Raw genomic sequence first — 128213 nt, forward strand, 5'->3', positions numbered from 1 at the left:
GCATGTGCGTGTGTGTGTGTGTGTGTGTGTGTGTGTGTGTGTGTGTGTGTGCTTGTTTATGTTACCCATTTAGAAACCTATTGATATAGTCACTCACTTTCTAAGGAGACAAAAGTTCATAATTTCATTTTAGCATTACATTTGTTTTAGCAAACAAAAAAATAATTTTTACCATAACAGTTTAGCTTAAATTTTATTATAACATGATTTCCATGTTAACATAAACTTCTGTTTTTGTTTTTTTTTTAGCATAAAGTTATTGTTACCATAAGTTTTATTTTTGCCATAACTTCTGTTTTAGCATAAACTTCCATTTTTACATGGGTTTCATTATGATTTTGTATTTTGTTGACCTTCCTGGGCCACCGTAACAAAATGAAGCTAAAGCAAAAGACTAGCCAACATTAAGGTGGATCTGATCTTTTGAACCATGTCAGACTGTGCTCTGTCACTACTGGAATTAGTGTTAACATATAAAACAACAAAAATTCAAATTCAAACATTCAAAATTTGCTGCAGTGTAATGCCATTGGCTTACTATGGAAAAAGAAGCCCAATCACTTTTTGTCCATGAACCAAAGTTAGCCTTTTCTCTAACTCGTTCTGTTCACACTCCGTCTATCTGCAGTTATTTGGCTACACAGGGAATGTCTTGGTGAAAATAAAACTGGGACGGCTGCGTTGCTGCAGGCGGACCTTGGTCAGTGAGAGGTTTTTGGAGAGTTGAATGCATGATTTCTCCCTGGACATCTGGAGTTGGCCCTTTTCCCAGTGACAGAGATGCTGCAGGGGTTGCTCATCTGGACACTGCACAAACACCAAATCTTACCAAGTATTTTTTTTTGTCCAGTTTCTAGTGCAAATATTTTAGTACACTTGAAATCAGACAAAACTAACCAGCGTGTAAGTTTTCAGGACGATTTAGGATCTTGTTTTAAGCCAATAATTCCTTAATATTGATTTTTTAAAAGTGCTAGCTCCACTGGTAGATTATTTCACTTATAACAATACATTCCTCCCATGTTATAAGTGTGTCGATACTTTTTCATCAATATTAAGGGATTATTTACTTAAAACAAACTCTCATATTTTGTTTTAACCAAACAATATATAGTCAGTTTAGTCAGCTTAGTCTTATTTCAAGCGTACTAAGATATTTTCCCAATAAACTATGTAAAAATACTCACATTTGTTGTTTTTTCAGTGCAGCCCAATCCTGTAAGCATCACCGCCACATCATGTCGATGTCCAGAATGCTTGGTCATTTTTATCAACATACAAATGAAAGATGATATTTAATTTCTGCTTATTTAAGTATTTAATTCCGATTCATGTATTTACTGTCCACAAACTTGAACAAAATTATATTATAAAAAATGCAAACAAACTAACTGGTCACTAATAGAATACAGAATCCTTCAGTATCAAGACCTCAGACATTTTTATAATAATTCCTTGTCTATTTCAACCGAGTGGTGAAATAAATTTGTTCCAAAGGTTGTCAACAAGCATGCAGCAGTTTCTCTTTTAAGCAGTGAAGTGCTTAATGTGCTGTCAGTGTTCGGCAGCAGTCAGGGAGGATGCCAGATAAAAGCCGAACTAATAAGTTTCCACTCTGTTCCTTTACAGCAAACTCAATACTAACTGAGCCTGGAGCAAAAACACTCCTAAAATATGTCCAAATGTATTCCACAAGATAGATTTTGCTCTTCAAATTAACAGCAACAATATGTAGATTTTGTTTTATTTGTTTGTGCAAAGCAAAAGGCAGAGAGAGGGAGGTGGATCTGTGGGAAGGATTAATTAGGATCCTTGCTTCACCCAGAATAGAACGTGAACATGTGTTCGCCCTCCTCCAATGTTGCTAAAAATGCAGCAACATCCACACTGAGCATGAGTGAAGGAGAAGCAGGCATTAAATCCCAATTTTTCCTGCTTTCCGCTTCTCGGCCACCTTGAAATTTAATTATTGTAATGTATTGTCCTAAGTGCTCTCCAAGGCCAGGCCGTAAAAGGCAGCCAATTCCTCCGGCGGCACATCTCTCGCCAGGCTGCTGGCTGAAGCTATTTCAAGCCATTTGACTTCGTTTCACTGGAAAACTTTCTAAATGTCCACTATTACTGTAGAAATGAATGAAACACATAAATCCGGATAGACGTTTACCAAAAAAAGCCGCCTTTTCATTTTTCTCCATCGTAAACCAAGTGCAAGTTAACCCCAAATCAACTTTCTTTTGCTGATAAACTAGGTTATCTAGGGTTCTATCTTTATGTTTCTGTGCAAATTATGACTTTTTTGTTTAAATTTGTTTAGTTCTGCTGTATATTGCCTAAAATTATCTCAGTGCTGCCCTCCTTTGGTTGAACAGTGGTTACTGCAGATGAATAATCCTGTGTGTTTTAGCGGCCCAGCTTGGTTATCGTTTTTGTCTGAGTGAGACATAGAACTATCTCACTCAGACACAGCACAAGTGGAAAGTCAGGAGTTGGAGTAGTGAGCATCACCGTGGTGATAGTCGCTAGCTAGACTAATCCCCTCTGCTCATCCCCACACTTGACCACGCCCCCTGTATGTCTTGACTCCACCCACTTTGACATTTTTCTAATTTTGTCAGGGTGGGTTATGCTTCCACAGGTGGATAAATTACACTTGAAATAATAGAATCCAAGTCATTTTATTCACAATCTAAGATGGTACAAATATTTGCTCAACTCATGCATATTTTATAATGCAAGCTGTTCCGTTTAGGCATGTAATAAGAGTGAAACTTAATCAAATGAGCTCATTGAAATGATGACATTATATGGATTTATAAAAGCAAATGGTTCAGATTCAGTGCATTATTTATAATCAGAGCCAGATTATTGCTTTTTTTTACTGAGATGACAGGTTTGCCTTTTTAGAATTGTGTCTCCGAACCTGAAGCAAAGTGGGTGTACATCTGATAGACGCCTTCAGAAATCTGTTGAAACAAAATCCTGCCTCTCTTGTCATCTGTCCGACTGGATGTTAGCTGACGTTTAAGCAAGCTGCTAACCATCAAATGCTGCCTGATTACAGGGATGGCAGGACTTTGTGGCACATTTTCAACCAGTCTTTCTCCAGAGGGAGTACGGACGTAAAGAGTGAAAGAAAAGAAGAGATGAGACCATCGTGGTCGATAAACACAAAGAGACAGACTCATCATTTGATACACGTACTGATGGTGCATCTTTGTCGGCACCTCTTCTTTACCAGCACAAACAAAGTCAACCTTTAAGTTGGTTTGTTCTTGTGTGCATCAGAGACAAGAAGTTCCTTTGCATGTTAAGACTTTAATTTGGGGAGGACTGTCCGGTTGTTTCAGAAAATCTCCTGAGGTTTAGGGTAATGGAGTGAGTCCAGACTGTCAAAGATGCTCAGAGTTGGGAATTTGAAAGTTCCTCTGAATGATATAAATACAGGAAGAGTTCACAGCTTGTCATCAGAACTGCTCTCCTCTATTAACCCTTTAACAAAAATTTTACCAGCATTTCACTGAAAAGTGTAGCTCCTACAATGAGCTCAACAGATACGCAGTTCCACCATGTGTTTGCTCATTTCTGCTGGCTAGTCTGAAGGAGCTAAGTCAGGAAGGGCTGCTTTGTGAGGTAGAAGCTTGGAATCTGCAGTTCAGAGGAGGAGCTGTGCCTCAAAGGCGGGGCTATGACCACCCAGGCATTTTGCTTAGATGAATTGTTGCCTTGGCGATTAAAGGATTTCTTAAACATGCATAAAAGAATAAATGCAACTCTTCAGGTATATTTTTTGTGTGAGGCTAAGTTGATTTTACTTGATGTTTCCCCTTTAACAAAACATTGGAGTTAGCCACGGTCCACGCTGAAGAACTGGGTTTTCTTGGTAATCGATTTTCAGTTGTGAACTGATTTAAACAAAAAATAGTATCTAATGAAGATGCATTTTAAGCCAAGTATCCTGTATGAGTTGTATCTTTGGTGCAGTAAATGATGTTGCTGCTCTGTCTCGGCTACAAGTTAATGACGCGACCAAGATCTGATCTGGTTAAAACTTGTGTTCTCTTTAATTCCTCTTGCTGCAGAACTCGACAGCCATGACACGTTTGTTTGACAGTAATCTTTGCAAACCTGATGCTGTAGCTCTGCTTCCTACTTAGAAAATAAAAGAAACCATAAAGAGAATGCCTGTAAATAGTTTTGTGCTCATTCACCCTTCAGAGGATCGCAGTGGTAGGGAAAATCTAACTGAATTTATTCACTGAGATCGCAAACGGAAACATTTAAAGAATCGATACTAGTTAATTTAGCAGTTACTAATGAGATAACGGTTTGTTAAATGTCTTCACATTTACAATGTGGGTTGGGCCATCTTATGGTCATCTGTTTATTGTCCTCTAATGCTATTATGACCAAATTTAAACATGCTTTAAATAACTCATAGACATATTCTTACCTGTTCAAGGAAGCATAATAGGTCATCTTTAGGTCATCTCTGTTCCATCTTTAAATGGAACAGAGAAACTTGCATTCATATGAAATCCTGCAAAGGGTCAAAACTTATTTTTGTTGAAACTAAAAATGTAATCTGTCTCTCTTCTCCCTGACAGGAGGCCAGTTTGTCTGTCTGGATGCTGTTCAGTGACAACACCGCCGCCCCCCTGATTTACTTTGATCCCAAAGACTACAACCTCAATGCCTCTACTCTGGATGACAAAGTTGTGTCAGTATCCCAGGAGCCGCAGCAACGGTGGCCTGTGGTGGTAGCAGAAGGCGAGGGATCAGGAGAAATGGTGCGTGTAGAGATGACCATCTGCGAAGCCTGCCAGAAGACCAAACGCAAAAGCGTCATTGCATCTGCTGCAGTTTATGTCAAGGTCCGCTTTGGCCCCGAGGAAGACTCGGAGGAAGAAACGACCACAGAGGGCGAGATTGAGCTGGCATCTGTCACCAGGCGGACAATCATTGATCCCAACATCAGTGGAAGAATTTATGATACCTCTAATGAGCAGCCTGCCAGTGTTCCCATTGATTACACTAATTTCCCCACCATTAGCAACCAAGAGCGGCCGACTGAGAGTGATGAAGAGGAAGGGGACGATTTTGTACATTCACCACGCAACATGACTGATCTTGAGATTGGCATGTATGCTCTACTAGGTGTCTTCTGCTTGGCTATATTGGTGTTTCTAATCAACTGCATTGTTTTTGTGCTTAAATACCGCCATAAGCGCATCCCGCCTGAAGGCCAGGCCAACATGGACCATTCTCACCACTGGGTGTTCCTTGGAAACGGCCAGCCGCTCAGGGCCCAATGCGACCTGTCTCCACAGCAGGTGGAAAGTCCCAGCAACCCTTTGGAGGGGGTACAAACTTGCTGCCATGGGGACCACCACAGTAGTGGCAGTTCCCAGACCAGCGTTCATAGTCAGGTCCATGGAAGGGGTGACGGCAGCTCTGGCGGTTCAACGAAAGATAACGGCGAGGAGGCCAGTTCACCCACCTCCAAACGCAAGAGAGTCAAGTTTACCACCTTTACCACCCTCCCCACAGAAGAGCTGCCCTATAACTCCATCCCCATAGCAGACGAAGAGGACATTCAGTGGGTTTGCCAGGATATGGGCTTTAAAGACCCAGAGGAACTCCATGATTACATGCGCAGAATAAAAGAAATAGCCTAAGATTGGAGGTGCATTGTGAAAGCTCTGCTCTCGACTTTCTAAAGAGACGGTTCCTTTCTATTTTTCCCCTTTTTTCAAGCAAGTGAAAGATGGTTTTTCACAAACTTTAAGGCCAACAATTGTTGTTCTGGTTAGGGTTTGTTCCATGTAGTTTGCACAGTGCTGTAATCTCATACACCCTCACACAGGAGAGAATGCAAGAAGCCAAAGACTCGACCAGAGGATCTCAGTCACAAGAGACGTCTGTAAATCTTGGCTATAGGAAACATGTTTCACTTGGAAGCTGAGCCATGGAGACATATGAGAGCTGCTCCAGCTCCAGTTTTTCAGGATTTGACTTTTACAAAATCCTGACATGGACAGGAGTACAACAAGGGTTAATGTGTTTCAGTGGCTCAGCAGGACTCTGCAGTACTGTACCTACTCCAAACAAAGAGGCCTTTGATGAACAAGTAACTGTCAAAGACTCTAATTAAAACCTGTTTTAAAATAATTTTGTTTTTGCCAAAGTAGAGAAAGCATTCTTTTAATGGCAAAACCTTTGTTGTTGTCGGTGTAGCACATTCATGATTTGTACTCATCTTCATTACGTACATTTTCTACATTTAGTAGGTAGATGACAGCAGTGCCCTACTACAGTTCCTGGTGTTCCTGACAAATCTGATGCCTTATAAAAACGGTCACAGTTCACTTATATCAGTGCAGACACTGTTTTCTCACTGTTAGGAGGCTTGAGACGGCTTAGTACAGCATTAAAGTAAAACACTACAGCTATTCTCCAGCCTGAAGAGACGAGTGTTGCATGAAAAGGTAACCTAAGGCACAATCAGCCAACTTTTTCCAAATTTGTACATGTTTATAATGTAATTAAACAATCATTCATACACATTAATAAACTAATAAAATGTTGCCATGCTTTACTCGCATGTCATGTTGGGCTTACATACATACAGACATTCCTCTTTGTATATAATTCTGTCAAACTGGAGTTGCTTAAAATGTTGCAAGTTTGTTTCTCCAAGGAGGAGAAATGGGAATCTGGTTGAACTCTTGGGATCTTTATAATCTTGTGGTCGGTCAAAGTTTCTCCACTGTACTGCTGTGACAGATGTAGATTTTTATTGCTCTGGAATCTCATTTGACTGTTCGATGTGGGAATTTGCTATGCATAAGTTTGAACAGATCAATATTTTTGATGATTTATTTCCCTTTTCAAGTTTTGCAAGCCTAAAGCTTCTGAGAATGTAGGAAACAGAAATACACCAGTTGAGCTGTGTTTGAATCGCCTAGTCATTCACTCTTAAGTCATACATATTGTAGCAAAGTTTAACTTTCTCACCCATTAGTGTTTCTGTACCACCAGGAAGCTAAAGATAACACAAAAAATATATCAGGATTTTTCGACTTGTTAATAATGTCCAAAGATGTTTATTGTCTCAAGTTCAAAATGCTCAAATTCTGTAAAGTTAAACTTGAAGTTTTTGTCAAAACCGCAAAATTTGCTGACCATCAGCTCAGATTTAAGTTAACATTTTGAGGTTTTTATAGCAAATAACTGGGAATATCCTCCACAATTTTGAAGTGTTGTGGCAGTGAAGTAGAGTCTGTGCCGCCATCCCCTGCTTGGTTCTCCAGTGAAAATGTTATTTTGACTGAGTGAACATTTCGAATACATTCAGACTGACTCTCCTCCTCTAAACTCCACAGAAATGTGAAACACCCTTAAAGAAGGTCACCGAATATATTATTGATTTTGTTTCATCATTTACATCACAGCCATTTCATGCTGTCCGATTCTTTTAGCCGCATCACGGTATATATGAATTCCATGTTTTATTAATAAGTTCCAATAAACTTGGAATAAATAAGCTAAAGCTTGCAAAGTTGCCCCAAACTAAACAATATGAGCAGGACCACAGCGTGTTAACGAACAGCGAGACAAGGAAGAAGAGAAGAAAACGTTGCCGCTGGCTGTGTGAAATGTGTGTGTGTGTGTATTTGTGAGGTTGTGTTCACTCTACAGACAAGCCAGAGCAGGGGAGATCAAGTCATCTATTTTAGTTGTGTTAATTGTTGCCTTTTTAAATGTACCTGACACTGAACATAAATATTAGTCGGAGAATTAAAGAACTTTAGAAACTGAGAGTTCAAACAGAATATCACCGTCCAGACAGATAGCTTTCATTTCAGACAACCATTTCTTTTTTTTAGAGATGACTTTTGAAGGTTAACATTTTTCCAGCTCTGATCTCACATGAAACATTTTCTACTAGGGACTAATGAGACAACCATGAGATCAAAAATTACTTTCTAGGATGGTTTCCTCTAATTCCCTACTCTGGATTTTAAGGGCTTTGATTTTTTTGATTTTTTTTTCCTTTTACCCAACTTACTGACTGATTTTGGCTTTGTCCCTTTTATAATCAGCATCATCTTACCTGCTTTTCATCCCCTATGTTCTTAAATTAGACACAATCCAGAGATATTATGCAAACACATGTTTCACAGGAGAAACTGAACTAGACATATTTAATTCTCTCAGCTTGATATTTACTATTTGATTGTGTGGCAGTTAAATGGTGGAACTGTTTGCTAACAATGTAAATATTGGAACAAAACCGGCTTTAATTTAGCTTAACATTTACAACTATCAGTAAAATATTGCTTTAGCCCGTCCACATGTACATAGACTCACAGCTGATATTCATACATCCTGGATTGAGTTTACTGTACTTGCTTTACTGCATGTCCTCTTTATGTTCTGTGTGAGAAAAATGAGTGAGTTGTAAAACTGTTTTGATTGCAAGGTGAAACATTACTTTTGGGTGTCTAAAGGTGCGTTTCGACTGTAGACTTTTTTTCTAGAATCTACGTTCTCTCGACATTTTCCCTAAGGGAAAGTTTCAAGAGAAGTTTAGCAGCAGAAAACAGCCCTGGTGGTCAGGTAGGATTTTTAAGATCACACCGAACATTCAAGGTGGGTTTACAGTCTCTGGTTTTAGTCTTGGTTCTCTCAGTAATCTTTATTACAGCAGCTCATAACTTCATTTAATTCGTTGTGGAATTATTAGTGTTTGTCGTCATGCAGAATATAACGTTTCATAGATATTACATTTTAAAACGTCAGAAAAATGTAAGTGGAAAAGAGCAATTGTAAAACACTTTAAATTAATCATGGACTACTTTTCTGTTGTTGAGGGATTTTACTTGTGTTTTGGCCTTTGCCTTTTTCTGTATCAGCTGCCAAAGTCGCAGGTAAATAAGGCCGTCTGTAGCGTCTCCATTACAAATGTGCACAAAACTTAGTCGATATTCCACTAATGTCGACAAAAACAACATTTTGCAGTTGCAACACTTCCATTAAATAAGAAACGCAATTAAAATCACACATGAATACGTTTGTTCATGCGGTGTCATTAAAAAAACGTACTGCCCATGTTCCTCCAACCAACTACTTCCTGTCGTTTTCTTCTTCATGGTTTCTTCTTCAGTTCAATTTCGGCGCTGTAAAACTCCGATTTCTAATCCCAGCAAGAATTTATTTTTCTTTTCGACATCTACCGTTAGAATTCATTTTAAAAAGTCGCACAATTTTATGAACTTTGGTTTTACTTATATTTTGGAGTGTAAAGACCAAGAGGCTCATTACTGTAGAACTTTGCAATCTCAAATGAATCTACCTTTTTCCCTGTTAAACATTTCTGTGAAGATTTTGAAGAGTGTTTTCTTAGCCACCAGAGATTAGGATTTTATTCTGGAAAACTGAGGAAGAACTACTCAATTTTCCCCTTCTTAAAAAAAGCCACTAGGCGGGGCTGAAGTAAACCTGAAAGATTATAACGGATACCTACAGTAATTACAGTCGAAACGCATCTAAAGTTTGCTTACTGTTCAACCACAGCATGAACTTCATTTGTCAGTTTGTCAGTTCAGATTGTTTCTGTTTTTACTTTAAATCTCAGGATGAATGTAGACGACCCAAACAAACCTGGCAGTTCTCTGTTAAATGTGACTATGAGCCCAAACTGGTGACCGTTGAAACACAAAGTAGAAAATATCAAACGGCTTCTTAAATCTGAATTTCCCTGACTTGTTCGTGCATTAAATATTCAACAGTTAGATTTTTTCCTCTTCATGCATTTTGTCTTTTTTTTTTGTATCTTGTTCCTGATTTTGTGTTTTCTTCAAGCTGCTAACAGAGACTCCGTACAGTATGTAAATGAGAATTTTGAATTGTATTCCCCACCTTCACGACCACACAGTGAACTGTGCACGACATTCACGGCTCCAGTTTTCCTGGACCAAGTTACCACCACACTGACTATAATATTGTAATGTACAGAGCACTGTTAAATTTCCTGTATCCTGCTGAAAACAGACCCTTGTATTTTCCTGTTAAATGTAAAGTACTAAAGAGAATCCAATACACAAGTGAAACTGTGTCTGTCTGACTTTCTAAATAGTGCAAAACACCCACAAAGGCGAGGTAAGCGTTGCTGCTGATTTTTGTGTTGGTTTTCTGTTGGAACAGTGGAGTAAGTAGCCTCTTGTGAGACCAATTTGTCCGTTTTTCTCTGCCTGGTTTGATCATATCCAGGCTGACATCCTGCTGGTTTTTGAAGTGCATATATCATTGCTTTCCGACCCTCGCTGTGCACAGTTTGAGGACCATCCAACAGTTCCTGCAGCAGTGGGAAGACGCCACAGGTGACACTCTGATGGACAAAATCCACAGTCAGAGGTGTGTTCTTTAACCCTGGGGTGTTTGGTCCTCCTGGTCACTTCATTAGGTCCCTTACATTAAAGAAAATTAGTGATTTATTTGAAAAATAACAAAAATATTTGCCCTGTGTAAACGTACCAAATTCAGAAAATTCTATATTTCCAGTTGATGGTATAAGCGAAATAATTTAAAAAGCACAAAAATGTTTAGACGTTCTCTGATTTAATGTTCCCTTAGACCTCATCTAAGCTTTAAAGATAAAATTAGAAGACTTGCAAAGTTATACTTCTATAGCTTTATAATATATATTTGTAAAGCCCATGTGAAAACGATTGATTCTTCTAAAAAAATTGAGCGCACCTACATAGATACTTTGCTTTCTGTGCTTTTGTTAATGCAGTTTTGGGGATCAAAGATTACTGAGATGCTACACAAAATAATTATAAATTATACTGTTCCAGTGAAAATGCAAGATCAGCTGTACAGTAGTCGTATCACATTTTTTGCCATGTTTTGCTGTTGTTTTTGGAGAGCAGAGATGGATGACAGCATCTGGATGGAAATGCTAGAAAACTCTAAACAGAGTTAGATATCTAAAGAGACACTTGTGAGCAAAAGCCTTGATTTCATCCCCTATTTGTCAATATTCTACTGTGAGACTTTCTTACCTTTTCAACAAGGTTTTAGTATTTCTTCTCCCTTTCTGAGAATGTTCTCATGTAGACTTTTCAACTTCAGTCCATATTAAGGTGAATATTTCCCTGTTTACATCCTCTTATCTCTGATTTATGAATTTTTCAGGCATTCTACCCAAAGAAATTAATCAATAAACTGAACGTGTGCATTGATATGAACTGGTTTAAGAATGCAAAGCAGACATGTGACTTGGTAAAACTCGATAATCTTTGTCCTTCTCAAGAGATTTCAGGTGTATTGAAGGTGATCAGCTGAAGGATGAGCTGGACTGAATTTTAGGCCTGACTTTTCTTCTGTCCTTCATCCTGTTTTTCACCTTTACTCGTGTTTTTTTTTTTTTTTTTGGCCTACTGCCCAACATGCTGTCACTAAGACAGAAGAATTAGAAGGTAAATAAGCAAACAGGAGGAAAACCGGACCAGTGTGAGGATTTAGAAAAAGTTCTTTCTCCTTTGAGGAAGATTATGAAGAAATGAAATGTACCGTATTGTCAGGGTCACAGGTTTTATTAGATTTTTTACTGTATTGAGTTGTTGTTTTTTTTACTGTTAATCTTCTCATCTAAAGGGGAAACGTTGGTATTTGTAGCTGCATTGATTCTTTTGGTGCAGCAAATTGTTTCTTCATTTTTTTTTATTTTCCTTTTCTAGGTAAGGCTGCATGGAGTTTCAGAATTAAAGCTAAACATGCACCAATATTTTATTTTTCTACAGTTTAGGACAGTATCTGTTAAAATTAAACGAAGTTCTATGCAGATACATGTTATTTTTTCCACTAAAATATGCAGCTTATCTATCTTCTGTCACTTGCTGCAGTTATACTGTATGTAGTTTTTAAACGTTTAGCAGCACTTAAATCCTTGAGGGCTGATAATGATGGAGAATTTATTTCATTTCATTTCTTTAAAGCAGCAAAAGGGTTCTCAACACTAAGTTTTCTGTCTTTTATTGAAGTCTGAAAACTAATCTGCAGTTCTTCAGAAGATGGAATAAATAACATGGTTCAACGTGTGTTTTTTTGTTTTTTGTTTTTTTTGTCAAAGTTTATGCAAAGATTTAGACGTTCCAGTAGAAATCCTTTTAAAATGAACCTCAGGGAGACTTGGCAGACAAACAGGTGAAATAATTTCTCCAATCAGATTCACTCTTCAGTGACAGCCGCCGCTGATAATGAAGCTCTCCTCTGGTAAGTCTGTTAAACTTTGTTCAACTTTTTTTCTGCACTTAAACAACTAAACTCACCATCATATAAAAACCATACATTCTCCTTATAGTTTTATTGACATCAGGGTTAAGCATCCAAACATAAAAATGACAATTATTGCTGGTGTCAGACATTAAAGCGACTTTATTTTAAACTCTAGACATAAACCTTCCTGTGTTTCTTATGCTTTGTATAGTTTGAAGGTTGATTTCTATTGTACAACACTTTGTGATTTTATGTCTGTGAAAAGTGCTTTCTAAACAAACTAGTATTTGTTTTAAATCCTAAAATGAAGACGTTGTGTATCAATTCCGATTTTACATGGAGCCCAGAGCTTACATGATCTAAATGTTTAAGTTTAGCTGTCGAGAGTTTCCCTTCTTAAAATGTTACCTGAATGAAGTTTGGATAAACACAAGAGGATGGAGAATTAAAAAATAAAATCAGCAATCAGTGCAGTGCTACCTAAAGGTTGGGAAGGGCTTTTATTTTGCCCAAAACAAGCCTGTTATCCAAAATGGAGTTTTATCAGATTTTTAGAGGTTGTAAGATTTTTCTTTTGTCTTTGGCAAAAAACCACCAGTTATTTCTCCTGCTAGCGCTAGATGCACACATGTTCGGTTGTACTTACCCAGAATGCCCTGTGCTGTAATTCACTTCCTACTCCAGTTCACTTGACATTCAAACCACACCAAAGTTCACTTCAACCAAACTAAGACTTAGGTTTGTAGGAGGACCAAAGTTTGCTCCTTTTTTTTTTTGGTCCACATTAGAGTTTGATTATGCATTCACACCTCCCCAAACAAACCGGACTTTCTGGACAAACAAACTGGAGTTTGGTTAAACCAAACTGAAAAGGGCTGGTGTGAATGCACCCTTAATTTTCAAATCCAACAACAATGTGGATAACTACATTTCTAAATTCTTTTTGCTGGCATACAAAGTTGTTTGTGTTATTTTTCGAATGTGTGCAGCCGCTGTTGAAGGTTGTGGATAGATTTTCTGTCATGCATTTTAAACGCAGTATGGAGGAAATTCAAGATGAAATGCATTTGGATCCTCTCAGCAGCTCTGATACTGCACACTGGATAATTACCATTATTTTCATAGCTTTAAATGCATTACAAATGGCAGCTGATGTTCAGTGAGAACTCCCGAAACTTCATGTCATCCTGCTGCTTTGCTGTCTGCATAAATTCATCTCTTTTTCTTTTTTTTGTTTTGTTTTTTCACCCTCCTGGACTAGAAGGAATGTCTTTTATTCTGCAGCAAAATAGCCTTGTCAAAAAGGACAGCAAAAGCATTATTCATCATGTTGAGGAAGACAGCTTTTTAAAGTTTCATCGAGGCTCAAGGTAGGCCTTTGTCAGCATGTTGTACTCCCAGCTGTTCCATGTTTGAGCCTTGGAAGCTGAAGGAAAGACGAGCTTAACTTTGGGAAGGATTCTAGCGATAAGTCATCCCCAGAGACAGTCATGTGTCCTCAAGGTACATGAGTCTAGTCCTGGATAAGCTAGTGGAGGGTTGCTCCAACCCAATCCTGCAACTTTTAGATGCATCTCTTCTCCAACACACCTGAATCAGCTGAATGGCTCATTATGAGGCCAAACTTGATGGCAAGCTGAAGAAGTAATTCAGACATTTGGTTATGGTGTTGCATAGTAATTAAACCTGTAAAGCAGATCTGAAGGACTGGAGACTCCTGATCTCATATGTCTCTGTTGCAATACACTGAGTAGTATTAATGTGATTGTCTGATTCTGTTTCTTTTACAAAGCAACTGGTTTTCTGAAATTTTGAGCGTTTCATCTGAACAGCTCACAGCTGAGACAGAGTAATTAGGAATAGATATCCTGAATCCCACCTGATGCCCAGTCCTTAGAGGAAGCAATAAAGGCCCAGGATTAGATGGAGGATTTAGCCATCAATACGGCTTTTAAAAGAAGGGCAAAGGTCAGAGTTGAGATGTTCCTCCTTTGAACTGAGACTAGAGAGCAGAGGAGAGTTTAAACATCTGGTCAGAATATATTTGTACGTCTTCTAGGTTTGAGGTTTGCAATGGGCTAATGGACATTCTTAGCATTTTTGTTGGCAACACCACAAAGATTTTCATTATCGAGTGAGGACAATGGTAGAGGCAGATGACTGGTTCTTTGAAACCAGATTAAAGAATCACCAGGCCTTCCCTTCAACTTAGCTTACATTCACAGAACAGGCAAAAGTGACTCTGAGCCAATATTCTTGCCAATCTGTGACCCATGTCAGACTTGTTCATGGAAGTCTGAACTGTCCAGTTCTGATCTATTCACCCACCAAAACATCTGATTTGTACTTCCATATGTGGAATTGGATACATATTTATTTGTTTTCAAAGTGTCTTCGGTCTGAATAGCCATGTTGCATTTTATCCAACTTTTGATGTGAGACTTGGATCATCATTCTGCACCAGCTGAAGTCGGACACAATAAATCTGGACATAAACAATGGCTGAAAATTAGGCCCACCACTCTTGGATCCGACTTCGCGTCCAGACAGACTTCTCTATAGACGTTACAGTCAATGCTCCCCAAAAGGCCGTTGATGGTAGTTGTGCTGTATTTTGTTAGATTCCTTCATCTCCTTGTCAACTATCTTAATATAGACGGCGTAGATTATTACATCCTTTAAACGAGCACTACTGTGTGATGACAAGGTTCTTCTTTTTTGCATGCATGGAGTCAGAAGCTGTTCACACAGAAATCTGACTTCAGTTGCTTTTAATTGGTAGCATGAACAGCCACACACACACACACACACACACACAAAATCTGATTAGAGCAATAATTTGGAGTATCAAGACCTGCTGTGTGAACATAGCCGTTCCCCTTTCCTCTGACCAGGGAGCGGGAAATGTTAAGACACAACCAGTTTGTCAGTGTTTTGACTGTTAAGCCAAAGGAACTGGTGCTAAGCGAGCACTAGCAGCACCTTAGCACTGAAAATGCAGGAGAAACTCCAATCAGGTGATATTTGAAAAATGTTGGCAACCAAATTTGTTTTTGTAGTCCTTAAGTTAGCAGCCAGTCAAACTCTGAAAGATCAGAGGAATTCCTCTGGTGTCGTTTAAAGCTCCTGCTAGCATTGATTGAATAAATAGATGTTCTTTTTAATAGCTTAGCAAAAGATGCTGTTTATTTATTTACAAACAATGTACAACATTTCATTAAATTTTTTAAAAGAGCATGGTTCCAGCTTTTAGCAAAAAAAAAAGTGCTAATTTCCACCTGCTGTCCCTGGAATCAAGATGGATATGAGATGAAGAACACTCAAATACTGTTTACAAAATTATAAAAAGGTCATTTAATTGTATCTTAAAATCACCTTGTGTTACTTATTAAAATAAAGATGTCAAGAAAAAACAGTTGGTGTTAAACATGTCCACAAATCTAGCAGCCAAATGATTCAGTCTTGGACTTTGAACCCCATTCCAGAGCTCTTCGCCTACATCTTCTATGAGGCCATTATGTTTTTCTCAGAGACCAAATCTTTACTCCTTCTAAACTTTTCACAAATGGTTAAACAGTTAAAAACTGCAATCCTTCCAAGATAAATGGTGATCATCATCCAGGAGCCACACATGACAGAACAGGTTTGGGCTGGATTTTGAGGTGATCAGGAAGCAAAATCCAAAAGTGGTTCTAGTCTGATATCATGCTTACTTCATAGCTCAGCCGAATGTGGATAAAGTAACGCTAAGAATTCAGAAATATGTTCTCGGCAGCCACAGCAGCGAGTAATTGGATGCAAATGTAGCTCTCAGACAGTGAAAATGTGTTCTTAGTGCGTTTCCACCTTCACAGCAGGCAGGGAGAGTCGGTGCGCTTTGAAGTCTGGGCTCAGCTCATGATGTGTTCAGGTCATGTTGGAAGCCATCGCAAGCTTCATCATGAATGTCATGAATTTGTAAAACTCCCATCATAACCACCAAGTATCCCACTAACGCTAACAGTTCTTTGAATAATGATAAAATAAGTTGCTTTCATCATTAATCTTGTGTATATAAAGTAGTTTTCATTATCATAGCTTGTCTTGTGCATATTCAATATACAAACAGACTAGAGTGTTTTAAATTATTTTTAGAGCTTCTCCAGCTTGCAGCAACCAATCAGAGTCCCTTGTTGCAGCAGTAACCTCCGTTAAATAGCTGGGAAATCGTGGATTTACAACCTCAGTGGGAGTAGAAATCTTGTCTGGTTCCGTCCACAGCGAGTTCTCTGCAAGGCGTTGATGTGCTCAGGGCTTTCTTCATCCACCTGTAAGACGATTTGACCTTAAAAAGGAAATGTAAAGATAGAATAAAAGCTTTTAGCTATAAGAAGCAAACTTCTATCATTTTTGTTTTTCCACATGAAAGCTCACTGCGATGAGTTTATGAATATTCAATCAGTTGGGGAAGTTGTTTATATCTTTATTTCCTCAACCATCGCAAGTCCCTCTAAACATCGTCTAGTAGTTATCTATTGTTGCCAGCCTTGAACTGAAGGTAATTGTATTATGTTTGAAAAGTGCAGAATCAGGTGATCATGGGGTTCTTTTATTCGTCAAGAAGCTGTTTAATGCTTTGTTGTACAAAGCAAAGATGACTCAGGCATATCTTAGCTAATTAAAACGCTATACACTCGTCCAAAACCGTCATAAAATGACACGAAGGTATAAAACCTATGAGCTGCTTTAATTGAAAGCTTTTCCAATTAGGAAAAAATCCTCCTTACATTTTTATGTTCAGAACATTCTCTTAAAGACCTGCAATGGTCTTTTGTAAACGTTCCTCTGTAATTTTATCTTCACAAAGAAGCCGGCAGACCCGTCAATGCCAGCCTTATTAAGAAATCTAATCCAGTTCAACGAGAAGGGTTTAGGTGACTGACATGGGATTATGTGCCACGTTTGGGGCATTTTCAATTAAAACAAAGAATACAGCTCGTCTTTGGTGAAGGAGATTAATGCTATTGGATTAACAGAGGAAGGGTTGTAGAAATACAAGAAGAGCGAGCCCGGCCTGTCTGTTAGGTATACCATCATGATTATTAAATATTTTATTTGATTTATAATCACATCTGACAATAGGAGGCCTACTAGACTTTAACTGAACTATCTGAACATAGGATGTCTTAGAAAAGTTTTTTACTTGAAATCTTGGAAAAAATTATGATTTCCCCTGAGAAGTTTAGTCTAGTTAGTATTTTGTGCTCAGGTAATTACATTTATGTTTACAATGTAGCCTAAAAATGGTAGTAGAAATTAGTCTAATTTAAGTGATATATGTTGCAGTTATGTGGCTGTAATTAAATAACTGGACAAAGTGGATAGACAGTAGCAAAGAATCCTAGTGGTAGAGAGATGGTTGGCTTGTAAAGTTGCAGTGAAAAAGGTAAAATTGCACAGCAATATTACAATGTAACACGTTATGGACATCACTGCCTACAAATACTGGCAAAGATGAACAAACAGTGTTTTTAGTAGTGTGGAAGTAGGAATGGTGTGGCATAAGTTGGTACAAAGTCTCAGAAGGAGGGCACTGCACTGAGCCAAGGGTCAGAGGGCAGAGGGGCTGAAAGATCAGAGTCCCATGGAGGACAGATGGGAGGGAGGCAGAGGTGGACCCAAAGGGTTCAGCAAGTTCTGTGAAATATGGAGGGCTGGAATTATGAAGGGCTTTGAATATTACAAGTAAAACTTTAAAGGGAACCTATTATGCAAAATTCTCATTTTGCACATATTTGTGCTTCACTTGAGAAACTACTGTTTCTTAAGCACTTAAAAACCAAATCCAAACATTTCTTCCACTAAACACATGGTTGATTTGGTTGTATTTACCCAGAATGCTCTGCACTGAAGTCCACTTCCTGTTTTTTTTTTTGTTTTTTTTTGCAGTCTCTGGTTCACTTGGCGTTCACATCTGCATTCGAATAGCACCAGAGTTTACTTCAACCAAATCAGGATTGCAGGAATACCCGAGTTCAGTTTTTTGACCCACATCAGAGTTTGAGGCAAATGAACTAGAGTTTGATTACAGTGGACTGATCAGGGCTGGTGGGGATACATCCTTACAGGTGTAAATATTCTGTCCATTTTACATTTGGCGACAATGAAATCCATCCATCCATTATCTATGCTTGCTTATACTTGCATGGGCAAGAGGCAATGTCCAGCTCGGACATGTCGCCAGTCCATCACAGTGCAACACTTTTATATTTTCAGCTGTGTGTGTGTGTGTGTGGGTGTGTGTGTGTGTGTGTGTGTGTGTTGTTCAGCGATCCAGCATGAAATTCTCCTGCAGAGTACTACGAGTCTCACCGTAAATTACAGACTTTGTAAAAAAGAGGTTGGTACATGCTTTAGTTTTCAAAGATTTAAGACAGACTTGGTTTAATTGGGAATAAAATCAATTGTTTGCCTTTATGCAGGCTGCTTAGTTTCAGCTTTAAAATAAATAACCAAGCGGACAGTCAGGACAACACAATGTCTTTCTGCTGTAAGTTCACCTCATGCTGCGGTGATGGACTATGGATGCTCCAACCCCATCAATAACTCCTTGGAGTCCAATAAATGACTTCAGTAAACTTAATTCATTACCGATACAACTAATATTGAACAATGCACACTCCTCGCTGCTAAAGTAGGTCATCTTCAGTGGGCAAATTGCCTGGCAATGCTATAAACATTCATCATATGTTGGCTGTGATAAATCATGGCAGAGGTTAAAGTGACCGCGTTGCTCTTCAGACAGAACTGCCCCGGCTTTCTGTTTTATTACACACCACATTTATTTTGAAAGAGGTTCAGGGATAAAGATGGTCATTTTAAACTGACCACATGTTTCTGTTAATGCTATAGGCTTTATGCAAACCTGCTGGTCAATTGGTCAATTTATTAGGTACACTATGTTATTACTGGGTTGACCCAAAGACATTTTATGAGATTGAGATCTGTGTGGGAAGGGAAATGTTTTCTATTACATTAATCTATCACTACCACCAGCCTGGATATTCTGCTGGGTTCTTTTGTAACTTCCTGGACAAGTATTTGATGTCCTCTTGGCGAAATTCAGGTAGACAATTCACCACTGAGAAAATTCACCACTTTTCAAATCAAGATATTTACCTCTAGTAATGTAAATGGGTAAACTTTAGTTTTAAATAAAAAAAGTACACCTGTAACTGCTGTTTCATAGAAGATAAAATGCTTGGGTTGGCTCTGAACACTTGCTGAAATAACTGACTTGCTCTGTTAAACTTTCTTTATGTTAAATACTTTGGCTCAGCTAAATGTTTCTGGGGCTTTCTCTGATTTCTGAAGTGGCACTGCAAAAGGAGCCACTTTTATTTGACATTTTGTTTCTGAAGAATTACTTCCCACCCTCTTGTCTAAGATAATTATCTGATGCTATGCTGCTTTTACTTCACTGACTGGCAGAAATCTCTAATCTGAGACACCACATGTAGAGCAGCTGTCACTTTCTGAAATTTGGGTGAAATAGGTTGATATTTGTGTTGCTTTTTCATAAAAGGCAGGCTGTGCAAAAGTAAAAATGACTGACAAAATAAGTTTGATTTGTCATAAATGGAACAGAGCCATTATTTAAATTATTTTGTACCCGGTTGACGTGCTGACAGATCACAGGAGTGTTTGTCTTTCTAGTAGTGTTTCTGCACCAAATGTTGAAGACTTCTGAAGTTTTCTTTCTTTCAGAGAGCTCAGTTCATTATTAAGGTAGAGCACGGATGTCTCTGCTACCTCTCCATTTCTCTTAATGTGTTATCAACCTTAATCTCAGAGACTTTTAATCTTTTTTTCTTTCTGCCTGCACCTAAAATTGTCTGGCTTTGACTTGCTCGCTGTGGCACGCTCGTCAAAATTCTTAAACATCAAGAATGTTTGAAAGTTTGAACTGCTATCCAACAGAAGCTCTTTGTTATATTATTCTGAGCAGCTGGCATGTCACTGACGGGTAATTAAGACCACCACAGCCAGACAAGAAGAATGGACCTCATGCTACAAACTCTTTATTCTGTTAATAAAAGACGTGCAGGTGCACAGGATGAGCGGTTTTCACATAGCTCTTGACTCATTCAGATAATTGCTTTGTTGGTTTTAATGTTTTTCTGCGGTTTGTTTAACCTCTATGCTGGAAAAGAGTACGTTGGTACAAAAGAGTTCGTTTCTAACTGCCAGTCTTTGCTGTTGGCAATCTGATGCAAAGTAATGTTACTCCAGAAAAAGAAACACGGCAGTCCTTTCTGAAACTTATAGGTTCTGTTTTAACATAATCAAACTGCTTTTTAGACTACATATTGTTTACATTCAACAGCCAACCAACCGGTTGGCTAACTAGTTAAAATTCAACCATTAACAAAGTGTACCATCGGTCAATAAATCGGCTGGGAAAGTCAGTCAACTAGCAAACCAACCTGCAAGCCTGTTAACAAACCAGCTGTCCAACCAGTCAACAAATCAGCCAACTAACAAACCAGCCAGTCAACCAAGCTGCTAGTCAACTAGCCAGCCAGCCAGTCAACCAGAAAACCAAATTACCAAACTGTTAGTCAACTAAAAGAAAATCTGTCAGTCAAATGAACACCCAGATACCAAGCCAGTTAACAAACTGACCAAGATTCAATCAGCCAGTCAGACAGACACCTAACAAACCAACCAAGCAGCAGCCAAACTAAAGCCAACCAGCCCAACCAACCTAAACGGTAATTCAAACTGACATACAGGCAGCCAGTAAGCCAGTCAGCAGAGTAAGCAACCAAGTTGCCACCCAAGCGACCAGCTAACAAACCAACCAACCGTCCAGCAGGTCAGCCAACCTAAGAGCCAGCAAACCAATCACCCATTTAGTCAGCTATAAATAAAATGGAAAATCATTTGTTTTACATCCAGCTTTGGCAAACAATTACCACAGTACCACTGAGCCCTCAACACTGTTAACTGAGGTGAAATTATATTAGCGTTTGAATTATTATTAATGGATTCCTAATTGATCCCTGAGAGAATCATAATTTCTCTTCTCTTCCAGGAGGTGTTGCATCATAAAAGCCAATTTTACCTATTATGCATATCTTTTATTACATTTGAAAGTGATTCAACAGGGAAAAAAAAATCAGTTATCTGTAGAAAAGGAGAAAAGGAAAAATAATTAGCTTCCATTAAATAAAGAGATTACTACCTCTATGTACAAATTTTGAATAACCTAGAATATTAATTATTGGTCCAAATAGGCTAGGCTATAGAGGAGTTGTCTCTCTGTGACGTTCTGAACATATCTTTGGTATATTCACTGAACCTGAATATAATTTGATTAAAAATAGGTAGCTTTTGAACAATGAATACAAACAAAGCTTTTCTGAGTCAAAGTCTATGTGCTTTGGAGTCATAGAAGTATTGAGGATTTGATTGGTCACTATATTTTAAAGTATTATGCTCTTCTTACAGCACAGATCTAGCAGAATAACAAAGTACTTCTGATTCTTGGTAAAGGATGCAGCATATGAAAAGTGGCACAGGCTTTTCAGGTTTTTATTTGTATAGTCATTTTTATACCCAGGTGTAATATTTACTTTCACATCGCAATAAATCAGGCACTACTTTAGATTGGTTTATCACATAAAATTTAAAAGAAATACAATGAAGTTTGTGATTTTTAACATGGTAGCAAATATCATACTTTCACATTTGAAAGCCACAGCTTTATTTTTTTTAACAAGTGTGAGACGCAAGATTAAAATCCTTAAAGAAACAGTTGGTGGCTGAAAGCAATATTTTCAAAGGTAAAAGCCCCGAAAGCGTGTTTGGGGAGCACAAACTACATTTCCCTAAATGCATTGAGCGGGAGCTACGGCAAACCAGAGCGGCAAACACAATTTTTTTTGACACGCGCTCCTTGCTATAACGTTGAACTCTAAACTCTAACTTACGCTTATAAAGTTAGTCAGAACTGATATTCCTCCTAATAAAACAATCAGTTTTTAAGGGCAAAGGTTTAGTCGGAGGCGACAGGAGCGCATTTTAAACGTTCCACTTTCACATGGAAAAGTTCGCTAAAGTTAGCCGGGAAGCTAAAAACAACTTGAGCTAACGTTAACTGGCAAATGATGCTGGCTGGTTTCTCCTAACGTCTCAGAAGTGAGTGATGAAGAACAATGGTGGTGTTACTGGTAGGAATGTGTCCTGGTCTGGATGAAAATTTGCTGCGGAGTCTACGGGCAGCTGATATCAGAACAGGTTGGTGCGGATTTATTGCGTTTTAATGGTAAATGACGAAGATTTGCAGCTTCAGTGATGGCTTCTTGTTTCCTCAGTGGAGGACCTTGTCTCTTCTGACATAGAGGATCTCGCACAGAAATGCTCCGTCTCCTATAAGGTATTTATAACTCAATCAGGTTAATTTAATATGATCAGTCATCGCTGAAGTATGCAGGACGGTTCCTCCCAAAATTGGCAGAATTGAAATAATTAAATGGCTAGACGGGGTGCCTTCTATTTTTACTTGGCTGAAACACTCCAGCCAAACAGCTGGAGTGTTTCAGCTAAGGATTAGGGCAGTTTCAATTTAATTTCAACACCTTTTCTCCCACATGCAGCACATGTTTTGTGTTATCATTTTTAACATCAGGTGAGATGCAGAAAGATTTATAAAAAAACTGCTGTTACTTAAAATGAAGATCTTGTTTGCTGTTTATGATCAAATAACATTTTAAATGTTTCAGTCATTGCATATTAAACACATAGATCATATTTGACTTGACTTTTTTTCTTTTTTGAAGAATTGACACCATTTTCTCCAACCTGTATCCACAGCTACATCTTTATTCTATTATTTATTTGACTCTGCTTTGATCACTCCCTCCTCCCACATCGGCTAAACTGATGTAACAGCTACATGTAGAATTACAAGAAGCTTAGGTTTTAAGATGTATAACTGAGGACAATAAGCATTTAAACCTTAAGATCAGGGATTAAGAATCAAGGTCAAACTCTGCAGCAAGTGTTTTAGTTTTAGGCCATAGGAGAAGGAGAGCACAGTTGTTTTCTAGGAGCGATTTGCTGGATTTTCAGCCAAAAGGTTGCGGTCAAAGGTGGTAATACCACTAATCTAGCAAAACATCCACTGATCCGGGCCTTCACCTGACGCATCGAGGTTGGAGAGGCAGCTGGAGGCATAGATTTATTTATGTCACATCTTGTCCTCTGGATTTTTCGCAAAACACATTTCACACTAATCTTCCAGTGTTCAATGTGTATAATCATATCTGTGTATTTTATGTCCACTTTCCAAAGCTTCAACTGCCAGTATACCGACTGTTTGAGTGTGGAGAAATTTAAAGTCACTATTAAGGTTGCACAATATCACAGCAACATATCATACTTATGTTAGTAGCAGCAATAAGGTCATTATTAGGAAATCATAAACAAATTCTTAAACTATTTTTGAGGTTTATTGAAAAAGCAAACTGTAAAAATTACAGTAGACCGCCTTCTTTGTTGAAAATTGACAGATTTTTTTGTAGTTCATATTAAAAATACTCTACAGAACATGCAGCTTGGAAAGCTGAGATGCATAGGAGCAATACTACAGGACTGTTCTTAAAGGGCCGGTTATGCCAGGACGCATCGACACACCGTTACAAAAATTAATAAATAGATGTCTTTACATTTGATAAGTACGTCTTTAAATTAAATTTTGAACATCTTTTCCCTAATGGTCCCTAATTGGCACTGATACCAGGAGGCTACTTTAATCTGTTTCAGATATTGGGTAAACATAACATAGTGATTCATCAGAGAAATTGCATACAAATGTAAGCTTCTTATCCCTTCAATTCTCCAAGACAAGCAAAAAAATCTGAAATTGGTAGACATCTTGTCAACGTGCATTTGTAAATTTAATTGGTCAATTTTTCTGTGTGATTGATCTTGATTGGTGACCCACTGATCAGAAAATATAAGTAAAAATTTTAAATATATGTAAAAATATGCAAAAGTTTCCAAATAGCACTGGAAGTCCTAGTGGGGAAGTTGTTGCTGAAGGAAGACTTCAAATTTAGCTAAAGTACAGTGTTACAAGTCTTTTAAAAAGAAACCAGTTGTCCATGACATGCTGCAGTTCATTCAGGCTGCAAGACAGCGAGAGAGAGCAAACATTTCAGCAGATAATAGGAAGGCTAAAAAAAAAAGCAAAGCAACCGTTTCTACTTTTTGATCTTTCAACCCATCTGTTATGAAACGTGCTGTGTTTGGAAATGTTGACAGGCTTTTTTAAGTTAAGGATATTCGCTCTTCTCAGTGAAATGGCTGTTGTAGTCATGCTAGCCAACCAGCTACAAAAACTAACGCTGGTCTAAGATGAGTCTGCTCTTCAGTAAATGTTACTAATTGCACAAGCTGTTCATTGATGTACGTGGAAAAAAGATTTCATCTGCTACTGTTTTAGTCAGGAGACCTAAAACATTTTTTGTGTTTGAATCCTTTTAGAGATGCAGAAATGATAGTCTAAAAGCTTGAAGGGCTAAGTGACTCTTGGGTAAAATATTTGTGTTCAATGTTTTTTAGAGTGTCTTCATTTTTCCAATATTAGCATGCTCATTTTGTCGACTTGAGCTTACCAAAGAGTAACGACCTGCAGAATAATTTGAAATCCAAATACGTGAGCTGGAATCCTGCAGAAGTAACATCCAAAATGCATTTTTGAGTGAAGGACAACTTCAAACATATTTCCCCGTGGGATCATTGTGTTTTTCAAATATTACTTTTCTCCTCCTCGCAGCCTGCAGAAGGTTCAGGTTCACCTCAGTGACCGAGCCAGAGTTTCTGCCCTGTGTGTGTTCATCCTGCAGGCATTTATCTCCTGAGCTGATAACCGGCATCCCGGTGGTCCGTCAGCCTCCCGCTGCACATCTGAGCCATTGTTTTGTCCGCAAATTGGAACGCCTCTGAGGTCATCGCCGGGCCGCCTGTTGACAACAGCAGTCTGAAAGTTTAATTAAAACTACTGAAGGATTTTCCAGTAAAACACACCTATCCTATGATACATGGACAGACTGGAGTGCCACCAACGTCTGAGCTAATTGAGACCCAGCAGATTTGCTTTCTCTTCCAAATGAATATACGGTCGAGTTCAGAAGGATCCGCTAATCAAGAAGCAAAACTTTTAAGCAATTTGAAATGCTTGTTCACAATTTGAGCAAAAGAACTGGACAGTGTAACGCTGTTGATATAGTCCTTTCTGAATCTGGTATTGAAAGGGTTATTAACAATAAATAAGAGGAAAATAATCACGGACATCTGATTTGCACACTTCATTATTCATCCATATACATTTTCAAAAAGAAGTGAAAATGAAAAGTTTAAGTGGAATGTTTACATAAACATCATGAGCATGACTTTGTTTATTTAACAAGACTGATGAGCAAGTTTCAATTAATTGTGCATTTGCACTAATCCACATAGTTTCTGCTATGGTGTATGGAGGACCCATCCTGCCATAATTCAGAATAAATACAGAAATATTTGTTGGCTGGAGTAGCTTGTAAACTAATAAGCAAATTCCCTTTGGGGATCATTAAAGTTTATTCTATTCTATTCTATAAATTAATGCTCAATTAATAAGCATACAATAACTGAATGTGTATTAAAATGGTCCAAAGTCTTAAAACTGATGAGAGGTGGGAGTTCATGTGGACCACATCTGCCAGCTTGAGACCCTCTAAAACTGCATATTACTGCCTATTTTAATAATTTAAACCACAAATATGCCTTAATATTCATTAATACACACAAACAATCTTGGTTCTACTGGAGAAGCTAATATCCACAGTCTTTCTTCTCTCTGCTCTTTGCAGTACAGCCAATCAGAACCAAGAAACACGAATAATGCTCCTGGATTGGCTGCCCTTGCAAACGCCAGCCAATAGCTAGACGAGTAGCATTGTGTCTGTGTGTTTTCTGTCAAATATTTTAGATATGCCATTTGAAAAAATAAGTGAATAACGTTACATTCTACAGAATAATCTCCAAAAACTGCACCACAAATGGGTGGGCAGGACCATAATGTTGGCTGAATGTCGATTTAGCAAATTGAGCCTCAACCACATGCTTTTTGTAACTCTAAAGAATCTGGCATAATTCTGACTGGATGTTTGACTGCTCTTCTTGGCAGTCAAAATGTTATTGTTCAAAAGCATGAACAATAGAAACTTCATGCTTAGAAACTTTTTAAACGATTTTGGTCCACACTAGGACTCACTTATGTGTATTTGCAATGGAGCCTACGGGAAAACGAGTTCTAGTCCGTTTAAAGCAGACCAAAAGTCTGGTGCAAATACACCCTTAAACGTAGTCAACAGATTCTTAATGTGTTTATGTTTGGGACTTGAGGTTGTAAAATTCTGCTTTTTTTATCTGCAGAGCCTTTCTAATCAACTTGTTCTTTACTTGAGGAGTGTTTAAGGCAGAGATGCATCTACAAGTTGCTGGAGTCTTCAAGGACTTCTGGTGATTCTTTATTGTGATCACTTTGTGGCACGTTTATTTATGGGAAAATTCAAAATTATCTGCTCACACTTACCCACTCTAACAACTAAAGTGGGAAAATGTAAGTAAATGCAGTTATTTGGTGGGGAAATAGTTCCAAATTAAATAAACTTGAACATATAAAGAGAGAATCAAACAGATACCATTAAGTTGAAAATACGTGACATGCTCACTGATACAGAACACTGTGCACCATTTAATAGACCAGCTAATATCATTCTATAATTAGCTTCTTTAAAGCATCTACAACAGCTTCATATTTTTTTTTATAAATATCTTTTTTATGTATATAAAAATATCCTATAGGTTAATCTGTAAAAAGCCTCCAGAGTTCACCTTAAAGTGCTCTGGAGTTGTTTATAGTCCTAAAGCATCCAAACTGATTGAGAGCTTGGGAAAAAAAATCAATAAATTACACCTTTTTTTCTCATGTTTTAGAAATATAAGGCACGTTGTTGCAGAGTTTAGAAAGCTAATCAATTTATAGTCAGATTTGGTTAGACCTGTCTTTGTGCTGGACCTGAAATGTTTTATTTTTTAGTTCTACGACCTTTTGAGGTTACTTGTAAAAACTGGAAACAGGATATCTTTGAAAGCTGATTGATTAGTTGGCGTGAAAGCCTGTCAGGTTAGATCTTCTCTGTCATCACCGTCTGTTCTAGCAGTCGGTGTCGGTCGATGCCTGTTGTCTTGCTCTGCCTAATTAATGAGAAAGTGAGACGTGTGTGTGTGTGTGAGATTCAACGTAGAAGTTTTATTGATATGCAGGAGAGAGTTTCTCCATACCGTGTGGAGCAGCGGTGGCGAGTCGAGACTTTGTTGAAGCGCAGGAACCTTCCAACCGACAGCATGTTTAAATGAGCCTCGTTTCTTGGAGGGAAATTTTCAAAGAATAAACTTTTATAGAAGAAATTCAGCTAGGCGCTCCATGTGGTTTCCTAACTAGCAGCTTATTCTACTGGAGGATTCCCGTTAGGAATTAAACATGACACCAGGAGGTTCATTTGCGTGTTTGAACTACTTCTAAATGGCATATTGTAGTATAAAGTTAATAAAACACAAGACGATGTCAGCTGGGAACCATGTCAAAGCAAGGATACATTAGTGCATTATTTGTCACAGACTGTAAAGCATGGGACTCTAAATATCCGTTTTCCCATGTAGACACATAAACATACAGAGTTTTCTCAAATCTCCACTTTCATCAGAGTTTATTTTTGTGATATTAAGCTGATCAGATATCTAGGTCTGAGATATATCTCGGTAGCAGTGATGGTTTAAAAGTCTGGCAGCTACCAGGGGGAAGGATCTGCGATGAAGGAGCTCTCTGGTTCTGAAACGGCTTCATGCATGTGGAAGGAGGCGTCATCCAGTGGTGATCCTCTTTTTCCTCGAGTTCTTCTGTCTCCTACCACCTACACTGGCTCCAGAGAACATTCTAGGACACTTAAATGAAACTGCAGACCAGTAGAATCATTCAAATTTCCTTACATTTGGCCTATAGGACAACTCGACCATCAAACATTTAGTCATTTAATATACAGACTTTGCTTTCGTGTTGCCAGTATTCTTTGCATACGCATGAACACACAGTTATTTCAAACATTGTTTCTGGAATTTATCAAACTTGAGTTAAATGTCAAGGCAATATTGTATGTACAGTTTTTATTTCAATATACAAACATAGAAGAAGAGTCAAGAGTACATAAAATTACATCTCTGGTCTGACAGCTAATATTACATCTAATTTTAAGTGCATCCACTTAATTATCTTAGAAATGAATTTAAGTTTTGTCAATATATTTTCAACAAACTGCAGTCACTTTGTGTATTAGTTGGCAATAGAAAACTCAGAGGGATTAGTTGTGTTGCAGACAACAAATGTTGACTTTCTGAGCGTGTGTCCAAAACGTTCCCACGCAGCTCTTCCTCCTTCGGTCTGCTGATGCAGAATTGATTAAATTGCTACAGACAGCATTTCCAGAGCAGAATATGTATGCAGCTGACATACATATTCCGCTACAGTCCCTTTTTTTTGTAAAGGGATGTTACAATGAAAACATTCTAATATCCCTTTATAGTCATGCAGCCTCTGGAACTACAGCACACACTTTCCGCTCGCTCATGACCAGACGAGGTAGAAACCACATCTGCCCATGAACAGTTAAAATCCACAGATACTTTGACTCCTCCTCTAAAAATGCTAAGACCTGCCTGTTTAATAATTCAAACACCAAATATGCCTTAACATGCATTATGGTAGAGCTGCAACTAGAAATGAATTTAGTGATTATTTTAACGGGTAATCTAATAAAAAAAATTGGCACATTCTTCAGATATTTAAGCTTATTTTATACAATATCAGAAATACATTATAAAATACAAATAACCTTTAATAAAATATCATGTTATATAAATGGAATAATATAGCATTAGTTAATTGATCATTTGCAGCAAACGATGCAGCTGCCATTTAATAAATACTTCTATCAACATGTGAAAATCTCAGCCCTTCTTGCTTGACTTAACATCAACACCAACCAATTTATAATTGAATAGCAAAAGAAAGAAAGACAGCAGAATTACATTCAGGTTCATTCAAATGCCTAATAGGAGGTTTTTTTTAATGGAATTTGAACTATATGAAAGTAAAACTGCCACTTGAGGAGTTCTTTGTAGAACATAGTTACAAAGAATGTTACTTTAAATGCAAAATGTATCTATTGTTCAGTTTTGGCTTAACTGCTGCTGAGTTTGTCTTGTCAGCTATTGGCCTAATTTAGTTGGTATACTTCAGTTAATGATGGATCAATTACTAAATTACTTTGCAATTATTTCAATAATTCATTTCTCACAATATTTCGATTAAGACCATCTTAGCCTTACCACAGAAGCTAACATCCATAGTCTTCCTTGCATGTTTTATTTCACATGTTTTTTTACATGTTTGACCAAACTTGTGAAGTCATTATTAGTGCATTTAAGTGTGCTGTAGTTGTGCAGAGTTCTTAACACAGAAATAATTCCCCAGTCACAAAATCAACCTCGTGTCACGGCTGTTTTCCACAAAAAGTGGCTAAAAGTACCGAGGTTGCAGAATTTTGGTGCATGTTGTAGCTGATCTCTGCAGCGTTGCTGTGAGTTTGTGTTTCCTGCGCTTCAGGCTCTGTTTGCCATCCGCCGGGTGCTGCTGGCCCAAAACACAGCGTTCCCAGTGTCGGGGGCCGATCTATACGAGGAACTATTGAGCTCTACCGCCATCCTCTCCACTGGAAATCCCAGGTAAAGTCAATTCTCCACACACTGCTTCACCTGTCAGGGCCTGGGGGATTTAATGGAGTTCAACACCATCACCGGGGCTTACAGGAAGGCTTATCTCCAGTATCAATACTCCAAAAGAAACATTTGTAAGGTTTGTGATCCTGTTCCAGAAGCTTTATCAGTCCCGTCATATTGAATCCTATGATTAGTTCCATTAAGCATACTTTTTTTTTTTTTTCTGTTGTAAAACAGAAAATTAACTTTTTGGCTCGTAACTTTTTAAATTTTGCTGCTCTGCCAAATTAATTTGTGCTGCTCCGATGAGATGCTTTAATAACATTTTCACTTATTGCTGCCTGGATTTACAGACCAGTCATCAATTGTATTTAGAGTTGCACCAATTAGAGATTTTGTCTTTTTTTCTCCAATTAAATGCAGTTTTTTCTGCTTTCTGGATAAACTAATAATTATTCCATCTTAACAAAATGGTCTCTATAAATTAAAACTGTGATATCTGTCAAAAACAGAACAAGGTTACAGAGCTGCCAAAGTTTGCTTCTCTAGAAAAGTAATAACAGTACAGAATAACTGTCCAGGTCATATAACCATATTATTCGGATGCACATGTCCATATAAATAAACCCTACAATACAGCATTCTAGTATGGTTTATTGTTTCCTGTTTTAGAAGTCTGTATTGTCTTTAGTGTCTCTTATTCTGCTTTTAATGTTTTCATTTCATTATTGTCTTTATCTGTTCCTGCTGTATAGCACATAAAATTGAGTAGATTGGACTAACCTTTTTTCACGTCTAAAAACACAGAATTGTTCCATAAAATATATATTTTTTTATGCATTCGCATGTAGCACAAGCATGAACTGCAGTAGATCCATTTAACATCACGGTCATCTCATATCTTTTATTACTGTAGGCTGCTGAGTCTATGAAAAGGGAAGGGAAGCATAAGCCTTGGCTTCAGTCTATTTCTTTTTTCGTAAGTTATTGGTTTGTAAAATAGTATTTTGTTTTCTTTTTTGTGAAGTTATTAATTTATCAAAATAAAGTGAATCTGGGAAAAAATGTTTGTCCAGATGCTACTGAAGACTGGAGAATATAAATATCACTGAGATGTTTTATCATTTTTATTGCAAACATAGAGAAGCCATGAGCAGCTTTTCAATGGTCAATGATTTGTTAGTTATTTTAGGAGCAGAGGTGATGTCACACTGTGTGTGTAAGGGATCAGTTGTCGTTACGTAGGTCGTTTTCTTTTAAACAAATATTATTACAGAGGTGGCATTTCAAACTATTATTAGCATTCTTTGTTAGAGGTTAGCATAGTTAGCATGGGTAGTACTACCAGCTGTAAACGTCAGTCAATTGTGCATTCCCTGTAGAGTTGGTAGACTCCAAAAGTAAGGCTATGCTATATCATTATATACAATATAACATTGCAATGTCTAAAATTACAGTTTTGGTATGACTTGCCATGGCAACCATTGCTCACCTCCATCTATTACCCATTTCACTCTGAATTGGGATTTTAATATTGCAGCGCCCAAGTTGTAGACATTGTTCATAGAGCCTGTTTCAAAGATCATTTTAACCTTTACTTTCCATGAACAAACACCATTTTTAATTTTTTCAATTTAAAGTTGCAGGCGCTACAAATGACGTTGACTTTAGGCTCACTCGTATATGCTTGTCTCGTAAAATAAACATGTTTAAAACAAGCTTGCTTTATCCGGATGCGAGGAGCGGCCATATTGGAGCGGCCATATTAGATCTTGAATTCTCACACTTCCCAAGTGCAGACTTTTCATGAACTCCCTCCATAGAGGAGTGAAGTAGTCTACAGGTATGAAACCACACATGCAGAGAACTAAGGGGAGTGCAGGATGAGGTGGAGGTCAAGGGTCAACCAAAACCTATTTGTGTTTCAACAATATGCTAAAATCACATTGCCTATTTTGTCCTTGGCATGACAACAATAACAAATTCAATGTGTCTTGGTAGTCTCGTCTAGTCTCCGACAACAGAAAAAAAGTTGTTAAATTTGTCATGTTTTTTTTTTTTTTTTAATAAAGTCACCAGAGGGTCTGAAAAGTTGCTAAATAAAGGTAAAGTTGATGTGGGGTCAACATGCTGCTCTCACTCTGACCACAGAGCCTTGTTAACCTCTGCTCATCCCCACGTTTGGCCACGCCCCTCAGTGGCTCTAGGCTCCGCCCATGTTAGTGAGACTTTCTTTAGTTTGTCTGGGGTTGCTTTTTATTTAATAAAGACTGAAGCTGTGCAGTCTGTCTGTTTTTATTCACTTCGGGTTAGGTTAGAAAAAATACCAGAACCTTTTCATTTTGTTCTGATGCATAAAACCCTCAAATGGTAATAACACTCTGACTTTTTAGCCTGAGGCAGATCAGGACACATTGTATACTTTTAAATGAAATGCTTTTGACCTTGAAAAATAGTAGTTCTAGTGGGTGTTTTCTTTTTTGTTGACATTCAGGTTAACTAAACTGAAACCGTTGTTTTCAGTTTTGAGCTTTTTACTGACGCCAGCAGAGAATGTGAGTTCTGTTCAGCCGCTGCAGTTAGAAATACAGCCGAGTGAAAAGTGCTGCAGAAGAGGTGTGTGAGCGCCAGTGCGCTCACACCCCTGAACCGAAGGAACAATTTGGCAGCTGAAACTGCCGTCTTGTCCTGTCGCTCCATTTGGCTCGTAAAGTCGTCCTTAAGTGGCTTCAGATATATCAGCTGCATTAACTCCGCTCTCTACTTGACCACCTTCCACTGAAAAACACAACAAACACTGCAGAGGAGAACATTAAAACATTTCATCGGCACATCGCACAATCAAAATTTAATGACTTGGAAGGAAGCAGCGATGCTGTCAGCATGGCATTGTTGCAGCTCTGGGAATGGCAGGTTTGATGTCTGCAGCTGCTTCATGATTCTGTTGTCTGTATGGTGAACCGTGGAAGGGTAAATATTCATCTTTGAAGGGGGAAAAAAAAAACACAATCTTGTCCTGACAAATATGCGAATTGTTCCAGCAAAGCATAATTTATAGGATGGGACCTTTACTACATTCAGGCCGACTGTTTCAGCATAATTAATGACCACAGGTGTTTCCTCCTCTCTCAGTGGCTCTTTTTAAGTGGTTTTTATGAATTAGTTAGAGAGTTGGAGCAGTGATATCAAGCTAAATCATACATGTTGGTGAAGCTGCTGTGTTGCAGCGTGCCTTGGCTACCCTCTAGTGGTCTGTAGCTGAACAGACAGGTGGTGATCTCAGGTTTGGAGGTTGGGGCTCAGGGCTCTGCAGCCTGCGGCTCCTTTGACCTTCCTAAATGACTCTCAGTAAACACTTACACAATGACGCTCAAAGCTCCTGTAATATATTTTTTTAGATCTCTTGTCTTGTCATAAGGTTAGAATATATGTGGTTTTTAGGGCTGCAACTAATGATTATTTTAGTAATAAACTGCATGACTGAAACCTTGTAAAAACCAATGATATTCAAGGCAACTTCATTTCAGAAGAAGGAAGTGGAGCTGCTTGGAACGAGAGTAGATTTAGTTAAGCTAGTTTGCACGAGGACTTCTCAGTAATAATCAGGACAATTATACAAAAGTAAAATGTGCAAAACATTGTGGAAATATTGAACTAAGAGATAAGACTCTACTAATGTCTAAATACTGTGTTTGTCCATTGGAGACTGAAATCCTCCTAAGCGTATCCAACCCCTTCCCTTCACAACACACTTAAATCTGAACTCTTACATGAATTTTCCTCCAATCAAATGCCAAGATGAACCCTTTCATGTCCAAGTGTTCAGAGCGCGCTGACGAGTGCGTCCCGAGGGTTTTCTCCTTTTTAATCTGTGACTTTTCAAGGGCAATCACTTTCATCTCGCCGAGTCCTTATGAGAACACAATTTGATGTTCCATCAACAGCGCAGCCGTCTCCACAGTACTGTCACAACAGGCAGCAATAATGCAAATAAGTCTGTCCACACAGATTTTCTTCTTTTGACAATCTCACAGCGACATTGGGGGAACTGAGTGCTTCACATTCTAGTTGGAGGACCTTGGCTTTGTAAATTCAAGTGGATTCCTGTCACATTTCTCACCGCAACTAAAAAGAAAGGAAATAAAGATCTGCGGTCTGTACATAAACTACAACAAATCCAAACACTGCTATCATAGAGAATCGGAGCGATCAAGTGTTGGATGAAGAGACTAAAAGAACCGCTTTTATTTCTCTTGTTTTAAATTAAAACACACAAAAAAACTGACAAGGAACTTATTTATATCGTGCAAGTATTTTGTCATTTGACAAGAGTCCCAAATAAAGTACAGTGACCCATAGAGAAGCTGTGAGACAAAACACTTCTGCTTGAGTTTGCATTTATTCAGGTATATGAAACATCTATGTATTCATGTTTCCATACAACCCAACATGCAGCAAACCACCAAAATGGATCACCTGCTACTTTCACAGACTTCTCATTAAAAAGTTGTGACGTTGTTTTAAATGATCGATACTGTTGTTTTTCTAAGGAGGAGACCTTTTGGAGAAGGTCAGGTATGTGGAAAAAAAAATCAATGCTGAAGCTATATCTCACATTTGCTGTTTCTATTGTTTTAGAAAAGTTTCAGAGCTTAACAATTTTATTTGTGCAGTAAAAAAAATAGACTTTCAATGTATGGACTTATTTATGTCTTGCAAGTTGTTTTAATATTTCTGAAGTCCATCTGTCCAGGACAGTGATGGTTTATATTTACATAGATCATCTTGACAAGATGTTTCTTTAATTATGCAGCATCTATATCTGTACTATTAAGCAGCTTTGCATTATTTTATCTTATCTTAAGGATATTTTCACATCTGATAATGTGGTGGAGTCAGTTTTATTGGGGACCAAAGTTGTAACGTTACATTTTCAGATGCCGTGGTTTGCTCTCACATTGCACCGTGCCAAATGAACCAAACTCTTTGAAAAACCTGTTCACCTCCTCACCTGACCAAGAACAACTGAAGGAAACGGCACAAAAATCTTGAAAAAGACATGATCGCAACGTTCTTCATGAAAGCTAATCAAAAATAGAGTGCCGTTAGATTTTGGCAGTTGTTGAATTTCTCTTTTGTCTTTAGTAAAAGCCATTTCTCCCGCTAGCACTATAGTGTTCTTGATTTGGTTGTATTTACCCAGAATGCCCTGTGGTGTAGTTCACTTCCTGCTTTTGGAGCGGTTTCCCATCATTCATTGGGACTGCACCAGAGTTCACTTCCACCAAACCGAAACCCAGGTTTGTAGGTGGACCAGAGTCCACTGTTTTGGTCCACATTAGAGTTCAAATACCCATTCACTCCTTTCCAAACGTACTGGACATTCTAGACAAACTAATTACCATCCTTAATTAAGGGCAGACCTGCACCATGTAATGCATATGAAAAGGATTCAGCTTCATCCAGCTGCATTGTCTGTCTTCAGTTCACCTGAAATCTTCATTGCAAATGTTCACCAACTTGTTCAGAAGCTTCACTCTCGCCAAGAGACGGAGATTGTTCCTGTTTTTGTCTCCATTTTATCCTCTCAGTGACAAACTCTTGACGTTCCTTCAATGCCGTCACGCCTCGCTTCCTAATCCCAGACCAACGTCTTTTTGCGTCTCCTCGTTATTCTTGTTCAGCTTCATATTTAGTTTCCATCTCGCAGTATTCAGTCGCTGCGTCTCGCTGCCCAGAGTTGAAGGAGTCCCTTTCACTTTCTGACAGGACAAGATGAAGAATTAGGAGCCAGTCGTAGTGAGAGCTCCTTTAAGGGAATTGTAAATGTCACAGAAATAGTTTGATTCAGTTTGGCACACTGAGGATTTATCAAACATCTTTTTAAGTGATGTTTAAAAAGATGCAGCAAAATGATACAGTGACTGCTTCTCTCTCCCACATCCAGTTTGGATGGATTAGTTAGTTTTATACGTGATCAAAAAAGCAAAAGGCTTTTAAAATGTTCTCAGCTTGGAGGACCTCCTCAAGTAGTTTTTCTAAGATTATGCATGGATTAGTCATTTTCTGGATGGCTTCATCAATTTTAGATCTGTTGCTACGGGTAAAAGAACTTCCAGCAGAAAAATAACTACTTGAGTCAGACAGTATGTGCTTTTAATTCAACTCAATTGGATGTAAAATCCTGAGTCTGTTGCTCATAAATAAGCCTTTAAGTGCAGATAAAGAATCAGCAACAGCAGAACAATATTTAGCTTTTAGTGTTTTAGATTCTGGTATTGTACAATAAGTTTTCCAGACGGGTATTAAACATTTGAATAGTTGCTCCTAGGGTTGGGCAATATGACTTAAAAATAAATTTTTTTTTTTTAAAAATTCATGCCAGTCAATTTTTATTAATTGTATTTTTTTTCTTGCTTTCTTTTCCAAAAATAAAAATTACAAAAGACAGAAAATATTTTCAAAAGTCTTTTTTATTTGAATTGCAGTCATAATAATTTTCTTGTCATTAGATTGAATCTGTCCTCTTTTCACATTTTACATATTTTTCTATCCCACATAAAAAATAAGATCTGTTGTCTTTTTGCTGAATGTTTATCTTCATTTTAAAACCTAAAAATAGAAATAAAATGGTGTTTTTTTTTAATGACAAATTTCTTGTAGTACATATCTAAAATTATAAATTGAAATTATACATTTTTGTGTTTTTTTTTTTTGTTTTGTTTTTTCCTCATGAAGTCATGTGACATGACAAACATGACAATTACCCAGAAGTGCAACAAAACACATTAGGCCCATATTGTTCTCTAAACCAATCAGGGATGGTGAAGAGTGGGACCTCCCTTTTGATTGGCTGTGGTCCAGCTTAGTGCTAGGCTTTATATTCAAGCCTTCATATGTAAAAAAAAAAAATAAAAAATCAGTTCCTTTTTTAAATAAGAAGATTGTATTTTGTAAAATGCAACAGCAATGCATTGCTTTACTGAATGCTACATCATTTGTAGCAATGGATGCATCTGGAGCCAAACAATATTTCTGACATCAACATGTGAAAAGCCCTTTCTGCTTGATTAACATTAACATGGTGTAGAGCTGATCTGGTCATTTGTAATGACAAATTAATTGTTGAAGCTAAAACTGCCACTTGAGGAGTTTTGGGTATTTACATATTTACAAACAAAGGTGTTTTTTTTTTTTTTGTTTTGTTTTGTTTTTTTTGCTTTATCTTTAATCATAAATGCAAAATGTACATATTTTTCTGAAGTTTGAGCTTAATTACTTTCTGAGCGGGGTGTTCTTTTAGCAATTGGTCTTTCTTTTGAGTTTGTATACTTAACGATGATTAAATCAGCAGACAATTATTTCAATAGTCAATTAATCAGATTCATTGTTCCACCCCTATTTAAAAAGAAGAATCTACATGTTTACCCACCCAGAGTTTTTAGTGTGGTTTAATCTGAAGCTAATAGTTTATCCCCCTGCCTGCCAGGTGTGAGTAATGAGTTGTACCTGGTTTCTTGCAGCTTAGATAAACTGCTGGACTCAGGCTTGTATACAGGCGAGATAACGGAGCTGACGGGAGGTCCGGGAAGCGGCAAATCTCAGGTGAGCACTTCCTCGACCTCATCCAGTAACGCAGATCATTTCAGCCTCATAAACTTCCCCTCCAGCCAGATTGAATCTCTTCTTCTAGAGCAGAAACGATGCTCTCGTTTCAGAAAGTTTCACCGGTTTGTGTGTGTTTTTCAGGTGTGCTTCGGTGTTGCGGTGCACATCGCCTACCAACTGAAGCAGAGCGTGATCTACATCGACACAACAGGTGGGCTCACCGCCAGCCGCCTGCTGCAGATGCTGCAAACCGAAACCAACAACACAGACGAGCAGGTGAGCTGCTGGATGTTAATTAATCTGTCCATTATTCAGACAATTAATGGAATGAAAAAAATGGCACACTCTGCTGATTTTTCATTAAACCGCTTAAAATATGGAACCTGATTCAAATTCCTTATGCTATCCAATCGGCTCATCCATAAGAGTCAACAGATCAGTTCCACGCTGTATTGATAAGTCAAGCAGAAAGAGCTGAACTTTTCAAATGATAGTAGAAGTAATTATTTTTTGGCTACAAATATTCAAGTGTTCACTAAAGGCCTGCTATGTTATTGCTTTTAGGCTGTAAAAGGTTTTTTTGTATAAAAAAGAATTTAATCTTTTTCTTTTGCATCTTTTAATGTATTTTCTAATATTTGTATTAGAAAAAAGTTTAAGTGAAAACTGCAGAATATTGCAGTCAGAATAATCAACTAATTGATAAAGCCCTATATTAATCATTTCAGCCCTTGTTGTTTTACACAAATAATAATATTTTAAGGTGAAATCAGCTGACAGTGAAAACTTCGTTTGCAGATGGAAGCTCTTCAGAGGATTCACACCTTCCGCCTGTTTGACGTCGGCGCTCTGCTCGACTGTCTGTACGGGCTCGGCGGCGGCGGCCTTCACAAGGTTCGTTTGCATAAAACACACCAGCTGCACCTCTGGGACCTGCAGGAAAAAGGGGATGGGCGGGGGGGGGCTAAACCTTTCAGCTGACTAAATGTGTCACATTCTGTGTCGAGGTGTGTGTCGGCGGCGGCTCTGTCAAGGCGCTGATCGTGGACTCGGTGTCAGCCGTTATCACTCCTCTGCTGGGAGGCAAACAGAACGAAGGTGAGCATCTCTCTGCTGCTCTGTCACACTCAGGCGCACCCCGGGCTGTGTTCGCTTCTGCATGGATTTCATCTGTGGTTAGAATGTGGAAAAAGGAGCCCTGCATGTTTTCAGAAGTCTGACATTTACATAAAAAGAACGTTGAAAATAACAGCAGCAGCACAGTGGAAGTGAAGGTAAAGTAAAGTAGAGCAATACAGAAGAAAAGGATGCTTATTAAGTTAGATGTTTGAGCTCATCTTTTCTCTTCAGACTTGAAATGAATTGAGCTCATTCAGCTTTATTGCTTATTCATTTAATGAATTTATTGAATCTCGATTAACAAAGTTCGTACAGGTGCTTGGAATCCTTGAAAATGAATTTCAGCTAGATTTTTTTTCAAGGTTTGTAAAGTGCTTGGTTTCTGTATGAAGGCCTTAAAAGTGTGTGATGTTAAAACTGCACAGTTTCATGAAAGCCCAAATTTGGAAAATGTCATTTCTGGTAAAAGCCGCATATTTTCATAAACCTAATAAAAAAAAATCCACTTTTTTTTTTATCTCGCTGCCTGAAATTGAATTAGACTGAACTTTTCTTCCTGCCTGAATTACCAAAATTCTGCCTGACCTTACAGAGGCATGAATCCGTTTGATTTTGTGAGGAACAGAAGTCCTAGAAACTTGCTTTTAAAGATAAATTCTGCACTTGACAGCCTGAAAATATCATAGAAGGTAAGAGTCCCACCGTTTCCCCCCGACTTGTGCGTCTCTACAGCTTCAGCTAAACAGTCGAATGCAGCAGCAGGTGGTTAAAGTTCACCTGTGAGGGTAGTAGACGGAGGCATAATCTGATCACCTGCTTGGTTTGCTCCTGAAAGCATTGCTGTGGATGACTTGAGCCTAACAAACCTTCTGTCACCTCAGATGAGCTGTTAAAGGCGACCCATTGTGAGAAATTCACATTTTGCATGTTTCTACTTCCACTTGGGCCTCTACTCAAGTGCTAAAAAAAAACAAAAAACAAAAAAAAAACACCCAGACATTTATTGGCAATAAGTTAATGATTTTAGTGTTGGAAAACGTGTCATTTCAAAATCCTCCTCATAAGTCACATTTTACAGACACTGCCCCGTCTCCTAGCAAACCAAGCTGAGTTCCAGCATGTTTGGTCAGCTGGTTTTACTGCTGTATGTGCTGTACAATGGCTGCTGGAAAAGACAAGTGTTTAGTTGTTTACTTCCCATCCAGAATCCACTTGCTGCATTCTTGTTGGTTGTACAGGAGGCTCCATGTCTGCTTGTCAAAGATGTATAGTTGTATAATCGTGTATTTGTTTGCAGCCATTTTCACATTGTTGAGTTGGGGGGAATGGGGGCGTGAACTTGTGCTGTACAGGTTTTTAAAAAGCAACTAAAAACATTTTTATTTTCCCAGACTTTTATCTCTTGATTTTATTGTGTTTCTTATGTTGGTTTTATGTTTTGTATGGTTTTAAGGTTGATTTATATTGTACAGTGTTTGTGAAAAGCGCTTTATAAATAAACTTTACTTACTTGCAATTGAAATATCTAAAACTAAAAACAAAACAACTGAAACAAATAAAATAGATACTGAAGTCTCTGCAAACAAAATTGTCCTTCAAACAATGAACTAGTTGAGTCTGAAGAAATTCTTTAGTAGCAAAAGAGACACAAAAACCAAACATTCATACAAATGGAAATTATTGAGCTTGATTTAATTGAAATTATTTACTGCTTATTAAGACAGACTTACTAAACAATCTTTCTAGTGAGTGTTGACTTTTACCTTATAAAATAGTAAATAGAAATATACCGTATATAATAATAATCTGTTAGAGTTCTTCTTATTCTGGGTAATACTCAGTAAAAATAGATGTCCAAACTTCTAATATTATCACTTCATGTAGAGCTTTATCTAAATCCTGGCTCCAGTATAACTTCAGGATGATGAACATATTCTCTCCGTGTTCCAACCTCTCCAAAACTTCCTGCGCCTCCAGGCATGTCCTTGATGATACAAGTGGCAGCAGCTCTGAAGACGATGGCCAAGGACTTCAATGTTGCTGTTCTGGTAAGGATGACTCAGTCCTTGATGTTTCCTGCTCTGAATGCAGGCTTCATTTCCTCCGCTGGTGCAGAAAAAACAAACCAAAAAAACGCCCTCCCCCCTTTTTAAAAAAAAAAAAAAAAAAAGCGTGCAGCCTCCATAATTTAGAACTGTGCTGGATTTTCCACAACAATTTGAGCCTTCCTTTCATGTGTTGAGCCGGTTTTATCTGTTTTAAAGGTGTAATAAGCCATAAAACACTGAAACGGGATGCCGTCTGCGCCCACAGGTGACCAACCATGTAACAAGAAGCAGCAGCGGGGAAGTGCAGCCGGGCCTCGGCGTGTCATGGAGCCACGTCCCCAGAACCAGGATCCTGCTGGAACGAGTTGAGAGCGGCGCGTCGGGTCGGCGCTCGGCGACGCTCATCAAGTCTTCCAGACAGGTGCGCCAGGAGCAGCGGCGGCGCCGGTTCTGTCAGAAGAAGCGTTCTGCTGTTGTCAAAACATCTTGTTAAAATGGAGAGCACAAAGTTGTTTGCCCACGGGCCTGGTTTGATAAAGACTCCTGATTTCCATTTAAAAACATCTCCAGGCTGGATTTTAGCAGAAAAGTACACCAGACGCATCAGTCTAATTCATAAAGACAGGCTGTAAATAATGAGTCATGCTGCTCATTTACATGCAGAACACAGAGGCTGTTACCTACAAGCTGGACCCACATGCTGACTTTGTGCAAAATGCGAAAGCAGGCAGGTGGGAAAGGACGTGCCACCATAATTAAAAATAAAGTGTACATGCCCTAAATCACTTCTAGACGCATAGAAATCTGAAATAACTTGCTGCAGTGACTTTTTGTAGACTCCTGCTGGTATTTTTAGCCAAGTTTTCTTCATCGGTTGTTGGAAGGCAGCTGAACTTCTTTTGGTTCTTGGGGATTTTTTTTCCTCTGATCCAAAATGTTTCTTCAGTTCTGAAGGTGGTTGGAAGGTCATATGCCCCATTGCTGGAAAAAAACACCTGGGGAGTTAAGGTGATGTTCTTGAGAAATTGTTTTAGCTCTACTTTTATTGATCTGACACTATTAGACAATTTCGTTGTAGAATAAAGGTTTATTTTACTGCAATAACTGCAATTCAAAGTCCTGCTTATTTTTTTTAGTTCTCTGTTTACTCTTTGAGATTCAAGTTATTCTATATTTGTTGGATATTTTAACAGCCATAGTCCTCCATTGATCTCATTAGTTTTCTTCAGTTATCTCTGTTCATGACAGATCTACTTATTATGTTGTTACTGATCTGAAAACTGCAGAACTTTAATCAAACCTGCAGTAGAAGAGCAGACAGCATCTAACTTCTACTAAAACAAAAAAGTTCAATACTGTAATCTGAATCATGATACTTTAAGTTAAACAATAAAAACATCAGATGAAACAAACAAGCGTCCAGTGAATTAATTTTGCTTTTTGTGTCAGGCTTGTCTCATCAAGGAGGATTTTGACCTGCAGTGGTGGAGTCGAGCTGAAGGAGAAAAAGGAGGAGAGACGTCAGGAAAGAGGAAACTGGATGAGACCGACACCTGACCGGAGGAACGCTGCAGCAACGACCAAAAGGTTCGTTTGGAGTTTTTGATGGACTGGTTCAGGTGCTCCGTTGAAAAGGTACAGATTTAAATGCAGCCGATTTAATGACCTGACAGTTATCTGCTGAGTGTCGGCACATTTACCTGAGAGGAAGCTGGAACAAGGAAGGAAAATTCACTCAGAAATCCACATAAATCAGTTAAAGATGGATTTTAAATAATTTTTTACATTTTGTTGCATTATAATAAACTAATGTATTTTGTTGGGATTTTATGTGATTAGCAAATTAATTCATAATCGAGAAGTGGAGCAAAACTGATTTTGTTTTCCAAATACAAATCTGAAAAGTGTGGCATGCACCTTTGCGAAATAGCTCAAGTGCTGTACGATTGGTTGGAGAAATGTTAACTTATTTTATTTTTTTTTAGTTGGATTTAAGTCCAGACTTTGATTAGGTCATTCTGACCTAATCGTTGTCCGGCTGGAAGGAAAACCTTTGTGTAGTTCATGTTTGAACAGTTTGTGTAGTTTTAGCAATGAATTTCTGGTTTCTGAGTTCATTCAGGAGCTTAATGTGGCCCAAAATAAAACTAAGTAACTTTTCAACACAGTACAGGATTTTGTTTTAAGAAAAAATAAAATCCTTAATGTTTATGAAAAAAGGTCCAGTTCCATTGGCAGATTGTTTCATTTATAATAAAACCTTTTTCTTATAATTTCCCAGTATAACTGGAACATTTTGATCAGTGTTATGGATTTTTGTTAAAACAAGGTCATGCTGAGAAGTTACTTGTAAGTACATTTGAAATGATTCAAAACTATATTTGCACAAGACTAGAACATACATTTTTGCAGGTTTTCTTTCCTGTAAAAAAATAAAGAAAACAGACGTCACAAATGTTTTCAGTTTTTTTCCAACAGTATTTATTTGCAGTTCATGATCTTTTTTGCTTCTGTAGTAAAAAGTCAACTCCTGTTTAGTTGTGACCTCATTTTGCTCTGCAAAAGTTTTATTGGGATCATTATTCTCCAAACAAAAAGCCTCCAATCTAAATCTTAGTGTCTGCTGCTTAAGTAAAAAAAAATGACCTGAGAGAACGTTGAACTGAAGAGCTGCCCTGTGACCCGACCCCAACACTCATCGTGTCTTCCTCTCAGCAGGGAGGAACGACGCGCCGCTTTCGGATGCATTCCCAGATCCAGCTGGGAGAAACCCTCTGGGCCCGGCTGCCCCCCTCCGGGTCGCCCAGCGTGTGTGTAGCCGAGGCGGAGTCGTAATCCGGCACCAGGTCTCCGTCGTACGCCACAAAGTACCGCCGCAGCCTGTCGAAGTCCTGAACGGAGTCGGGGAGGAAGAGCTTGACCCCGCTGAAGATGTCCAGCAGCGTCTGGAAAGAGCACAGACTCTGATTCAAACCCGATGAGCTGCAGGTACAAGGTTCACTGCAAAACTGAAATCTGCTTGATCCTACGTTCAGTTGGTTTTCACTTGTTTTTTTTCCCCCAAGACCTACTGTCTCACACTGAGGTGTTCATTCGTGAGCATTTCTCTTATCTTAAGTGTGTTGTTAAAATTTTAAATCATTTAAAAGAGCTGAAAATACTTAAGGAAAAAAAATGTCATGTTCACTGAAGTTCCTAATAGAAATAAACTGAACTTAAATTCTCAGTCCAGCTCCAGGGAGAAACAGAACAACCTTCACATCGCTTTAATCGGAATTATGTTTAGTTTCTAGTCAACTTTCCTCAGATCCTTGTCAAATATTCATATTTCTTCTTTAAATGAAGTATTTATCCAGATTTTAACACAAGCAGAGGAGTTTATAGCATATTTTGTCCCAACTTCCTGTTCCCTACTAAAGTACACTGCAAAAACACAAAATCTTACCAAGTATTTTTAGTCTAGTCTCTAGTGCAAATATCACTACCTACTTTTACTAGGACTAAACTAACTTACAAGTAACTTCTCAGCAAGATATAGGAGCTTATTTTAACACAATAGTTCCTCAATATTGATCAGAAAAGTACTAGTTGCACTGGCAGATTTTACGTAGAACATAGAAAAAAATTTCTCATTAAAAATGAAATAATCTGCCAGTGGAACTGATACTTTTTTTTAAAAAAATAAATTTTTGAGGAATTACTTTTACTTAAACTCTTGTAAGTCAGTGCAGTTGAAACTAGACAATAATAATTGGTAAGATTGTGTTTTTGCAGTACAACTCAAATGTTGCTCATTAATATTGTGTATTTAAAGTTAAATAATCATAAAAAAAACTTTCAAATTTTATTTAATATCTGAAAATAAGTGAGCAGCAGCCCACTGGTAGATATGATTATAACATTTCCTTACTGAAAACTACCTGCAGATCATACATAATTACCCAAAGTCTGTTAAATAAATGTTCCTGAAAAATCAGTAGCTGTTTATTCCCCTTCAAGTTGAGAATTTAAACGTGACGATGGATTTGTCATAATAGAGAAAATGTCTAGACGATTTAAACTCATGTTGGACTTTTATATATTTTTAAGGGAGAATTTTAAATAAAATCATTGAATTTTATTCATTTTGGTTTTTGACTTAATTGAATGTACACGTTAAAATAAATTTCTATTGCATTGAAACTACCACTTCTCTTTCTTTGGTCAACTATAAGTGTTCAGGTTGATGAAGACATTTTGGACCAACCTTGTCGTTCCTCGGCTGCAGCAGCTGGGAAGACGTTTTGTTTTGTCCGTTGCTCTGAACGCTCTCCTCGCTCTTCTTCACCTGCAGAAAAGGGACACCTTATTGCATCTTCCCGCGCTGTGTGTGTGTAAATGTGAAGTGTGTGTCACGGTGCAGCTGGTACCTTCTTGACACTGGAGGCCTGAGAGGTGGGAGTGCGAGGTTTTGATTTTACAGCCTTTGGTTTGGTAGGGGTGCTGTTGCCTGTGAAGGGAAAGCAAGAAGAAACCATTTTCTACTATTAATTTAGGCGATCGACCACTAGATATGTTTCCATCGAATTTTGAACTTGTAAAATGTCGCAAAAAAGAAAGTAAAAAATCAGTTGTTTTCAACCCCTTTGGTCAGAAACAAACTCTACTTTGAGTTTTGCAGAAGTTTCTTCCCCTAAAGCAAACCTGGACCTCTTTAATAAAACAAGAGAATGTTTGGAAATCGTGCTTGGTGTACCTACAGAGGTTGAGGACCAACATCAGCTGAAAAACTTCAAGTTGCCTCCTTATAAATAATCTAAAACACTGCTGAGCCTGAGGACAACGACCAAAGTTGGTTCCCATCGCAATTTCAGAACAATCTGGAAATTCAGTTTTCAAAACTTTTTTTTTTGCTTGTTTGAGATTCTCACTGAGCTGCCACAGCCTCCCACTCTGTTGACAGCACCCAAAGAGTAAATTAACCATCTACTGCAGCAGTCAAATCTCTAATGATCACTGTTGCCACAATTATTAGCTCGCCAACATTTTCAATAAGATTAACTTAATAAGAAGCTGCAAAGAGAACTCTTGTTTATCAAGACCTCATAATAAAGAATCGTAGCTTATTTTCTGAAGGACCATGTTGCTTCCACAGCTTTGGACCAATTACTGAGAGCCAAACAGAGTTTCTGCACGTTTTACAAACTCAATGCAAGACTTTTTATGACCTTTACAAACAAAACTTAAGACTCTGTATCACGACAGAAATTGACAGAAGAAAATAACATTTTGCTGCTCTCTAACCTCATAGAGGTTAAGACTTTTTTGCACAGAATGAGAAAACTGGTGATAAATTTGCACTTCTCTATGACGGATGCAAAAAAAATAAACTAGCTAGCAAAGGTATATTAGCAGCCAGTTAGTGGAAGCCTCAACTGCCTTGAGTCACAGAACATAATGAAGATCTCTGCACACAACTCAAACCTTTGCCTGACACAAAAATCCTGCAAGAAAAACAATAAAAACTATGTAGAATATATGAGATTAAATAGCTCTGCCACCTCTAAATTAACTTATTTTAAACCCACTTACAGTGTAAGGCCTTAATTTTCAAAACACAAATGTAAGACTGTAAGGATGAGGACACCCTTCCAAAACGCCTCATTGGATTATAAAAGTTTCCGACCTTATCAGTTTTTTTATTACGTCAAAGCAGAGATGGAGGCTGGGTGGCTCAGTCCTCTTGCTGGAGGGAATGCGGGGTGGTCTGCAGACTGCTTTCATATCTTTTGGGACTGTCTGCAGCTAAAGATCTTCTGGAATGATGTTACTCGAATGATCTATGAAATTCTGGGCATAACTTCAGTCTTTTCATTTCCTGCCATGTACCTTGGAATACTTCCTGAAGGACTCAGTAATAAGGACACATACATGTTGAAGATATTTATGATTGTAAGCAAGAAGGTGATTACTAAATGTTGGCTCCAGCAACCCCCCCCCTCCCAACTCTGAGGCTTCTTGTGAATATTATAAACCTGATCCACAATATGGAAATGTTTACTTTTACAATACATCTCCAGATGGAGAAAGGAGAGACTTTGGGGAAAATGGGATCGTTTTATCGTTTTATAGCCAAAGACATGTAACTTTTGTGATTCCACGCCATTCTGATTGACAGGCACCTGCAATTCTTCCTCTTTTTTATTTTTATGACTCTGTATAGTGAAATGTCTGTAAAATTATAATGGTCATCAGTGTGACTGTCTGCTACCTGTCCTAGCCCTGATGTTTGGTTGTGTGCACTTGTATGCATAAAAAAAAAAGTTAAAAAAAAAAAAAAAGTTTCCACTCTTCTGTCATGCACAGTATTACCACCAGGGGGAGCAATTATTGTGGCAGATATTAAAGTGATTTTCTTTCCAGGAAATCAATATTCTGCTGCAATGAAAACAGATCTGAAGAGATTTCTGAGATTTCCACCAGAGGTGCCATTAAATCTGACCGCCACTGTGATAATCTGACCAATCAGACTCACTCGTCTTTTTGGCCGGAGTGCTCCTGCTGGATGAGGACGACGGTGAGTTTCCCCCGCTGTCTCCTCCCGATGAGCCTTTGTCATCGGACGTGGAAGGACCCGCCGTCACTTTAAAGTCGCAGTTCTCCTTGGAAATGCGAAACAGCTCCTGGACAGAAGGATGGAAAGGTCAGAGGGCAGGTGTCTTCAACCCTTCCATCAAGCCGTCTGGTGGCCATTTTGTTAAAACTAAGCAGGAAGAGGCTGGGTGAGTCGATGTTGAAGTGGTACCCTGAGCTGGTGCAGGTTGGTGGCCGTCTTCCAATCCTTATCGTCGCGGATTCGCGTCATGCGGGGGAAGCGGATGGAGATGCCATCAGCGGTGTGCATTTCTGATTTGGAGAACTCTGCGCCAGTGATCTCCCAGACCGGAGCTTGCTGCAGGGAAGGAAACGGAGACAAGCAGGTAGATCTGAGACACGGCCCACCGTTGACGCTTTTAACAGTTATTTCTCATCAAATAGAACAAATTATTTTCTAAAGTATTTAGCGACCGATATCTCTTACAGTAGAAATTATGTTAAATTAAATTATTGTCCAATATAAATGCATAATGTTTTTAGTACTCTTTTACATGTTGAGAGACCTGACAGAAACCAAACTGTTCATAGATTTATATCTAGGAAAAATACATATATTGCATATCAAAACTTTTTTCTTTTAGTAATTTCTTATGCTGTCACTAACTATGTTTCTAATACAAGTACGCTCAAAACTTTATCGATATTCTGCTAGTGTCAAAAAGACAATTTCGCAATTGTGGTGCTTCCATTAAGTAAGAAATGCAATTAAAATCACATTTGAATAAGTTTGTTCACATAAGTCATTTGTCTTCTTTGTAGTTTGCACCAGTGGCAACATCCAGTTGTTGATCATGTGACCCGTGTGGTGCAAAAAAAGTGTTTCCATTGCAGTTTTGCGAAATAAACCAATTTTGATGCAGTTAAAAAAAATAAAAAAAATTCACCTCATCCTACGGCAAAAACTTATCAAAAAAAATTTTTTCATATGAAAACTCAGCTAGTGACAAAGACTATAATGATGAGCAGTTGTCTCAGCGTTCATTTAAGTCATATTTTATACAAATCTGATCATAAACATTTTTGTGACAGATTCCTGCTCCTCCTCCATGGGAACAGTGTGGTTTAGCAACCATGACTCATTGTGTAGTAATGGCACCAGCAGATCCACGTCACTAGCCATCGTGTCTAATGGATGCTGTCCTATCTAGTAATGTACATCTATACATCTAAAGGTTCTACAGGACTGGACTTGAAGACCTCTAGTCTAACACAGACTTCAGCATGTTAAAATCTCACCTCAGGGTCACGAATAATGAAATCAGGATAATAGTTCTTGACAATTTTCAACCAGCTGGGGATTTTCCCGGGTTCCTACACACACAGCGACATGACAGATTAATATTTGTCAGTATTACATCAGCTCCATATTCCAGCAGCCTCAAAGTGGGCCCTCCTCTGACCTTGCTGATTTTGATCACGTCCAGCTCCTTCTGGAGTCGGGCCAGCATGGCGTCATCGTAGCCTCCGGAGCACTTGGTCACCGTGCACCACTTCTTCGAGTCCGGGTCATAGCAGCCCATCAGAAAGCTAGACATGATGCCCCCTGGTGGACAAGAAGGGGAATATTTATTCTTCCCTCTCCTCTACATTTGTTGTTCCTGCTTTTTTACGTCGTCTTTAAACCTCATGAGATGTTTCATTAGCCCTGCTTTGAGAGTTGAACCCCCGTTGTTGTGTTCCCAGTTTTATTTCACACCCATTGCCCCCCTCATAAATCTCCCTCCCCCAGTGGCATCCTCGCCTTATGCATTACATTACATCTGCATATTTTTCACATGAAGTGCTCCGATGCTCATTTGTATTCCCAGCGCAGCACTGTGTTGCACTGCTGCCTGCAGAACGCACAGTCCTTTATGCACTCAGTGACCACAAAAAAGTAAAAGCACCCCCACAAAAAAAAAGAGTCCTGAGCAGAACAGACAAATATAAATGATTAAATTTGCAAGGAGTTGGTGAGAAGGTGGCACTGCAAAAACACAAAATCTTACTAAGTAATGTCTAGTTTCTAGTGCAAATATCTTGGTACACTAGAAATAAGACAAAACTGACTTAAAAGTAACTTTTCAGCAAGCTATAGGAGCTTGTTTTAAGTCGATAATTCCTTAGTATTGATGAAAAGTGCCTGTTCCATTCAGATTATTTCCCTTTTGACATTTTTCCAAATTTTTAAAATTTAATATGATGATGAGGACAACTAAACATCTTACAGGAATATTTTATCTCAACCGTTTACAGACCGTTTGATCCTTTTCCATAGAAAGCACCGAGCACCACCAGGTCTGCGGTGTCGGCCATGGCTCCCTCGTTCAAATAATCCTTCTTCACCTTCAGCCAGTGTCGCTTCCCCGGCTCATAGCTTCCCTGACACACAGAAGAAGCCCAGCTGGATTAATTCACCACTTCAGCTGAAACCAAAACCTTAAGAGACACTGAAAACACATAACTTTCACCATGTGACATAAAATCAGACTAATGTCTGATGTTAGGATCAGCATAATTAGTTTTATTGTGTTACTTTCTGCAGCTTTAAAAGTTTCCACACACTAAAGAGTGTGAATGCGTAACCGAACTCTGTTTTTCAATGGAATGGGTCAATATTAATCAAAACTTTTTATTGGAGATATTTTAAAATGCAACTGTGCCAAATACTAAGGAAATGTGTGTAAACTTCTATGTTTGAAGGAATTGAAGAAAAAAAAATGTGCAAACAGACATCATCTTGCTGATCCTAACAGACCGAAAGCAGGAAAACAACCTGCAGGTTTCAACTGTTCACTCACAGATCAACCTGACGTTTTTCTCTCCACTGACCTTTACGTCTTTCAGCACCAGGCCTTCCAGTCCTTCTCTGATGACGCGAGTTATCATCTCCGCCAGGTCTCCTGCCCTCTAAAACGCACACAGACAGGATATAAATCTGCAGGTTTATGCCGGGACGAAGCAGAAAGCCTGACTCAGGACTTACCGTGACGTGCTTCATCTCTGAGAAGAGGATCCTGTTTGGGACTTCCACCATGTTGTCGTCCAGGAACTTCCTGCGTTCGCAGAGCGGCCTGGAGGACAGTAAGAAGAGTAAGCCAACTTCACATTATTCATTTGATTATTCATTTGTGTGTGAGATCACCAAACCGCAGATTACAGCAAAGTTAATTCCCTCTAAGTTTTCCTTTTCAAACTCCCAAACCTACATTTTCTGTTATTTCTGGGCTATTTTTGATCTTAAAATATAAACGGCCACAAGTAGAAGAAGAGGGATTGACTTAAATGTTTTACAAGTTTCGTCTTTACTTAACTTCATCTTGACAGTTATAAAGATGAGGGAAACTAATTTATGTTTTTTAGTAAATTTCTGAGATTGAAAAGTCAAAAATTTTCTTTAAAAAAAAAAAAAAAAAACAAAAACTTTGAGTTCCAAAAGTCAAACTTCTGATTTTTGAAACTCAGAAATGTTCAAGTTTCATCTACAATAGCTCTAACATGCAGCTATAATGTCACTTCCCCTTATATATACTACCGCTAACCATGACTTTAGCCAAATGATGTAAGTAATACTAGAATGGCTCAGTTTGACTTAAGGGTAAAAAGATGCAGTATAGTTGATGACAGGTGTGAATTTAAGGAGACTGCAGGATGAAATATAAGATCTGGTAAACTGTTTAGAAATATGAGGATTTGTTTTTATTCAGTTAAATCCTAGACTATTTCCTGGAAAAAGGAGAAACTTACCTTTCCATCAAACTCACACCGTTGAAGTAAATGCAGTCAAACACAAACAGACACACGTTGGCGTCTTGAAAGGCAGCTTTCTGGAAGAAAGAGAAGTTTGAAGTCTGACTACAATGACTGAATCAATAGAGAAAAAGAAAAGAGCAGGAGAGGTTCTTACCTTGTGAACACCCAGAGTGCCAAACGGCAGCGGTTTGCTGGTCTTTGTGTCAATCAGCAGGACTTCAGCGTCCAGAATCATGCTGTGACCACCAGGGAAAGCCTGGGGGATGTACTCTTTGAAGTGGGCCACCTGAAATGCACAACTTTTATTTTATTGCTCAACATCTGGGAGAAAACATTTCTACATCTGGTTGGATTCAAATAGTTTTGATAATGACTGGTTTTAGGATTTCAGATTCACATTTTAGGATTTCAAAACAGCAGCTAATTTCTGTCAAACGGTTTTAAACTCTGAAGAGACACCAGGGAGCGGAAGTGAAACAGCTAAAATCCCAACTCCAACTCTGCTTTTCTCGCTGGAAATAATTCAGCCATTTCTTCTGTGTTTCCATTAATCAGAATAATTTTAAAATTACAGAAAACTGTTGTAATTACTCTGCATTCTCTCCCCCACTTCACTAACCTTTCATTAACATAAACTGCCTAATTACAGACCTTCAGCACTTAATCAGCTGTTTGGATGACAGGCTGAATTAGTAAGGAGCTTCCAAGGAGCTAAAACTGCTCCTCAGACACCAAAATTAGTCCAAATTCAAGCTTCTAGAAGACATTTTCACTACACTTTTATATTTTAGTCCACACTGCACCTCCATCTAGTGGACAGAGAGCGCAAAAGCATGACAAGTAACTAGTTTAGGTGATGTAATGTTGAAACGTGGGACTTTTAAAGTCGCAGATCTTGCAGAGACAAACTGATGTCAGACTAACAGGACCGACCTTGTGGGGCAGCACCGGCTTGAGGCTGCGGCTGAAGTAGCTGAAGGTGTTTCCATTCTTGTGGACCTGAACGCGCTCGCCGTCGTATTTTATCTCGGAGTACATCCCGTTGGGACATTTCTTCATGGCGTACTCGATGGATTTACACGCCTCGGCCTGGAATCACACAGAAAACAAAACAAAACAAAAAACAAAAAAAACACAGACAGACAAGCTTCAGTGCGTTTTATTGGATTTTATGTGACAGATCAACACAAAGTTGGGAATATTTGGCACGTTTTTCTTATGCGATAAGAAAAACGGATGATGAATAAGTGTCACATCCGTTTGTTTTCACCACAAATTAAAACTAATTACAGCTGAAACGACTATTTAACCAATCGTCAACTACTAACGACATCACTTACTGATTTAGTGTTAATTAATCTTAAGATTAATCTAAAATTTTCTGGAAAAGAAAACTAGGAAATTTCAGAGCCTGATAAGTCAATTTTGAGTATTTTCAACTTTTGAAATTCAGGGGAAAAAAAAGGATTTCTGCCAAAAAACTGGAAAATTAGTATCTACAGTGGCCCCAATACGCTGTCATATTCAGCTGTACTTCCCCACTTGAAAGAAATAATAAATGTTAGAACTAAAGAAAGAAATAAGCTTAAAGAATGAGGGAATAACTTAGCAGTCTATTAACTTAAGCCGTGATAGAAAAGGAAACCCAGAAATGTTCATAAAGTGTGATGTCACAGAGTCGGGTCTCACCAGCATCGGCTGGACGGGAGTCATGAGCGACGCCTCTATGGTCAGGAGCTTCCTGGGTCCAGAGCCGCTGGAGGCGTCCTGCTGGTTCCTCAGAACCCTCTCGATCACGTCGCCAAGGTTACGGGAGGCCTTGAAGGCATCATACGCGTTTGGATCTACCGCGTCCAACCTGAGTGAAGGAGCAGAAGTTTATAAACTCAATCTGTTCATGTAGGCGGCGCACCGGGATGAACACTTACACGTGTTTGGCGCCGGCGTTCATCTTCAAGTCGTGCTTAATTAGCCTGATGATGCATTTCAGGTCATTGCTGGTGCATCTGGGAACGAGAAGCAGGAAATTCTAACACATGGTCAACAACTGAGCGACAGACTGCAGGAAGCAGAAGAAAGTTTGTGTGCATAAGGTTTTTACAATTCAAACTAAATACAGCAACCTGAGCAGTTATTGGCTGTTAAAGACATGGAAAAATTCTCAAATGCAGCAGGATGATCTTTAACTGAAAAAGGCAAAATATATAAAAAAAACCTACTTGAATTATTCAGTGGAGAATTTTAAAAATAATATAGAATATGGATGCTGCCAAAATTAGCAATAACTATAGAAATAAATAAGACTCGGTAAGGAATTATTGTGCCAAATATATTCAAAAAATTAAGAGATTTACCAACTTATTTGATTATACAATGTAACATAATTTTTTGTCATTTAACGGTGTTCATTTGCCTTTTCTCATCTTTGTTTTTCACTATTTTTTTTATTTTTCTCATTTGTTTTCCCCTCTGACTTAATAAAAACTTCGTCTAAAGCTCAAAAAAGTCAATTTTGCAAAAGTTTAACATGCCCATACATTCCTCTTTGAGAAGAAGAATCTGGCATATTTTTCTAAATTAACCACATTTCATTTTAACTACTATAGCAAATTCACATTAAATACTTAAATACTTAAGCAGATCTTTGCTTCATGGTCACATGAAGCTCAGTCATACATTTAGTCCAAACCTAAATGTATGACAGATAAATCCAGTCTGCCATTTCTTTCTGATGTGTGGGTTAGAAAGTCACATAACCCTGTCTTTATAATAAATACATGAGTGAGTGTAGGAGATGCTGGAGGCAGACATCAAAAGCAGGAAAAAAGCAACAAGAACAAAGAGCAGAGATGAAGTGCTGTATCCATAACAGGAGCAGTAACAACAGTGGTTTTACAGGGTGATCTGCCTTCCAGTCTGACAGGACAAAACGTTACTTTTTGGCGATGTTCTCCAGCTCGCTCTGCTGCTCGTCCTCCTTCGTGAGCTGAGCAAGGCGCATCAGGGACGCATCTACTTCCTGGATTGTTAGGAGGCTCTTGGCAGCAGGAGGAAAAGATTTGCTCTCCTCGAAGAAAATCCTCACAGTTTCTGACACGTCGCCCTTCAGAAAACAACACAAGAATGGGAGCAGTTTAAAATGGGGATGAACAAATATGACTGTTTGGGCTGATAACTGATGGACGTTTTTCACTCCGCTGACATCGCTCCTCTTTTTCAGTTAAACACGCCACGATCCTGCACTGCATTATCACTAGCCGTGCTTCCATTAGAGGCGACATGAACTACAACGTTCATTGTTATGCTTAGCAGTAGCATTATAACAATAAAAAAGTGACAATAAGAACTATTTATTACATCTTTGTTAGTCAACTGTATGGCTCTGTGTCACAGCATCACAGCTCCAACACAAACTCTGCTCTTGAAAACATTCCCATTTGTAATGTGCTTCTTTAGGACACCAGTTGCATAATAAAATGTGATTTGTATCATTAAGCTGTTCATAGTAAGTGCATTTAGTCATATTTGCATATTTATTGACGCCTTCATTAAACAAACAATGGAGTAAAATCAATCTTGATATATGGACAGTTTTGGGGACTTTAAACAAATGGAATTCATTGTGACAACAAAAAAGAAGTTAATTCTCATAAGAAATTTATCACCAATGAAGTTTTTTTAAAACAAGTAAATTCACATGATAACTGGATGCTACTGTCCCATAACCAACACGGCGCTCTCCAGAAACACATAAGGGCAACAAAATGAAAACAAACATCGGTTATTAGTATCAGCCCAGTTTTACTTATCAGAACGATACTTTTATGCAAAAAAAATAACAATAAAAAGAACTAAGAAAAAAAAAATCAACCGATGGATATTAATGTTGATATATTGTGCATCACTGGTTGAAAAGATGCATTTACAGCACTTATCATATCATTTATCATAAATTTCTTGAAATAATTTTAATTTATCATTATAAAAGAAAATCCAGTTAATGAAGCTTAAACCCCCTAATCTGTCCATATTGTTGGGAAGTTAAGTCTGTTTTCCCCACTGGTCCTTCAATAAAAGCACCAATAAGTTTAAAAATCTGATTAAATGCAGTTATAATTCACAGTTTAATGATTTAGATTTAGATCTTGGATGCTGCTGGACAGACCTGCTCCAGATCTCGCACCATGTCCTCCTGGTTGGATCTGAATATGCGGCTGAAGAGTTTTACTATCTGCTTATCGTTCAGGTTGTAAACACTTTTCACCACGCCTGGCAGCAGCAGTTTCACCGTCAGGTAAAGATCTCCGTGGAATTTATCTGTTATAAAAAAAAATAAAAAAACAAACAAACAGGGTAAAATCTCATAATATAAGCAAACACAAAACAAAACAAAAAAAACAGTAAACTAAATTTAAGGCCAACCTCCTCCTGTGCCCTTCTTCAGGAACTTCTCTATAATCTGTGTCTTGCTGTTGTAGCTGTTGTTTTCAGCCACCATTGCGCAGAGTTTGCGAAACTCCCTGAAGAGGCAGTCTTTGTGCTGGGCATCACAGAGCTGAGTGGACAGGGCGCTGCTGGAGCCGGCTTTGGCCGCCGGGGACGCCGACAGTCCGGGGCTGCTGGAGCTACCGGAGCTGCCAGCCTTCGCAGCTGATGACAGAATGAAGCGGAGCGGTAAAAAAAAAAAGAAAGAAAGAAAGACAGAAACCACATTTTTACACTTTCTAACTCTGACAAATCTGCCAGTTCTACTCCCTGTGTGGTTTTAGCTCTGAAGTTATGGCCAAAGTTTCAAAATTGAAAGGAATCATGTTATCAATCTAATTGTACCAACAGGAAAAAAAAAGAATCAAACATGAAACACAATCAGTGTTGCCAGATCTCGCGAGAGAAACAAGCAACCAGCTCTATGAAATCAAGCCCCAAAAAAATCTAAACTGGCAACCACGCAAATCCAAAAGATTTTACAGTGGTTTTACATTTTTATGAAAAAAGTCAAACCCAAATAACAATCTTCACATTCAAAAGGAAACCCCAAAAAAACAACTCAACTCAATACATTTGCAATTGACTTTCAGAAAAAGAAAACAAACAAGACCAAAGTTGCTTTTAATAAAGCCAGCTTGGCAATACTGAACACAATATCTGCTTATTCATGGGCATGTTAAGGGTGGAGTCATGTGTTTTCAATTTCACGTTGATTGAAAAGTACAAAAGAAATGTATTTGGATCCGACTGGTTCTGGTCCATTTAGGCGGCCAACAGGATTCAGGGAAAATCCGCAGCTGCTTCGTACCTGAAGCCCCTGGTGGCCAGTTCATGTCTAAACCATTTGTGTGAAAGTAATTTCAAACTTAATGCTGTTTGTTTAACTTTCACAAAGTTTTAATTCTGTTTTAACTAAAACTTTGCATTTCTGTGATTTTGTTTACAGCAAACTCCAAGTATTTCCTCTAAACCGCATCATCAAAATATAATTTCAGGTAAGGGCAGCACTGAAAGACACTTTAGTTATGTTAATCCAGGGTGAATGCATTTTACCTGTGAAGCCAGAAAACTTCCTCGGAGCATTGACAGAAGGGTCAGCAGGGGGCGCCATGAGCTGACCAGTGGTGTTCAACTTGGCCTGGACCTTCTTTTTAGGACTAGCATTGACTTTGGCCATCAGGTCTACAAAACAAGAGGTTTGACAAGTTAAAAATAAAAAAAATAAAAAAAAGACTCAAGCATTAAATTTTGATTAAGCGAATAACTTCTAAATGCATTCATAAATGTTTTGATTCTCAGTCATTTCACCTCAACCTTAAAGGATGTTATGAAGCCAAACTTTTTTTTTTTCCTACCAAAAGGTTAAGAAGTTAACCTTCATGCCAAGTGTTATTGATACACCTGCTGATTTATCAGGTAAGATGGCAAATCTTGAACTAGCAACATTTAAAGATTCATAATGGAAAAAAAGTCAGTGGTTTAACAAGGTTGCTCAAATTTAAGGTTTTTAAAGACCATTATGAATATAATGTAAGACCTATATCCCAGCAGAGATGTACAAAAGAAATGCAGGAGGCAAAACTTTGAAATTTCTGCCATCTTTTGTAGACGGCAGCAGATTTGTGCTTCTCACATTGCTAATGACTCTTTAGCTAGCTAGTAAGTATAAATGGCTTGCTACTGCTAGCCTTAATCGCTCTGAGTAATAAGACATACTGAGTGAAAATGTCTGCACATAATGCAATCTTTTGCATTTTGCCTGTTTAACCTATATAGAATGAGATTTTCATTAACTTAAGGTCAATTTACATTTTCTCTGGCGAATAAGATATTTTAAGGCCTTAATTTTAGATAAATGAATTGAACACCATGTTTAGATTTAGATTAAGCAGTAGGTGATTTATCGGCTCTCTGCTGCACCTGAAACATGTTTATTAATGAGCTCTTTGTCCTCGTCCTGCAGCTCCTCCCAGCCCTCCAGCTCCGTCAGGTCCTCGATCTTCTTCGTCGTGGCTCTGGCCCTCTCCAGCTTCTCAAATATGCACTTCACGTGATACCACTCCTTCATTTCGCCAGCAGACTCGCTGAAAGGGTTTGGCACGATTTTCCCTATGCGCACGATGCCCTTCTGGATTTTGTCCTTGCATTTCTTGCACCCCGCCGTGCCACGTTTGGCATATTCCACAAGGAAGCGTTGTTCCGACATATCTGGCCACTCAGAAAAGCACCGGCAAATCGAAGTCCAGGGAGCGTGTCTTTTTTGAAGATGGTGTTTATGGGAAGCTAAGGATTTTCGCTGATCAGAGGTAGATGAAATTAGAAATGTTCTGCAAAACGTTGAAGGTTGTTTACATCGGATTAGTGTACCAAAAGGTTGTCGGCCCACACAGACAGTCTTCTGAACCAAGAAAATTAGATGTCTCTGCATGTAGTTGTGACTGTGGGGAAGTCGGAGCCTAAACCAGAAAAAAAACAAAAAGTTACAGAAGAGAATCATTTTGATCCGTTTCTAATCAAACATGAGCAAGAACCAGATGCAAACTGAAAGTAGCTGGAAGAAACAAAACAAATGAAAGGTGGTTTATCAACAAGTTGAAAAGAACAAATACCCAATAATCAGAGGATGCAGTTATATTTGAGGCTGTGTATAACCTTTCACCCTCAAAGAATTAACGAAAAATTCATAAATTAAAACTTGTGCACTCAATTCAAGTCTTCAAAAGTCATCATTTCTTTTTTGCTATTTTTTTTGAAGAGATTTAACTAAATTTTTTTTAACATTTTTTCACCGCTGCTGAAAACAAAACTCTGTAAAGTTTACTACTGTCTTAAAACAAAACTGGTTCATCTCTTAAATTTGGATGTCAGTTTATTGACAAAGGATTCAGTATCCTTTACAAATATCACACATTCCTCTGAAAACTTTAAGAGTAGGAAAAAGCTGCCAAACTCCACAGAAGAAAGTTGGTTTAAACATTTGATATACTGTTTGCAATGTACCTCATATATTTTAACTGAATTGTCTTTTGTTGTGAAGATTTAATTTATGAAACTTGTATTTATTTTTCAATCTTTCGCTGTTTTGACTGGAATCTTAGTATTTCACTTGCACAGAAATTCAGCATAAATGTGGTAACATTAGTATTACTAGTGATGAATCTTAGGTAGTGTAGCTATCCAATTTAATGTATTTTTTGGTCACGGTCTTTTATTTTGTAAGCGAAAACTTTAATAATTATAAAAGTAAGCTGAATGCTACAAAGACAACTGGAAGTTAGCATTAGCCAGACACTGTCCTGTACTGGCTACAACTGACGTGACAAAATAAAGAAAACATTGCATTGTTGAACATTATCTAAAATTTAGCCGATAATTACACTAGAATGCTTTTACTGTACCGTGTAGAAGATGCGTAAAAGGAGATGATACAACTGAATCTGCTACCTCCTCATTGTTATTTAGCAACCAGCTAGCTGCCCCGTGTCAGTCGTGTATTTAGACCTACTATATAGTTGTTAGTACTTCCGGTTTGCATTTGCAAAATAAAAGCTGTTCATGAACTTAAAATAAGATATCGTATATTATGTGAAATCTTATTTCACATACCGCTGTGACATGAGATGTTATGTTATGTATGTTAAAATTATGCTACGTATACAAAATAAATTCTCCCAAGATTATACAACTGAAAAACCGCGCAGACAATGAGTGTCTCTGTGTTTGTGCCAAGCCACTATCATCCGATAACTCCCAGTGTGACGTTCATTAGCTTGATGCAACACACAAATTAACTGCTAGCTACAAGCTGCACTGCAGACCGTAGTGTGGCAGAACGGACGCATACCGCCCTCTGCTGTAGCGGAGGAAATAATGGTTAAGGCTGAAACAGTAAACCTAAGTAGAAACCAAAAACTGATCAGCCTGGTTGTTTAAAATGTCGGCAAAGTGTTGATGTAAATCTCATTTCAAAAATAATATAACATTAAGACAACATTTCAGTTGCAGCAAGTAGTTTAAACTGTTTCGATACAGGCTCTGACATAATACAAATACAGAGGGATAATGAACAGAATGCTAATTTTCTTATTTAATTCATATGTTAATTATTGCATTTCCCATCCATGCATTTTGTGAGTTATGGTATTCTCTGAAAATAAAAGGTCGATATTCTGAGGTATTTGCTTCTTTTGAAAAACAAAACCCCTTTTGCTTTGTCGTTTTGACAAAGTTAGACATCTAATGTTTTGTTGCTCAAGAGTAAACTGTTTTGGTCAAGTTTATACATCAAAATGGCAGAAATACGTTATTTACAATGAAAATTGAATATGGTGTGGAAAAAGAAAAATGAATGCACATTCACCCACATTCCCCCCCCCCCCCCCCCAAAGATTCTTTATTAGATTCAAATCAGAACTTCAAATAACATTGCTTAGACAGAAGAAACATTTTATTACTTAAAACCTAATTTTACCATGGTATATTTACGATATAAATACTGCGCTGGTCTCCATACATATTTATGTTTGAAAAAAGGTGATTATTATTGCGTTGCTTTCAAAGAGTCTCGGGAATCAGAGATGGTAAAACAGAAAATGGACTTTAAATTTATCAAATGATGCTACAGAAAATATATAAACTCAACAAAACCAGAAAAAGTCAAACTAAAAAAACAGCACAAAAATACACAGCAGCCTGTGTGTCCCTTTCCCGGTGACTTTAAGGTTTCCCACGGTAACTTAACGCAACTACAGCCCCCAGCCATTTGTAAACACGCTAAATGCGTTATTGCTACGTAAATTCCATACTCCATTCTGTCCTCTACAGTCAACCGTAAATTTTCGAGCGTACATCTTGCGGGAATAACAAGACCGCGACTCTTCTCCCTACGCAAAGCGAGGACGCGCGGATCAGATGTCGGCAGGAAGATGTTGACGTTATTCCAAACCTAAAGATGAATATTTGTTTCTCTGTCGAGTCACGGAAATATTAAAGGCGAAGAATGGGAAGCAGTATATGCGTTGTCTCGTATGCTGAAAGCTTGGAGCGCAGACTTTTGTTTCTCGGCGATAAATTTAGAGGAGACTAGCTGCGTTGCAGCAACCTAGCTAGCCACATCGCAGCCCTTTTTGTGGCCCTCAGCGCTCCCTCCCAGCTACACCTAGCATCCCGTCGCTTGCACAACAAGGAAAAATGGTGAGTGGCGAGCTTTTTATCTAACTTTTATCACGTACGACATTTTCTGGAGCCTAGTTTGGTCCTTGCAGCAACGCCGATAGCTAGTTTAACCCGACAATTGCTTAACGAAACTAGCTAAACATGGTTCTTAATTAATATTTAAACCTGGGTAACAGTGTCATTTTTGTCTTAGCCAATAGATGAGAAGATCGTTTCTCTTTTTATCTGTAACACTAGACATGCGAGGCTTATTAATTAGCCTTTTACCTTGCTTTCTATATTCATATATTCCCTTGCTTTCAAATTTGAATTAGTATTTACCCCAAAGGGAAATCTCATATTATCTAAGTATATTCAGAAAGTGGTTGTGGGTGGTGATGCTGTAGCAGTCGGTCTTCCAACGAACCTGAAGAGGCCTCTGACTGACAGTTGTTGCTGTATGACAGTCTGGTGACTCTGATGAAATATGACACATCTATGAAAACAAATGGGTTAAACTGGATTTCATTTAGTGGGATATGCATGTTGTGCCTGTCACAATAACAAATTTTGCTATATGATAAATTGTCCCTCAAATTTTTTTGTGATAAATGATAATATTGTCACATTGACAATACTGGGAGAGTTAAGGGAGGGAGACGGAGTAATTAGCATTTTTTAATGTATTTATTGTATTTAAGTTCTTTTATTAGACCACTTTTAATGTGTGTGGATGTGAATTAATGTGTGAGCAACAGACAATCTTAATTTCCCTATGGGATTAATAAAGTTTGTACCTTACCTTACCTTGAGACAATTTCCAACTAATATAACATTGGTTATATTAGTATTCCCACTCAAAGATAAATAAAACTTACATTTCTAAAGGATATTTAACACTGGACCTGGGGAAACATTTTAAATATCCAAACTATAAAAACATTCAAAACAGTAATTAAAACATATTATGAAGTCTGTCTAACTAAAATTGTATTTCAAAAAAATATTGGCTTAGATAGCTTTGACTTCATAACTTTGCACTACTTTGTTTTGCTCTATCACATAATATCCCAATTAAATACAGTGAAGTTTGAGGTCATAGTTTGGCAACATGTAGAAATGTTCAAGAGGGTGTGAATACTTTGCTAAGCACTTTCCATGAATTATGGCTTCATTTAAAGGTTTTGTTCCTGACCTGTGCTCCGTCTAAACAGTTTTTCCAACCAGCCGTTGATAAATGTGTGCAGCAGTGAATGGAGCTGCTGGTTTTGTTCTCTCCTGTGTTTGTGTATGCTATGCTTTACTTATCTGTTACCATGGAGATACCAGTCCTGTCATCGTTATTGTGAAATATGAGCCACATATAAACATGGGCATTAACTTGCATTTGTTGCTCAGGTCTGCAAATCAAATGCTGCTCCTTGTTTTATCATAACTGGGGCAGTTTTTAAGCTAAATAATATAAGAATGCACTGATGCATTTATATTACTGTTAAGACTGATACCTGATATATTTAACTGCATTCTAATTTTTTCCTACCTTTGGAACACAGTGAACAAACACAAACAGCAAAAAGATGGAAATAAGTATCAGTTGGTAGTATCTGCCCCGTTTTACTTATCAGACCAGTACGTACCGATATGTTAAAAAAATCACCAGTATTGGCCGATGCTGACATTTATAGCAATAATATTGTGCATCTATTATAATGTATACCTTCCTGGATTGAAATCTTGTGATTATTACTTCAAATCTACAATGTCGTATTAGAGTCAATGGAGGTAGAAAAAAAAGAGTAATTTTTCACCAAAAACTCTCAAATTCTGTAGAAAAACTTGGTGATTCCTGAGTTTCAAAAGTTTACAATTTCCTACTTTTGAAACTTAGACATTTCCATGTTTTTTTGTTTTTGTTTTTTTTTTTAAGGTTCCCAGTTTTCTACCTTTCAAACTGGGAAATGTCCTTGTTTTTTCTGGCTAATTTCTGAGCTTATTCTTAAAAATTTGAGTTGTTTTTTTTTTTTAAAGAAATGTTCTTTTTTTCTATCTGGAATGGCTCTAATATGCCATCATACAAACCTTTTGTTGACAGTCCATATAGTATTTAACCTACAAATGTTTACATACAAATATGAAAAAGAAAAAAAGAAAATTGTCTAAAAAGGGAAGCTAATGCTGGCACAAGATGGTAATATTATCGTTTCTGGCTTTGTAGTTGCATAAAATAAAGTAGAAAATATGAGTAACATAGTTAATTGCAGTTTTAGGTTGTGTTATTGATTCTCCTTGCTGATAATGTGTGGTTTATAGCAAAGCCACATTGAAGAGGCAGAGCTCTGCTATGCTAATTGTTCTCCTTCCATGGAACAATAAAGCTGGAGTGGTAACTTGTCAAAGCAGACTCTTTATTTTTTTAGTGTTATATAGAAACATTAAAACCATTTATCAAAAATGAGTCATTGTTTTAGTTTCTGCCAGGAAGTGTCTCTGTGGCTGTAACTGTGATTGATCTTTCTCTAGTAAAGGGATGTGATGATGAATAGAAAGCAGCTCACTGGGAAAAAAGTTTCTGAATTAATGAGGCAGAGATGCAGCTCAGTGAAAAAGTGTTTGATCCCCAATTAATTGATGAATTGTCAGAATAATTGATTAACAAAATAATTTCTTGTTGCACCCTGATCAAATCACCTTCATGCCATTAATACAGTCCAGTGACCTCCAACTGGTCGACACCTTTTAATATGTTGGGTATGAAATGTTTTTTGTTTTTTTTTGTAGGTTTACCTGCTAAATCCCATAGAAAACCTAAGAGGCTACATCACCAACCGTCCACCTCTGGTCATTTTCATGATCAGTGTCAGTGCGGTGGCCATCGCCTTCCTGACCATCGGTTATTTCTTCAAGATTAAGGAGATAAAGTCTCCAGAGCTCACAGAGGTACGACAAATCCACATCACTCTTTAAAAAACAGTTTCCATTTAATTATCGTAAATGTTTCTCTCCAAGTTGCTCATTTTAGGAGGATAATTAGAGTGAAGTGTATGAAACCTTCAGGGTCTGTACAGGTGCTTGAAATTGTTGAAAATACTTGAATTTCTGTTAGGTGACTTTTTTTCCCAAGCTTTTCTTACAATTAGGTGTTTTCAAAGTTTGGAAAGTGCTTGATCGCTGTATAAAGTCTTGCGTTATTCCAAATATAAAATTTTATTTTAGATTTTTTTTTTCTCCCTGCCTGCTCCAGAATGTAAAATACTATCACATGACATTATTAGCAACAGCAGTAAATGATGTCATTTAATAGTGAATTGAAACTGTTTGCTTTACTTTATTTGTATATTTTTTTTATCTCCAAACTGGACCTGGATATGTTAGAAAACTTACTTTGAAATGCTTGAAGTGCTTGAATTTTTTAGTTTAATGGGGAAAATGGACGAACTCTGATCTTTGCTTCATTGACTTTGTAAATGTGTAAAGCTGTAATTGCAGACTGCATAAAGTGAAAGCAAACTCTGATGTTGTGCTGTTCTGTGTCTGAACACCCTGAGCAGAAGCTGCATGAAGGATTTGCATTTCAGTGTAGGCAGGATGCAAATCTCAACAACTCGGTGCAGAAAACCTCAATTAGTTTAATAAGTTTAGATTTGTGCCTCAGGACTGGAACACGTTCCTGTTGCGCTTCAACGACCTGGACTTCTGCGTGTCGGAGAACGAGACGATAAAGCACGGCCTGAACGAGTCGACCACCCCGGAGAGCCTGGTGGTGACCAGCGGCCAGGCCCGCTCCAGCACACAGCCCCCCCTGCTGTTGGAGGACTCGGGTCCCATCAACATCTCCGTCTCCATCACCCTCACGCTGGACCCTGTGCGGCCGTTTGGAGGCTACTCCCGCAACATCACCCACCTGTACGCCACAGTGCTGGGGCAGCAGGTCGGCCTGTCAGGTGGGTGTGCAGCTAGATGGATGGAATTCATTCCTTCTGTCTGGGTTTGTCAGGTGACTGTATTTGAATGTAGCGAGCCAACAATAGCTGCATTTCCATTGACCCTATAGTTGCACAATTTGACATGGAAAATAAAATTGCTTAATGGAAACGCCAATTTAAAAAAAAGTTTCTGAACTAGTATGAGATGGTTTTTTGGCTGTATCAAAATTAGTGTATTTTACAAAACTGCAATGGAATCACTTTTTTTTCATCACACAAGTCATGTGATCAACAACTGGACGTTCACACTGGAGCAAACCACAAAGACGACGACAGGAAGGAGTGGAAGGATGATGCTGTGGAATGTTTTCAATCTCTTATCGCGTTAACAAATGTGATTTTCTTCCGTTTCTTATTTAATGGAAACACTGCAATTTGAAATTGTGTTTCTTTGACATTAGTGGAATATCAACATAGTTTTATGCACATTCTATACTTACACTTTGTGCTACTGCAGCATTGTGTAGTGGTGACACAATGCTGTCTATTTGTGGTCCATTTCCCAATAGGGAAGCGTCGATCTACCGATATCAGAGGCTTAGAACCGGCCAATACGATCTGTATAGAAAAACAGCTGAATTGACTTAAAATGTTTCCATTTCTAAATGCATAGATATACTGAGTAACAACTTTGTTTGATAAACCTGCACTAACACAGCACACTCAAATGCACCAATTGCTTTACAAGCTTGGTCAAACAACACAAGTTTAATTTGTTCAGTCAGTGCATACAAGTAATGTTAAATTACTTGTATGTAATAATTAAAACATAATTAAAACAACCAATGTTAAATAAATAATAAAGAAACAACAGGTTGGCTACTTTGGTCAAACATGTAAAAATAAAGAGCAACAAACCTTCTTTCAAATGGTTCAGAAAGTATACTTAGGAATTCTAAATATAATGTAAAATAAATAATAAAGCATGACATCACTCAGAGCACAAAGCATAGAATTAGAACAGATCTGCACTTCCGGATCTGGCACATTGTCACTGACATCTGATCTAGATTTTGTTTCTATTTCAGGATATTAATATCTGATTGGTTCACTTCTAGTTGCTGCTGTAGATTTTTACTTTTAAGGTCTTGAAAGTTTCTCAGGCAGCATATGTATGTTTTTATGGTCAGGAATCAAACAGGAGCTTGAAATCTTTGAAAATCCTTGAATTTCAAGATTTGGAAAGTGCTTGATATTCAAAATTATAATAATGTCCAGTCTAAATTTGGAAAACGATACTTACAATTGAAACCAAATGTTTAAAGAAAAAAAAAATGCCAACACATGTTTTTTCACCATCTTAAGGTAAATCAGACTAAACTGTTTTTTGTCTTAGGTCAGTTAGAGTTACCAAAATAGTTCCTATTTGCTAAATATCAGAAATCTTAGCAATAATATTTTTTAGAGATTTTTTTGTGACTTTTTTGGACCAGTCAGGTATATAGGGTGTGTGTGAAAGACATTTCAAAACATACATTTTTATTTTATTTTTTGCCTTGTCCCTGCTGTAGGATGTAAAATACCAGCACAAGATATTAATAAATTATATAACGTAATGAATTTAAACTTCATCTTTAGTTCATTTATATTATTTTTATCTACAAAGTGTGGTGCTGGAAAAGTTTCAAAGCTTACACTGAAATTCCTTGAAAAGTTCTTGAATTTTACTGTGGGAAAAGTGTACAAACCTGGTACGATACCTGAGTGAGTGTTTTCACAACTTTTTTGTTTCTTCGGTTTTCTCTGCTCACGGCTCATCACAGCAAAATACTTTAATACTATGCCCAGGCAGACCTTTTTACTGAGCCTGGTGTATGTAAACTTCTGGTTTCAACTGTAGATGAATGATTTGGCTTTAACATCTAAAACTCATGTTTTAAAACGGATAACCAAAGCAAATAGAAAGGCGTGCAAATATTTAGCGTCGGTGTGGATTTAATCTAACATCAACAGGATGAGCCTGCTCTGATGAAGGTGTTTTTCCTGGGAAAGGTCAACCTGCTCTCTCTCTTATCAAGTTTAAAACTGCTTTAAATGTCACGCACACTCAGAGTCAAACACATTTTGCAAGCATGTAGATAAAATCCGCTGTGGGAAAGTGAAGGAATGTGGGAAAATGTAGCATCTGCAGGCAGAAACTTGACCATGGAACTGAAACCCTGGAGGTGAAGCAGACTGCAGAGTTTCTGCTGCGGCTGCATCAAGCCACAGTTTGAAGACATCAGATCGAAACTGTTACTTTCTGGCTTTTCTATTTGTTTGGGGTTATTGTTCCACCGGAAGGGGAACCGCCAATCTTTTCTGGAGAATTGTTCAGGTTATCATCCAGTTTTGGTCTTTATTTAGCTCCATCCATGTTGTCAATCCACACAGTGATACCGCCGCTACCATGCTTCCTGTGAGAATAGGTTGGTTTTTATAGATTTTGATGACTGTCTGGTGGGTTCCCGGGTATTTATGGTGCTGTTTATTCTCTAACAAATCTTCTGATTTATGAACTGTAACTTAACTTAAAAAGCTTGGCAGGTTATAAATTACTTCTCAGTCGCTGCTCCATGGTCTCCATCTAATTTTCCTTTCAATCCTCTGTCATATCCTGTAGTCCACCTGATAATCTTCTTAAGTCCTTTTTCCATTAAATAAATCTTGCATAAGCCCACAAACCCAGTCTGTCATTCATTATTAAGGAAGTAGTTTAATAATATTGTTGCTGAGGCTCTCAGATTTTCTGCTTATGCAACTTGCTGCTGCATTAAAAGCAGGTAAAACATTGCCCCTGCAAACTTTTATGCAGTTTATTGATTGAGTAGTCTCCTCTGCACTTAATCAACATGTTGGCATTTAAAGAACGCTCTGCTGTGGTGTCTGTGATTTCAGGCCGGGAAGCCCATGAAGAAATAAACATCACGTTCACTCTGCCTGTGTCCTGGAACTCAGATGACTGCGTGCTGCACGGCCACTGTGAGCAGGTGGTGTTCAGCACGTGCATGACCATCACAGCAGCCAGCAATATCTTCCCAGTCACAGTGTGAGTTGGACGGTTTCCCACAGTTTGCTGTTAGCCTCTCCTCTATGTGTAGAAAAAAAATGCTTGTATTTCCAGATTCTTTTCTATTAAATAAATCAGAAGTTAAATATCCTATCTATAAATTTCTACGTCACACCTTCCGTTTAAAGGGACAGTGTAATGTGAAATCAACTTTGAGTTTAAATCATTTTATCATTACTATGTTATTCCCTTATCAAAAGCATACCTGGAGTGTTGCCTACTTTCATGCATTTTTGAGAAATCCTTGAATCTCCATAGCAACCACTCAGCTCTGCAAAACGTCTGGGTGGATCTAGCCCCGCCTTCGAGACGCAGCTCCTCCCCAGAACTGCAGATTTCCAAACTTCCGCCTCACAGAGCGCAACTCCCCCACAAAGCTCCTTCAGACTAGCCAGCAGTATTTAGCAAACACCAGGTGGAACTGCGTATCCGCTGAGCTCATTATACAGGCTACTTCTCAGTGCAACGCTGGTAAAAGCATTGTTAAAGTATCAATAGAGGAGCCATGTTTGGTGACTTCATGAAGTCATCACAACATGAAGTCATATGTGGAGTTTCAGAAAGAGCAGGAGTTTTTAAAGAGACAGGCCCAATTTCAAGATGTTAAATTACGATGTAAAATTTATTTTAAGTCATATTTAATATATAGCATTTTCATAACAACTGAAGGTATCATTGTTACTTTGCTGAATTAGCATTTTTAGAATTTATCTGAAAAAAATTATTTAGGGGAAGCTAAGAGTGTTGAATGTTTTCAAAGTTAACAAAAGCTAAAGCACTAATCAAAAAATTAGCCTAGCTAACTACAACTAAGTTGGATTAGACAACACTGAACACCAAATTCTGTAGAAGCTTTTATTTACTTTGACTTTCAATTCAAGTCAACTTACAGAATAAATTACTGAAATAAAAGGCAGTTTTTTGTTTGTTTGTAATTTTCTTAAAGAAAAAAAAGTGAGAAAATTAAAATTGGATTTGGTATTAAAACAAATCTGAGACTTTATTTTTAAGCTGACCATACTATGAGTCACAAGTCATTAGGTTGGGGGTCCTGAGATCCTCTTTAGAAACTAAAGTATAAAAATGATCTCGTTGAGGCATATTCATGCTATAACTGCAGGGTTTACAGATTTATTAAAGGAACATTTAAAAGCTCCGTGAATCTCTTCTGCTGTTATTTTATGGGTTTGTTTCTGAAAAGTTTGCATCATGTTTTTGCCTCTATCCATCCCTGAGAGTAGGATAAAACCCCAGGGTTGCTGTTTCACTCTTTTACCCCCACATAACAGCTCCTCTGTGATTTACCAACAGCTTATGTAGTCGTGGTGTTTGATCTCATCAACAATTCAACACCTGCAAATCTTTCTGCTTTAATCCGTCCTTCTGCACAGTGAACTGTTACAGCTTTAGTTTGAAATGTGAGAGGGAACCTGCGTCAGATGTAGCATCAGATATGCTGCTGTAAATTTGCAGAAGCAAAAAACAAACAATTATAGATAAGTAAATAAAAATAATAATAAAAAAATTGTAAAAACATGCTCCAGGTTGTTAGAAAACCTCAGGGATGTGATGTAGCTTTCTGCAATTAAACAGTAACTGTAGAAACAAACATGAATAAATAAATACATAAATAAAGATACACAAATATTGTGGTTTAGAGTTTATCAGCTTTATTCTGATGTCAGGTGGTGTTTTATTCTTAGAGTTGAATACTTAAAGTAGATTATTATTTTTTCAGTTTCACTTTTAGTCATTTAAGAGAAACATATTTGTTAAAATCTGTTCATTGGTCCAGCTTCTCCTGCCCTGCAAGATGCTTATTATCCACTGAATGAACTGCAATATGAGAATAAGTATGCCTGGAATCTGCTTCTATAAAAATTTTAATAAAAATAATGTTTGAAACAAAAAAGTGTTCCTGGAATCTACTTAGACTTCCCAGTTTTTCCTACTTACTCTTCCTTCAGTTCCTTTTTAAAACAACTTGATTCATTGATGCCAAGTCAATATTTCATTTTGAAATGGTTGCTTCAAAAGTCAACAAATCACTTGATTGTGTGTTTTGTGTTTCCCTGTGCAGGCAGCCGCCGCACTGCGTCCCAGAGACGTACACCAACGCTACATCCTGGTACAAGGTGTTCACCACAGTCCGTGACTCAGACACCAAGTACAGTCAGGACTACAACCCCTTCTGGTGTTACAAAGGAGCTATTGGCAAAGTGTATCATGCACTCAACCCCAAACTCACCGTCATTGTCCCAGATGTGAGTTCCAGGTTTCCATTTTCAAGAAGCTCAAAAAATGTTTTTACTTTCTTTTAAGTTGACTATTAAAAAAATGTAATATTAAAATCTCACATGCCTTTTACTTCAGGAGTGACAGAAGAGGAAGGCTGGTTTGCCTCCTTAACATTTACACAGACTAAACTAGGTTTGTCTCTTGGAGAGGTAAATAAGCTGTTGGAAGTCTACCAGACAGGGAGAGAGGTTTTTGATTGCATCACATTTTTTTTATTTCCTGGCACCAGCTGACCTTGCACCATCAGCAGCAGTGTGAAAAAGCCTGCAAAAAGCTGCTAAAATGACAGAAATTCACTGTAAAATCTCCCATCATTACTCGTTTTTCTCTCGCTGCTCTGAAAGCCGAGAAAAGCACAGACTTTAGCCGCCAGGATTTATTCAACTTCACAGCTGCGATCCTGGTGATCCTGCTGTCCTGGTCAACAGTTCAAGCTTTTCCATTGTGCTCACTGGTCAACAGAAACTGGTTCATATTGAGTTTTATTATGGAGTTACTTCTATTTTAGTGTCTATGATGATTTGGATTCCTAAAGTATGGTTGATAAATTGAATAACTCAGATTTAAACTTTTCAGATGTTTAAATATTTATTGGATTTTTTTGGAAATCCAATAAATATTTGATGCCAATATTTGGAAATTACAGGATAGCTTCTTATGAGGTCGTACTGGGATATATTTAGAAAATTAGGGAAAAAAACCTAACCTCAGACAAACCTGAAATAGAAGATATAAATCTTTCAACTTCATGTCTTTGTCTACATGTTAGAAGGTGAGCAGATTAGAAGGATGAATAGATGACGAGCGGATGGATGGATGGATAGATGGATGGTTAGTTGAACTTGTTTATCCTTGCAGGCAGCTGTGGTGACTCTCAGATCATTATTTTTATTTGACCAGGAAAATTCCAATCCCAATTAAAAATGTCTTTTACATCAAGTCGGCATGCAGTACTGTTTCCTAAAGGGGGCGCTAGTAAAATATGTAGAGCTTTACCTTGTACTTATCTCCCTCAGAGGGAAATTTTAGTAATTTGATCAATGAGGGAATATTTATAGACTCTTTTCTCTCCAGGACGACCGCTCCCTCATCAACCTGCACCTGATGCACACTAGCTACTTCCTGTTTGTCATGGTCATCACTATGTTCTGCTATGCAGTCATAAAGGGGCGGCCTGGCAAGGTGCGACAAACCATCCCTGACTTCTGTCCTGAGAAGGTACAACAGACACCAGCAGTGCTTTATGACCTCAACAGGTAGTTTCAGCCAAGCGTCAGCTGACCTCTGATTGGTCCTAAGACACAATCCAATCACACTGCTGCTTTTCTTCTCATTTCTTCAAACCTGCTTATACTACCCACTTTCATCTGCTATTAAAGGAGTTTAAGTGGAGGTGTTGTCTGTAGTTTTGTTGGAATGTAATGAAGAAGCTTCACTTATTAACCCCCAAAGAAAAGCTCTTCGTCTTTTTCTTTTTCAACACTTCATAAGGTTGACACCTACAGAGAGATGAACCTTTGACCTTTACCATGTTTATCACTTTTGTTGTCGATGAGTCTCCTTTGGCAAACTGGCTGGAAGTCATAAAAGTTCATAGCAAAATAATTTCATTACAGATATAATCATTCTTTTTACATTTTCTTGCCTTCCCCTTATTCATCCTTTAAGTTCTTTCTTCTTTTTTCTTTTCCTTTTTTCCATTTTTCCTTTTTTTTGTTTTTAGCCATTTTTTTCTTTTGCCTCTTTCCACTTTTTCTTTATTTCTTTTTCCTTTTTTTCTTTTGTCTTTTATTTAGTTTTTAATTCCTTTTTCTCTTTCCTTTTTTTCAGTTTCTCTGTTTTAGAAATTTTTCTTCCCTTCATTTTTTTCTTTTTCCTCTTTTCTTTTTTTTCCTGTTTTAGTTTTTGTTTTTGTTCTGCTTTTTTGCTTTCTACCTCTTTTTTTGTTTTGCCGTTGTTAAACTTGACAGACTCTTCCAGACTTTGATCTGGATAGTTTTACTTGTTCTAGCTTCTGCTAGCCATGCTAACATCATTTTTAGGTTTGTTTTCCACCTTAACATTGAACATTTGTTGAATTTTTCATCTTTTAACTATTAGAGACTTTGACAGCATAATTGTTGGAGATGGACTATAAACTGCAAAGCATGTCAAATATTTATTTGATGGCAGCCATGCATGCATTTTTAGATGTTTTAGTATTACATAGAGTACATTTAAGCTGCACACTGCATCACTGAAAACAATGCAGTCTCATCCCCTTTATTTTTTAATATGTAGTTAAAATAAAATTGTCCCATTGACTTTTAAGAGGAATGCAGTGTACACCCTTGAATTTAGAGTTTGACCATTTATTGTTTTATAGTCCTTTTTATTTCCTCCGAGTCTGTAGAGGTGATCCCACCATTAATGGTAAAATCTCATCGCTCTGCAGTTCATAAAATACACAACCTCTAAAAGTCTGGGATCGAGTCAGGTTTAACACTGAAGACCTTCAAAAGAAGATTAATTTAATTTCTTTTGGTTAATTAACATATTCTTCCATGACCGAACAGTTTAGTTCACAAGAGCAGTAATGGTCAAAACATATTTCTCAGGTCTACTAAAAAAGAATAAAAAGGATTTCATAAGATTGAATTTTTCTTTGTCACTATTTTGAGTGTTGATCCTTTTTTATAGATTCTGTTATTCTGTCTGACCTGTTTAAAATTGACTCTTGCATTTTTGGGAGGCAACAATAACTTTTTAGACTCTGATGGGGAAATACTCTAAATGTAAAAACACTGAAAATGGAAATACAACATTTTTCCCACTGAAAAACTCTTTTCATCACGACTGTAAATTTATAAAAATCTAATTTCTCTCACATAATTGTCTCTTAATTTTATGCTTTTCTAACACTGGATAAATCAGACCAAACTGAAAATCAAAGAAACCTCTCTGCTTCGTTTTCTGTCGAAAGCTGAACTGACTTGCATTTATTTCTTGCTTTTTTTGACAGGTGGCGCTGTCAGAGGGTTAAAAAGACAGCAGAGAGCTCTGCCAGAGGTTACCTGTAACATGGACTCAGAAACACAGAAGAAATGAAAAAAATCTACATCCCAGTTGCCTAGTGATCCCTGGAAATACATGAAGGGGTACAAACGCTCTGTGAATGCATTACTCTCGCAATGTTGGGGTTTCTCCAACCAAAGATATACAAGTGCCTGTATCTGTGGTGTAAATATTTGTTGGTTTTCTTGATTATTCTGTGCAAAAGCTCTTGTTTATTTTTGTTTGGGATTGTTTAGCCCCCCTTCCCTCCATGTTCCCCATGTGCCATCCCAGGACCGCTAGATAAACACAGATGAAGGCCGGACTCAGTAACTTTACTGTGAATTTTCCCTGGAGCCGCTTTTAAACTGATCTTAAAAACTTGGTGGGTCATTTGAAATGTAGTTGAGTAGTTAGAGGTCCTCTCAGATCAAACAGCGAGGAGAATGAAAGAAGTCAGAAAAACAATTTAACTTATTTATTTTACACCTACAATCTTAAAGAAAATCTCATCCATTAATATATGGGTGGTATCCGATCAGTCCAATCATTTCTGCATATTTTGGGTTGACAAACAGATTTCACCCAGAAAGCGTCTTTGCCTTATTTTTCTCCCTCATCACCTATCTTGCTCCCATTTCGCCTCACTTTGTGTAGTTTTTAGTGGACATCTTTCCAGCTGCACCTGGAAACATAACACAGTAACATCTTGCCTTACCCGCGGTGGACCAGCTGAAATCAGACGAGACCTGACCCACCTTCATACCTTCACAGACCAACGTTTATTTTGGATGTTTCCTGCTGATTATTAGGCCTGTTGTTGCTAAATGACTGTCTGCTTTTCTTTTCGTCTTTGTTGTTCTATTTAAAGCTCCAGTGTGTTGTGTATATAGTGACACCCGGTGGCAAAATTCAGAAATTGCAACAAAATGAACTCCCAGAAACTACGTATCAGCGAAAGAATAATAATTTTTACTTATTTCTTCATTTTTCCTCTTACCCCAAAATGTCACACACTGGAACTCAATATTTAAACCATCCATCAATTATATTCTTGAGCCACTTGAAAGTGCAATTTCACACCAGTTGCACATCTTCAGTTTTTTTTTTTTGCATATTTGGAGCACCTTCATAATTCTGGCACATTTTGTTTTATTTTCATCGAGATCACATGTAAACTGTCTCAAATTCAATAAACTGGTCTGCATCTGTGTAAAAAATGATCATATTAACTTACTAGCTAGTGCTGTCAAAACGTAAATCCAGATTAAATCAACCGCTTGACAGCATCATTCAGAGGCGGTGGTACATTTATGTCAGGGGCTATTTAAAAAAAAAAAAAGCTCGTCAGCACTTAACAGATGTATTTCTACATAACAGTCTTGCTGACCATTTAATTGCAACCGCTTCACTGCATTAATACTACCACATATTTACCATTGGACATAAATCCTTTAGACAAAAAGGGGCAAAACCCCACAGCTGTGTGAATAAGCGTGAGTGGATTTGGGATATTTGTAGATTAAAAAGGTGGCTGTAGACTGACATGCTCTGAAATCTCCTTCATAGAGACTTTTTTTTTTATAAACACCTGGAAAGATGTTCCATCATTGAGTTGGCCTCATTCTTAGATCAGTTACTGTTATTCACTATGATCCTGACATTTATTGTCAGGAAATTTGAGCTTTCTTATGTTTAGAAATGTACAAACAAATCTAAACAAAATGTGACTTATTTAGCAATGGTAAGCTGTGATTTATTTTTTTTATTTTATTTTTTTTTTTAAGCAAAATTTTCTTGTTGACCATATTGCGATCTTGAGAGTAGTGAGAAACCCCAAACCTGGATGTGATTATAATTTGACAGGTAGAAATAGTACAAAGGATTTTTTTTTTATCCTGTCGGTCAAAATGACAGAGAAAAAAAAAGTCTAACGCAACCTCTGCCCTGGACTATACTGGACTCTATTGGCATTTCAATGCCTAGAGTCACACGCATTCTGGCATCTTATGAAAATTTTCAATTTAAACCGATTTCATGTTTTTAGTTTTATTACCACATCCACAATTTACACATCAACATGTAGGCATTTTTCTTTATTTTCAAAAAATGTGTCTATCATTCTTCAATGACTCGCTGTTTTTTAGTAAATACCCCAAGACCGACGAGCATGCATTAAGCTTCATTTACTCCCATTATATTTCTATGGTGTTTGTTTTCCAATTGGTTTCTTTAACTCGTCATATCTCCAACTTTAAACACAAAAGAGGCATAGAAATTCACACGTAGCCACCAGAAGGTTCTTCTAGTGACTGTTCATGAATATGTGCAATATGGCTCATAGTTTAGGCGCTGTAAGTGTTTATTTGGGGGTTAAATGTCTTTTTGGTAAGCTCTCCACGGCAACCGGCGACTCAGCAATTCTTGTTTTCATTTTTTTTCCCTCGGCTTGCTCAGCATGTATGTTTTGGGCAAAAGTTTCATTGGTTTCCTTCCAAATTTATCGCATTTTATATATATATATATATATATATATATATATATATATATATATATATATATATTGTACAAGAACACAAACTCTGTTAATTTAAGTGTGTTATCACAATCTAACCTCCCAACAGTCTCTATGGAGGAGAAGCAGAGTTATAAGATCTACTGTGTGCCTGCTTGTCATGTTGTATGGTTTTGTTTCCCAGTCGTGGTTGCCGGTAACTTTGACTTACCTCTGTACTATAATTTTGTGTCATATTTAATGTACCTGTTGAATGTACTTTTTTATAAGCAGCATAATCTAAATCTGAGATGCAACAATTCCAAGTGAGTTTAAACTATGATATAATTTGTTTTTCTCTTTATTTTGTGTCAGTTTGAAAGGCTTTACTTGAATCCAGTTTTTGTTTGAGTGGTTTTTACATGTTATAAGATGTATCTTTTTGTGGTAAGATTTAATTGTGTGGTATCAGATGCTCTATTTTTCTTTTGGTTTGTGTGTTGGTGAATGGTTGAAAACTGTTTTTTGTTTTCTGGACAAAGTCTTCCTGATTCAGATGTATCACAATCTATTTATCATCTCATTTGCTTCCACTGTTGTTGCTTTGAAGTCTAGTAGCTCATTCTTGACAGACCTGTGTGATGGATGGAAACTGGGTGTGTGGTTGATCATAGTTGCCAAACTGTCATTATTATCATGTGTAACCTGAATTTGCCTGCTTCTTATCCATGTTTGAGTGATTTTATTTTATTTTTTTCGCTAGAATTGCCTCTGATTTACTGCAGATTGCCTTAACATTGTCCAGTTTTACTTTTCTTTGCTTCACATATTGTAAATCACGCCGACTTAAGAAACAAATCAAGTGTACACTTAAAGGTTTTTGGGTTTTCAATGCAGTTTTACATGCTCCTTTTACGTTGTACCGTTTTAAAATGATGGTTGCTCTACAAAATAACCTTAAATGCAGTGCCGTCATTACACTCCCCTATCCTCCCGACACGTTAGCAGCGCTTTTACGCAAGTATTAAGCCAACTCTGTGCCTTCTGCACTGTCCAGCTGCATCCTCCAACCTGTACATACACTAGATAGGACCATAGGTTTCCATGTGGCTAAGGTGTCATTCAAACCCCTATTTCTCTTCAGTGGAACTGCTGTAAATGAATTCAAATTTAAATAAAGAAATTGTCTCAGAAGTTCAACGTCTTTGTCTCCCTGACTGTTCTTTAATCCAGTTACTTTGCTGTTATCACGGTTTCTGTGGGAAAATTAATGAGCTGTCGGAATAAATGAAGTAAAACCAATAAGTTAAATGTGGTGGAAATATTGCGTTCTGAAAGTTGGATGAGTTTTGGAATTAAAAGATAAGAATGGACAGATTTTTATTTTTGAACATTGTATTAAATGACTAAAGCTGACAATGTTCTTGGAACCAAACTTCCATAATTTTCATTTGATTAAGAATTATGAGTTTTCTGAAGGCCTGTGAAAAAGTATTAAACATTCCCCTCCAGATTTCTTGTCTTTGGTCATAAATGTTTCAGTTTATTAAACCAGTTTGAAAATCATGCAAAGATATTGTCATTAAATACAATCTACATTTGTTGAATGATGAAAAGCTAACCAAGTCATCCCAGCACTATGTCAAATATTAAAAATTAAGTGCCTCTCTTTGTTAAATCAAGAATTAACTGAGACTAACCATTTTAATTTTCTAGAATTAAGGCATTACTTGCATGCATAGAACCTGTCTGACAACATGAAGTAGGCTACAAAGGCTTAAAAAGAGACCCATCATGCTGCGATATAAAGAAATTCAAGAACAGATGAGAAAAAAATAAATATTTCAAAAGTCAAAAGTTTTCAACTTTTTTTTTTTAGAAAATTTCTGAGATGAATCTCAACATTTCTGATCTTTTTTCCTAGCAAATTTTGGACTTTTGAAACGCAGACATTTCCATGTTCCTTCTAGATTAATCTGAAAATAATTAACTGCGGAATTTGACATTTTGAAATTAAAATCGATTAATGGAAACTGGACAATTATGAAGAAAAAAAATCGTTTTCTGATTAAATGTTTTGGCGCTAGGACAAGGTGAACTTTTTAAAATTATTATTTCGCAAAACAGCAATGGAAACACTTTTTCGCGTCACACGATTCGCGTGATCAAAAACCGGTTGTTAGAACTGGCCCAAACCACGAAGAAGACGACAAGAAGTAGTTAGAGGATCATGGTGCAGCATGTGTTAAAAAAAAATATCGCGTAAACGAACATATTCACGCTCTATTTTAATTGCGTTTCTTATTTAACGATGTTAGCGGAATATTGACAAAGTTTTGCGCACGTTTCTAATGGAAACGCAGCTATTGGTCGACACACAGATGTCACAGTTGCCTTGTGTTGAAGTCAACAGGTATGTGAGGCCAACATCATGCACTTTATTGAACAAAAAAACACGTAAGCTTAATTCCTCCCGAGGTAAAATGGGGGTAATTTCCGCAGATGGTTTGCAGAGGACTCTGATGTTCATGCATCAGTGGGAGGACTTTAAGAGGAAATCAACAATCAAGTGAGACATTAAAAAGCTGTCATCGTTAGTCATCGTCTATTTACATCTATGGAAGAGTGGTTTCTGAAACCCACTGGGTGTCATCAGCCCTTTAATGTTATTTTTAAATCGTCGTGGCTCGGACACGTGAATTGAAAGTCAGCAGTAATGGAGTGATTAAAATTCAAAAATCACACCCTGGAGGAGAGATGAAAAGACACGTGCAGGAGTCTGAAAGCAGTGGTTGCCTAACCTGTTGTTATGTTTGGCTTCAAGTCCTTGAATTATCTGTCAAAAATATACCCAAGTGAGAAAAAACACAAAGCTAGGCTTACTGTCAATCCCTTCCATAGGTCTGTACATGGGGGGGAGCTGAATAGAAAATTGTATTATTATTATTATTATTATTATTATTATTATTTTATTTTAGTTCACACAACCAACAACCTACATCGGTGTCTAACTCCAGTTTGAGAGCCACTATCCTGCAACTTTTAGACACATGCCTTCAACACACCTGAATAAAATGAACCGCTCACTACCAGGCATCTTGGAATAAGGTATGTTGGAGTGATGCAATTCTTTCTTTTATTTTTTATTTTTATCTGTCTTGTCAAGTTCAAACTTTGATCATTTCTTGCCTAAAGAGTCATGATTGCCTCTACTATCTGAATGATCAGAAAATAGAGGCAGGATTTGGCTTCCACAACATGAAAGCATATATACACCATCAATTTAATTGAAAGGGCATATTTAAATGATTGTCAGTTCAGTTGTCATTTTCACATGAGATTCAAGAAATAGGCTACGCTATCTTTTTTTTGTATCACCAAAATTCAGACATTTATTAAACGTCCCGTCCCGACTTAATTTGACATGTTTCGTGACATGTGCAAAATCGTATTCCCTTTTGAAGATTTGTTCCCCGTGTGCTGGTGCGCGCAATACAACCAGGGAGGCAGGGATTTTACCAGAAACCTTAGAACAGGGGGGCCCAAAGTCGGTCCTCGAAGGCCGGCATCCTGCATGATTTAGTTCTCTTCCTGGTGGTAGTAACAATCATTTCAGCATGTTATGTTCTCCTTAGGTCTCTAATGAGCCATCATTTGATCCAGGTGAGTAAAACCAGGGAGAGAACTAAAACATGCAGGATGCCGACCCTCGAGGACCGACTTTGGACACTCCTGACTTAGAACAATGGCTCCTTGTTTTTAAAGTGAGTAAAAGTTTTAATAAATGCAGTTTTCGCGTTCCGCTTAAGAAGAGTTCTGCTAATTGCAAGAAAGTGAAGGCTAACCTTGTTCAATTTTACCAGCTTAAGCTAACACTAGCTAGTCTAAAGAGAGATTTGGTTTCTTTTTAGCTAATGTTAGCTCAACATTTGTCTTTTAAATTCTGAATAATCTGAAAGTGGAACATTTTTACCTAATAATATTATAAATCATGACTGGGTGTGAAATGGGCCCAAACTAAATATTTAGATGATACATTAGACTTTATGTATATTTTCGACCACATTTTTAAGACAAACATGTTCAAATATCTCACGCAAGGACATAATTGTTCAAAACTAAATGTTTAAAACTTTATATCTCTAGCAAATTATCTTTTTTTCTTATTTCAATGTCGCCAGTTGGAACAAAATATTGAATGAAAATAAATAACTGTGGACTAATTAAAGAAAAAAGCTAACGGTTGGTTACCTTACTTTAAGCCCACTACCTTTGTGAAAAATGTTTTCACAAAGGCAGGATAATTACTTTTAAAAAGGATAATTATTGTCTAAACATATTTAGACATGTTTAGTTTTATGAGTGAGATGCATGTTTCTCTTTTGAACACCAGAGGGCAGCAGTATGTTACAAGAATAGAGCTAAGATGTAATCACCACAATAAAAAGCAGAACTCAAGTAATTTTTTTTGTCTGTTTTTATATCATGTGAGTTTGGGGATTTTCATTTAATCTAAGCATGGAGACTATTTTCTATTTACACATGTAGGTCGCAAAATCCATCAGTGTTTGTCCTTTTAGAGCTAGATGTTTTGAAAATTGATTCAGCTTTAATTACATTAAAAATTAATAATGTCATTGATCTGTTTATGACATCAGTGCTTGGTGTTTTGATTCTTGAAGAAGAAAAAAGTCTCATGCTCAAAGCTGAAGATTTTAGAAGATTTAATTTACCTTAATGGAAATCAGACAAAATTAAGAGCTGAATTTCAGACGCTGTTGTGAACAAAAATTATTGAAAATTTTTCCAGAAGTGACATGCTTTTTCTGATAGCTGTCACCATTGGGTTATTAGCACCCAATGCTTTAGTTGCCTGCATTTTTACTAAAAGTAAAAATGCAAGCAACTAATCAGGAGTTGGCAACTAAATAACATATTAACTTATATTAACTTTTTGTAAAAGACCTTACTAAAAATATGAAAGGGGAGGAACTCTTCTCAGTTCTAACTTGGCTAGCAAAGGTGACGCTGTTCAGTTTAACCTTATTTGCATGTAGACTATGGAGCTAAATTGGAGCCATAAAGTTTGTTAAAAAATGTTTTTGAATCTGAAAAAAAAAAGAATTAAAACTTAAATTCAACAGAAGTTATTTGAAACAAAAAATTATTTTGAAACCTAAAATGTATTTGAAGCTGAAAACTAATTTTTAAACTGAAAAACAAAAAAAATACTTAAATCTGGAAAAACTGCTGATTTTTTTTGTAAACACAATGTAAAAACTAAAAAAAGCTGACACTGAAGAATAACATTGAAATGTTAGAGAATAATTTGAAATTAAAAAATTATTTGAAATTGAAAATTATTGACTTCAAGCTGAAAACAAAAAAAAAATCTAAACTGAAAAAATGAAGCTGAAAATATTTCTTTAAAATAAAAAATAAAAATAGAAACTGAAAAATGTTGAAATTTAAGAAAAAACATATGCGAGACAAAAAACTAATTTTTCAACTAAAAATTAATTATTTGAAGCTGAAAAGTATTCTAAGCTGAAAAAATTGGAACTGAACAAAATGCTGGAACTTAAAACAAAAATAACAAGAATCTGAAAACTAGTTTTGAACTTTATTTTAGTTTAAAGCTTCTTTTTCAGTTTCTTTTTTTTTTCTTTTTTTTTTCTTTACAAACTTTATGGCTGCAACCTTTGAAAACTGCTATGGTGTGTTTACTGAATATGGACCAAATCTGTCTAATAAAATAATAACAGAGAAGCCATGATCTCATAAAGTTAAAGGTTTTGGCTCAGGACTTCATTTAAATTAAAGAAAATAATTGCACACAGAAACTACTGGTGGTATATTGTTTTTCTTCCACACATGGAGAATATAACATCTGTAGTGATAACCTTTTCTCTGAACTGCAACCACGGGTCATTGTGTATTTCTCTGCCTTGTGCTTTAATGTTTCTGGTCAGAATAAACTGGATACATGCCTCCAGTGGGCTTTTCTTTGCTTGGTGGTATCCTGTGGTAACAGTTTTCCAAAATTCAGCACATATTACATGCTTATCCACTGGTAAACGTAATATTTCCTCTAAACCAATAAAGTTGTTGTTTTGACTGGCAGGAAAGCTTTAGGAGCTTCTCTGCTGAAACCAGCTTGTCTCTCATTGTTTACACTACATAGCTGTTGTGTTGAGTATAAATGCTGGACTGAAAGTAATTTAATTTAGAAGCTAATTAATTTTTTAATAAATAAAAAAAGAAGTAATTTAACCTAGTGGCCTTTTGTTTCTCTGACGTCAGTGTCTGCTGCTGCTTGTTCATTTATACACTTCAACTCTGAGCCATCAGCATCCAGAATGAAATTGCTATTGCGCATCATTTCCTCCTGAAAAACAATGTCACCGTGCTGTTTGCATTTTCAGCAACACACGGTCCAATTCAGTGAGCAAATCATCTCTTCTGCTCACATTTCATATCAGATTGAAGCGTCTGGAAAAAAATAACCATTTATTTAAATCTGGTCATTATTTTTAATGCTCATTTTATGAAGATCTGGTTCAGTTTGTAAAACAGATGAACTTTTGTTAAATAATCTCTGATCTCATCAGTTGGTATTGTAATAAACTCATATTTGCAAACTTTGATACTGTAACCATGGTAGATAATTTTATAGATGGAATAAAGATATCACTTTTATTGAAAGCAGCTTAGATTACAATAGCGTTGCAACTAACTACTTTAGTCATTGATTAATCTACTGATTATTCTGATGATTAGTCGTATAGAAAAGTTGAAATATTTGCAGATTTTTACATTTAACCACTTAAGCTGATTTTATGCAATGTTAGAGTAAATATATATAAAATAAAAATAAATTATTTTGTACATTTTTAAAATAAGAAAATAAACATTTGTTGCCTAAAATGCAACATCATATCCTTCCTTTAGTGAAGGGACCGCTTGATTATTTGTTGCAAAGGATGCATTCGCAGCTAAAATGAAGAAATTAATAAAGATTTGCCCTGTCTGCTCGACAAATCTGTTGACTTTTTTTTTCTTTTTTTTTCATTTAAAAAAATAAATACATTTTATCTTTTGGATAAATATATCAATAATTGGATAGGAAAAAGTGCCTATCCAACTTTTGATACAAAACACCCTTTGTGTTGGAGTTTTTTTTGTCTTAAATTACATTCAAGTGGCCTCTCATTGATATGTTAAGATCACTCAATCTTTGTATTTCTGTGTCTTTTCTTGCAGAATGTAGCCGTCAGAGGAGAGGGCGCTGTGATCGTACTGAGATGGACGGAACAACCAACAATACACCGGTAGGTTGTCGTGTTTAAACAGTGCTCACTTGAATCTGAATAAATCTGCTGAAATCTCTTAAAGTTATCCCACATACTCGTCCCAGTATTAGTGTATAGAGGTTTGAGGAAAGAGATTAATGTAATGCAATTTGTAAAATGACTGTAGCTAAACAAAATGTGGAAAAAGTGAAGTGATGTGAAAACATTCCTGAAAAACTCAAACTCTGAGATTAATCTCAGAAATTTTATATTTTTTCTAGAAGATTTCTAAGTTGAATTTTTACTTTTCAATCAAAATTTCCTTGGTTTTTCTAGAATTTTTCTGAGATTAATCTCAGTTTTTTCTACCAAATTTTTGACTTTTCGAACTTAGAAATCTTGTTTTCCCCAGAAAATGTCAGTGTTTTGGCAAATTTATTTCTCCTTTTTTATCTTGTCTACAATGGTCATTTCTTTCTTATATCTTGTACATTTCTTTTTTTTTTTTTTTTTTGGTGGAAATTTTTTTTTAATCAAAGGTACATCGTTGAAGTTGACAGTAAATTGGTGAAATCTATATTTGTTGCCAACTGCAAACACAAGATGGCGCTGTTTTATCTGTTCTCTTCTAACTGTGTTTGGTCTGTTTGTGAATGGGCAAATGGAGAGTTTCTGCTAAACCTGGAGGGAATGATTGCAGTGTCATTTCTTTTTTTCTTCATGTAACACCAACCACCTGAAGACCACAGACCGTTGCTGGCATTATTAGTATAAAGTCGTGTTTGTCAGATGTGATCTAAATACACAGACAGGAGGTACAACCGAGCTAATCACTGTGTTCTGCGCAGGTGTTGACGTGTGATCACCTATGTCCGGTGAGAAAAAAGGTGTAATTTTACAGCGGCATGGACAAGTGCAGCTTCAGCGTGAGCGAGTCTGCTGCAGCCGGGCGCATGCACACTGACAGCCACGTCCACGTTTGGAGCAGATGGTAAGCAATTATGAAATGTGTGATAACATCAGGGTATATAATTGGAGCACTGGGAAGTGGAAATGACTCTGTGGTTCTTGAATGAAAGACCGAACAAATGTGTTTATGTATTTATTAGGGCAAAGAAGATTAAATCTTTGAGTTAAACGTTTAGTGACAGAAAAGAGATGAAAGGATTGGATGAAGTGGGAGAAATTGAGGCTTTAAACAGAATTTTTGCCACTTGTCGACAGCTCTGCCACTTGTTTATAGTTTGTTTAAATTTCCCCCTGACAAGGAGTTACAGTTAAAACAGGAACCACTTTATATGATTTATCTTTTATTACACAAAAGCTTTTTAAAAACCCTAAATGTTTGTAGATGGCAGATTGGACATAAACTTTTATCTTAATATTCTTTTTTACTTAGTTTGGTGACAGTATTACGATTTCACCATTTCAAAAGGCTGAGATACCCAAGCTGTTTACAAAATCCCCAAATTTAAAATACTCTGATGCCACAAAAATTTTAAAACCAGAGTGAAAATGCAAAAATAATTTTATTCTGACTTTATTTTTACCTGCTCAGCAATGAACTTTACGGGCAGTATCCTAATAAAACGGAGTAATCAAATGTTTGTATTAATGGAGTCAATGGAGTTTATTATGTTTCCTGATTTAAAACAAAAGTACAAGTTTTCCAGTTTTTTGCTTTGAATGTTTTCTGTTTTGTTCATTGTTCTTAATCTGTTGTCTGTAAGAACAATAGGTCTCTTATTTTTGGAAAACACTTTTATTTTTTAAGTTTTTTTAACAACTGCACCAAAGTTTGTGTTAGAGTAAAATTTATTGGTTGTTCGTGGTCTAAAAATTTAATTAAAATGGGGGGAAAAAGTCTAATAAAAGACAAAAACTTTTATAAAAAGTTTTATACCTAGTGTTTTCAATTTTAAGAAGATTTTAGTTGGTCATTCAGAGTGCGTTCACACCAGCCCTGTTTAGTTTGTTTTAATCCAACTCCAGTTTGTTTGCCTTGATAATTAAACTCTTAAAAAGAGCAAACTCTGGTCCGTCTACAAACCTCGGTCTCTATTCAGTTGACGTGAACTCTGGTGCACTTTCAATGCATATGTGAACACCAAGAGGACTGGAGACCGCTTTTAAGAGCAGGACGCAGACTACAGAGCAGGGCATTCTGGGTAAACAGACAAAATAAATGTGTGTGTTTAGCGCTAACAGGAGAAATGGCTCATGGTCAAAAAAAAAGAAATCCTATAACCGCTAAAATCGGACACCACTCCATTTTTGTTTGCTTTGTGTGGGGAAGGATGTTGGATTCAGAGTCTACTTCTGAGATTTTTGTGTTGTTTTCCTTCAGTGGTTCTTGGTCCAGCGCCTCCTCAGGTGATGAGGGGAACAGGTTTTTCAAAAGGTCTGGTCGGTTTGACACAGTGAAAGAAAACTGCAGCAGCTGAAAATATAGCAAATCTTGTAATTTCAGTGCCCAATTGAGCAAAGTCTCCTGGACTTTGCTCAATTGTGAAACCGTCTGTGTTGTCAGACCAAATTTATACCAGTCTTGAATTGCAGTTGGCGGGTGGGTACTAAAGGTACCACTTTGGACACCCCTATTTCCAAGATACTTTCTTGCAAATTTTTAACTTTTCAAACTCAGAAATTAAAAAAAAAATTTTGAGAAAATTTTGGAGATTAATCTCAAAATTTCTCAATTTTTGGCGGAAACATACTTCTTTTTATATACATCTCTGCATATACGTCAACTTGTCTACAATGACCCTAATACAACATCATGGTTTACTGACTGAAAAGCAGCAAACAAACTGAAATTGAGTCGCTAAACATCAATTTACGGATCATTTTCTAGGTTATCACACACACACACACACACATTCCTCTGTGTTTGAGTGTGGCATGTCTCTGGATGTCCCCTCCCACTGACAGACGGATGGGGTTAATATCATAATTAAGCGCCGCGGCCGACGGTTCCTGTTTACCACTCGGTTGCTAGGCAGTGACATCAGCTGATCCCTCCCTCTCTCCTCTCTAATCCCTTACGCTCTCACTCGCCCGTCTCTCTCAGCTCTGTCTCTCCCAGATAGGCGGCGCAGACACGGGCAGTGTGGGGGTATAGGACGAGCAGAGAGCAGGGGGTAGATAGTAGCGTGTGTGTGTATGAGAGGCTGGCGGACGGCATGGTCTGGGTGTGAGGACACACTCCGGGAGCCTCCATGTAGAGCGACATCACCTGGACCTGTCCAGCGTTCAGAGAAGCAACAGGCGGCAGGAGCGCTCCCAGCAGCTCCTCGTTTTTTTACCTTTTTTTTACCTTTTTTTTTTTTTTTTTTTTTTTTTTGAAATTTGTTATTCTCAGTGCATTTTTTTTTTTTCTTTTTGCGTTGTTTTGGGAGTAAGCTCCGGGCTGGACCGCATGCATGACACAACGCAAAGGCGAGAAACCCACCATCAGCATCCAAGAACACATGGCCATTGACGTGTGCCCTGGTCCCATCCAGCCCATCAAGCAGATCTCCGACTACTTCCCCCGTTACCCGCGGGGGCTCCCCCCCACGGCGCCCCAGCCAGCGGGCCACGCCGGGCCCCTGCGCTCTGCCCTCTCTACGCCTGCGGCCGCCGCCGCCACCTCAGAAAGTGATCGCCCCAATGAGGACAGCCCTGAGCGGGCGTGTGCTGGAGCCTCCGCCTCCCTGCAGGCCGTCAGGAGGGACGAGGAGCCGGACGTGGAGGGATACGACTCAGACGACTCCAGTGAGTGTTTCATTTCTTACTGCATCTCTTTTTCTGCCACCAGTTGCCAGGCATCCCTCCAGTCTGATTTTATCTCCAACCTTTTATTTTTTCTCTCTCTTTATCTCCAATCGTCTGATTCGAACATGAACGTAGTGTCTCTGCGCCGCCGATAACTCTTTTCGTCTCAGTCGACAGGCAGCCAACTGTTGCTGCTTCTGCTGCGAATCCAGCCTCTCCCCCCCTTCCTTCTGCTGCTCAGCTCTGTTTCCTCTGAAAGAATGATGCGTGTGATTTTTTTTTTTTTTTTTACTGCAACAAAGCATCGCATGAGGCTGTCTGTGTTGATAAGAGTGCGTTTTTTAAAAATCACCTATGTCTGAGGGTGGGCTAGGGGTTTGGTCTCACCAAGCCGTGTGATTCATGGCTTCTCAGATTAACCGCCCAGTGGAGCTCATCCACATACTGTACCCAGAAAGCAACTTCTGTCTGGCTGGCTGGTTTTTGTTTGGGTTTCTGACGCATGAAGATGTAAGGCTTTTTTGTGAATTTAATCTTACTGGAGATTTATGGAAATATTGAACCGTCGAACACCAGGGATCCACTTTTTTTTTTTTTTTCACTTCCAAACCCACTACAGACGTCTGAGGTTTAGTTTCGATCAATACTGATCCAATACAGAAAAATATTGCTGAGTTGATTGAAATCATTTCACATATTGTTCCCAGAAAGGCAAATTCAGNTTTACAAACTTTATGGCTGCAACCTTTGAAAACTGCTATGGTGTGTTTACTGAATATGGACCAAATCTGTCTAATAAAATAATAACAGAGAACCCATGATCTCATAAAATTAAAGGTTTTGGCTCAGGACTTCATTTAAATTAAAGAAAATAATTGCACACAGAAACTACTGGTGGTATATTGTTTTTCTTCCACACATAGAGAATATAACATCTGTAGTGATAACCTTTTCTCTGAACTGCAACCACGGGTCATTGTGTATTTCTCTGCCTTGTGCTTTAATGTTTCTGGTCAGAATAAACTGGACTTTTCTTTGCTTGGTGTCTTATTTTATACAATCATTCCTTACTTTAAAAATAAAATGACAGATGGTAAATTTCACATATCCTGTGGTAACAGTTTTCCAAAATTCAGCACATATTACATGCTTATCCACTGGTAAACGTAATATTTCCTCTAAACCAATAAAGTTGTTGTTTTGACTGGCAGGAAAGCTTTAGGAGCTTCTCTGCTGAAACCAGCTTGTCTCTCATTGTTTACACTACATAGCTGTTGTGTTGAGTATAAATGCTGGACTGAAAGTAATTTAATTTAGAAGCTAATTAATTTTTTAATAAATAAAAAAAGAAGTAATTTAACCTAGTGGCCTTTTGTTTCTCTGACGTCAGTGTCTGCTGCTGCCTGTTCATTTATGCACTTCAACTCTGAGCCATCAGCATCCAGAATGAAATTGCTATTGCGCATCATTTCCTCCTGAAAAACAATGTCACCGTGCTGTTTGCATTTTCAGCAACACACAGTCCAATTCAGTGAGCAAATCATCTCTTCTGCTCACATTTCATATCAGATTGAAGCGTCTGGAAAAAAATAACCATTTATTTAAATCTGGTCATTATTTTTAATGCTCATTTTATGAAGATCTGGTTCAGTTTGTAAAACAGATGAACTTTTGTTAAATAATCTCTGATCTCATCAGTTGGTATTGTAATAAACTCATATTTGCAAACTTTGATACTGTAACCATGGTAGATAATTTTATAGATGGAATAAAGATATCACTTTTATTGAAAGCAGCTTAGATTACAATAGCGTTGCAACTAACTACTTTAGTCATTGATTAATCTACTGATTATTCTGATGATTAGTCATACAGAAAAGTTGAAATATTTGCAGATTTTTACATTTAACCACTTAAGATGATTTTATGCAATGTTAGAGTAAATATATATAAAATAAAAATAAAGAAATTATTTTGTACATTTTTAAAATAAGAAAATAAACATTTGTTGCCTAAAATGCAACACCATATCCTTCCTTTAGTGAAGGGACCGCTTGATTATTTGTTGCAAAGGATGCATTCGCAGCTAAAATGAAGAAATTAATAAAGATTTGCCCTGTCTGCTCGACAAATCTGTTGACTTTTTTTTTCTTTTTTTTTCATTTAAAAAAATAAATACATTTTATCTTTTGGATAAATATATCAATAATTGGATAGGAAAAAGTGCCTATCCAACTTTTGATACAAAACACCCTTTGTGTTGGAGTTTTTTTTGTCTTAAATTACATTCAAGTGGCCTCTCATTGATACGTTAAGATCACTCAATCTTTGTATTTCTGTGTCTTTTCTTGCAGAATGTAGCCGTCAGAGGAGAGGGCGCTGTGATCGTACTGAGATGGACGGAACAACCAACAATACACCGGTAGGTTGTCGTGTTTAAACAGTGCTCACTTGAATCTGAATAAATCTGCTGAAATCTCTTAAAGTTATCCCACATACTCGTCCCAGTATTAGTGTATAGAGGTTTGAGGAAAGAGATTAATGTAATGCAATTTGTAAAATGACTGTAGCTAAACAAAATGTGGAAAAAGTGAAGTGATGTGAAAACATTCCTGAAAAACTCAAACTCTGAGATTAATCTCAGAAATTTAATATTTTTTCTAGAAAATTTCTAAGTTGAATTTTTACTTTTCAATCAAAATTTCCTTGGTTTTTCTAGAATTTTTCTGAGATTAATCTCAATTTTTTCTACCAAAATTTTGACTTTTCGAACTTAGAAATCTTGTTTTCCCCAGAAAATGTCAGTGTTTTGGCAAATTTATTTCTCCTTTTTTATCTTGTCTACAATGGTCATTTCTTTCTTATATCTTGTACATTTCTTTTTTTTTTTTTTTTTTGGTGGAAATTTTTTTTTAATCAAAGGTACATCGTTGAAGTTGACAGTAAATTGGTGAAATCTATATTTGTTGCCAACTGCAAACACAAGATGGCGCTGTTTTATCTGTTCTCTTCTAACTGTGTTTGGTCTGTTTGTGAATGGGCAAATGGAGAGTTTCTGCTAAACCTGGAGGGAATGATTGCAGTGTCATTTCTTTTTTTCTTCATGTAACACCAACCACCTGAAGACCACAGACCGTTGCTGGCATTATTAGTATAAAGTCGTGTTTGTCAGATGTGATCTAAATACACAGACAGGAGGTACAACCGAGCTAATCACTGTGTTCTGCGCAGGTGTTGACGTGTGATCACCTATGTCCGGTGAGAAAAAAGGTGTAATTTTACAGCGGCATGGACAAGTGCAGCTTCAGCGTGAGCGAGTCTGCTGCAGCCGGGCGCATGCACACTGACAGCCACGTCCACGTTTGGAGCAGATGGTAAGCAATTATGAAATGTGTGATAACATCAGGGTATATAATTGGAGCACTGGGAAGTGGAAATGACTCTGTGGTTCTTGAATGAAAGACCGAACAAATGTGTTTATGTATTTATTAGGGCAAAGAAGATTAAATCTTTGAGTTAAACGTTTAGTGACAGAAAAGAGATGAAAGGATTGGATGAAGTGGGAGAAATTGAGGCTTTAAACAGAATTTTTGCCACTTGTCGACAGCTCTGCCACTTGTTTATAGTTTGTTTAAATTTCCCCCTGACAAGGAGTTACAGTTAAAACAGGAACCACTTTATATGATTTATCTTTTATTACACAAAAGCTTTTTAAAAACCCTAAATGTTTGTAGATGGCAGATTGGACATAAACTTTTATCTTAATATTCTTTTTTACTTAGTTTGGTGACAGTATTACGATTTCACCATTTCAAAAGGCTGAGATACCCAAGCTGTTTACAAAATCCCCAAATTTAAAATACTCTGATGCCACAAAAATTTTAAAACCAGAGTGAAAATGCAAAAATAATTTTATTCTGACTTTATTTTTACCTGCTCAGCAATGAACTTTACGGGCAGTATCCTAATAAAACGGAGTAATCAAATGTTTGTATTAATGGAGTCAATGGAGTTTATTATGTTTCCTGATTTAAAACAAAAGTACAAGTTTTCCAGTTTTTTGCTTTGAATGTTTTCTGTTTTGTTCATTGTTCTTAATCTGTTGTCTGTAAGAACAATAGGTCTCTTATTTTTGGAAAACACTTTTATTTTTTAAGTTTTTTTAACAACTGCACCAAAGTTTGTGTTAGAGTAAAATTTATTGGTTGTTCGTGGTCTAAAAATTTAATTAAAATGGGGGGAAAAAGTCTAATAAAAGACAAAAACTTTTATAAAAAGTTTTATACCTAGTGTTTTCAATTTTAAGAAGATTTTAGTTGGTCATTCAGAGTGCGTTCACACCAGCCCTGTTTAGTTTGTTTTAATCCAACTCCAGTTTGTTTGCCTTGATAATTAAACTCTTAAAAAGAGCAAACTCTGGTCCGTCTACAAACCTCGGTCTCTATTCAGTTGACGTGAACTCTGGTGCACTTTCAATGCATATGTGAACACCAAGAGGACTGGAGACCGCTTTTAAGAGCAGGACGCAGACTACAGAGCAGGGCATTCTGGGTAAACAGACAAAATAAATGTGTGTGTTTAGCGCTAACAGGAGAAATGGCTCATGGTCAAAAAAAAAGAAATCCTATAACCGCTAAAATCGGACACCACTCCATTTTTGTTTGCTTTGTGTGGGGAAGGATGTTGGATTCAGAGTCTACTTCTGAGATTTTTGTGTTGTTTTCCTTCAGTGGTTCTTGGTCCAGCGCCTCCTCAGGTGATGAGGGGAACAGGTTTTTCAAAAGGTCTGGTCGGTTTGACACAGTGAAAGAAAACTGCAGCAGCTGAAAATATAGCAAATCTTGTAATTTCAGTGCCCAATTGAGCAAAGTCTCCTGGACTTTGCTCAATTGTGAAACCGTCTGTGTTGTCAGACCAAATTTATACCAGTCTTGAATTGCAGTTGGCGGGTGGGTACTAAAGGTACCACTTTGGACACCCCTATTTCCAAGATACTTTCTTGCAAATTTTTAACTTTTCAAACTCAGAAATTAAAAAAAAAATTTTGAGAAAATTTTGGAGATTAATCTCAAAATTTCTCAATTTTTGGCGGAAACATACTTCTTTTTATATACATCTCTGCATATACGTCAACTTGTCTACAATGACCCTAATACAACATCATGGTTTACTGACTGAAAAGCAGCAAACAAACTGAAATTGAGTCGCTAAACATCAATTTACGGATCATTTTCTAGGTTATCACACACACACACACACACATTCCTCTGTGTTTGAGTGTGGCATGTCTCTGGATGTCCCCTCCCACTGACAGACGGATGGGGTTAATATCATAATTAAGCGCCGCGGCCGACGGTTCCTGTTTACCACTCGGTTGCTAGGCAGTGACATCAGCTGATCCCTCCCTCTCTCCTCTCTAATCCCTTACGCTCTCACTCGCCCGTCTCTCTCAGCTCTGTCTCTCCCAGATAGGCGGCGCAGACACGGGCAGTGTGGGGGTATAGGACGAGCAGAGAGCAGGGGGTAGATAGTAGCGTGTGTGTGTATGAGAGGCTGGCGGACAGCATGGTCTGGGTGTGAGGACACACTCCGGGAGCCTCCATGTAGAGCGACATCACCTGGACCTGTCCAGCGTTCAGAGAAGCAACAGGCGGCAGGAGCGCTCCCAGCAGCTCCTCGTTTTTTTACCTTTTTTTTACCTTTTTTTTTTTTTTTTTTTTTTTTTTGAAATTTGTTATTCTCAGTGCATTTTTTTTTTTTCTTTTTGCGTTGTTTTGGGAGTAAGCTCCGGGCTGGACCGCATGCATGACACAACGCAAAGGCGAGAAACCCACCATCAGCATCCAAGAACACATGGCCATTGACGTGTGCCCTGGTCCCATCCAGCCCATCAAGCAGATCTCCGACTACTTCCCCCGTTACCCGCGGGGGCTCCCCCCCACGGCGCCCCAGCCAGCGGGCCACGCCGGGCCCCTGCGCTCTGCCCTCTCCACGCCTGCAGCCGCCGCCGCCACCTCAGAAAGTGATCGCCCCAATGAGGACAGCCCTGAGCGGGCGTGTGCTGGAGCCTCCGCCTCCCTGCAGGCCGTCAGGAGGGACGAGGAGCCGGACGTGGAGGGATACGACTCAGACGACTCCAGTGAGTGTTTCATTTCTTACTGCATCTCTTTTTCTGCCACCAGTTGCCAGGCATCCCTCCAGTCTGATTTTATCTCCAACCTTTTATTTTTTCTCTCTCTTTATCTCCAATCGTCTGATTCGAACATGAACGTAGTGTCTCTGCGCCGCCGATAACTCTTTTCGTCTCAGTCGACAGGCAGCCAACTGTTGCTGCTTCTGCTGCGAATCCAGCCTCTCCCCCCCTTCCTTCTGCTGCTCAGCTCTGTTTCCTCTGAAAGAATGATGCGTGTGATTTTTTTTTTTTTTTTTACTGCAACAAAGCATCGCATGAGGCTGTCTGTGTTGATAAGAGTGCGTTTTTTAAAAATCACCTATGTCTGAGGGTGGGCTAGGGGTTTGGTCTCACCAAGCCGTGTGATTCATGGCTTCTCAGATTAACCGCCCAGTGGAGCTCATCCACATACTGTACCCAGAAAGCAACTTCTGTCTGGCTGGCTGGTTTTTGTTTGGGTTTCTGACGCATGAAGATGTAAGGCTTTTTTGTGAATTTAATCTTACTGGAGATTTATGGAAATATTGAACCGTCGAACACCAGGGATCCACTTTTTTTTTTTTTTTCACTTCCAAACCCACTACAGACGTCTGAGGTTTAGTTTCGATCAATACTGATCCAATACAGAAAAATATTGCTGAGTTGATTGAAATCATTTCACATATTGTTCCCAGAAAGGCAAATTCAGTCTTATGGGCTTGTTTTAATTTATTTGTAACACTTTTAAGATGGTGGGCTTTTTAAAAAAATTTTATCTCACTGGATATTTTTCTGGAGCGACTAACTGTAATTAATCAGTTATTGAAATAATTTCCAACTAATTTAGTAATCAATTAATGAGAGTATACAGACTCAAAAGACCAATTGCAGAAAGAACAACTTACTCAGAGCAGTAATTAAGCCAAAACTGCAAAAAATATATACATTTGGTTTTAAGATTAAAAAACACCTTCTGTCTGTTTATATGTTCTACCCAGAATTCCTCAAGTGTCATAGTTTTAGCTTCAGAATGTATTTATATACATTCTGTAAATGTATATAAATAAATCTCCTATTAAGCACCTTTTGCTATCTTTTATTAATCAATTAATCCCAAAAATAATCAACAGATTGGCCTTACATCGAATTGATGTAAAGTTGAGTAGAAACCACTGAGCTTTTCGCATCTTAGAAATATTTTTAGCTGCAGTTGCATCCTTTGCTACAAATGATCAAGCATTGACTAAAGTAAAACTATATGATTGCATCTTAAGCAATAAAATTAAAATTTTCTTCTTTAAAAAATAAATGTTGTTTAATTTTTTTTGTATTTCTAGTGTTGTATAAAATAAGATTAAGTGGTTAACTGGAAAAATCTACAGAATGTGCAAACCTTTTTATATGATTAATTTTCAGAATAATCAATAAAATCATTAATAAATAAATTAATACAATCAGTCCATGGATATCTATGAAAATACTAAACAGTCAGAGAGATAAAAATGAAAGCAAACTGCTTTCTCAGCAGTTGCTTTCAACACTTGTTCCATCTACCTGAATCTCTTTATTTTTCCAGCGCTGGTGTCTGATGGATCAGAAGCAGTGAAGGTATTTCTGTTGCCTCCCATCATGTTCGACTCTTACCGAACGTTTGCTGCAGGCATGCTTTGCAGAAAGGGCTTGTGATTGCAGGTTAATGTGTGACAGTAGTGTGGCTTCTGCAGGAGTTAATCCACCCAGAGTGGCATGCTGTGGGGAGGGTTAGGCCAGCTCTTAATCCAGAGCTGGACAGGAGGGTTGGAGGGCAGAGATGGGGGATGGTAGGCAGTATAAAGGGTGGATTCTCCTGGCAGATGTTGCTTTATGACCTCCACTGGGCAGCCAGGGTTTTACTCAGTGAAGAAGCACAGAGTCTGTTAATCAGTCAGACCAGTCCTCAGCCTGTCTGACAATTCACTTTTCTGTGGAGAGACTCTGAGGATTTTTGGCTTTGGCTGGAAACTTGTTTTCTGACTCAGAATTAAAAATATTTCCTGCCAAGTGATTCTGTTTGCTTGAACGCTTGTGTTTTCCAGCCATTTACATACAAACGGACCAATTAAAAGGTTATGGCAAATTTTAGATTTAATCTAATGCTTGGATGTGCCAAGGCTGATCTTTTTAAATAATTTTTTTTTTGCAGATTCAGATTCCTCTTTAAGGAAGCATTTACACCAGCCCGGTGTAGTCCGCTTTAAGCAAACTCCGGTTCGTTTTTTTTCTAAAAAGTCCAGTTAATTTAGGGAACCGGACCAAAACTCTAAAGTGGACCAAAAAAGCAAAGTCTGGTCCGCCTATGAACCTCAGTCTGTTTGGTTGAAGTGAACTCTGGGGCATTATGAACGTATATGTGAATGCCAAGAGGACCAAAGACAGCTCTAACAGCAAGAAGCAGACTACAGCACAGTGCACTCTGGGTAATACAACCATAACAAACACGAGAGTCTTGCACTAGCAGGAGAAATGGCCTGTGATTAGAAAAGATAAATTTTACAACCCCTAAAACCTGACACCACTCCATTTAATTTACATTTTGACGGAAATTGCTTTTAGTATCTTCAGAGTTTTTTATTGTATTTTCTTCAGCGCCCCCCAAATGCGAGAAAGGGAACAGGTTGCTCAAAGGGTTTGGATCGTTTGACACAGTTAAGTGTAAAAAAAAAAATGCAGCAGCTGAAATCTAACAAATATTGCAATTTTAGTCCACAATCAGAGTATACCGGACCTATTCTTATTGCGCATGAAATAAAAATAAACAAAAAGCTTTTATTTGGTTTTATAAAACCTACAGTAGAAGGGTCAAAGTTGGAGACCCCTGAGCTCGACTACAAGAAGATATACGAGCAGCACTGAAAAAAAATAGTTTTAACCTTTGAGCTCTGAGTGGTTAGTAATTATTTATAATTAAAGCTGTAAGAACAGTTGCTGTTCAAGAGCAAGAACAGAATTGACATTTTGAATTTTCTTTAGCATCTTATGTTTACAATTACTGCAATTAGCACAGCTAGCATTATTAAAACAGCAGCTTCTGTGTGTGTTCCCAGGAAGATGTAGATCCTTACCTTAAAGGAGGAGTAATATGTCTTTTCTAGGCACATAGTGCCATTTTATAGCACAATCAAGTAACTGTGTCCTTCAGTTATGAAGTCTTAATTTTTAGTTGAATTTTGACTTTGCATCATAGCTGTTTCTGACTACTTGATGGGTCGATTTTAAAGTTGTTGAGTCTCTAGTAATGTCACCTGATCATAAGATGGAGGAGTCTAAGAAAAATTAAAACATTGTTTGCTTCAGTCATTTTTTACTTCTGTATTTATGTCTGGTTTCTTCTGGTACAAAATTGTGACTCGTCTCACGTCAATAACGAAAAAGTCAGATCAAATTCGACACGACCATTGAGACTTCAGACGCTCTGAAATGTATCCAATTTAGTACCACTTATGGAAGTGGCACAAATCAATTTTTGGGGCTGGTGAAAAGATTGAAATTGGGCGGTTCAGACATGAAACTGGCGTAAAGGCAGAAAATATGATTTTTGCCTACTGTGTGAATGTAGCCTAAATAATTTTTGGTCAGAGCTGCACAGAATTACAAGTCATTGTTGTCAAAGTTAAAAAAAAAGAGAAAAGTAGAAGAGTAGGGGAAAGCGAGATTGTAATAGTCATTTTTCAATGTTTTAACTTACCAAACATGAGTGATTGCACTACAAACATGAATGTTGAGTTTGAAAGTTCAGTTAACACCAACCACTATCATGAGGACACAGTGACACAACACTTACAGTACAGTTGCTGTGGTTTTAGCAGCAGAGAGCAGCTGCATGTGCATCAGAACGAGTGTTTCCCTGATCCTCTAAAGCAGCTGAAACATCTCTGAAACTGGAGCACTGGAGGAAGAGCTTAGTCATTTGTTGTGGAGGGGGAGAAAATCCTGATGCCAGAGCTTTGAAGCTGCATTTTAGACCTGAATGTTTTGCTGTCGCTCAGCATCAGTGCACCTTGGTCCACTGAAGGAATATGGAGCTCACTATATATGTATGAGTATGAAACAACTGAAGAAATGTTCACCTCAGGGTTGTTCAGCTAGAAAGATTACCGATTTGTTCAGCTGATAGTTGCTCTTTTCTCTATCTGAAATTGAGATCTGTTTGAGCCTAGCTTGATCACCATGGTAACATAATCTAAACTCATCTACTCCACATCCCTGTGCTGTGTATGTTGGACAAAAACACCCCTCAATATTTACTCTCAAAAAGTAGTGATACCTATGTTGAAGATGTGTAAGAACAATTTCATATTTAAGAATTTAGAAAAATACAAACTTTATTTATAGAAAGAAACTGATTGACAATAAAACTGCAAAAAGTTTTATTGTTTGCACACTAAAACAATAAAACTGTTTATTGTTGTGCAAGTTTTTCGTCATTTGGAATGATGAAAGCAGTGATGTAAACGTCCTTCCTCACACCTCACTGCAATGTAGAAAGCCTTTTTTACTGAACTGTCATGTTTTTACACTGTGGAAGCCGGAGTGCCCAGAAAGAATTCACGCAAGCACATGGAGAGCTTACATTTTTAAATATATATTTTTATTTTTGGTTTGGCCTTCTGTTTATTTGCTGTAATTTTTTCATCAACATTATTTGTAGAAGTAGAGAATTTTCACACCTAAAAATCTGCATCTCTGCTCAAATAAGAGCTTTCAAGAAAATAATTTAACTTTCACTTTCACCGTCAGATAAGGCTTCTGCATGTTGGTGTTCCCGCTAAACCCTGAATATACCCAATTTGTGTTGTCTTGGCCTGTGGGGTTTTCCCTGTCTGGGACCGAGAATACACCCTGATGAATGTGACAGGTAGCCAATCAGAGCGCGGTGACGTAAGAACAGAGGCGAATCCCGAACAGCTGACACATGGCAACTGAGTCCAGTGGATATTGGAGATGATATGTGGAAATGTTCATTATTATATGTAAAGGTCATTATTATATATGTTCAGTTAAAAATGTTAACTATGAAAAAACAGTCACTTCCAAATCATAGTGCAGCAAATAGAGCGGCTGCTCCCGTCGTGTTTTATCCACCGCCTTTTCTTTTTGTTACGTCTTTTATCTCTTAAAATTAGTCCACAAACTATCACAATTGTTTCTACATCGTCATCCGTGTTTAGTCATTCTAAATTTCTGTATGCTATGTTGGGGGTTTTACTGGATTATCCTCTGGAATCGGGATGTTCGTGAGTGGAATCGGTTCTTGTGTGGTGTGTTGCTCCTGCCTTGTGGCTGAACACGAACCGATCAAACCTGTTGTACTTTTATCAGCTCTGTGGTCACAGAGGTTTGGAGAATCGGCCAACAATTCATAAATCTTGCCGTCTAAACCAGACTTAAGACTCACAAGCTCTACTCATCTCCTCTCGACCACTGCCCAAATGCTCTCTGACTCTGGTCGCTATGGTAATGTTTACATATCCCTTCAAAATAAGATACAGATGCGCCACAAAAATGAACATTTTACTTTCGTGAAAATTTTAACTCATGATGATGACTAACGGGAGCCCTGAGCTTGTTTCTCTGCAACGTGACGGTTCCTTCTGGGAGTGATGGGAGACAATGAAACCCGAAGTGTTACTTATATGCACAGCCTGCTTGGTCTCTACGTGGCGAAGCAGTTTGAAGCTTCATTGCCTCATTAGCAGCCGGTCGCCACATGTTACACAGAGCGGCTTGTAATGTGGGACTCACCTACCGGTCCGGGATAAATCCATTCTCTTGTCTCTTCTCTGGGTTTTACCCCTTTGCAAAGAAACTTTCCAAAGACACCTGATCTGTTTCTTACTCATTTTGCTGCTTGAGGGCTCAGCGTTGGCACGTAAATAACCGAGAGAATCCGGTTTAAGGATTTTCAAAATAAAAGATCCTCCAGACTCAAATAATACATAAAACTGAAATATTTAATTATTACCAATTGTTCCACGGACCGGTACCAGTCCGCGGCCCGGGGGTTGAGGACCACTGTTCTAAAATATTATGCACATTTTTTGGGCAGACGAAAAAAACTCTTTGGTTATTTTAGAGCAAGTTTTGTTAGTTTGTTTTCACCTCTCTCGCCATCTTCCTCTTCCACCTTTTGTTGAAGGAACTTCATCTGCCTTACCTGAATGCTGGGGAATGGCTTAGAGAAATAAGCCTATAATTAAAATAGTTTAAAGCACACGGACAATCTATGATCAGTTTAAGAGTAAAGTCTAAGTAAAAAAGGATCCGTTATGTTTATTTTATAGGAAGTCATTTTGTAAATGAATTATTTTTGAACATGGGAGTTTCTTCCCTACAGAATAAATATGTTGTAATTGTAAGCTGAGTTTTTTTCTAACTTTGTCAGCAGTATGAGAAATAACCACAGCAGTAACGGTTGAATTTATTTCAAATTTTTGACACATCTTTAACAAGGGTGCTAAAGAAGCGTGGGGAGTGTGTTTCTCTGTAAAATAATAGCATCTGTTCAGGTGTGTTACATCACTTTGTTTATGTTTGTGTTGACAACGGCTCCGATCGGTTTCCTGGAAGCCACTTTTTTTTTTCCCCTGCAATTTTGTGTTTCCAACATTTTTTGTAGCAGCACAACTTATCTCTGGAGAAATAACAGAAACCAGTCTGATCTCTCGTTCAAGCTGAGTCAATTCCCTAAATGTTAAAACAAATTTGTTTTGGTAACACCGATGTAGCAAGCATTTCATCTGCCTGGAAACGGGCTGCACAAGTTCAGAGATCCCAGTTGACGCCCACATAGATGTCCACCACCGTGTCACAATGCTTTTAGCTTTTGTCAATAAACTGAAAAAACACAGCCGTGGATCACAGAGCTAACATTTTACAGCCGAAGTTGCAGATAAATCAGCTGAACATCAGTTTATGCAAACATCAAACCAAAGTTCCTCTCCATCCTCTTGCTAATAAGACTATTAGACAGAAACATCTGCCGGAGGATCATACTAATGACTTTGCAATCACCTGAAGAGTCATCAGTGTGGCAGGATAATTGCAATGTCAGCTCTGCTTCCCACAAGGAAATAAAATTTTAAGAATCCCAAGCAGGAAAGCAAGGACGCCAACAAATAAATAACCAAAGCAGGAGACGTTCCTTTGCTTGTTAGCAACTAAAAGTAGTATCCAATGAGCGCAAGCAATATGAAAATATGATGCATTGTGAAAGAAATGAATAACAAGTGAGTGAGTCTGATGCAACGTCCCAATAATCCCTGGCTGCTGCTGCTGCTGCCATGGGAGCTGAAAGGAGACGGAGAAACATAAGCTGCAGAAACGGGACTGCTTTAAAGGTGGCATCACAGACGTCTTTATTAACGCAGACTCTTTATTATGTTGGTTGAAGCTGATTAAGGTGCTTATTGCTGTGTCTGAAGTTATACTGATTCTATTCTTTTAGAATCTGGTTGAGATCTGCTCTTTTCCACTGGGGAAACATATGAAGTTATGGGTCAGTTCCTGACCAAAAAAACAGCCTGGTGCTGTAATGACCATCTGATTTGAATAAATTAAGTTGACTAAGGAAAAAAAAAAAAAACTTTTGATCATGTTTATTGGTTTATCTTTTCTGCTTTCTTAAACCTTTGTGCTCCACAGGGTGATGTAGGGCCGTATGCTGCTGCGTAATCAGTCAACACAGATTTCAAAATAAGAGCATGAATATACACGTCTAAACTAAAACCTCTGCATAGATGTGAAACTTTATTCAACTGAAAATTGACAAAAGAGCCAAGTAAATTGGTGCTTTAGAATTTATCCAGAAAAAATAACTTTGGGGCGGGGGGAGCTAAGTGAGCTAAACATTAGTAAAAACAGATAGCAAAATGCTAAGGCGTTAAAGTAGGGCAAACACTCTCACATATAAGTGCAGTTAAAGGACACCAATGACCCCAACAGTCATGTTTTTAGACGGTTGGAGGAAGCCAGAGTACCTGGAGAGAACACATGAATGCACAGGGAGAACATGGAAATTTCATGCAGAAACACCCCAGGCCGAGGAATTTCCAAAATGTTTCACCCAAATAGTAAAAAAGCAAATATATAGGAAATGTGTTTAAACTTTTAAATAAATCAAAATAGATTTGAGCAAGTTTGACAAGAGACAGATTACAATGCCTTGACTTCTGGGTCAGAGAATGCTGCAGCGGGAACAGAAGTAGACAAAAGAAGGAACAGAGGTGAGCGGGGTCATGGGTTTTCAGCCGAATGGGGACAGTTGTACACAGCCAACAACTAATCAGTGGGTCTCAGATTCAGCTGTGAAAAACAAACCAAAACATTTTGCATGTACAAGATGTCTTGCAGTTATGTATGAAAAATGATTCAGCTGTATGTGATTAAGAAGAACCACTTTGACCTTTCCCTTTCTGGCAACAAAAACGGCTGTTATTACTCATAATGCTCTTGCAGGGAAACAAAAGAATAGAAATCTGTTTCGAATGATTTATGGCTTGAAAATGTTTGGCGGCTGTTTGATGTCTCACAGCAGGGATTTGAAAAGAAAACAAAGGGAAACAATGGAGGTGAGTTTAAAAGTAATTCTGTTTTTACTGCTTAAATGATTCATGTCAGTAAAGTTTTAAAATGTTATAATCAAAGATAAACTGAGGAAAACAAAAAGCTGCTGCAAATGTTATTTATTAAGGTAGAAATCTCCATTGTGGTTTATTTGAGCTGTTCAGTTCATATGAGAACTAAGTGATATGGCTTAAAATGGTGAGATTATTTTTTGTACCAGATCAAATTTTTTTGCTTTTTTTCCTGAAAAAGAAATTCCAAATGACAAAGTATTGTCAAAATGTGGCTTTTATTTCAATCTCCCCTTCTGTGAGTGCTGCCACAGAGTATTAATTCATGAAAACTTTTGTTTAATTATGAGAATAAAGCCATATTTATGTCATAATATTAGCAGAATTAAGGAGCAATCTTACCAAAAGAACACATTCAGATTGAGAGTAAAAAGTTGTTTTTCAATTAGAAGAGTAGCTTCTAGAGTTAGAGTTATCAAGATCAGTCTATGTGGTTTTCTTCTAAATTAACGCTGACGTTTGCATGATCATTTCAAAGTTCTGCTACCGATACTTTGATGCTGATATTAGAAGTATTTTCTTATTTGTAAAATGATACCAAAGTACAACTTCACAAGATGTTCAAAATTCATTTTAAATTTTTATTTTTCCTTATTGTACTTCTTATGAAGTTACTGCTTTATTCTCCTAATATCATGAGTTTAATCTGGTAATATTATGACATTATTCTCATAATTAAAAAAGTAAAATTAACTATAGTCTGGCCCTAATATTCTATTGTAGACTTCACTTGAGTTCAAAGTCCAAATAAGTAGAAGCTTTAGCACACACTTGTCAGACAAGATGGCCGCCTGAACTATGGAAACCAAAGGAGTGCATTGGAGAAAAAAAATTCCGACTTTCTAAAATAAATAAAATTGATTTATTGCCTAATTTATATTGTGACTTTTTATTATCAAAATAGTACCACAAAATATCATGATGACGTTTAAGTCTATACCGTCCACCCCTAATAGTGTGGAAGCCTGTTTTGTTCAGGCCTTTTTAATTCTCTTTGATTTAGTTAGTAGTTTGCTTGTAACAATGAAAACAAACAAACTGCGTTGAATTTAAAGCATGCTCGGTTACCAGTTTAGCCTCTGTGTTTCTCCAGGCTGCAGAGTCGGGTACTTTTTTATCACGCTGGCTGCGAGGCTGATCCGATCATTCGTGGACTCCTACATATGAATCACACACTGAGGTGAAGTAATTCCTCCCTCCTGGCGGTGTAGCAAGCACCGCTGTGGTGAAAATGAAAACACTGCCTCAGTTTGAATTTGCTAGTCTATCAACAACTTGGGAGAGATATCGTTCAACGTATTTTTCTGCGCCAAATGCAAAAGAAAAAGCATCGCTCGCCTTCCTGTTTGTGATTTTAAAGCAGCCACTTGTGTCCCAAATTGGCTCCTCACCGTCCTGCGGGATGTGATCCAGTATCTGTATGCTTCTCTCTGGGGGGTGGGTGGAGTTGGGGAGGCAGTGCTCTCCCTCATGAACCAAATCACACAGGGACATCTCAATCCTGGCTAAAAACCTGCTGGCTAATCAGCATAACAGCAACATTTTCTAATTTATTGTGACTCAACCTTGAGTTTAATTGAAAGGGAAAAGTGCATCCCCCACCAAGTGTCCAGTCCCACCCACGCACACACACATACACACACACCCAAAGGGGGGGTAATCAAAACCCATTTGAACATGAGGATCTGAGCCACATTAATTAATGAAGGTTTGTAGTGCTTGTTGAGGGCCACATGCCAGCCGGGGCCCAGAGAAGTGACCGCTGTGACCCACATGGCCAAGCCGAGTCTTGTGTTTTTCAGAGATAAGAGTCTCCATCCATGAGCTGAGCACCAGCGTTCGTTTATAACAGGCAGCCAGGGAAAACAAAAGTGATCCATGGAGGATCTGAACATGCTTAGCCTCTGTGATAAATGTGTTCTTTCACATTTATCAGAGATTTATTCAGAAATGGAAAAACATCTTAGATCCCCAAACTGCTTGTTAGAAAAGACGTCTTGAAATCAACTTTTGCACCAAAATAATCAACAAGTGATTGATTATTAGCTCAAAGTCAAATTCTAGCCTTTTATTCTTTATATACTGAAACAATCGTACGTCCTTATAAAGCTACTGCCATGGGTTTGTGTGCTCATAAAGTGCTTGGTAGGGGTGAGCATTTGTTGCATTATCATTTTTTGTGATAACTATCTTACAAGATTTTCATTCTCACAATAAATGTAATTGAGAAAAGTCATTGAGAATCTGTTAACATTAAGGCAATGTGTAGCAACCTAAAGCTAAATACTGTATGTGTGCATCTCATGTTTATAACTAGTAATCAGAGCTGTGTTCACATTCACTGTTTACACAATTTTAAAATTTTGGACTGGAACGCCATTTATGAACACCGGCGTAATGGTTTAAAAGTTCTGCTTGAAGCTGGTAGTGTAACAACCATTTAGAAATGTAGATCAGGAGTCTCATGACACATTGTACAGGATCCATACTAAAAGTGAACGTACGGTCAGAAGCTGAAAATTGCGAATGCCAAAAAATTTATTTCTAAAACCATGGTTTCCAGAAAGCAATTTCCCTATGAAGATCTCGGCAGTACCTCAGTTTATGTGCAAAGTTCCTCCTCATGTTCTGCCCTCAACATGCCCACAGTCGGTGCAAATTCAGTGGAACATACTTTATGAATGTTGGGGTGTAGTAAAGTGAGCCAGCCCACCAATGTCATTTCATTGTGTAAAATGGCAACCATAGAGAAAAGGATAAAGAAATACAATTTTATCTAATGCACTAATGGCACAGGCAAATTTTTTGTTTAGTGCTTTTGCTAACTTTGAAAACATTTAGCACACTTAGCTTTCCCTAAATGGATTTTTTCCAGATAAATTCTAAAGCGTTATTTACTTGACTGTCATTTAAACTTTACGTTGAATAAAGTTTGACAGCTGTGTTGAAGTTTCGGTTATCGACTGTTATAAATTCTTCAATAGTTACACATTTATGCTTGAAGTGTGGGAAATCTGTTTATGCTGCATTTCCATTTTCTCCTCATGTTCTCTCCCTCTTTTTCTCTAACTTTAGAAGAACTAACTTTGGCAATAATAAAACAGTAATTTGATTCCCTGCACTGAAAAGATTGTTTACATAAATTGTTAAACTTTGTTCACAACACATTCACAATAAATCGGTTACCCAATTTCTAAAGCTTTCCTTTAGAAAGTCAATCATAAAAATGCCATCTGTTTTACTTTTTTACATGCTGCCCCAGATCTTTCAAACAAAGCAGCGGTACTGTGAAAATAAATGACAGTCAGGGGTTGTGCCATGCTCTGTGATGTAGTTAATTAAAATAATTTGGAGATCTGACTCTAAAACAAAGTGGCTAAAACCAAAGTAATTTTCCTCCTAAGCCTTCAGAAGCTGCTGAGTGGCCCAGTGAGAGCACTTTTTCACAAAGCTTTGATAATGTCAGGAAAAGAAACGGCAGTTGGATGTAAGACAGAAATAATCTAATATTTCCCAATTCACTGTCCTCATTTAGATCCAGAAAATGAGTAAAACTCTTTTTTTTTTTTTCTTACTTTTTATCTGGGTTATGCAAGTGCAAAATCTGCTGGGCTAGGTTATGTTTCAAGTTGAGCGCAGACATCTTTTAGCATAGTGTACCTCCTAATAAACAAGTTGGCAGTAAAGTCCACTGGGGATAATCTCCCAAACACTTATCTTCCACCTTTTTAGGGAAACAAGAAAAGGAAGCACTGAGCCATCTGTTGTTTCTCCCGTAACTGATCCGTTTCTAGACCTCCGTAAAACAGCATCCTCCTGAAAACATCCCCCAAGCCTCATAACACTCAGTTCAATGTAAAGAGCCATTTCAGCGCTGCAATGCCCAGCACAGTGGAATCCTATTAAGAGTGTAACTGCAAGCTGCCAAGCAGTAGTAATGAGTCACTGTGGTGTCCCATGTTTTGTTTTCTTGTGAATGACCCAACAAAGCCGGATAGATTTCAGCGAGGTCACATTATGGGTTATTATCCTCCCGCCTCTCAACAAAAACAGACGAGTGCTTTAAGTTGGCTGTCGCTCTGCTGCAGAAGCAAACACTGCCTCTGCCCTCACTTCATCCCGCTAAGCACATTATGTAATGATAATGCCAGCTATTATACAGATCCATTTGACGTCTGGCGCTGTCATCAGCTGGGAGGGATGTTGTTCGGCTTTAGATTCTCACATTTATTTGAACACAGATGAAGACATTTTGAAGCGTTTCAGCAGCTTTTAAAATGTAAAATCCACCTGCTGTTTATGCAGCATGGCGGCCCCCGTAGCGGTGTTTCATCTGGGAAAAAACAAAACCAAAAAAAAATAAATAAAAAAACCAGTTACTCAATTTGCCCAAATTAACTCCCAATGTCTGATCAGTTCTCTGCCCACGGAAAACGATGAATCAAAACTCACCTAATGTAACCACAGCTACTCTGAGTGGGCAGTCTGTCCTCTGAGAGCTCAGCACACCAGTTTTTAAATTCTTGCTTTTTGTCTGTTTTGTATCCTCTGGCTGGAAGCATGAAGGTACCGTGTACGGTTTAATGAGGTACATTAGGGATATCTGAGCAGGCAAGTTCAAAGCTTTCATGTTTTTCTTACTTCCGAGTGACTCTTGCAACTAAGCGAAGAGTTGCCTTATGCACTTGATCATTTTAAGATGTAGCGTCAGAATAAGCTACCACGGAATAAATTTTATGTAATTGACTTCCAGATTTGAACACTGTGGTTTAGACAGTGGACAAAGTTAATCGAAACCCTGAACAGAGGCTCAGAACAAATCAATGCATGGAGGTGCCATAACTTTCTTCATCTAAACAGAAACAAAACTGAAGTTATTATCTCTGAACCTAAAGACTCAGAACACCGCTTCGGCTATTACAGCTTGAAACTAGTTTTCAGACCTGAAAGCTGGGTGTAGTGATGGACTCAGACCTGAACATTCAGAGTCACATAAAGACACTTACAAAATCGGCCTTCTATCAACTGAAGAACATTTCCAGAACTAGAGGACTAATGTCCAAGAAAGGTCTAGAGAAACTCATCCATGTTTACCTTTAGTCCCATTGGTTACTGCAACTGTACCTTCACAAGTCTCTTTACAAATAAACTTCACTGATTTGATTACTTACACCAAGTTCAAATTCAACATGGCTGCCTTGCATACAAAACCTTGAGTGCTATGTACCTGCACATCTAATAGTGCCAATACACAGAACCTCGCTGTTTAGTATCTTTACTGAAGCATGTTACATCCTGTACAACATCTTATTTGTTTACATGTTGCTGTTGAGAAATGTGTTCTGACTTCTGAGAGAGATGGTTCTCAGTAAAGGCTCATTGGTCTGACATACACAGCTTAGATACGACAGAAGAGGTAGGAGGCAGCACCGACTCTGGCATGTGATGAAAGGGAATCTAAACCAAAGGAAGAATATGTTGGACAGTTTTTGATGTTTAAAACCTGTTGTTCCCTGGAAACCCTGAAATCTGCTCTGCTCTGAGATTTTCATGCCTTGTTTAAAACATTTGAGAATAAAAGGTAATCATTTTATATTTAAGAATACTATTCCAGCCACTTATCACCTCGTTGAATTTGGTGAAGAAACGTCTCTGATTAGTAGGGATGGACCGATAAGTCGGCTGACTGATAAATCGGTGCATCCCTAACGATTAGTGTTTTTATCCCTTTTGCATCTAGCTTTATGTATTTTTGCTTGGCCTCATCTCTGAGATCTTCTGATGGTATTTAGTAAAATAAGTAACCTTTTGTCACAGACCATATTGCAACATTGAGTCAAACACTACTTGATATAAGAACACACCATATGGCTACAAATTGGCATCTGTTCTGTTATCTTGTGTTCTTGAAGCTTTACAAATAAAACATTTTTTATTTTCTGTAAATGCTAAGAAGCCCATCAAGTTCTCAAGCTTCACCTCCTTTTTGAGCATCTTGTAATTAGTATCTGCTTTCACTTTCTTCAAGCTTTTTAGGATTCCTGGTTATGTAACAGAGCAGGGAACAACTTGTGTTGCTGAGAGATTTTTTTTTCTGCATATTTAATTAGCACTCCAATCTTCAGATAAATTGGACTTTCGTTTCAACCCCTTAACCTTTAGAGCATCTAGCGTTGTGTTTATACTTGTAATGAAACTCATCAGTGCTACTTAGTTTTCCACTAAACAAAGGTTGGGTTCAGCAAAAATGAAAGTGTTTTTATCTTGTTTTCTTTCATTTGAGAGGCAACCGGTTGTTATAAACCCACCAGCCTATAAACAGGCTTTACTGTACAAGTTCAGCTTTCCATTCAGGGAGGAAATGCTGAACTCTGTTCTTGAAAGTTTATTTTATCTCACCTCTGATGGATCAATAATAGACCTTTTCCCTACTCTAGAAAACCTCCGGCTCTCAGTTGTTTTTCCCTTAGCAAGGTAAGGTCGGTGAGTAGTTCAGGACAGTATGAAGACTCTCATTGAGCTAAGATGGACTGATACAAGTCAAACAAAGGATTTCCTTTTATGTTGTGTGATTTCCTCCGACTCTACTAAGGTGGATTTGATTTCCTCTGAGGGCAGAGGGGGATGTCTTTCTTGCCAGATGGTTGCCTGACTGCTGAGGGTTTAAAGATTATGCATGTAATCTCTAATCTTGCTGTACCAAAGTTGCAGTGGTATTAAATGTGCATGTAATCTAGCTAAAGACATTAAGAGAGTCATACTAAGGAAAGTAAAATACAGGAACCATCGAATCAAGAAGGGGTTATTTCTTGTCGGTAATACTTGGGAAATGTTACATGTTGCTTTTAGATGTTTTGCCAAACTTTATTATTCTGATTCTGTCTTAAAGATTTGATGCTAAATCTGAGGATTTCTCTGGATTGACACCAAGGTTAACCAACTTATTTAACACCTGGTACATGGTGCAAACCTTAACCACCCAACTGCCATTTTATGGTAAGAGTTGAGGTTAAGCCAGATCACAAAACTGTGAAATATTCACATTTAATGGAGTGGAGGACAATGGATAGAGGACAGAAGCAGAAAAGTTGCTTAAGGTCAAGCCAAGTTTATTTGTGAAGCACATTTCGACAACAAGGCAGTTCAAAGTGCTTTACACCATAAAAACATAACATAGTTACCAATTATGAAGCAAGCAACAAACATTACACTTTGTTAAATACCATCATCAAAATAAAGCAAATGTACATAAAAGTAGGGCTGTAACGTCTCATCAAATGATTGACAAATTACCTGCATCAAAGCTTCATTAAATTGCGTGTTACTGTTTAGCACATTGTGTCTGGTTCAGATTATTATTTGTGTTGCGCAACGCTCTCACTTTCGCTAATGAGTTGTTAACAAATGCTAAGTGCTAGTAGCGTAACATGTTGATGTTCCACTTTCCGGTGTAATTTCACTGGTTGATGAAAATGTCTGGGTTCCATCGCTTTTTGGGGAACCAAGAGGCTTCCTTAAACTGATGCTTAGCACAACGGTAGCTTTACAGATGAATCAGAAAATTCCCAGTGTATTTATAATTGACTTGCTTTTACTTTTGCGCTTTCATTTAACTGAAATGTTGTGAATGTTTTTTTTCCCGTCCGTGTTGCTGATGAATCCTTGTATAAATGCTGTGAAATGTTCTTATAGCAGGTGTTACACAGTAATGATGAGTTATAGTTTTGATGAATGCGTTTAATTATAAAACTGTAGCTGCAGCTGGTCTGTTTACTTCTCGGTGCTCATACAATCACTCATCTTGAGTTTTATTATGACTTGAATTCATTCACCATAAAAATACCATCGTCCATGGTAACAACTCTATATTGGGATTCCATCAAATCTTAAAATATTGTGTCTATGGTTGTTCTGCCTTCCTTTAATCCCCCACAGATGAAAACAGATGATGCATCTCAGTGTTGTAAATGTCCACAGAGAGTTCAAGTCCATTAGCAGGTCCAGCTGGATCAGTTGTATTATTCATCAGATACTTCAGAAGTTTTTTGTTGTTTTTTTTTTTAGTCAAATGGATGCTCCATAAAAACATAAGCCACTGTTGAGATTTATTATTATTTCTGCTGCAACTTTCTGTTGAAAATGCCAAACTTTGTGAGGAAGTGCAAAAACGAAATCAAATGGATGAGAATGTGCTTGTCATAACAAATTTTGTCAGACAATAAGCTGGCCCACAAAATATTATGATAAACAATAATATTGTCACTTTGAGAACATTTTATAATGCAGGTTCACCCTCTCAAACACCGGTAAACCGTAACTTTGTAAAGGATATTCAATACTAGAATATTGAAAATAATATACAGCAAACAAAAGCAATAAATAAACTGTAAATAAGGAACACTTACAGGGAGAACCATAAATAAGATTGATTATGAAGGCTTTGTAAACAAAAAATATTAATTGTCAGAATGGAAATGATCAAGTTCATTTTAATTTATCATGTGATTAATGATTAATTACTTATTGCGACAGATTTAATCATACCAAAGTGTATAAAAAGTGTATTGAAACCCAACTCTTGCTGAAAATAAACCCTTTTATCTAAATGCACAAAACGTTTTGACTAAGCTGTTAGAAATTAGCTGAGAAACAAATTCATATTTAGAAACATCAAAGGTGAAATTGGAAATATAAATACAGTGGACTGAATCATTAGAGGAGAAGGATATTGAAGGCAGGAAGATGATGCTAAAAGATCATCAATAAAACATAAAGATAACCATCATCAGTCATTAATTTATTTGTCATCTGGATATTACATTTAGACTTTGAACTCCATACAGTTTCATCATTCTGTCAAATTTATCGCTGATGGGAAAATTTATCAGTATAAGGAAGCGTCTCAGAACAAAGAGCGCTTAGGCTTTTCTTTAAGAACGGCACGTCTGCTCTAACACACATCCTGCAAAGAGCCAAACGTTTCATTGGGATTGGAAAGTTGCGGTGGAAATGGAAAAGAAATGGTGCATGACAAGTCTCCATCCTGCAGAGCTGATCTGTCAACTGCTCCAGCAAAAAGTTGGAGGCTGACTGATGGTCAACGTTGCTCTTTACGAGTGAATATCGAGCCTTAAAAACGTTGAACAGAGAGGCACGAAAAGAGCAACTCGGTGCTTTTTATCTGTGTTTTCATATTTTCTTTTAATGTTTTCTCTAAATGCTTCTTTTTTTTCTCCAAATACTGTCAGAATTGTACATGGAGGCTCAAATATTTATTATTATTCCATAAATTAGAATATTTTCGAGAGGTTCCTTTATTTCAGTAAAGGGAGTTAAACTATTTTGAACAGTTAAATAAATAAAAAAATGAATTAATTGAATAACTAAGCTTATTAATAAGAAGTACATTTTACCAAAGTGCAAAGCTTGGGTAAATAAACATTCACCTCTGCTGAGATGTAAACTTTTTCATGAATAAGGGAAACAGCCGGCAGCTCTCTGATCATCTCCACTTCATTGAACATTTCTTCTCACTCTACCAGCTAGAGCTGTGTGTTACGGAGGAGAAGGGGGGAACAGAAGTCCCACACAGAGATTCAAACAACAATTCACCAGTCTACTTCATCACACCTTTTTTAGAATTTATTTAATGTTTTTTTTTTTTTCCTAGGGTTTGATCCCAGCAGGCTCCCGTCTTTCTGTCCGACTCGCTTGAAAGACTTTCACTTTCTTGGGATACATTTCAGTTTATTTACAAGTTTGTCTGCATGCAAGTGTTTTTATTATCTAATCATGAGACTAATTTTGGAGATGGGATGTGATGGATTATCAGCTTCACCAAAATGAGTGTATTTCTTAAAAAAAAACACACACACACACACAATGAAAACACTTGTTTTGCATAACTCGAGTCACATGATCAACAGCTGGACATTGCCACTGGTGAAGCCGACAGGAAGTGGTGGGAGGATGATGGTATGGCATGTTTCCAAATGAATTATTGTGTGAACAAACTTATTCGCATGTAATTTTAATGAAAACACTGTAATTATTATTATTTTTACATAACCAATATATCAACAAAGTTTTGTGTACATTTGTAATGGAAACATGTGTATAGAGTTCACTAAATATTTGCTCCTTAAACTTAAACAGTGAATATGAAAGTGTGCCCTCTGTAGTATTGATGAAAAAATAAAACAAAACTTATAAGATGCTTTGAAATTATATCTCGGAAACAAGAACGCTGTTTTGGCTGTCATTTATTGATCTTCTCAGATTAATACCTTAAACTCCCATATTGTCTTTTATAATCCTCATTATTCAGCAGAGCACCACTAAAGACTCATTCAATATGTTTTAACCCAAGCCAAAGGATTATTTTCCTCCCAAAAGCTAAGCAATTAGTTAATTAAATCTGCACATAAACTCCTGGACAGGTTACTGCTTCAACAGCCTCATAAGGAGGAATTGACATTAGTGTCAGGCGTCGGGCCAACCATGGCATGGAGAGTCAATGAAACAAGCAAAATTCCTTGATAAACACACCTTCAGGCTTTTAACACATAATTTCTTGCATCACAAAGTAAGGAAGGACGTCCTTACTTTGTGGATTCCACTTTTTGTAAAAAATAATGACTGAACATGTCAGAGTGTGGTATGAGTTTTGCAGTTAGCGTTGCGTTTTTATTTATATTCATTTGAAGTCCTAAGTTTTCTCCAAAAGTCCCAAGAAAGTCGACTGCAGAGAAGAATCAGCAGATGGCCAACTCATGGGAGCAACATTTTCTGAATGAAAGAACAAGTTCACATTTCAGAGGATGCCAAACAATCTGTGTGAAAATGTGCTTGGCCTCAACGATTTTCATACTTTGCTCAGTTTGTGATATCAGGCTCTGACTGCCAGTCAGAAAGCTTCCTAACATACTTCATCTGTCACCATTTCAACATGAATGAGGCCAATCAGTTCTGAACAGCCTGCCAGCTGAGAGTCAGTCAGCCACTATTTAGTTTTAGCTACTAAAATAAAATCCACTTTGGCAAGTCACAACGTTAGAAGTGTTCGTTTCTATGCGACTTCTGTTTGAACTCCATAGGAATTATGCCAGCATTTACTCAACGGGAGATGATTAAGGCATCACACCGCAAACAGGTGGAGTTACGATTGATTTCTCCTTCAACTTGTGATGATTGTCAGGGGGGAAAAAAGCTCAAGATTACCAGATTTGTATGTAGGGAGAAAACGGCTCTACTGTACAATGGAAATATGTAATTTCCAGAGTAGGAATGCCCAATGCTTTGCTTTTGAGATATTTTTATTTAAAAAAGCTTTATTTCAAACAAATACATGGGACAGAAATGAAAACTCTTTTTAAAATTAGGTTTAAAACAGAGAAACTTTGATTTCTCTACAAACTCAGTCTTGGACATTAAGTGGCAGATTCATTAAGTGGAACTGTTGCTTTCATGAAAACCTGAAGCTTTGATTATACAGTTTGATTACAAATTTTGCAGGATGATAAATTGTCCCAGAAAGTATTGCAATAAACGATAGCATTGTCATTTTGTAAGTATGGTAATATAATGATAATGGCATAATAGTGAAAGTATGCCCTATTAAAGATTGATTAGCCTTAATTTCTAAAGAACAATTAACATTCATTGTTAATTTAATATTAACAATTAATATTAAATAGTAATATTTTAAACATCCAATATAGAAAAACAAAACAACCAAAAAGAGTAAATAAAATGGAAATAAAAACCAAAAACACATATACAAAGGATTACAAAGTCTAAACAAAATTGCTTTCAAAAACCATTAATCAAAAACTGCAAACAAGCATTTTTAATCTTTTTTTGCAAAGAAAGTATGTAAATATAATTCAACGTTATTGGTGTTTATGAAGACTTTATCCAACATGTCATTTGATGTTTAAAGTTATTCTGAGGTTAGCAGACATAAGTCACAGAGGTGTTTTGTGTTTTCTGGTCCGCCTCGCTCTGGGAAACTCGGATACAAGCAGAGTAAAGGCTGAGGAAAGCCTCCTACCATCTCCCTGACATTTATAATCAAAGCAAACTCATTTCACAATAACTCACCGCAGCGCCTGTTTATTTGATAAATGTTAGACATTCCATAGAAGCAATTTTATACTGTTTTTATGCACATCGACAGAATTTCCTGCCTGATTTTACTTCCTAAAATCTAATTTTTAATTCTTTCTCACTTTGTTGGTTTCTCTTGTGTTCATTTTAACAAGATTTTGAGTGCAGAATGAACGGTGGGAGAACGTGAGGAGTACCAACACAATGCCTCTCAAAACAATTCAAATATGTGAATTTTTGCATGCGTTTGTACTCTTCATTGTTTGTTCATATAAATGTGACAGTTTGCTGAATACCTCAATTCCTTTGTTTTTATACTTGCCACTTGCTCAGTAAAGTTTCTTAAAAAAGGAAAATGTGAGATGGGGAAATGGAAGTGCTGAAACAGACTTTCAAAGTAAGAGTGTGACTATGAACGTCTATGAATTCTTAAAGGTCAATAACCAAAACGTCAACACAGAAGTCAATTTTTTTCAATTGAAAGTTTACAAAAAAGCCAAATTAATTTAGCATGTTAGAATTTATTTGGAAAACTTAATTTAGAGAAAGCTAAGTGTGCTAAATATTTTCAAAGTAAGGAAAGTGACTGAAAATGACGCCCTGTTTTCTTGTGATTTTCATTTCCTTTCTAATGGCAACACTGAAACTGTGAAATTATGTTTTTTTGACGCTGACCAGGGAGCTTTGGGAGAAATGCATTCATCAAAGCTTGGTACATTGTTTTAGAACCTAAACCTGCTTTTTCCAGGTATATAAAAATATATATATAAAATATTCACAGGGTAGAAATACTTGCTTAATGCACTGTATAATTTGCTGCTTTTCAGAGATAGTTTAGATAGAATCAATATATGATCACTGAATCCTTATTTGATATTCTATCAATAAAAAAACAGGTTTGTTGTAGTTTCTTGTTTTGTTGAAGATGTTGTTGCATTCATGCTGATACTCTAGAGATTCACTTCCTGACATGCTGTTGCATTTCTGCACATTCTGCATTCCTCCACATTCTTCTAGCTAGAGCTTCAGAAATCCAACGTAATTTATAGAGACAACTTTTAAATCAGAAAGTAGCCAGTGCATCTCCAGCTGCTCGCTGGCTTTACTCCGGAGACTCCACCAAGACGCTGTGATGTGCTCTCTATGCCGGCCTGCCTTATTCTGTGCAAGACCGTCCATGCTCAAAATCAATTATTCTGCAAGGAGTGGAGCTATAATGAACTGTGGACTACTGTAGTGCTCCCAGGTTAAATACGCCCCGATTGGACAAGAGTGAGGAAGATTCAAAGGTTTGGGAATCAAACACTGTTGAAATCTTATCACAGCACCGGATTTTCTTTTTCACTCGTGTAGCAAATCTTTGTTGGATAAAAATACAAAGCAGCAATTATTACGGGCATATCTGATGGTCCATATCTAATGATGTGTAACTGAGCAAGAGATTAGAATAAACAGTGGACCAGTAATGTCTGCTGTTTGGTGTTTTACAGGGCTGGTTTACTCTTACTTAGAATTGAAATGTCATCGTGCCGGTGTCCTGTAAAGTGATTAGATGTTGGAAGTGGAGGTTCCCTCATGGGTTTTACCACTGTTTGCGCTGTACAATGGCAGCTGGAAAAGACAAGTGTTGTGTTGTTGACTTACTGTTCAGAAACCACTTGTTGCATTCTTGTTCCTTGTGCAGCAGGCTTCACTTCTGCTTTCCAAAGATGTACAGCTATATAATTGCACGTGTATTGGCAGCCATTTTCACTGGAGTGTAAATATTGAGTTAGAGGATGTGGCCAACAGCTGCTTCTTTGGATCTGAACTGACAAGATGCCCTAAAACAGCTCAATCTGAGAGGAAGCAGAACTGAGCAGACTGAAACCTCTTTATCCAAGAATGATTTTGTGCAAAAAATGTAATGAAGATGTTTTGTTTAGCCTATCCTAGCCTGTCTGAAGAAGCAAAATAGGTAACCTTTAAATAACACAAATCTGCAAACCCCTTACTACGTTTTGGATGTTCAATGATTCAGAGACCCCTGGTCCTCAAAAATTTTCCAATTTCAGGAAAAGTGTGTTACTTTTCCTGAAATGGTGCATATCTAGTGCAAGAACTTTTGATTTGATGATTTTGGTCAATGTGGTAAATAGTTTGGACACCACTGGTGTATGAAATAACTTCTCTGCAAAAATGTTCATAAAACACTGATGTCTGGTGTGATTTCTATCAAACATTTATTCCTTTTGTGACTGACACAAACATCACTTTTCTGGCTACTTTGTTAGGAAGTGCATCTCAGAGTTGAAAAGTCATTTTCCTGTTAAGACAATGAAGTTTATTCTGTTCTATTAAATATGACAGACGGCTGTCCTTGTGGTGATTCCCACTGGGCTAAGTGAAGATTCATTAATGTCAGATCTTTCAGGCACTATGCGACTCTTAAATGACCTGTGGTCACCCCCTTCCACCATCTTGTTTTTTGTTTAAATCTCAGTGCCGTCTGATGCCTGAGGGGAAGTAAACATGACATCCCCGGTTTGCTCCCAGCCCCCAACATCGCTGCAGGTTCTCCTCTTTTACTTTAATAGCATTCCCTCGCCTTCTGACTATCACACACAAATGAAATGCCACATACAGGAGCAGGATGGTTAGGGGATCTCGAAACTCATTTAGAATGGGCCAGAAACAAATTGGGTATGGATTTTAAAACGTGTAGTTTTCGCTTGAAGAGGGGAACAAAAAAACCGATCCACCTGGGGGTTTCCACCATGAACTGTGCCCCAGTAATGACAGAAAACACAGGCTGTGAGACAAAGCCTTCATTGATAAAAACACATGAAATGAAGCAGAGAACAGTAGCAACAGTGACTGCAAGACGACGCTTTCATTAGGCGCCAACACACACCTGAACCCAGCGAGAGTATTTAGAGGCCGTGCTTCATCATGCGGTGCATTCAGGCAAGACAAGTCAGCTGCAGACTGTGACATGTTCAGTCAGTCAATTCATGTTGCTGATTGAAGACACTGCAGCAATGGTAGACAGTAATTTTCTATTCTCTATTCCCTCCTGCAACTGAGGAAAGCAGGAGCAGCAGGAGCTCTGGTTCGGTTACAGGAGGTTCACTCATGGTTGTTTCATAGTATTGATATAAACCTAAAATCACCTGGGCATCATGTAACATAAATGCAACATTTTAACCTGTGAATAAAGTGTCACTTCTTCTCTTTTGCATGTAATGTCGGGTCAAGATGCGATGAGGCATTTTCTGGACATCCTGACACTGCAATGATGAATAATCTGTGATATATTCTGTAGTGAACTCTTAAAAAATAATTTTCTGCTCTGGTCAAGTCATCTCAGTGAACCGATATGTTTACAATCTGAGTGTTATATACTCTTTTTTTCTATTTTTATATTTTATGTATTTGATTTATTTGAATAATAAACTTTATTTGGAAAGGGACAACGTACAGCTCAAACATGAATGTCACCATTTGATGCTCTGTACCAAATTGTGGCATAAGCTAATTTGTATCAGGAGGCCTTTGCCAGGTTATAAAAATCCATAAACAATACAATAATAAACATAAAATATAACTACAAATTGCTTTCTAATAACACACATAATCACCGGTACACTCACATACACAGAATCATGTATTTAATGAACTATGACAAAGAGATAAATAAATTTTATTGATTCATCAAATTTTTGGTTGTGAAGATTAAATTTTTGGAAAACTTTGATCTTTATTTTCATCAGTGTCTTCTGTGGGTTTCCTGAGTTCATAGTGATGTCATCGCGCCCTAGACCACCATTTTGTTTGACAAGTATGTTTTATAAGTAGTACAGTAATATAGCAATTCTATTAGAAACAGTATTCGTTATTAATTTGATTTGTGAATATTGAGCATTAAAAAGGCGAGATGCTATGTGAACCTCCTAACAACTGGTCATTTGTCCTGTTCTCTGCATTGCATTAAAAGACAAGATTTTGGTTTATCTGCCGCACAAAGATGGTAATCTTGGAGGAACATGTCGCCTCTTCCCAGCCCTAATCTGAGAGTAATGTTGGAACCATAAACTCAAATACCAAGAGGTAAACTGAATGATTGCAATGTCACTCAATATATCTCGCTTGAAGAATATATCGGATATATTTGACATGTTTTCCCCACTGGTAAGTTTTGTAATGATTTATTCAAAACCAGAACATATTTGGAATAGTCTGTGCAGGTGGACGGTAATCCTATTCACACTGTGCACAAAAATGTTGTGAGAGAAACATTAATTTATTGCAAGGTTTACTTGAATGAATAGTTGGGTGTTCCTGTAGGTTTCATGTGAGAAGCCCTATCATTATTTTCTTCCTCTGACTAAACTTTCTAAAACATCATAATTGTCCTATCTTGCTTGGAGCAAAGGAATATGTACATTTTTGAAATTTAAATCACACAGTAGTCGTTATGTCTTTGATGTTTGCAGTTCCAACAAAGACATTTGTAATGTGCTGGCTGAGCTGCAGCCTCGGGCCGAGCTCTGAGAGCAGCCAGGCTCCTCTTGTTACCTCTATATTAAATCTCTTGAAGTCCAAAACCAGCCAGAGGCAGGAATCTACTGGCTACACGTATATGCTGTTTGAGATCCTACATATTTGCTTTAGTTGATTAAATCTTTTTCCCCCACAATGAAATAATATACACTTGTCCAGTTAAAGAGCTGCTTCCTTTGTGTTCTCAAAAAAACTGCAACTTACAATAAACATGGATATTTAAATCCCTTTACATGTCTTCTTTGCTCCTTTTTTGATTATTTCTAAGACTTAAATGTTTTGTAAGCATTTAAGCTGGTATTTTGTGGGTTTTAAAACCTTATTTGGAAACAGGATTTAGATGGGAGTACAAGAATTTTCACCGCAGGTATACAACTAAATAAGTTATTTGCTGTGGATTAAGCTGTTGTTGTTCTGCAAAGAAACAGAAACCCGGATCACTTCAATTGATTCTCTTCACTATTCTGACTATGAAAGACTCAATATAAATCATTTGAGTGTGAAAGCTCACACATAAATCCAAGCTTCACTCTGTCTTTGTTTGCCTGGAATTGCATTTACTTTCTGATTTGCACTGAAAATAAAGTGAAACATGTCTGAAACTGAAAGTGAACTTGCTGGTAGGACTGAAACAATAAATTGTGAAAATCAATTGAGATAATTGTCAACTTAGTAATCAATTAATTGCTAAGTGGAGCATACAGACTCAAAAACAGGCCATTTACTGGAAGTACACACTCAGAGCAGTAATGAAGCCAAAGAATTTATGGAAAAAAAAAACATATTTTTTAAGATATGAAATGTCTTAAGATAAAAGAAATGTTTACCTTAAATATGTTTTAGCCAAAACTCCTCAAGTGGCAGTTTTAGCTTCACCTGGTTCAGAATCAGTAAAGGAAAAAATCTCCTAGTACCCTTAGTACCCTTTACTTACAATTGATCACTTAATCCAAAAAAGTAATCAACAGATCAGCCCTACATTGTATTGATAAGTCAGACAACTCCAACAATAGGAAGTGGGCTACAGCACAAGGAATTCTGGGTAACTATAACCAAAATCAAACATGCTAGTTTTGCGCTAGTGGGAGAAATAGCTTGTAGTCTTTTGCCAAAGACAAAAGAGAAATCCTATGACCACTAAAATCTGATGCCACTCCATTTTTGTTTGCATTTTGCTAAGAAGGAAGTCGTGCTCATATCTTCTTCTGAAGTTTTCATATTGTTTCCTTTAGTGGTTCTTGGTTAAACCCCACAGTAGATGTCTCTGACTGAAACGTGCTCCATGTTTTGGGCTATCTCACTCATACACACTTCATTCTTTCTTTCACTACCGTTTGTTTCTGTTTTTATTTCTTTGTGCCGACAACGCTGCACAAAATTCAGTGCTTCTTGCTGCACAACAGTACTGCCAACTAAATATGTGTAAGTGTTTCTGTAGACGGTAAAGTGTGAAGGATGTGACACTACGCTGTTGTTACTGACAGAACCCAGAGGAGTTTCAGCGGGGCTCCAGTCTCTGTGCTGCCGGATTAATAGCAAACCTCCAGTCAGCTGCAGCTTAGTGAGATACGAGTATGAGAATGTTGATGTCTGAACCGCTTTGGAGGCTATATGATCTGTAGTAGTCATAATGCTATTATTATTTCTCCACAAATCACAACCAGAGCTTTAGATGCGTGATTTCAGTGCATAGATTGTTTTACGTATTGTTTACACCTGAAAAAATATTTTAAATCAAATCCCAGGTTGAGGGAAACGAAGGCTTATCAAACAAATAAAAATTGCTTCATCTATGTTGTTTCAAGATGTATCAAATGAATGAAAATCAATATTTAAAGCCACTAAAATGTTCCATCACACCATTCTGGTGGTGCCACAGAAAGTGTTGGTGGATAGCATTGCACCTTCCTCTCCTTGCTGCTCACTACCAGTCAGCTCACTGGAAAAAGGATACAATGTCTTCCTTCACTATAAAAAATAGAAATATTTCTCTTTACAAAAAGCACAACCTTTCAGATCTTGGAAAAGAATGAAATCGCACCCATTACTCTTTAGGCTTTGTTTACACAGCAGGACTTGATACTTACTTCAGATTGTTTGGCTTGGTGGTTCATACCTCCAGTTAAATGCTGGTGATGTTCTTTAAAAGAAGCTTCTTTTGTTTTGTTTTGATGATCTTTCCAGGTTGTTCAGCAGAAGTTTTTACAACAAAATTGCTTGAAATTCCTACAAGCTCCGTTCATTTGTTGAGCAAATTGTTGAATTGATTTCTGGATGTTTTTGTCTCTTGGAAACCTGGTGGTTCAGTTGGAATACAAAGTGAGTTGTGCTGCAGCAAGGCGCTGCCTCTGTTCTGGTCAGGCAGTGTATCTATTGTTATCCTCCCATGTTGTTGGAGATTGTATCTTCTGCAGGATGGTGCCTGACCAGTGCTGATTCAATAAGATGCAGCACTGATGGCTCCTCCTTCACTGTGTGAGCCGGGTGAACGCCGGCATCAGTCTCCCTTTGGCTCCTTCCACAAATGTAGAAACTGCTTGGAGAATAAAAGCAGTGGAGGATAAAAGTAATTAGAGAATTAGGTTTTTTTCCCTCCATTGTGACTGTTTCTCATTTGCTCTGTTGTTCACAGCATAAATCCGTCTTTGATTTCTCACTTTCTGGAAGATGAATTGTGTTATTAATTGGAATTGAAATGCTGAACATCATAATGAGCCCCTGCATACATTGTCTTGCTCATGCTCATTTTTCATGAGCCAAAGCACTTTTTGCGTCAAGCCCAAGGGGTCATTTTCAGTTAATCCCAAGCCTCGCTGTAATTGGCTCCCAAATTCTGAGTCTTTAGAAGGAGAAAGCCCATTATTTCTTTTCTTTTCTTACACATCGTTCGCTCGGAGGCTTACTTTCGCCTACTTCCTGCCAATAAAAAGCCTCCCATGGCTTTATTTATTAAACGTGAGGTGAAAGGTATTAGTAATCATGAGTCATGTTCTCGTCCTTTCTCCCCACCAGCTGACAGATTAAGCCTTATGTGCAACAGGAGCTCAAACAATGACCTACCATATTTTCTTATGTCTGATGTAATGTTGGATTCAAGACAACATAGATGCTACAGTGAACGTCTGCACAGCCCTGTTGAAATGTTTAATTTCTTTACAACCTTTAATACAACTTTTATCCTCAACATTTAAACTATAAAACACTTCAGTCAAGTGACTAAATGTAAAAATGTAAGAGTTCATTGACCTGATTGTAAAAGTATCCAAACCCTTAAACTAATGCAGTGGACCCCCTCCTTTTTGTGTTTCAGAGTTTGCAGATTAATCTATTCACAGATTGTTTTGAAGAGCATATCTAAAATATTCAAAAAGAAAATTGAGCTTGGGAAGTTAAAATTACCCACAATGCTACCTGACATGCTATTGGCTGGCATTTACAAAGAAGCCAATCCAGGAGTTCAGTTCCTCTTCCTTGGTGCTGACTGATTGTAAACTTAGCTAAAAAAAAAGGGGGAAATGTGCAGAGAATGGTGCAGTAAAAACCGTCGTTGGTAATTTGGAGAAAATATGGGTTTCACTGAGGAACTGGTTTGGGAGGCTAAGAAACTTACAGCATCAATGAAGTGGGTTTTGTTCTACATGTGACCACGTCTGAGAAAATGAGTGTGGTTGTAAAGCAGAAGCATTTTCTTCCCAAACGAACCATCCAGACCTAACCTAGCCTACATAAACTAGATTTCATATGAAGGAACTGAACTTAAACTAGTAGGTTTACAATATTACTCTGAACATTATGAAAATAACACCATAAGATATAACTGTGGCATCAGGATGATCTGGATTTATTTTCCTCAGATGGAGCTGAAATTTTGTCGAGGTAAATAAAAAGAACAGAGCTGAGGACCAGTTTGACCCAAAATCTTCAGACAACCTCTGAAGAAGAAGAGGGGTTTTATTTTTCAACTTCGGTAAATCCAAACTTGCATCAGAATCAACAAAAGGATGAAAAAGTCTGACAGAAAATATGTTCAGTCATCTGAAGAGGGCTTTGGAAACAAGATGTTCTCATAGTTTAAAAGATTTGGGAAACTTTTGGAAAGCAGATTGGACAGATGTTTAAATCAAAACTAAAGCGTCAGTTTAAGGATTAGTTCCATATACTACCAGAATATTGCACTTCTTGAAGTTTTCTTTTCCCTCTTCACTGATTTGTTTTACAGGATGATTGTTGCACTATTTTTGGAAGATGTTTTGAAACATCTGTGTATAGGCTTTTGCAAATTGTGCAAATATTCCCTTTTGATAAAGCTACTTACTCGACCTTTGACTTAATATTTAATAAGTGGGATTGTGTTGTTTAGTTGTGAGCAGTCGGTACATAACCTTCAAAAGACTGTTAAGCTCATTGCTACTCATAGCAAGACTGATTGAAGAGTAAATTTGTTTATTTTATAAGAACAGAATAAAGAATGACATACCGGACAGTAAGGGCAAAAATTCAACATAAATACTGAGCTGTTGTTAAAAATAACATACTCCCATCCAAAGGAATGTGCAATTCAGTACTGAATACAGGTGGAAGTAGAGTGTGTTTGAGGGACTAACAACTGTTCTTTAGGTTTTGTCAAAATTAATTTTATGAAACCGCCCATGAGCTCCAGCACACTTAAGTTATGGAGCAACAATCCAATACACACCAGTAAGCCCACCTCAGAATGAATCAAAAAGCTAAAATGATGTTCTTTCTGAATCTCTGCCTTCAGGAAGTCATCATAACATGGCTCCTCTATTAACATTTTAACAATGATTTTACCAGAGTTGCACTGAGAAGCAGCTCAGCAGATGGACAGTTCCACTGGGTGCTTGCTAATTGCTGCTGGCTAGTCTGAAGGAGTCATAGGGGAGGGCTACTCTGAGGCAGACACTTGGAAACTGCAGCTCTGAGGAGGAGCTGCGTCTCATAGGTGGAGTTAGGCCCACCAAGTCGTTTTGCAGAGCTGACAGGTTGCCATGGAGATTAAAGGGTTTCCAGGTTTTTGATGAAGGAATAACAATAAAACACTAATTGAAAATCAAAACCAGGAAAGTATGTTTTATATAACACTGCCCCTTTAAAAAATCTGATGAGAAATCTGCGTTTTGATTAAAAGCAGGTTTTCTATGTCTGATATTAACATTTGAAGAGCTGAAGCATTTAATTCTAAAAGAAGAAATCTGTGAGAGTAAATACTTTTTTCTGGCTCTGTGCAGAGGAATAACGCCTCTATTATGCTGAAAATGACTCTCAATTAGTGTTGTGCACATTTTTGCAGATCTTGTGGGTGGAAAAGTTGGAAGCAGTTAATTTAATTTCCTTTTTTTAATGGGAGCGCTCAGAAGTTCCACCTCTTTATAACCAGTCCACTTAAACAAGCTCCACCTGAACTCATCACAGCATCTCCATACCTCTATATTAATAAACTCTCTTTTAAGGGAATGTCATCACATCGTTGCTATTAGCGGTGAGACGCGTGAAGAAAAGAATAGACTGTAGTGGGTGTATCTCTAGTGAAAATCTGTTACAGCCCTGCTGAAGCTCTCAGCAGGCATTTTCCTGCTGCCTTGTACAACACAGTATCTGACCACACACTCCTGCTGGCGAACATAATGTAATCCGTCTGTCTCCTCCTCCAAACACACTCCGTGCTCGCAAATCCCTTCCCCTCTTCAATTTAATCAGGAAACACTGCAGCAACAAGCTTTTCTGTTTCATTATTTTTATTTTATTTATTTTTTTGTAAATCACTCCTTAACGCAAGCGCACCAGGAAGCATTAACGGGCCATTTCCCAAGCCCATAGTTAGGAATTACAGTGGATAGTTATCATTAAAGTCAACTCCTGTGGTTGGTATAGCAACAGGCTCACAAGGTGCTTTAAAATAAATTCACTTCTTAGTCATCCTCTTTGGTGCAAGATGAGGCCCGTTTTTTTTTTTTTAAACCTCTCATCATTAGATGCTGTGCTACCCCTCGGCGAAAAATAACTCAAGAAGAAGAAAGCATGAGTGGAAACCACATCTGGACACTAGTGTTGTTTTCTTTTTTACCCCCTTATTAGAAGAACAGAGATCCTCCTCCAGAGCCGTTGAGCTGCGTGTGTCACTCATATCTCTCGTGGCTCAATGTGTGACTGAAGGAGATGTGCTTCAATTAAGTCAAATGAAAATTAATTGAGGGAAATAAGGTTTATAATAAGTTAGTTTCAATAGAGATTTACGGTTGGGACTTGAAATGTAATTTCAGGGGCCTGCAGTCAGGCTCCCAGTTAATCTTATTTGTTTCTCTGTAATTGTCACAGAGGACCTCACAGCTATGATGTGTGTATCTAATAATTCTGAATGCTGAGTTTATAAAGTAACTATGGAAAGTATTTTATTCACTGTGGTAATGAAGTTGTGTTTTCAGATTTGCGTGAAAGTTCGGCAGCCTCTGGATTCTCCTAAAGTTTTAGAAACGCGAAAGCTGTGGACAGCTTTAGTTTGATTACAAGTTCAAGGAGTTCCCACAGTAATCACAAGTCGTTCCAAGTGGAGTAGTTCAGTGGCTGACGGGTGCAAACATGCAGCAAACACATGAATAATTCAAACTCTGCAGCATGCAAAAAACCAATGCCACAAAATATGCTGCAATCCTCCAAAACAGAGCAGAAAACTACAACCAACAAAAAAGAAACCAAAATCACTGTATATGAAAAATGCTGCAATCACATCAAATAGAAGCAAAAACTTACAAAGGACAAAATAAAAAAACAGAAAAAAATATTACTGCTGGAAGTAATTTTTTTCCCCCAAAAAAGTTACTCGAGTAAATATATTATGCAATACTAAAAGAGGTTTTAAAAAAAAGTGAGAAAAAGGGCTGAGGAAGGACAGAGCCCAGTTCAGCTGTCTCTGTGTAACACATCCTGCACAAGTGTTGAATGGGAACGTTCACTGGCTGCTTGGTGTCTGCAGGCTGTGATCACAACTCTGCTAAGCCGTCAAATGGAGGTGCTCAACAAACTGAAACGGGACGGAGGGATTTTAGGGTGCGATGTCCTGATATCGCTGCTCTGGGCACATTCGTTTTTCTCCTTCCTGCAATAAATAGTCAAAATACCAGCAGAAACATGCAAGAATCTGCTAAACAATTATAAGAAAAGCATAGATTACTATTCAGAGGGATATAAAATCAATAAAATCTAAATGAAAGAGAAAACTTTTCAATATTTTTTTAACTCTATACAAGATAAATGTACAGATGTTTTCACACCTGACTTCGAATGGGGACCAAAGTTGTAACATTTGTTACATTTTCAGCTGGTGTAGTTTGTTTTCACACTGGACTGTCAATAGACCTAAACTTATTGAAAAATGTGTTCCCTTTAGTTTAGTTTAGTTTGCACAGTGGAAACTATCTTGACACTATCGCAGAAGCTAACATCCATCGTCTTCCTCATATCCACTTTTATGTGTACAGCCAATCAGCCCCAAGGAAAATGAATGACGCTCTTGGATTGGCTGATTTGTAAACACCAGTTCAGTAGTGCAAAAATTTAGAAATTAATTTTTTTTTCAAATTATCCCTAAATATGTAAGCTGTAGGTCCTTTTTCTTTTTGTCAGTTCTCTCATAATCTGTGCAAAGACCAGATTAAATCAGAGTTGATGGGCAGAGGTCTTATTCGTTACCTGACTGTAACTGCACTGGGAATAGCTGCGCTAAATTCCAGATCGTGCAGTCTGAGCATCTGAACCATATGTCAGATTGACCTAGCTCAGACTGAAGTAAAGTCTAATCAGCTACTGTGAAAACAGGAGGTCAAGGGGCCAATCAAATGCTCAAAGAGAAAATCACTTTTATGGTTTAATTTTTTCTGGCTGTCACGCTGCAGCATGTCAGATGAAAGAAGAAAACCCTTTTCTCTTCTAAAAGTGGCCTTGAGCTCGCAAAGCTGCGATCTGTGCTATAAGGAATGTTTTTGACACGGTTGGAGAAGAAAAACATTCGAGATGTTCAGCCTTCAGTATTCATTGGGGTCATTTCATTTTCTAGTCAGAAGTCACTGACGCAGATGATGCTCTTTGTTAAGGCTGGGTGGGTGAAACATAAAAGAAGGCTTTCGCTTTCCACATTAATTGGAGCCTTTAGTAAAGCCCAGTAATATTTCCCTTTACAACAAGGTACAATGATTAAAATCAAGACGTAGGTGTAGCTGGAAAGTGAACTAGTCAGACAGCCACAATAGTATTTCCATTTTGAACCGGTCAACCCTTCAGTATCATTTTTCCTGAGTGAAATACACTTCAATAACTATATTTTCAATAGAATCCTGACTTAATATCCTTCAGTTTCACTCTCTACTGAAAGTGCGTCATTTTATCTCTTTTTGCAACAGCATCCTCAGTGAACCCTCGTTTCCAACGATCTGTCCAATTATCTGAGGCCAAACTTAGCTAGGCAAGGGCCAATCAAATAATCACTTTGAAGGACGCCCATTCACTTTCATTTTGCCTTAGGATCACACCTGGGTGTTATTACCTTTTCTATGCTGGAGCCGCTCTGAGTCACTTTGACAGTTTGCATCAGTGGCCTTGAGACAGAAAATCGTTTGATTTGATGGGTTCTTTTCAAAGCATTGAGAGCTGGTTGCTCAGTGTAGAGTAGAAGATGTTGCCGTTTCAGTAAATCACTGTATCTTAACATTTTCACAGCTACTTATATAGGCCTATAACATAGTTTTCCTTTTTTGAAGTCAAGGTTATGTATAAGCTCATCTTCTTTAATCATACAAAGTTGTTTATAATATTAACCACCAGAGTCCAGTGGACAGGTTCCAGCAGCTCTGCATTTGCCAACGTAGCATAGTCCAAGGGTGCCATTCCTGTTTCAATTTATCACCTTCTGTCTTTGAATTCATTTATGAGGATGAGCCAATTTGTGACTGTATGTTCATCATATTATCTGCCATATGTGAGGATGCAAGTGAAAAGTCTTGTGTGGGTTTGTGCTTACATATCGATGAGAACAATCAGAGGAAATAATTCGCGCAAAAAAACAAAATCTGTTCTCGTTGATCTCTGGGGCTGATCACACTGAGGCTTAAACACATGAAATATTGTTTATGAACAGTGCTACGACCAAAACCAAATATTACCTTTTTTTTTTTCAAACTTTATGAGCTGGAATCCTTCACCTTTTGTATCTTATCGTCTCTAAATATGACACTGAAGTCGCTCTTTTGGTGGTTTGACAACTTTTTTTATTCTGTCTCTCTTGCTCTTAATAGCCTCGTATGCGCAATTTGGAGATGTGCGTGTTTTTGTTATCTGTTCCCAGCTAAAAAAAAGAATTCGGTCAAAAATTTAGATTTTTCACTAAAATCTAAATTTCGTCCTCCTCTCTTTCTTCTGTTTGTGTTTAGTTTTGACTTGGAGTTTGGTTAATATTTTTCTCACTTCCTCTTGTGTTTTGTACACCCTCTCTGTTTTTCTAGATAACGGTAACGTTCATTGATACTTTAAAGCTACCATTAGCATTATACATTAGCGTTCATTAGCAGGCTCTTCACACTGACCCAAAGCAGAAACTGATTTATGTATCTTTGAGCATCTGCTTCTTGGAGTTTGCACAATTGCTGTTTCCTGTAAAAAAATACTTTAGGTTTTTTATCATGTTACATTTTGACAAGGTCAAAGTGACACTTTGCACAACTTTACTTCTGTCTGAAGCATTAATTGGCTACTTTTTACATTGGTGGCTGCTCCATTTACCCTGCAGCACATCATCTTGAAGTTGATGGTAAAAGCAACGGTTGCTGCAAAGAATGTAACGCAGTGTTTCTCGACCTTTTTTGGGCCAGCGCCCCCCTAGCCTTTATCCAGGTC

General features: G+C 37.6%; 6 protein-coding genes and 2 long non-coding RNA genes across 13 annotated transcripts in view; 6 read left to right on the top strand and 2 right to left on the bottom strand.

The window, feature by feature from the left end:
• LOC107837570 (uncharacterized) overlaps window positions 1-3757 on the bottom strand; it is a 3994-nt gene extending 237 nt beyond the window's left edge. Inside the window, exons 1-2 of the long non-coding RNA XR_001663592.1 lie at window positions 1188-3757; window positions 539-807 (exon numbers count right to left, since the gene is read on the bottom strand). This is a non-coding gene — a long non-coding RNA (uncharacterized LOC107837570). The remainder of the gene's footprint in view (window positions 1-538; window positions 808-1187) is intronic.
• tmem132e (transmembrane protein 132E) overlaps window positions 1-10106 on the top strand; it is a 142800-nt gene extending 132694 nt beyond the window's left edge. The window contains exon 9 of the mRNA XM_007563873.2: window positions 4605-10106. Coding sequence (XP_007563935.1) covers window positions 4605-5675 — 1071 coding nt within the window. The 3' untranslated portion in view covers window positions 5676-10106. The remainder of the gene's footprint in view (window positions 1-4604) is intronic.
• Window positions 10107-22161: 12055 nt separating this feature from the next.
• rad51d (RAD51 paralog D) lies at window positions 22162-43728 on the top strand. Its single transcript, XM_007563875.2, has 11 exons — window positions 22162-22563; window positions 22641-22702; window positions 30035-30153; window positions 37671-37752; window positions 37897-38031; window positions 38554-38649; window positions 38763-38853; window positions 40852-40922; window positions 41188-41343; window positions 42372-42509; window positions 43641-43728. Exons 1-10 carry the CDS (start codon window positions 22482-22484, stop codon window positions 42477-42479), a joined length of 1002 nt encoding a protein of 333 aa, XP_007563937.1. The 5' UTR covers window positions 22162-22481; the 3' UTR covers window positions 42480-42509; window positions 43641-43728.
• Window positions 43380-59477, bottom strand: lig3 (ligase III, DNA, ATP-dependent). 3 transcript variants are annotated; one of them, XM_016677291.1, is made up of 21 exons: window positions 59223-59477; window positions 57699-58234; window positions 56832-56960; window positions 55713-55940; window positions 55456-55607; window positions 54227-54393; window positions 53219-53296; window positions 52980-53148; window positions 52224-52379; window positions 51445-51576; window positions 51285-51364; window positions 50524-50611; window positions 50370-50447; window positions 49796-49919; window positions 48959-49101; window positions 48795-48869; window positions 47707-47853; window positions 47437-47584; window positions 45332-45411; window positions 45169-45249; window positions 43380-43867 (listed from the first exon to the last, which is right to left on the bottom strand). In XM_016677291.1, exons 1-21 carry the CDS (start codon window positions 59228-59230, stop codon window positions 43634-43636), a joined length of 3033 nt encoding a protein of 1010 aa, XP_016532777.1. In that variant the 5' UTR covers window positions 59231-59477; the 3' UTR covers window positions 43380-43633. The 3 variants fall into 3 exon arrangements, with proteins under 3 accessions (XP_016532777.1, XP_016532778.1, XP_007563936.1); XM_016677292.1 differs by having other exon boundaries at window positions 45169-45244; window positions 45330-45411; window positions 59223-59476; XM_007563874.2 differs by having other exon boundaries at window positions 59177-59476.
• Window positions 59478-60609: 1132 nt separating this feature from the next.
• tmem248 (transmembrane protein 248) lies at window positions 60610-74637 on the top strand. Of its 2 annotated transcripts, none has more exons than XM_007563876.2 (7): window positions 60610-60971; window positions 63711-63869; window positions 64585-64873; window positions 67793-67943; window positions 70045-70228; window positions 71337-71518; window positions 73264-74637. In XM_007563876.2, exons 1-7 carry the CDS (start codon window positions 60969-60971, stop codon window positions 73319-73321), a joined length of 1026 nt encoding a protein of 341 aa, XP_007563938.1. In that variant the 5' UTR covers window positions 60610-60968; the 3' UTR covers window positions 73322-74637. The 2 variants fall into 2 exon arrangements, with proteins under 2 accessions (XP_007563938.1, XP_007563940.1); XM_007563878.2 differs by having other exon boundaries at window positions 60612-60971; window positions 71337-71480.
• Window positions 74638-79485: 4848 nt separating this feature from the next.
• Window positions 79486-84551, top strand: LOC103146140 (uncharacterized). Its single transcript, XR_001663588.1, has 3 exons — window positions 79486-79553; window positions 83053-83120; window positions 83930-84551. It is a non-coding gene; the product is annotated as an uncharacterized LOC103146140 (long non-coding RNA).
• A 1552-nt stretch (window positions 84552-86103) lies between these two features.
• On the top strand, window positions 86104-87125 carry LOC107832901 (double C2-like domain-containing protein beta). Its single transcript, XM_016677299.1, has one exon. It carries the CDS (start codon window positions 86504-86506, stop codon window positions 86990-86992), a length of 489 nt encoding a protein of 162 aa, XP_016532785.1. The 5' UTR covers window positions 86104-86503; the 3' UTR covers window positions 86993-87125.
• A 3052-nt stretch (window positions 87126-90177) lies between these two features.
• Window positions 90178-128213, top strand: part of LOC103146121 (double C2-like domain-containing protein beta) — a 125687-nt gene continuing 87651 nt past the window's right edge. For 2 of the 3 annotated variants that reach the window (XM_016677296.1, XM_016677297.1), the window contains exon 1: window positions 92268-92976. In XM_016677296.1, coding sequence (XP_016532782.1) covers window positions 92643-92976 — 334 coding nt within the window. In that variant the 5' untranslated portion in view covers window positions 92268-92642. Of the gene's footprint in view, window positions 90212-92267; window positions 92977-128213 lie in introns of those variants that run through there. The other variant, XM_016677298.1, reaches the window with a different exon arrangement.

Source organism: Poecilia formosa, unplaced genomic scaffold (genome assembly GCF_000485575.1).
Source record: "Poecilia formosa unplaced genomic scaffold, Poecilia_formosa-5.1.2 Scaffold152, whole genome shotgun sequence".
In the NCBI taxonomy this organism is placed as follows: Eukaryota; Metazoa; Chordata; class Actinopteri; order Cyprinodontiformes; family Poeciliidae; genus Poecilia; species Poecilia formosa.

Coding starts and splice junctions, on each gene's coding strand:
- tmem248 (XM_007563876.2), top strand. Junction 64,874..67,792: donor GCAGCAGGTCGGCCTGTCAG/GTGGGTGTGCAG, acceptor CTGTGATTTCAG/GCCGGGAAGCCCATGAAGAA. Junction 67,944..70,044: donor AATATCTTCCCAGTCACAGT/GTGAGTTGGACG, acceptor TTCCCTGTGCAG/GCAGCCGCCGCACTGCGTCC.
- rad51d (XM_007563875.2), top strand. CDS start 22,482: ATGGTGGTGTTACTGGTAGGAATGTGTCCTGGTCTGGATGAAAATTTG. Junction 30,154..37,670: donor CTCTCCACTGGAAATCCCAG/GTAAAGTCAATT, acceptor GGTTTCTTGCAG/CTTAGATAAACTGCTGGACT. Junction 40,923..41,187: donor ACTTCAATGTTGCTGTTCTG/GTAAGGATGACT, acceptor CTGCGCCCACAG/GTGACCAACCATGTAACAAG.
- lig3 (XM_016677291.1), bottom strand. Junction 55,608..55,712: donor GAAGAAGGGCACAGGAGGAG/GTTGGCCTTAAA, acceptor TTTTTATAACAG/ATAAATTCCACGGAGATCTT. Junction 53,149..53,218: donor AACGCCGGCGCCAAACACGT/GTAAGTGTTCAT, acceptor TCCTTCACTCAG/GTTGGACGCGGTAGATCCAA.
- LOC107832901 (XM_016677299.1), top strand. CDS start 86,504: ATGACACAACGCAAAGGCGAGAAACCCACCATCAGCATCCAAGAACAC.